Source organism: Mustela nigripes, chromosome 3, assembly GCF_022355385.1.
Source record: "Mustela nigripes isolate SB6536 chromosome 3, MUSNIG.SB6536, whole genome shotgun sequence".
Classification (NCBI taxonomy): domain Eukaryota; kingdom Metazoa; phylum Chordata; class Mammalia; order Carnivora; family Mustelidae; genus Mustela; species Mustela nigripes.
This window is the reverse complement of record NC_081559.1, coordinates 175,292,256-175,436,434: the sequence shown is the minus strand read 5'-3', so window position 1 is coordinate 175,436,434 and position 144,179 is coordinate 175,292,256. Positions and strand designations below refer to the sequence as shown.

Here is a 144,179-nt window from a genome sequence, read left to right as displayed (position 1 = left end):
TGCCTGTAAGGACCTATTTAGCCAGAGTGCTCCCATCCAGGTTAAACAATAACCTTGTTGTTTAACCCTTAAACTGTCCCTGCCCCCTTCCCCCAAGGGACTTAGTAAAAAACAAGTCCTAGAAACCAGCCCCAGGTGACAAAGTCCAGATACAAGGGTGGGTCAGGCCAGGTGGAGACATCTGATCAGTGGGGGGTTGCATACTGTCTTCCTAGCTACCAAGGAGTATGAGCTCCACTCTTTGGGAGCCTTTTGGGTGCCAATTCTAACCAAGGTGATAGGCTAGGTCAAATGTCTACTATAGGGTAAATTGTAATTCAATTGGTCACCTATGTGTGACCTAACATGACTGTGGAGTTTCCTTTGTGTGTTACAATCTCATTGGCCACCTGTGCATGGCCAGGCCCAACCACATGGCCTTTGCCCTTAAAAGCTAGTCTGTGAAACAGAGAAAGGTTGCCCTCTCTCCTAAGAGGTGCGGCCCCAAACATCCGGTCTGATTCTTGATGCTTGGCACGGAATAAAGCTTTGCTTGACCTTCGCTTTATATCAGTCCACTCCTTTAATCACGGACCCATTATTGGGGGATATATCAGCTCCCTGCCTTCTGCACACTCTAAAAGGGGCCAGGCTAATATTCGTATGCTCTGAGTGGCCATGGGGAAACAGAAGCTAAGGTAAAGTAGGGGAAGGGAAGTCCAGGAAGTGAAACCACCCCAGCACAGGTTGCAAGGTGGAGGATGATCCGTAACACCGTGGCTCCTTGTTTCAAACCCAGACCAAAGGAAGCAAACATCAATGAACCAGGAGATTCCACAAGTCCCAGCCACACATAGGACCCAGAATTAGGGGGACCATGAATTGTTTGTTGGGACCATCCTCATTTACACCCGTAACCTTAGTATTGGTCAAGTTTAACACTTGTCCAAAACAAAAGTAGACCAGTGTAGATTATAAATTATTGCTCTGAGAGATACTAAAGGCAGACACATGCCATTGGATGGCACCAGATGAAAACAGTACCTTGCGATTCCACACCAGGTAGCCCTGTCATTATTTTAATGTTGCAGTAATAGGCTATATTTTATACCAAGCCAAAACCCCGCCTATTGTGGGAATTGGGAACATATAACGGATGCCTTTTTATAATTTGTGTTTTCCTGTCTTATCTTTGACTCTTCTCCTGATAATACCTCTCTTCTCTATAAGAGATATGTGCATACATCTCCACTGTGACCCCAGCCCCAGAAGTGGCACCTGACAATGAACTGGCCAGCATCTGCAACTCTGTGTCTTTTTCCCATAAGCCTAAAAATATTGGTCCATTTTTCTGGCCTTGTCTAGAGACTTGGGCTGAGAATAAAACCAACAAAAATATGTGAGGCAGAAAAGATGTGGAACAAATACACCACGGGGGTGGAGAATTTCCAGAAGTAAGTCGGACCCAGCTGAGGACTGAGGATAGAATGTTTAAGTCGTGTGTTAAAAAACAACCCTCTTCTGAGGAAGAGACGACACAGCTCTCAAAACTGTCCCTCTCTAACCCAAGGGCTATGGTCTCTCACTCCAGAGACCACCCTCCTCTCTTCCCTGGACTATCACAACAGTCTCCTCAGTGGACCACCTCCACAGTCCACCCCTACTCTTACCCTACGCGTTTTCCCCAATTCCTCAGTTAGCTGTGGGATTTATTTGAAACTCAAGTATTATTACCTCACTTGCCACAGGGGTCCTCCATTGCCTACTTACTTCCTTCAATGTTCCAGCCTCCTCTACAGCCACATTCCATTAGTTCTCCAAACCTCATCCCCACTCAACTGTCTACTCCAGAGCTGTAGTGCCCAGTCTCAGTTCTAGAATGACCTCTTCTGTGAAGCCATGTGCCTTCCAAGACACCCTGAGGTGGAACCAAACATGTCGGTCCATCTGTCACACTTCACTTGTCTTACTGGTCAATGTGTATTTTCATGTAGTATCAGACCACAACCTTTCAAAGAGCAGTGCTTTGCTGAGACTAACTTATCCCCTTTACCCTCTCCATCCCTTCTGCCTACTCTTTTATGCTTGGTACCCCCTCAGGTGATTCTTTCTTCACTCCTGGTCTCCTCAGCCCTCTTCCAGGAAATTCTTTGGTTCTAGTTTTTAGTAAGGTGGTAATGAAAGCGAAGGACTGCATCTTGAATCAGTGAGAGAGCTATTATTAATCTTTTCTTCTACCAGAAGAGAACAATTACTCTTAAGGAATTTCCCCAAATCATTTCCATGGCACTAGGATAGATCATTAGCATTACAAATACTATTTCTTTTAGCCCTTCAGTACCCAACAGAATATAATGGGAATAACTGGAGTCAAACAATGCTGAGAGGCATTTTCCCAAATAGGTTTGCCTGTTCCACATTGGGCAGTTTCAGATACGGGACTAAAATGGAAGTGTGAAATTAATTCTTTGAAGCTAGATTTAATTCCATGCTATACATGAATCTTTATGGCAATAACTTCACTATTTCACTAGTCAAAAAAGTATCAAACACCCATTTATATCAGAACCAATTTTTCCTTCTGAGTTTTATCAGAACTGTATTTTGGGGGGGGGTCAGATTTATTGAGATGTAATTTATACACAGTAAGATTCATCAAATGGAGATGTACAATTCTGGGAAAGTTGTCAATGAACACAGTTCTGTAACAACCACATAACAATAATCTTTCCATCACCCCAAAATGTTTCCTTTGTCCCTTTGTCATTAATCTCCCCCTCACTCCCAGCGCCCATCAACCATGGATTTGTTTCCATTCCTATAGTTTTGCTTTTTCCAGAAGGTCATATAGATGAAATCATAAAGTTTGTAGCCTTTTTATTCTGGCTTCTTTCACCTAGCATACTTAAGAGTTATTCCCATTGCTACATGTATCAGGAATCCATTTCTTTCTGTTGCTAATAGCATTCTGTTACATCCTGTTACATTCTGTAGGTGTAACAGAACATGTTCATCCATGTACCCGTAGATACTCACTTCAGCTTGTTTCCAGTTGTAAGCATTTGCATACAAGATTGTGTGTGAACATATGTCCATATTTATCTTCAGTAAATAGTTAAGAGTGGGATTACTGGGTATCCTGGTAAGTGAATGTTTTTTTTTTTTTTTTAAAGATTTTATTTATTTATTTGACAGAGAGAAATCACAAGTAGATGGAGAGGCAGGCAGAGAGAGAGAAAGGAGGAAGCAGGCTCCCTGCCAAGCAGAGAGCCCGATGCGGGACTCGATCCCAGGACCCTGAGATCATGACCTGAGCCGAAGACAGCGGCTTAACCCACTGAGCCACCCAGGCGCCCCTGGTAAGTGAATGTTTTAACTTGACAAGCAAATGTCAAACTATTTTCCCTAAGTAGCTGTGCCATTTTGCTTTCCCACCAACAATGTAGGAGACTTCCCATTGCTCTACACCCTTGCCATGCTTTGGTTTTTTAAAATAAAGATTTTAATAGGTGTAGAGTGGTACCTCATTGTGGTTTTGGATTTTACTAGTTTTACTACTACTTCTACTACTACTACTACTGAAGCCAATGAGTCAACTTTAGAGATCTAGAGAGAATACTGCCTCTATGAACCCAAGAAGCAAGTCTCAGTTGTGGGATCAGAAGGAAGCATTTAAAATGCTAGACAAGGGTGCTTGGGTGGCTCAGAGGGTTAAGCCTCTGCCTTTGGCTCAGATCATGAGCCCAGGGTCCTGGGATCGAGCCCCACATTGGGGTCTCTGCTGAGTGAGGAGCCTGCTTCCCCCTCTCTCTCTGCCTGCCTCTCCACCTACTTGTGATCTCTCTCTCTCCCTGTCAAATAAATAAAATCTTTAAAAAATTTTTTTTAATTTAAAAAATGCTAGACAAGTGAAATAAGTCAAGCAGAGAAAGTTAATTATCATATGGCTTCACTTACTTGTGAAACATAAGGAATAACATGGAGGTCATTAGGAGAAGGAAAGGAAAGTGAATTCGGGGAAGTCGGAGGGGAGGATGAACCATGAGAGACTGTGGACTCTGAGAAACTGAGGGTTTTGGAGGGGAGGGGGGAGAGGGTTAGGTGAGCCTGATGGTGAGTATTAAGGAGGGCACATATTGCATGGAGCACTGGGTGTTGTACATAAACAATGAATCTTGGAACATTGCCTCAAAAATTACTGATGTATTTTATGATGACTAACATAACACAATTTAAAAAAAAAAGAAAAACTGAAAAGGATCTAAAAGTAAAAAAAATAAAATAAAATGCTAGACAAATTTGAATCACTGTATTTTTAAAAACACATTTTTTTTCCTTGTTTTGTTACAGAGAAGGACTACTCTCTTCTCCCACAGGAAAATTACTAACCATTGTCTCTGTAGCATGTAAAAAATTTTAAATCAAAGCAACAAATACTTATTGAACCCATATGTTATACAAGGTTATATGCATAAATTATTACTTATTTGGTCCCCAATATCCATTCTTTTCTGCTTTCCTAGTAAGGGACCTTCTGACTTACTGGGATATGTGGCTAACTGGAATAATTATTATTTTCAGTCTCCCTTATGACGAGCTGTGGCCACATGTTGTGGAAGGGTCTTGTGGCAACTTCTAGGCACCTCCCTTCAATATCGTCGATCTCTTTCTCCTTTGTCCCCTCCCCCTCCTGAGGGCTAGAGCTAGAGAAGCCATTTGACAGTGATACAATTAGAAGTAACCTGAATTCCTGAGAATTTTGTGGACCATGCCAGCCCTGGATCGCCTGCCTACCTCTGGCTTTTTACAGATGATAAATACATTTACATTTTGTTGTGGCAGATTGAAAATGTATCCCTAATTCCTCACTTCTCCCTATATCTAGATCCTTTTCATCATCACGGGCCGAGTGCATTCTGCAACCTGAACAGGGGCTTGGCCAGTATGAACACTTCGTGGATGGAAGTAACGGAATGCTGGTTCGGAGTCCAAGCCTTACGATGCTGAGCATTTCTGCTTGCCATTTTTGTCCCCTTCTTTACCAGAAGAGCCGTCCTGGTTAGCCTGCCCCTCACTCTCCAACCCAGGAAGGGAGGAGGCCATCCCAGGCTAGCCACAGACCTGCAGGGAGAAGGCGAAGTGCCTCAGCTGCCGCAACCGGAAAAGGATCCCGTCAAGTTCAGCCTAGGCTGCACAACCACAGCCACTAAATGTAAAGGGTTATTCATATAGTCAAGGAGTTCTGGCCTGCTTTGTTATTTAGAAATACCAAATTGATACACTTGTTTAAGCTACTGTCATTTTGACTACGGTTTAGAAACTAACCAAACTCTAATTAATTCACATACAAAGGAGGCTAAAATAAAGTCCAAACCCTCCAGGAGTATGCAATTAAACGGGAAATAAGAACAAAGTTGATTTAATGAGAAAATAAATTATTTTCTTTTCAAGGCCGCTGTAACAACTGGATGTATCCAGAGAGGGAAAAAGGCCGCTGTAACAACTGGATGTATCCAGAGAGGGAAAAAACAAAAAAAGGAATTTGACCCCCCTCATTCCATACACAAAAATTAATTGAAGAGGGGCCATAGATCTAACAAAAAATACAGTGTTGACATAAATTTGTAGGCCCAAGACGAAGCTGCTCCTGCCGGGGCACCATGTAAGTAGCCTGAGACTTAGGTAACTTTCCTGTCCCTGTAAATAAATGATTAGCCTGAACCAAAAACACAGCAAATCCAGTCAATGGATTCCAAGACACCAAGCCGACTCTGGGCTCTCTACTTATTTCCTTGTTCCTTCTCACCCCAAACAAGGTTGACTATGTGGTCCCAACCAACCAGATACTGATTTTTCTCTTCCTTGTTCTTTACTCTTTATCCTGTACAAGTATTCTGCCTTCTGCCCTAGAGGAGACGGTCCTCTTCAAGAAGTGTCGAAGTTTATTTGTATCACCTAAATGGTTTTCTTTCATCATTTAACACCAGAAATATAACGGTTATATTTCCTAATCTAATTATACTGAGTGCTCACAATATGCTCTTATTCAAAGTAATTCATAGAATTTACTAAATACTTATGTGCCAGGCACTGAAAAACACTTTCACATGTGTTTTGTGTTTTTTTTTTTTTTTTTTTTTTTAAGATTTTTTCCATTTTGGGGCGCCTGGGTGGCTCAGTGGGTTAAGCCGCTGCCTTCGGCTCAGGTCATGATCTCAGGGTCCTGGGATCAAGCCCTGCCTGCATCGGGCTCTCTGCTCAGCAGGGAGCCTGCTTCCCTCTCTCTCTCTCTGCCTGCCTCTCCATCTACTTGTGATTTCTCTCTGTCAAATAAATAAATAAAATCTTAAAAAAAAAAAGATTTTATCCATTTATTTGACAGAGAGAGATCCCAATTAGGCAGAGAGAGGAGGGAAGCAGGCTCCCTGGTGAGCAGAGAGCCAGATGCAGGTCGATCCCAAGACTCTGGGATCGTGACCCAAGCTGAAGGCAGAGGCTTAACCCACTGAGTCACCCAGGCACCCCTCACATGTATGATTTTATTTCTTTCTCAAAAACAGTGCCGTGGCTCTATATCCCTCCATGTTTATAGGAGATAGCTATGTTTTCTTTTCTTTTTTTTTTTTAACCTAACATTCTTTCCCCTTATTTTGGTAATAGCCCTCTTCTCTTTATACTTACTTCTTTGTGGTTTCTCCAGCGTTGACCTCAGAATCGGGTCCCTGTGTCAAAGATCTGAAATCCTGACGACAGTGCCAGATTCCTGGAACAGCCGTCTCTCTCACCCTAGTGTTGTTTTTATCTAGATATGTGGCTCCTAAATCTTGGCAGCACAAGAATCACCTGGAGGGCTTGTTAAAACAGAAGTTTCTGGACCCCACCTCCAGAGATTTTGACCAGTACTTCTGGGGCAGGGCTCACAATTTGCATTTCTAGCAAGCTCTCAGCTGATGCTACTGTTGCTGGTCCTCGGGGCTGGAGCAAGGAAGTGGGTGGAACTGGAAGGCATTATACTAAGTGAAAGGATTTCACTCGTATATGGAATTTAAGAAACGAAACAGATGAACAGATGGGAAGGGAAAGAAAATAAGATAAAAACAGAGAGGGAGACAAACCATAAGAAACTTTTAACTATAGAGAACAGAGTGTTGCTTGTTGTGTGTGGAGGGGGGGATGTCCTGAATGGGTGACGGGCATGAAGGAGGGCACGTGTTGGGATGAGCACTGGGTGTTGTATCTAAGTGATGACTCACTAAATTCTACTCCTGAAACCAATACTACATTCTATGTTAACTAAATTGAATTTAAATTAAAAAAAAAAAACCATAAAAAATGCAAAGTCTGGCCCTACCCCAGACCCACTGAATCAGACACTCAGAGGAAAGACCCAGAAATCCGAGTTTTAATAAAATCACCAAATGATTCTTGGGCACACCAATCCACCCCTTCTTTAGTACTCTTGAACTCTCACTACCTATTAGAATCACTTGGGAAACATTAAAAAATTCAGAAGCTCAGGCACCTCCTTTAGAGAGTTTCATCTGGTATTTGGAAACATCTCATTAGAGAAAAGTTTGCCACTGAGAGATGGGAAAAGCTGCCCTGTATCATAATGTTTTCCTTAGAAAGGAAAATAGGGCCCAGGTATCTGCCTGCAGAAGCTGGGGGAGTGGAGAATAGGGGTAAGGGAACATTCATTTTCTTAGGTCATTAAGTAGCCTTCTTAACGTATGAGTGTTGATGACTGCATAATATTCCATCACAATCTATGAACATTTTACTGAACACATACTAAGTGCCAGACACTATCTTAGTTACAATCTATAGTCACTGTTTTACTCACAAGAAAACGGAGGCTGAGAGAAGCTCTGTTAATTGTTTGGACCTGGAACTGCCTGACTCCCAGACCCAAATTCTTCTCTGTACCAAATGTTCTCTGTCTGGCCACTTATGAGAAACACCTGAGGAACACTGAAATGAAATTGAAATTGAAAGGACATAAATCTGAGCTTCCCAGATGGTAAACATGGAGAAATTTGGGGAGTGCTATGCTCAGAGAGGACTTGGAGGTGCCTGTCCTTTCCCCATACCTTGCCCTACGCATCTCTTCATCTGGCTGTTCCTGGTGATATCCTTTTATAATAAACCAGTAATCTATCATGTATGTATGGATGGATGGATAGGTGAATGAATGCCTGGATTCCATAGGAGACTAAAGGAATCTAAACCTCTTGGGTGGGAGTTGGGCATCTATTTGTTTTTGGTTTGTTTGTTTCTTTGTTTTTACTATTCCCCATGACTCTAATTCAAAGTAAGAGCTAAGACCCACTGCCCCAGAACATTCTGCTTCTCATGTTGTTGGGATATATACCTATTTTTGACTTCCTTTTTCCTTTTTTGTTTTAGCGGAGTCACTTTCTTTTCCCTGTTTTGTTACTTCACCAAAGTCACTAAGAAAACATTCAGAAGGTCTAGAATGTATTTAGCCAGAATGTGGTTTGGGCCAGAAGATACATGATGAGGGCACATTACATTCAGAAAGGCTAGAATAGGGGTGCCTGGGTGGCTCAGTGGGTTAAAGCCTCTGCCTTTGGCTCAGGTCATGATCCCAGGGTTCTGGGATCGAGCCCTGCCTCAGACTCTGTGTTCAGCAGGGAGCCTGCTTCCTCCTCCTCTCTCTCTCTCTCTCTGTCTACTTGTAATCTCTGTCTGTCAAATAAAATAAATAAAATAATTAAAAAAAAAAAAAGAAAGAAAGGCTAGAATACTTTCTCATTGCAGTGAGAAGTAATGGGGTGGTAAGGGGCTGTTCTCCCAGGAGATCAGAACAGTGTGTGTATCCGTGCAGTGAGAAGACTCAGTTGAGGGGACACTGAACCGGACAGTAATTTTGCATGTGGTCTGAGGATGGTTCCCTTATTATCAGCTGTTTTGGGTCAACAGAGACAGAAAGGAAAGACAGTGTATCTCTGCCTCCTGTGAATCAGCAGTGACCTCTGGGCAACAGAACTTTAGAACTGATGAGGGGCCTGCCCAGCCTGTAGCCTCACACTGTAACCACGCTTGTTCTAAAAAATAATGTGTTTTATGGGCAACAGACTCCACACGTGTACATGCAGTCTCGCAGTCTCTCTTCTTACCTTCCAGACACATGCATTTGATGACCTGAATCAGAATCATTCATAAAACAATGATGAGAAAAGTAGCAATAATGTTAAGAGGCAGATAAACTCAACAGTATTTCAGTTGGGGCACATATTTTGCCAACCAATATATTTCTAAATATTTCTTCCTTTTCACCAAAATGTAAGGTTTTTTTTCCCCCCTTATGGCTATTTCTAAATTCCAAAGTGGTCAAGGAATCAAGTTTTGAGCAATGTGTGTGCTGCATTGGCAAGTTAAGTGAGATGGCCCTAATTTTGTCTGACATCAAAGAAACCATGAGACTGAGAGTCGTGAGTTAGGAAGGCAAGAGACTCTGGACGCAGGTATAATGGAAGAGTTCATTTCATCTGATTTAGTTTCATTCATTTATTCATTCATTCATTCATCCACTCACTCATGCAACATTTATTAAGTACGTAGGTGCCAGAAATGACATCACGCATGACCATGAAAACAAGAGTGGAATTTTTTTTTTTTAAAGGCTTTGAGGTTTGGGGCACCTGGGTGGCTCAGTGGGTTAAAGCCTCTACCTTCAGCTCCGGTCGTGGTCCCAGGGTCCTGGGATCGAGCCCCGCACCGGGCTCCCTGCTCAGCAGGGAGCCTGCTTCCTCCTCTCTCTCTGCCCACCTCTCTGTCTACTTGTGATCTCTGTCTGTCAAATAAATAAATAAAATCTTTAAAAAATAAATAAATAAATAAATAAATAAATAAATAAAAGGCTTTGAGGTTTAACCAAAGAAAAACTCAATGACAGATCTGAGTGTCTAAATGTATTATGTCAGGAATTGATGATGAGACAGAGTAACTCAGAAGCTGTCAGGATTAGGGATTCTACCTACCTGACTCACACTCTGGGCTCACCATGATTCTAAGGGGAACACCCATGTGGACACTACGTGCTCCAATAAACATGGGTCTCTAAACTGCTGTGCCGTTCCTTCACAGTTTCTTTTCATGCCTCTGCTCTTTCTGAATGTGGAAACTCTATCAATGGCAACTATGATAGTTAAACAGCATCATATAGTTAAACAGCGTGTTCACATTGCTCACCACGTGAAAGATTTACATGTGCTAATTCAGTTTTGGAGATCAAAATGTTTCATTACGTAGGGATTATCACTTTCACCTCAAGTTGAACAAAACATCATTGTGAAATAGTTGTGCCAGGTGATGAGCGATCGGAAGGCTTACCTTTTCAGCATTTGCTAGCTGTAGAAAGCTTAAGATAATTTATAAAAATCTTGGCAGCTGAAAGGAACAGATGGCACCTCTCTGACCACATCAGGGAGTGGACAGGGAGTGCTAGGCGGCTGGCAGAGATCCACCTGAGACTAATTCATAGGAGGAACAGAAATGAAGCATTATAACCCAATGGCTTGTCAACAATTTTCTTCCTTAAGAGAATGGAAACATGCATTTTCTTCTCTTCTTTAGCTGCCACTAAAAACATCTAAGGTACAAAACTATATTTTGTTCAATTCGCTTAGGTACATGATGAATTCATGAATAAGCATCAACATACACCTATGGTATATACTTTTCAAAACAGCATTCTGGGACACCTGGGTGGCTCAGTCGGTTAGGCCACTGCCTTCAGCTCAGGTCATGATCCCAGGGTCCTCGTATCGAGTCCCGAGTCAGGCTCCTTGCTCGGCAGGGAGCCTGCTTCTCTCTCTGCCTCTGCCTGCCACTCTGCCTGCTTGTGCTCTCTCTCTCTCTCTGACAAATAAATAAATAAATAAAAATCTTCTACAAATAAAAATAAAATAAACACAGCGTTGTTGAGATGTAATTTACAAAGCACAATTCACCCACTTAACGTGTAAAAACTCAATGGTTTAATATAGTCACATTGTTGTACATACATCCATAAGCACCATCAACTTTAGAATTTTTTCATTACCCTGAAAAGAAAACTGACACCCCTTACCCCCCCCCCAATTGCCCCCATCTCTTCCAGTCCTGGGTATCCACTAATCTATGTCTGTCTCTGCAGATTTGTCTGTTTTGAAAATTTCTTATAAATGGAATCACATGTGAGCCTTTGTGATTAATTTCTTTCACTTAGCATGTTTTCAAGTTTCATCCATGTTGTAATATGTATCACTATCTCATTTGTTTTGGCTACAAAATAATATTCCATTGTATGGATACACCATATTTTGTTTATCCATTCATCAGTTAATGTACTGTTGGGTTGTCTCCACTTTTTGGTATTATGAATAATGGTGCTAAGAATTCTCCTGTGAAAGTGTCCGCACAGACACAGGTCTTCATTTCTCCTAGGTAATACCTAGGAGTAGAATTACTAGATAATATGATAGTTCCATGTTTAGCCATTTGAGGAATTGCTAGAGTGTTTCTCAAAGCAGCTGCACCATTTTATGTTCCCACCATCAATGTCCGCAGGTTCCAATTTCTCCACATCTTTGACACACGTGTTATTTTCTATTTGACCATCTTTGTATGTGTGAAATGGCATCTCACTTCCATTTGTCTCTTTACCTTTGTAATGATTTTATTAAGAAGGTTTTTGGAGGGCAGAGAAGGGTCGTGAGGCAGTGTTTTATAAACTCCAAAGACTATCTGAACGTTTAGATGTGACTTTTTGTGTTTTTTTGCCTGATTCCTCCTACCTTTCTTTGTAATAGGACCCCATGTTTTTCTTTGGTGGACTATCCTTTGTCCAATCCCAATCTATATAATTTGAGTAGTGCTGACCTCTTCCCCTAGTTCCTGAATGGGCACATGAATCAGGTTGGCTAATTGGGAAACCCTTGTATTAGATTGGGGTCTGGTCAGGAGAGAGAAAGCACACCAGTTATGTGAACAGAGAGAATTTAATATAAACAGGTATTAGTAGTACTCAAGTAGTTAACCAGGTAACTACACAGGTAAAAAGAGAACTCTAAGAATTCTGGAGGAAGCACTTATAGGAGGCAGGTTCTGCCCTTAGGGCAAGGGGAGAAGGGGGAAGAAGTTAGAATTATTAAAACTTAAAAACTTGGAGAAGGAGCCCTCTGGAGCTGAAACCTCTGAGGAGGTAGGCTCTAATTCACTGGTCCTGAAGCCTCTTAGCTCCTCTCAGGAGACCCATGCGTCTGCTACCAGGCAGATAGATCACAGAAGAATGGGCTCCAGCCAGCTAGCATGTATCTTCTTGGGGAAGATAATTTTTTCCGTATAAGGCGTATAAGGCGTATATAACCGTATACCATATATAACGCGTAGCGTATATAACCATATAAGACGGTTCCCCTTTCTCCACATCCTCTCCAACACTTGTTGTTTACTGTCTTGTTGATTTTGACCATTCTAACTGGTGTAAGGTGGTATCTTCTTGGGGAAGAGGGGTGGAGGCAATATAGCTGTGTTGGTCAGTGGTGCCAATTGGGTTTAGGGGCCATTGGTAAGAAAGAAATGGCTGCTGCTACAGTGAAACAGTGACACTCACAAAAGCCTCAAAGGTCAAGTCCCAAAATGAACTTTTGGGACTTCATAAAGATCAAAAGTTTCTGCACAGCCAAGGAAAGAGTCAACAGAACAAAGAGGAAACCCATGGAATGGGAGGAGATATTCACAAATGACACTGCAACGGGCTGATATCCAAGATCTATAAAGAACTCCTCAAACTCAACACACACAAAACAGATAATCACATCAAAAAATGGGCAGAAGACATGAACAGACACTTCTCCTAAGAAATACAGATGGATAATAGACCCATGAAAAAATGTGCATCATCATTAGCCATCAGGGAGATTCAAATCAAAACCACACTGAGATACCACCTTACACCAGTTAGAATGGCCAAAATCAACAAGACAGTAAACAACAAGTGTTGGAGAGGATGTGGAGAAAGGGGAACCGTCTTATACTGTTGAAGGGAATGCAAGTTGATGCAGCCACTTTGGAAAACAGTGTGAAGAATCCTCAAAAAAATTAAAAAATAGAGCTACCCAAGACCCAGCAATTGCACTACTAGGTATTTACCCCAAAGATACAGATGTAGTGAAAAGAAGGGCCACGTGTACCCCAATGTTCATAGCAGCAACAGTCACAGTAGCCAAACTGTGGAAAGAACCAAAATGCCCTTCAATGGACGAATGGTTAAAGAAGATATGGTACATATATACAATGGAGTATTATGCCTCCATCAGAAAGAAGGAATACCCAACTTTTGTATCAACATGGACGGGACTGGAGGAGATTATGCTGAGTGAAATAAGTCAAGCAGAGAAAGTCAGTTATTATCTGGTTTCACTTACTTGTGGAGCATAAGGAATAGCACGGAGAACATGGGGAGTTGGAGAGGAGAAGTGAGTTGGGGGAAACTGGAGGAGGAGACAAAGCATGAGAGACTGGGGGCTCTGAGAAACAAACTGAGGGTTTTGGAGGGGTGAGGGGTGGGGGGTTGGGTAAGCCTGGTGGTAGGTATTAAGGAGGGCATGTATTGCATGGAGCACTGGGTGTGGTGCATAAACAATGAATTTTGGAACACACACACAAAAATTAAATTAAATTTAAAAAGCCTCAAGGAGTCTACACTAAGCTCCGAGGAAGAAGCATGTTATTCCTTCCTTACCCTCCTGCCAGGTCCTGGCTGTGGCACCCGCATTGGCAGAATCTAAGAGAAAGCAGCTGCCCCCAGAGAACTGTGGTTTGCAGAGTCCCGACCCCATCACCACCATGTAGAGTATAGAAAGGCAGGCTTGGAGCTGGCACAATAAACCCTTTTGGCTATTCAGCATCCATATACACCCTTCTGTACAAATTTTAATTTTCATGTAACAATGGAACAACTCCCTGTGTTGCCTAATGTGATGTAATGATCTTTCATACAACTTAAGTTATTTCCACCCTGTTCACAAAATGAGAAGATGCAACATCCTCATGGTCATTGTAGCTATCTTTGAGCTATACGAATTACCCCTCAATTTCAGTCTCAGTCCCATCTAGAATTCTCTTACTTAAAGAGTAAATAGACCATTTATGAATCCAAACAAAGTGGGGCAAAATGTACTGTTCAAAGTTCTGTCATTAGGGGCATTACTCTGCCACTGTCTTTATCGGCCATCAGTGAACGGGGCTTTAATGGCACTTTTGGTTTGGGGCAGCATATATTACGAAAACATCTAAAACCAGGCTAAGTTTTTTTCTTTCTCAGTCAACTGATGACAGGATTAACTCCTTGAGGTCATAAGTATGAGTTGAAGGAGAAATGGCACTGCAGCACAGGTTGGTGCGAGGAGTATGAGAAAACACACATCTTACTTGCACATGTACCTACCTAAGCTGGATCTCTTTCGCACCACCATCTCCATGTGACCCACATGCCCAATCTCATGGCAATGCGTAGATAACGTCCAGGTAATTACAGGAAGTTCAGGTTGCCTGGTCATGTGATGTCCTACGGCTAAGACCCAGCAGCAAGCTTATAGCTCTTTGTCAAAGGATAATAATTATCTGCAGGAGGGGATATGAATTTTTTTCCCAAAACCTTAGAGGTGTGTGCTGTGATTCTCCTATTGTACTTGGCAGAGACTTCACGCTGCTGCAGACATTTTGAGTTCATTGGATCTGGTGGCCCAAACTGAAAAACAGCTTGCACTGCAGCCTAGACTTGCTACAGAGCCTTATTTTGCTGTAGTCCCCAAACTCTCAGTCCTATGGGGTTACTTAGTAATTGGGTGGCATGTGTTGCCTCTAATACTCAGAATAGCCTACCAAGCTTTCATGCTCCCCACCCCTTCTAGGGTAATACGTGGTTGTGGTGCAGCAATGTGTCATCAGAGGTTATTCTGACATGCTAAAGAGCTCTGGACTCAGAAATGTCACTGAGGTGGCCGACCCCTGACTCTTCATAGGGTCTACCTCCCGCCCTCTAGCTCATAAAGCTTCAGAAAGACATTTGTAGTACTTGCTACATCCTACTCTTCAGATTGGATTTGCATAATCCTATCAATGTCCTGGGTCAGGGTGATGTTTTATGCAATGTCAAGATGATCAAGATCTCTGCAGACTGTGTGATGGCCGAGAGCAGGTAAGCTGACTTAGCATGAAGCAAGACCCTGAAGGTGTACTGGGGACTCTGTCAAGGGAAAACACTGCTTTTGGTGGTCCTAGTAAATGGTTAAAATCTAAGGGGGCAGGGGAGAGAAAAGCATTTTCCTTATCTGGTTCAAGGAGCTGGGTGGATTCATTCCAGGGAAGATACTACATCTGGAAGAGCTACTTCAAATGAGTCACCCTCTGATCAGCACTAAAATAATGTCGTCATGCTTTAATTTCCATCTGCCTCCTGCACAGACCAAATAGATGAGTTAAATGGAGATGTAATAGGAATCAACACTTCTGCATCAATCAAGTGTTTGATGATGGTAATTCTTTCAGTTTACTATCATGGTAGGGAGGAGAAATTCCAACAGCCCCCCTAGACTCTTTATACCCTAATGACCCTTAGTCTATAAATGAGGGAGCTAACATAGGGACACACCTGTTGCCTACTATGTCTTTCCCAATTATACATTCTGGAGCTGGGGAGAAAACACAGATCCATGAGCCCACTGTGATTCAAACTTGGCCTATAGCTCAATCAATCACCTGACCCCTATAAATCCCTGCTTCAAATGTTGGAGCCTCAACGTTTGGGTCTCTAGCAGTTAGCATCAATGAGAAACGGTATCTAATAATCCCCCCAAAATCTGGGTGTTTCCATTCCCCAGTACACATTCACTCTAGAAAATGGCCACAGGGAAACCAATAGCAGTGCTGCAAGGTCTTTGCTCAAAAGAACCCAGCCTCCCCTTAAATTGAAGGGCTCTGGGCCTCTGAACTCATTTAGATCTGGAAACTGAATGAGAGGCTATAGCTATCCTCCTGATAGATGTGATTTTATTTTCACATATTTGACAAATATGTATTGACACATCCTACTCTTAGTATACTCTTAGTACATACTATTAGTACTCTTATTATACTTTTTTTTCTTTTTTGCCTAGTACACTGGCACAAATATTATGAAGGAAAGCCAATGATCTAGTCAGATTTCACAAAAAAATGTAATTGTAAAAAGTACTTCAAGTGGATTCATATCTAGTATTACTGATAAAACTTGTGTCTTGAAATATCAGCTTAATGAAGCCATCTAATGGCAAATATTTTAAAATATCTTCACCATCCTTCACATTTTGGGTTTTTTACCTATGTGTATTTTATAATGTATAGTAGTAAACCTATGTATTTTATAAGCATACATTTATAGGTATATGCAGAAGTTCTTTCACTGACAAGGATGTATGTTATATTATTCAGAGGCCACCAATCTAGGATCATATGAGAAATCAGTTCCTAAGCTCAGTCAAGACACTTCTTTTGCCTTTATTCCTAGTTAGTTCTGGATCTCAAAACATATAGACAAATAGAATTATACTAAGTTATTATATTTTTTTCATTTATATCTAAACTAAGAACTCTTAAGAAAAGCTGTAGTACAATGACACATTTTTAAACGATTTTAAAGAATAGGACCTATTCATCCTATCTACCCATGAAAATCTATTAATTAAACCTGTCAAATCACAGCCAACTTGCTTTAGCAGGTGCAGAGACATAAAATACTGTCTCTTAACTATGCATAAATAGAAAACAGGAAATCTTACTTGTGAAACTCAGATGCTCTGAAGTGGCTTCGTTTTAATTTACATACCTGTGGGGATGAGAAATGGCTGTAGGGCTTCGAAAATGTAGGGAATACAGAATCGTGCCCAAACTCAACTACAAATACTTTTTTGAAGTGTTCTTAAAAAACAGTGGTTTTCAGAAACACTACTTTTTAGTCTGGCAAACTTCAGAGTTCAAAAGCACATGAACTCCACTTTCATCCCCAACAAGGCTAGTAGCTACCCTCTAAAGTAGAGGTTCTCAACATTTTCTTTTTGCCAACTGCAAAATGGATTATGAGCACTTTGTACACTCCTATGGTGCATGCTCCCTTTCCTAAGTTGTACGGAGAAAAATAAAGCAAGAAGCACTAAGGATTTCCGGGGTGGTGTTAGGAGGACACTATTCACAAAAGAATTGTACAAAGATATGAGATTCTTCTGTTAAAACCTTTTAAAAGTAATTTATAAATATATAAATTTATATATCTGATGAATCAGTTTTAAAATACTAAATATTATTGTAATACATTGTATTTTTAATATTTTAACTTAAAAATTACTATTTTTATAAATTACTTTTTTATAATTAAAAAATTACTATTTTTACTTATTTTATAAAAATAAGTTGACTTTCCTAGCTCTCCAGTTCAGATACTATTAATAGGTGACCAGATAGCGCTGAATAAGTATAAATATTTTGGTTTTCTGGACCCAATTTCAATGTGTATTGCAGGTTTAGTTCTTACACATACAAGCAGTGCCCTGCTAAACATTTAACAATTCAACTCAAGTCTGACAAGATCTACCTGCAGATAGTAGTAGATTCCACAGGTTAAGGGTTCAGTCCTTCAAGACTGCCACCTCCCCACCCCCCTGTGCCCCCCCACACATCAGACTCGTATGGGCTGTTACTTGTGCTTCTGACCTCTGGCTATAAATCAGAAGGTCCCACAACACTTTTCTCCACTAAACTAATTTCCTAGAATGGCTCATGAACTCAGAGAAAGATTTTACTTACTACATTACATGTTCATTACCAAAGGATGTAACTCAGAACAGCCAGATGGAAGATGCATAGGGCGAGGTATGGGGAAAGGGCAGGAGCTTCCAAGCCCTCTCCAGGTAGGTCACTCTCCCCAATCTCCACTTATTAACGTGGAAGCTCTCCAAACCCTGCCCCTGTAGGGTTTTAGAGAGGCTTCATTACATTAGCGTGATTGATTAGTTCCTGCCCCTCCCCCTCAATGCAGAGGTTGGGTGGGGTCGGGACAGAAAGCTCCAACCCTCCAATCCACGATTCGCTCCAAAGGTAACCAGCTATCATCCCTCAGTATTTTTCAAAACCATTTTACTAACATAAGAGACACCTTTAAGCTCTCATCACTTGGGAAATTCCAACAGTTTTGGGAGCTGTGAGCCAAGAACCATGAACAAAAACCAAACATATATGTACTTATTATCAATCACAATAAGCCTTGTTAAAGAGAAATATCTAAAATTTATTCATTTTAGTATACTGAAAATATCATCAGTGTACATTTCACCTACATTTTGTCTACATTTGATTTGGTAATCCTCTCACCATTCTTTTTCTTGAAGATTTCATTATTTATAAGAAAGCATGCAAGTGCGGGGCGGCGGTGGGCAGCGGTGCACAGGGATGGGGAGAAGCGGACTCCATACAGAGCAGGGAGCCCTGTTGCAGGCCTCCGTTCAGGGACCCTGAGATCATGACCTGAGCTGAAGGCAGACACTCAACCAACTGATCCACCCAGGTACCCCCCTAACTCTCATCATTCTTGACAATTTTTTTTTCCCTCACAGAAACTCTAGAGTTATATTCACTTTTTCCCAGTGTCTTTGCCTTTTTAAAAAATGTTCCTGTTAAGGGCATCTGGGTGGCTCAGTTGATTAAACGTATGCCTCCAGCTCAGGTCATGATCTCAGGGTCCTGGGATTCAGCCCCACATAGGGCTCTCTGCTCAGCAAGGAGCCTGCTTTTCCCTCTCCCTCTGCCTATTGCTCTGCCTACTTGTGCTCTGTGAAATAAATACAAAAAATCTTAAAAAAAAAAAAAAAGTACACATTACTTTAAAAAAGAAATGTTCCTGTTAAGAATTTAAAACAGAATCATGAAATATCAAAGCACTAACCTGGCTTGTAGGTAATACAACCTGTGTGATTCCTATTGTCCTTAAGGAGGTAACTTCAGCTTCCACCCAAAAAAGCTTCTCTTGAATTCAACTGAAAATGTTTCTGTAAAAATGTAAATGGACTCATATTTAAGAAAGATTATTTTAGCCATTACAAGAATTTGTTCATGATGTACTTCATACCTGATCATGAAACCCTAATGATAAAGATTCTAAACCACTACTCAAAGGTGTCACAGGTAGCCCAAAGTCAAAATCCAGTTTTCCAATTTTATACTTCAATATTACAGCAGAGAAACATTGTAATTTTGAATTGAAGAACAACTCAAACAATTGGGGAGATGGCTGAAAAACAAATTTGATTATTCAATTCCTAATAAAATCAGCTCTTTAGACATTTTATTAAAAATTTTAAAAATATATTTACTACATAACCTGTTAAATTCTGGTAACCCTTTAAATACCTTTTAAGTAACATTCAAAGCCAATCTTAAAGAGACTGTTATTTTGGAATTTTTGCTATTGAATTTAACATTTACTTTTAAGAAAATCATCCTCCTTAGTGGACAAATGGAACTAAAAAAAATTAAGAGACTCTCTAGGGGAACTGAGGGACATGATCTTCAATCAAGAATTATCTTGCGGGCGCCTGGGTGGCTCAGTGGGTTAAGCCGCTGCCTTCGGCTCAGGTCATGATCTCAGGGTCCTGGGATCGAGTCCCGCATCGGGCTCTCTGCTCAGCAGGGAGCCTGCTTCCTCCTCTCTCTCTGCCTGCCTCTGCCTACTTGTGATCTCTGTCTGTCAAATAAATAAAATCTTTAAAAAAAAAAAAAGAATTATCTTGCGAGGGGAGCATGGCTGCCTCAGTCGGTAGAGTTTGCAACTCTTGATCTCAGGGTTGTGAGTTCAAGTCCCATGTTGGGTGTAGATATTACTTAAAAATTTTTTAACAAGCAACTATCTTGCTAAATTATTAGTGCAACAAATATGAGGGTAAACAACACTGGCTGAGCCTCAAAAAATGTTACTTCCTACAAAATCCATGCTTCACTACAGCAAAAGAGAAAACCAAAAAAGAGTAAAACAATGAATCTAGGAAACAGAAATAACAAAAGCAAATTTCTGGATAAGGGCAAGAAGTGCACGGGTGACACGTGAGCAACATACGCGGCAGAAAACTGTTCCACACTGGAGGACAGAGGACTTTAGAAGCATCTCCAGGGTTGAGGAATTACCACATATCATCATACAGAAAATTTTAAGTTCCTTTACAGAGTTAAGTCAGATGCTTCAAGAAAATGAGGACAGTATAAACTTCTGGAATAACAACAAACTGGTGTAAGAAATAAATTCAATCATGTCATGGCTACTTGGGTCAATGGAGAACAGTTTACAGTCATAATAATGAAAATGCTTTATTTGGGATATATAAAGACTGAATTATTAATATATCAGAAAAATGGAGGAGTCATACAAGTAAACAAAATTTCCACTTTCTAGTACAAAGTCAAGTAACTGATGAACCAAAAGGTAGCAGTATATTCATATTATTTAGAACTATAAATTCTACAACTGCTACATGAATAAAGAATTTTCCTCTACGAATGTGAAAGGACACAACCTCTTGTCACAAAGGTTTTGTATGACTGATTTTTGACACTATTTGCATATAATGTTGGGGGTTAGGGGCAATGGTGAGACAGAAAGAGACAACAGTTTTACACATCAAAAAATAATCTCCAGGGGTACCTGGGTGGCTCAGTGGGTTAAGCCTCTGCCTTTGGCTCAGGTCATGATCTCAGGGTCCTGGGATCGAGCCCTGCATCAGGCTCTCTGCTCAGTGGGGAGCCTATTTCCCCCACCCCGCCACCCTCATCTGCTGCTCTGCCTACTTGTGATTTCTCTCTGTCAAATAAATAAATAAAATCTTAAAAAAAAAAAATGCCTAAACCCATCTACTCTGGTTTGTTTTTCTTTTTTCTTTTTTTCCCTTTCCTTTCTTTCTTTAACAAATATTAGGTGAAGGCTTATGGGTCAGTATTTATAAAAATCATAGTCTTTTACTGTAAGTACTTCTATAAGTTTTAAAAAGAAATTTGTTTTTCATATTTTAATGTCTTTAAAAGTACTCAAAGAATTCATTCATTATTGTTCTGCTTTTCAGAAAGTACTTTTGAGGTAGATCTGTTCCGGATTCTTTTTCTTTTTCTTTTCTTTCCAGAGGCAAATGATTCTGGGTCCTGTGTTTTCTTCTTTTTCTTCAAACAGCTAAGAGGATTGGGGCCACTTATTTTCTTGCGTTTTTTTCTTCTTCTCTGTTCCTGGTTTTTCACTAAACCTTGTTCTTCTTTGAGTTGCTTGATACTTTGTTTCTCATGCACTGAGACAAGCTGACCTGACTCTACTGCTTTAACAAAGGCAACTGTTTTGGGAGAAGGTTTGTCCAAGACTATAGTGTTCTGAATAATAAACATGAGAGGAACTCCAGGCTTTTTCTTTACTTTCATAGACAAATTCTGATCCTATTAAAAGGAAAAAAAGAATTGTTCAGTTCAAATATGCCAGTCAAATAAGATGCCTTAAATAGTAAAAAATAAAAGAGATCACCAAGTTTTACTTTTCAAATCGGTATGTCTCATTAAAGGGAATACACTTTATGACAAAAAAAAAAAAAAAAAAAGAAGACGACGACAGACATGAAATCTGAGCACAGTTAAATGCCAACAAAGGTGAACGAGACTTACCAATATTCTAGGACCACAAATTACAAACTAAGGCAAAGGTAAGTATGTTAGGCAATGTTCCATATCTTTGAAAAGGGTTAGGAATTTTAACACAGGTTGCAGGAAATGTAACAAAGTAAGAACTGGCTGACTCAGATTCTGGAATTAGCTCTGCATCTAACTGTGTGATTTTATAATTCTAAAAGTGTATTTAAGCACATCTGTATGTATATGCAATTATTGGATAATATCAACGCTGAGAGTCTCTCCTAACACCCACTCCTCCGCCCTGGATCTTTAAAAGTCTAAAACAGTTCCTTATTGGTAGCACAATTTCAAATAATATGAAACATGACTTTTTGAGAAAAAATATGAAATACAGGAACACAAGAAAACACTGATGAATATAGAATATAAAATTTTTGCTCTACTTATTTTCCCTTTAAGAACCCTGAAACATACAATCATCTCTTTGTCAATAATTTTATTTAAAAAAAAAAACTTAAGAAAAATCAAAAGCTTAAGGTTCTTTCCTCAAATTCTCCAATGACAATTGCTTTTATTGACTGCAAATTAACTTAAAAGTCTGCATTTTAAAAAATCTAAACATTTTGACAATGCACTTTCACCTAAGTTTTCCTGATTATATGTAGCTCCAAAGGAAATATAGATAGAAAGGTTAAAAAAAAAAAAAAAAAGAGGGACGCCTGGGTGGCTCAGTGGGTTAAAGCCTCTGCCTTCGGCTCAGGGCATGATCCCAGGGTCCTGGGATTGAGCCCCACATTGGGCTCTCTGCCCAGCCGGGAGCCTGCTTCCTTCTCTCTCTCTCCCTGCCTCTCTGTGATCTCTGTCAAATAAATAAATAAAATCTTAAAAAAAAAAAAAGAAATATAGATAGAAATGATTAAAAGATTAAAATTGACTCTGGTTTTAAAAGCAGTATCACCTGTGTTGCCACAAAATAGTGATGAGGATTTCCCTCTTCAACCATGGCCAATAGACATTCTGATCCACTCACAGCATTCTTGAAATGGGGACAGTTTCGGACTTGGCATTTTTGTGCAATCAGTTTTGCTCCATATAAGTCTTTTCCCAACGTTTCTAATTCTTTTAACACACACCTGGGGAAAAAATGTTATTAGCAGCTCACCATTGTAACAGATACCTGTCAATTGTTCACATAAAGCAAGTACTAAAAAATTACCCAATTTTGAACAAATTAAAACTATACTATTACAATCTGAATTTGTCATATGTTGGCCCCAGTCATATGATATCTTTTTCACTCTTTAAGAAACCTGGAAAATACAACCACTGAGTAGAAGGAATAATAGTTAAAATTTACTGAGCATTTATTATGTATCAGAGAGCATGCTGAATGTCTTTCCATAACTACTCACTTCAATCTCAAAACAGCTCTAGTTAGGCCCCTTACTTGAAAATTATCCATATTTTAGAGCAACTCATTCTGAGAGATTTCAAGTTACATGCTCAAACACAGCTAATAAGCACTAAGCCAAATGTGAATCCAAATAGTTGACAACAGATGCCTTGCCCCAACCTTTGTGGTATATGCTTCTACTTCAAGTACAAATTGGTACACCTTTAAACTATTTTCAGCACAGAAAAGTAAAAATGTTCACGTCACCAGCTTAATAACAATCACAACTTCCTTTTTCACTCTGCATTTTCGTACTAATATAAGTCAATGCTTTGCAAAGTGTCAGCTAAAGACTACCCAAATCAAAAGGACATAGTGATAACTGCATAATTTCTACTCCTTTCTCATCCCCAAATCTGCACCTCTTGAGGAGTCAAATATTAGCCTTCTAATAAGCTCCCCAAGCACTTCTTCCATGAAAGAAAAGAAAAGAAAGAAAAGGAAAGGAAGAAAAAGGGAGGGAGGAAGAAAAGGAGAAATAAAGAAAAAATTATAAATACTGAGTCAAAAATTTCTTAGGCTCTAGCCAGCCCTTATCAGACTCTACCTTGCCTCACTCCCTTTATCATTCGTTTAGTTTTTGTTCAAGAAGAGAGACTCTGCTTTCTTAGTCATCAGTTCTGAACTCTTTTTAGGAGTTTCAGGCCCAAACTACCAAGTATTTATTGACTATTTCCTGCGGATGTACATCAGCTCTTCAAATTTATGTCTAAAATCAAAGTATTTCCCTGCCTCCAAACTTCTCCAGGGCATGCGATCTCTTTGAATACATGAACTTCCCAGAAGCTGGGCCTAAGTCAGAAATCCTAACTGACCTTTTCTTCATTACCCCTACCCCTACCCCATCAGCTGTTAGAGTTCTAACTCTAACTCTCGGCTGTTGTTATCTGTCTCATAATGTCTCTTTGCAGAACTCTTGAGTTTCTCTTTGAAGTTTCCTCTATGAAGTTGGGGCTCCCATTACTTCTGGATTGGACAACCACCAAATGAGTTTGCTTGCCATCACGCTCTTGCTTCTCCAATTAGCCCTCACACCTCTGCAGTTAGCTTTTCTAAAAGACAGCTGTTGGGTCTGATAGCATTTCTCTCTTCATTATGCACATCAAGAATTGACAGAATACAAAATAATATGCTTTAAAATAAACCATCAGTAAGATGTGTGCTGGGGGTGGTGGGAGTGGATAAATGAAACAAGACTGGACATGTCAACAATTCCAAAAGCTGAGTGATAAGATATTTCATTATACTACTCTACTTTTGTGTATGTATAAAATATTCTGGAAGTTAAAATAACTTCTTTAGGGAAAAAATGCTATAGAGTATAATTTCATGCAGTACTTCCCAAACTTTTTTTGTTATAGCACTATATTAGAAATGTTAGTATTTCGGGGCACCTGGGTGGCTCAGTTGTTAAGCATCTGCCTTTGGCTCAGGTCATGATCCCAGGGTCCTGGGATCAAGCCCCGCATCAGCTCCCTACTCTTCGAGAAGCCTGCTTCTCCCTCTCCTACTCCCCCTGCTTGTGTTCCCTCTCTCGCTGTGTCTCTGTCCAATAAATAAATAAAATCTTTAAAAAAAAATGTTAATATTTCTCTGGCACACAGAGGTAAATGAACAGGTTTTGTGTAGCCGTAAGTGATGAACTCAGGGCACAAGTCAACTAACGACTTGTCCGGCAGCCCTAAAGGCTAAGGGGATAAAAATCCATGGGATAAAAAACAATGATTTTGAGGTGCTACTTGAATATGGAAAGCTCTTCATGGAGCAATACTATTGTGAGAAAAGCAGGGCAATGATACTGTGCGCCCAGTAAGAGCCCATTCCTGTGTGTGTGTGCGCATGTGTATATAGAAAGAACTGGATGGACGTTACAGCATGTTGACAGTGGTAATTTGTTGGTGTGATATTATGGGTCATTTTAATTTCTTTTTCTATTTTTTTAAAGTAAATAGCTACTATGAGAACGGGGACCCCTAAGTTTCTTAGCAGTTCACGTTGTTGAGTTTTTACCTTCTTCCCAGCTTCACTTTCAACTACATTCTGTGCTCTAACCTCCTTTCCAAGCATCTGACAGCTCCATTTCTTTATTCAGGAGGCCTCCACAAGTCACTTCTACCTTTTCTGTCACTCAAAATAGTCCTTCCCCTCAGAAGGGAAAGATGAAAACAAAAGAAGAGAAAGAGAAAGAGAGAGGGAGGGAGGAAGAAAAGCAGAAATAAATTATAAATACAGAGTCAAAAATTTCTTAAGCTGCAGCCAGCCCCTGTCAGACTCTACCTTGCCTCGCTCCCTTTAGTCTTTAAGAAAACTCAAAAGTTGAAGAAAAGCTCCAAAGTTATCTCCTTTATGAAACCTCCCATGATTCCATCCTCCCTCCTATGTCCAGGAGGCCCCGTCCTAAGCGTTCTCACACCGAGGGAGGCACAACACACTGGAGTCAAAACACACCCATGGAGGTTGACTGACACACTTTACTGGCTGTGAGGGCTGGAGGTTTGTCCTGGTCACCAAGTTATCCTCAGTGGCTAGAGCGCTGCCCGGCATACAGCTGGTGCTTAATAAAGACAGCCGAATAAACGAATGAGCGCGGGCAGAGGTCTTAACCTCGAGTTGTGAATGCTCTTTCTGGGAATCGAAGATGTTCGCTCACACAGCCAGTTGTGAGGCTTGAAAATTTTTCGTTCACACTAGAAAAAGCGAGGCAAATAGGGAGCAACCATTTAAAAGGGGCAGGTTTTGGGGTCGCCTGGCTGGCCCAGTGAGTTAAGCCTCTGCCTTGGGCTCGGGTCACGATCTCAGGGTCCTGGGATCGAGCCCCGCATTGGGCTCTCTGCTCAGCGGGGAGCCTGCTTCCTCCTCCCTCTCTGCCTACTTGTGATCTCTGTCAAATAAATAAATTCTTTAAAAAAGGGGGGGGGCATGGAACACTGGGTGTGGTGAAAAAATAATGAATACTGTTTTTCTGAAAATAAATTTTTTAAAAAAGGGTGGGGTTAGGTCTCGGATACTAGCAAGGGCTCTACATACACGATACCTCGTTTGATCCTTCCGGCAACCCTTTGAGGTACGGTCTCTCCCTCACGGAAGAGAAGTCCGAGGCTCGGAGATGAACTGGCAGGAGATCACAAAGCGGGTAGGACTGGGACCTAGATTCGAAGCCGGGTCGCACTAGAAAGCTCAGCTGGACGCATCTGCCAGGCCGACGACGGGAAGCGCCGCAGGACCCTGTACTTTCTACCCCCGCCGCAGACGCCCGCCTGACCTCCTCCGCGCCCCCCACTCCACTGTCAGTTCCTCCCGGGTGGGGCGTTCTGCCCGCCGCGGCCTCGCCTCCACCACGCCCGCAGGATCCCCGGGCCGCCTCCCCGGACGTCCTCTCCAGACCCGCCTGGCCCACCTGGTGGTGCACAGCTGTGTCTCCCCCATGAGGTAGCGGGGCAACTGCTCCCGCAGCTGGATACGGCCGCGCAGCGCCGCCTGACAGAAGGTACCGTCCAGCAGGATCTGGTACGGCTCGCGAACTCCGAAGTTATTGCGGAAGAAGCCGAGATGCTTCTTGGCATGTTTCTGCCTCGTGATCTTCATGCCTGACTTAAACGGACCGACACAGGCGGTAGTCGCGGCCGTCTACCTCACCGCCCGCTCCTGCCGGAAGTAAAGTGCCTTTGCCCCCGGAAGCAAACGCCCCCATCTGCCGGGCCGCCCTGGGCACGGCAAGCTCAGACGAGCGCGCGCTTTAAGGTGCGCGCCTCGGGGGCGGTGCTTGTGCCTGGCAGAGCGCAAGCGCTATCAGATCCTAGCACTATCAGATCTCGTTGATCTGATAATCAACGAGAATATTGAACCTTGATACGCTACAGACATTATTCTAAGTAATTTCCCATATACTATTCCCTTTCATGTTTACAATTCCCAAGTGGGGGAAAGAAAGAGATCAGAGTAATTGGACAACTCTGAGCAGGTCTGTCCTAGTTGCCTTCCCTCAAAGAAATTAAGCACTTTTGCAAAGGGCACGTGGGTCTTTAGTGTTACAACTATCACTGGAACCAGGACTGAAGTTAAGGGCTGCCTGTAGTTCAGATGTTCTTGCTACCCACCCTCCATAAGAACTGTTACCGAGTGCCAAACTTAGGGCAGAAGGTGGCACCATTTTGCTTCTCCTCCTCCCCTTAAGACCATTCTAAATCACTTACACAGGGTGTTTTGGAAAAAAAACGCCCAAGAGCTTCATTTTTTTATGTGTCAGAATCCCGAAACTTGAGTCCTAGTTCTACCACTAACCCAAGCCAACTTCACTTTGAGCAACAATTCAAAAAAACTGGCTTTAGTTCCGCACTGTCAAACTGGTTGTCAGGACCAGACTTTTCAAGAACCCTTTCTATGTTTATGGTGTCTGAGATTCGAAGACTAGGTAGGTACTGGGCTAGTAGCAAAAGGGGAAAAGACCAAAAGTTTACAAGTTACTTGGTCAACTCGATTAATGAAGAGTTAATCAGAAAAATTTTTCCCCAGCAGGTAATTAATTGCCAAGGGTCTGCTTAATTTCAGAGCAGGATAATCAAAGCATGGGGAGGATAAAATGTTGCATTTTTGTCCTGGCCTGGAACCTGTCCCATATCTAGCTCTGGCTAACAATGGAGAGAAAGAGCCAATACAAAAAAAGTGATTTACAAAGTTATTAAGATTTGCATTTGGGGTTTTATTTGAAGATAGAGGTTTATGGAATTGGAACTAAGATATTCTATAATGGTTCCCAGATCCTGATTCCCAGCACAACATCACTTAGGTGCTTTTATTTCACTGAAAATAAATTTAGAAACTGGAAGCTATAAGGTGTTATTAATGGGATTGGATTCATGGTTCTTGAGTATAATTGCTCACTGCTTTCCAGTTTTATTCTTCTTTATTCCTGCATGCCAACTCCCCACCCCAGCTATACTCCCACCACAGAGAAATTGTACCAACCTCGTCTTACAAATCAGTTAAAACATTAAAAAATAATAATAAGATACCCAGCTTGATCTACCAGCTCCATTTCATTGGTTATATTTCACTTGTGATGATAAAGGGAAACCTCACTATAATGGAGTTGGAAAGTTGGGCAGAGAGAATCTCACACCCCACTACTTTTATTCAGTAACAGGCCCAACAGGAAGAGACAGATCTTGTAGGTAGATATTACATTACTACTCCAGCAGGAGGAAGAAAGGCTTTCCTTATTCAGTGCCCCACCAACAGCCCAGCCAATGAGAGATGGTCACAACTTGGCCAATGAGAAGCCCCTACAAGCTCTCAGTTTACTCCAACCGACTTTTTGTTTGTACCAGTCTTTCCAAAACTCCCCCCCCCCCCATTATCTCTATAAAAGAGCAGTACCTCTTCTTTGTCCCCCAGGTTTGCCTATGGTGTTGCTAGCTCCCTTGTCTGGTATTGCACTTGTCTTCTGTTTCTGAATAAAGCCATCTTTTTTCCTTGGTGAAAAAAGTGGCTTAAAATAACTGGTTTGATATTCAAGCTTAATCAGTGAGAAAAATATGGTGCAGGACTGGAGCTTTGAGTCCTATTCTAGTTGTTTTTGTTGTTTTTAATGTATTAAACTACAGCATAATTATTTTCTAAGCTCTGTGTATATGACAGTGCCATTTGCATACCAGATCTTTATTTCACAAACATAAAGGCAGTCTATGATGGTGATTACCAAGTTTAAAACAGAGCTTTCTGTTACAGCAGTATTTCTCAAAACATGATCCTGGAACATGCCGAAAAAGCCCCTGTTGCTTATTTAAAATGCCCATTTCTGGCTCGGAATATGTATTGAGGGATAGGGATACTATTCAGAAAGGAAGTGACGTTTATTACAATCTTCCAAAGTTGTTATTATGCATATTAATGTTCCTGAGGTTTGCAGTCAAGCATCACTGTTTATTCAATAGGACATTTTCCAATGAATACTTTTTGGTCTGATGGTCAATGACCTAGTATTAGAAAATCAGTATTTGGCCACAACCAAGGCAAAAGACAAATATTGCTATTATTGGCTGAACTATTCAGATATAAATTTAAATCTGAAATTTTACTTTCAAAATTATTATGATATCACTGTTAAATAGCCATTGAAAATAATTTTGACCTTATAGTACTGGAACAATAATATCTCAGCATTCCTAGCTGCTAGCTTTTTCTTAGGTCACTACACTGGACATTTTCCATGCCAAATAGACATTCAGCTCAGGTAGGTAGGGAATTAATTTATTTTTCTTTATTTTTTCATGCTCTTCATATTCTTTATTATGTCTGGATCAAATATAACTTATAATATGATTTGTTGTACATGATTTTGAAGTTTTTTCTTCATGAAATTTTGAGGAAGCCAAGCTGACAGAATGATTTATTCTTGCAAGGTGTGCCTAATTCCCAAACAAGACTTTTTCATGAAAGATTCATGGCCTAAATGGAATTAAATAGGTAAATATTAAATACAATTCATAAAGGTTATTTTGTTTAATTTCATAAACGTTAGTATTCCAGATAATTCACAAAGATCCATTGTGATATTATTGTACCTTATACTCATATTTAAATATTTATAAACATTGGTGAACACCCATTAGCAAAAAGGATACAATGTTCTATCTAACATTATGTAGCTAACACGTGTTCTAAGTAAATAATTTCCCTAAATAAGTCATTTAGAACAACTTGGGTAAACTGTACTGAGGACCTACTAAGTTCATCACTAGGATCCTCTGTGACAGACTCCATCCTGGACTTGCTTCCTGTGAACTTCCATATGTGGCAGGCAGTGCTTTGAAGATTGGATCTGAGGCTGCTCCACTTTTTAAAACATTTTTATATTTTTCAAATTACAAAAATTCCTATCATAATAAGTGAAACAATGGAACACCACAAAGGTATTCGTCCCTTCTCCCCTTGCCCAGAGAAAACACTAACAACCTACTGTGTATCCTTTAGCAATTTCCCATTTTCATATACTTACATCTCACTTGTATACCTATACATAGGGATTTTTGCCCCTTTAGATGATTCAAAAATGGAATCATATTTTATCACTTCTATACATTTTGCTTTTTCTCACCCAGCAACCCTTGTGGAAATCCTCCCCCCCACCACACACCCCAAGTCAATTGGCATAGTTCTCATTCATTATTTTTAATGACTGCATGACATTTCCCACAAAATCATCATATATATATATATACAGAGTGAATGTGATACAAACCGTAAATTGTCACCCAACCTCTCTTTTTCTAGTAATAGAATTTCGATTTTATTCTGGACATTAATATGTGGTCAGAAAAAAAGAATCTATTTCCTAGACTTCTGTGCAGTTAAGTATAGTCATATGGTTAAATTCTAGCCAAGGATACATAAGTATAAATGTTACAAAGGACTTCTGGGAAGGCTGCTTAAAAGATGCCAACTTAGCTCAACAACTGGCACTTGGGTTTTTTTCCACTTTCTTCCTTCCTTCCTACTGGAATTTGAATGTGATGAATGGAACACCAGAACCTATTTTAGTCCATGAGGTAACCTTGAGCATGGAGGCCATGTGCTAAGCACGCAAAGCAGCTAAAGGAAGGAGTCTGTGTCATTTGTGAAACCATCTTTCCAAATCCAGGCTTTCTATGTCTGGACTTGTTGTACATAAGAGAAAAATAAACTTTTTTTTTTTTTTATTCCTTTGACAGAGACAGATCAGAAGTAGGCAGAGAGGAAGGCAGAGAGAGGAGGAAGCAGGCTCCCTGCCAAGCAGAGAGCCCGATGCGGGACTCGATCCCAGGACCCTGAGATCATGACCTGAGCTGAAGGCAGAGGCTTTAACCCACTGAGCCACCCAGGCGCCCCGAGAAAAATAAACTTTTACCTTAGTTTAAAAATATTATTTTAAGGTTTTTTTCTCACTTTTTGAGACTTTATTTTAGAGCAGCAAGGTATTTAAAACAAAATTAAAAAGAAGATCCAGAGATTGCCCATATACACTCAGCCTCAACACATATACAGCTTCCCTATTATCCACATCACTCACCAGCATGGTACTTTATTTTTTTCAGCTCAGGATGAACCTACAATGGCACACTCAGTTTCTTTTGTATGCAGCCAAACCCAGTCCTAAAACAGCTAGACTTTTACATCTGCAGATGTCTTTGATGAAACTTTGATGCGGGTTAGTGTTTGTCAATGCAAGTGCCCTTTCTTTGAACAGGCTCAAAATCCCAGTGTATATGTTTTCTGTAAAGGGTGCAATGTTTTTTCAAAGTAAAATAAATTAAATCCTTTTTGCATACAATAAAAGCTATCTTGACTTTTTTTTTCTTTTGCAAGTATAAACAATTTAATTTGAACTGGGTATGTCAGTGGGATGAAACTTCTGTTGAGTAAAGTTAGTTAATTATGAAGACCCCCCCCCCCACCAGCTGCTTGGGCAAGAAACATCAAGGACATGTTAATGCTACCCAGTTGTCAATTAAAGACAGCAAGTCTGTTGGTGCAGCTAGTACCAGTGAGCTCTTCCTTCAGGGTATATGACAATAAAGAAAATGTCTCTTAGAAAAAAGTGTCAAGGGGTTTCTGTTTGTCCATGGTATTTTTCTACCAGACAGTAGTCAGGAAGTCCACCATTGGTTATCAGATGGCCGTAATATTGTACTAGCAAATTTACTCGCTGTAATAGTCTATTTCAATGAAATCGTACAGAGAACAACTACTACCCTGGGAATTAAGTTGAAAGGAATTCAGCCTTTCACTATAACAGATCTAAACAAGGTTCTACCTTGGAATGTTACTACAAAATGTTTAATGGTATTAATTAAAGTGGTAAAACTGAAAACTGGTAGAGAAGAAGAAAAGTTAAAAAGTGGCAGCAATGTGCAAACTATTTCATTTTGATGCATAACAAACTTGCCTTTCAAATTTAATTAAATCATAACTGAAACTGGTAGGGAAATTCGTACTGACCGTATGGGGGCTTTCATTTTAACTTACCAAGCATTTTAGGAGATTAATGAATCCTTGTAAAATTACTCTGGGTAAGCAAATATTATTTCTGTTACTTAAAGGAGTTTAAAGACCAAAAATAATGTCAGATTATGGCATTAAAAGGATTTTCTACAAACACTATTTATTTATATTGAAAAAAATGTTGAAGACAACCATTTCACTCATGGTTTCGTATATATTTTTAAGCAGCAGGAGGACTTCAGGGCAGAAACTGAACTCCTGGTGGCAAGAAATTAAAGAGACTTTCAATAATCCAGTAGAATATTATTTCAAAGTCTCATATTTATAATTAAATTACACCAATACAAGGTATTAATTATGTTATATTATACAAAAAAATCACTCTTAGAATCTGTGCAAATATTTTCAATGCTATATCACCTTGTTTTAATATTAGTTGGTAATTCCTATATCAAAATACTGGGACAAGAAGGCCAAATGTTGTTTTTTAAATTATTATTTTAACAAACATATAGGAAATGCCCACATCTGGGTCATATGTATAAATCAATATTATTTTCTTTTTATTGACTCTGTCTTTACCGCCTCTATTGTTCCTTTCATGATGCTGAGCAAATTACTTAGCTCTTCAAACAATGGCCTCACAAAGTCTCAGTCCACATGTACAAAGAAGGAAGGACATGATTTAAATTGATCCCAATCAGACTAAAGAGAAAGATCTTTTTTCCCCATGGCTGGAGGAGAGGTTTTCTTTTTCTTGCAATAAACATAAAAAAAGAAGTGCATTGTGTCCATTGCTACTGTCAGCTGTTTTGAAATTATGGGGGTAACCAGTCTATGGACAGAACTAAACATGTTAGAAACCAGAGTCAAGGATATCATAATGATATGGAACTGGAGAATTTATGTTACTTTATTTACAATATGCAAATATTGCATTTGCAATATTTAGTTATGTGATAGAGTACATCTCCTTCTTCTTTTTTTTTTTTTTAAAGATTTTATTTATTTATTTGAGAGAGAGACAGTGAGAGAGAACATGAGCGAGGAGGTCAGAGGGAGAAGCAGACTCCCCATGGAGCTGGGAGCCTGATGTGGGACTCGATCCCGGGACTCCAGGATCATGACCTGAGCCGAAGGCAGTCATCCAACCAACTGAGCCACCCAGGCGCCCCGAGTACATCTCCTTCTTATTTAAAATAATTAAAATTGGGTTTTTGTGTACTTGTTTTTTGTTACTTGCAGCCCAATGTGACCTAACTGTTGGAATATTTGCTAAATCCAGCACCCCCAGATGATTTTCTTTGGCCAAATGAATGTTTGTGGACTTCTAAAAAGTATATTAACTTAATCCAGAACTTTAGTTTTTCCCTATTTATATGTTTTTTCTTCTGGCTTTGCTAACTTCTAATTTTTGTGTGTAGACCTGGTTTGTTAATTATGATGACACTATATAGTCTCTTAGGGAGGGCGAGAAATTGCCCTTCCCTCCCATTTCCATAGAATAGGGAGTCTGATCCCCTCCTCATGAATGATTGTTGTTGGAGGGTAGGCTTCCTGTTTCTCTCTATTCCCTGATATTTGTGACTCCTAAAAGAAGGAAGGTATAATCTGATTTTTTGGAGATCTCATAACCATCACATAATCACATCTCTTTCCCAAGAGAAGAAAAGATCTTTGTGCTCCTTTGCTAGAAAAGAACATATATAGAAGAGGTAAGAACATATACCTTACAGAATCTTATGCTGAAAGCTTTGAAAGTTTCCTTGCTTCTTTTGTTTCCAATGGGTACTAGAGAAGGAGGACCCCTTAGCTCTATGTCATGAATACACAGTTACTTCCCAAAGGGACAGTAAATAGTAAGATCAGATTACTTTCTACCCATTTCCTTCCTCAAAAGCAAGAACAAATGCCAAGTTGATCCTATAAAGGTTAGCTGTGAGCCCTGAGCAGACATAGACACAGAGTCCATCCTATACCTATCTACTCCATGACCAAGAGTGCTGCTCAGCTCAGATGTCCAAAGGAACCTTGCCTTCCATATAGATCTGGAAGCAGGCAACAACTAAATAGAAATAAACTGATATTAAAAAAAACCCTTTGGCTAATCTGTATACCAAAGAAGAATAAAGTGACATTTTAAAAAATCCTTTTGGCTCACCGTTGGAGTCTTGACTCTCAGTTTACTACATTGAAAGGGGGTTTAAGTAAGCTTTAGCCAAGTGAAGGAAGGCAGTTTCAACACAGGCTGGTTCTAAGGCGTGGCTGGACTGGTCACAGTCTGACATTCACTGGGCTGTGTTTTCCTAGTGGGTAGAGTTACATGCCACAAAGGCAGAACTGGTCAGACTGTTTATTTTTTCATTTTTTCATTCAGGTATGACAAGCTATTCTTTGCTTCCTGTCCCTAGGTGGTAGTCACCCATGGGCACAGCCCACAGCTTGCTTTGGAAGGCCTTCACCATCCTCTCTCATTTTGTCTCTGACTAAATTTGAAATATTTTCAACAAATGTAGAAGTATGCTAAAAAGTTTCGTTCCTGTGACAGAAAAAATGAAGAACATATTATTACAAACACAGGGTAAATTTATTTTGGCCTGTAAATGAATAGCTACAATGGCATTAGTACCTGCAACATCAAACTGCTTATTTTGGAGGCAGAAATACAATTTAATGACTTTGACTAACCTTCTTTGGGTGATCAGTATAGAAAATTCCGTGTTCTGCTACAATCTGTTATTTAAATTTTTCTGTATGGTTTAGAGATATTTGGTTCTTATTTTTCTAAGATCTTGAGGAGGGAACTTTGGTTATTGATTGGAGATAGTTCCTCTTTCATATTGTATACATTTAGCTATAAACTTTTCTCTTAGCATTGATGTAGCTGTGTCTCACAATTTTTGACCTTTTATATTTTCATATTCATTCAGTTCAATGTGTGTGTGTGTGTATTTAAATTTCCCTTAAGGCTTCTTTGATCCATGAGTTATTGGAAGCATGTTGTTTAGTTTCCTAGTATTTGGAAAATTTTCTGTTACCTTTACGTTTTGACTTCTAGTTTGAACCGATTGTGGTTGGAGAACATATTCTGTGCGATTTCAGTTCTTTTAAATTTGTTGAGTTTTGTTTATGGCTCAGGATATGGTTTATATGTCCCATGGACATTTGAAAATAACAAAATGAATGTGCATTCTGTTGTTGGGTAGAATGTTCTATATTATTGATAAATCCTGTTGATGGTATTGCTGAGTTCCTTTAAATCCTAGTTGATTTTCTCTCTAGTTATTCTGTCAACTGTTGAGAAAGGGGAGTTGACATCTCTAACTATGACTATGTGTTTGTCTATTTATTCTTTGAGTTCTAGGAGTTCTTTCTTTACAGAAACTCAGCTTTATTACTAGGACATTCACATTTAGAATTACTATGTGTTTTTGGTGATTGGCTATTTTTATCATTATATAACATCTCTGGTGATTTCCCTTGCTCCAAATTCTCCTTTATCTGGTGTTAATATATCCACTTCTGCATTCTTTTGCTTAACATTTACGTGATATATTTTTCCCATTATTTTACTTTCAATGTGCCTATATCATTATATTTGAAATGATTTTTAGACAGCCTGTAGTCCTACAGTTGGGGTGGATTTGTACCATGTCAACTTTCTCTAAGCTGGAATCATAATTCCTAGGACTCCCTTTCTTGCACATGGGAGCTAGGGTTTCCCGTAAGGGTGTGAGGGAAACAGAGAAGTCAAAGATAATTCCAATGTTTTTGGTCTAATCACCTGGAATAATGGAGCTGTCACCAAATGACATGAGGAAGACTATGTGGGGGGAGGTGGTATTTGGAGCTCAGTTTTGGAAAGGCTAAAATGGTGGTGCATATTGAACATTTATGTAGAGAAGTTGCATAGGCAGATGGACATGCTGGTGTGGACTTCAGTGGAGAGGTCTAGGGAAAAATAAATTTTGGGAATTATCAGTTCTGCATAGACATCTACTGAATGATTAAATATTTCATAAATAAGCAATTGGCTAAATTTGGAAACCTGGAAAGAATGTCTTAAACTCCTTATCTAAAGTGATTTGCTAAAGCTGTCACATATTGTTTTAAAGACTTCAGTTCTGTACTTCAGAGAACTGTAAGTCAGCATATTTTTTTAATTTTTATTTTTTTAAAAGATTTTATTTATTTATCTGACAGACAGAGGTCACAAGTAGGCAGAGAGGGAGAGAGGAGGAAGCAGGCTTACCGCGGAGCAGAGAGCCGGATGGGGGCCTAGATCCCAGGACGTTGAGATCATGACCTGAGCTGAAGGCAGAGGCCTCAACCCATTGAGCCATCCAGGCGCCCCAATCAGCGTTATTTTTAAAGAGTATGCTCTGCATTATCCTTGGACACGGTACATAAAATAGCTTCTTTAGTACTTTCCTCATGTAAATCCTGCATGCAATCAATAGCAGCAAAGGACTATTAATTTTCGTTATTCTGATTAAAGTTCCTATAGTCTAATTAATTTCTGTATATTCTAAGTGGTTAGAGACTGCTACCTAAAATTACCTAAAACAAACTACAATACCAGCTCACCGCTAATAACAGGATGACCTGGACAAATCTGTTTCCAAGTATGTGTGATGGGAGTTGTACAGCTCTTCATAGTTTAGAAGATTGGGAATGGGGATTGATTAAAAAAAAAGTGAACTCGTTTTTAGGTGAGAAGCTACAATAAACAAGAGCTATAATGTTGCTATGGTCAACTGACTAATGGCGACTGACTAAACATATGGTTGAAAAGATTCTAAAAAGTCTAATTTTGTCTCAAACCCTTTGGCGAGAAAGAAGCCGCAAAGGCAAAACGCTCATGCGCAAAGAATTACCTCCGCGAAGAAGGCCAGGCTGGAAAGGAGATGCGGGGCGGAGCTCTGCTCCGACTTTTCCTCCCAGCTCCGCCCCTTGGACTGTGCGTGACGTCACGTAAAGCCCGGACTTCCGCTTCCGGTCACTCACGTTTCTCTTTTTTCCTGTCTGGCTGGAAAGATGGCGTCCCGCAAGGAAGGCACCGGCTCTGCTGCCACTTCTTCCAGCTCCACCACCGGCCCGGCGGGGAAAGGCAAAGGCAAAGGCGGGTCCGGAGATTCGGCTGTGAAGCAAGTGCAGATAGATGGCTTGGTGAGTGGGGTTCCGTTTCCCCAGGCCCACGTGGGGAGCTCAGTCCTTAGTTCAGTCCCGCCAGAAGCGCTGCTTGGCAGCCTCCCCCTGGGCCGGGTGAGACTGGGACAAGGTTTTCTCCTAAAATCTCTCTCATCTTCACTTTTTTGCTGGGAGGCGCAGCAGCTTTCTCTACCACCTGTTGGTGGTGGGGGGGGGGTTGAGGGCTGAGACAGGGAACAGAGGCTAGGGGTGTGTGACAGATTCCTGGGGTCTTGTTTTGAGATGTCTGTATTTGGAGAAAGACTCTTCAGGAGGACAAATAGGTGAAGGAGATGTCGAGAAGGATCTGCGAATCTAGGGCTTTTGGAAGGTGGGTAAACTTCATTGCTTCTCAGCTGGGACCTGACATCCTTAACTTCCCAAGTGGAGATTTACTTTATAGCCACTTCGGAGTCTGCTGGTTCAGCGTTTATCTGAAACTGCGTAGTGGGAATAAACCTCTCTTATATGGGCTTCTCCTTTCCCTCTCTGGGAATGTTGGAATGCCTCGAGATTTGGGTTTAGGCATCCTTCTATCAGGTCTCTGCTTTACATGGTATACCAAAAGTAGGTAAAAGCACACTGCTGGAGCCAGGCTGCTTGGGTTTGAGTCCTATCTCTAAAATTAGCTGAATGACATTAGTTAAGTTAATCTCTTTATACTTATGTTAGTTGTTTTGAGGATTGAAATTGGCTGCATATGTGTCAATAACTAGAACAGTGTTTGAGTCATAGTAAGTTACCATTTAATCTTAATTGCTTCAGTGTTATTATTGGTGTTACAAGAAGTTACAGTAGTAGATCCTCAAGTTCCTTTCTTATGGCTTTAAATGTTATTTATATTCTGATAATCTTTAGTTTTTATTTCTTGCCAGACTTGGTTTTCGCTTGCAATTCTTAAATACCCCTGCCTTCCTGACATCACTGTTTGGGTATCTTATAGGCATCTCAAATTTAACTTGACCAAAATAAGATTATTGCCATCTTCCCTTTCTTCCTCTCTCCCCATCCTTGGTCTTACCTTAGGCTCTCCTGTCTTAGTAAATGGAACTACCATCTAACCATTTGAACAAGTTAGAAAACCTAGGCAGTAACCTGCATTTTCCCCCTCAGCAAATCCTGTTGTTTCCACCTCCGAAATATATCAGATTCATCTGCTTCTCATCTATCTGTGTGCGATCAACCATATCCACTTGGAATAAAATACAGACTTCTTACCATCTTCTTAAGGTCCTGGGACTCTTGTCTCTTTCTCCAGACTCACCTCCTGCTTCATTCTAGGCTTCATTCACAAGTATTTTAGTTGTTTCCTCTTCTTGAAATACGTATTCTTCCTACTTGGTGGCTTCTTTTGATTCTTTAGGTCCTTGGCTTAAATGCTCCATGTTAAGAAAGGCTTTGCCTACCAGCCCTGTTTAATGTAGCGCACTCCCCATCATCCTCCATCATACCACTCTGTTTCATAGCATTTTCCACTGACTGTAACTGTCTTATTTGTTTTTTTGTTTGACTCCACACCAGAATGTAAGCTACTGATGGCAGGCAAGGGACTGTGCTTTTTCACATGTTATGTTTTCAATGCAGAACCTTTTAACTGATACATAGAAGAAATATAGAATATATAGAATAAATATACAATAGATGAATGAACAAAACATTTTGTTTTATTTTTTTAAAGATTTATTTATTTATTTTGGGGGGATGTGAGCAGGGTGTGGGGGAGGGCGGGAGGAGAGGGAGAGAAGGAGACTCCCCAGTGAGTGTAAGCCAGCCATGGGGCTTGATCCCATGACCTCGAGATAATGACCTGAGCCGAAATCAAGAGTTGGACCCTTAATGACTGATCCACCTAGGTGCCCTTCATTTTTGTACTGCTCCTACTTCCATGTCCTGATATTTTTTATAGATTGTTCTAATGGTGTCTTGATTTGTTCTCTTAGCCCTGTTCAGTCTATTAATCATTCTTCAGTTAAAACATTTCACTTACTGTGAAGGTTTAGATCTTGTTAACTTCCTTCCTGAAATGTTTACAGTGATATTGCAATGAATTCAAGGCCTACCAAGATTTTAACTTCCTGCTATTTCCAAGCCTCATAGGAAGTATACGTTCCAGCAACACAGGGCTATTTGGTTAGTCTGATGTTTAATCACATTTGTTCCTGGCATCTTATTAGTGGCCGAGACCTGTTTTTCTTCTTGTATCGAACCTTTCCTTTCCTACCTTTGGTTCTGCTTCACCAAATCTTTTGTATCTTTAATATCATCTTCTGCTTAACATGTGAACATTGTCAGGACTTTACCATATTACGATGTTTAGTTCTCTTTTTCACTTAATAGCTCTGTGTTCCATTCTTAGTTGCCACTTTTTTTCCTCTTGAAGTTAACGGTTAAAGAATTATCTGTAATTATGGTTTTCCATTATTTATTCAACTCACTGTTGTTAGAATCTCCATCACCAATAATTCCCTGATTTAGGTTTTAGAAAAATTATTGATAGCATTAGCAAAGAACTATACAGAATATTAGAATATATCACATATGCAAAATAGTATCTATGATACATAATTTTAAGTAATCACAAAATAAACGAGTTACCTGCCATTCAGCGTGAGAAATAGAATATTGTGAGTATCTTTGAAACCGCTTCCCCTCTTTCATCCTTTCCTCCTATCCCTAATCTGCACCCTGTAATCACTATTGTGAGCCTTAGTTCAGAGATTGGGTTTTCTTTATAGTTTGACCATACAGAGTATTTCTAAATAATTTGTTTTGTTTTGCCTGTTTATATTAATAGTATGAATGAAATATGAATTAAATTGTAGTACATGTTCTCCTGTGTCTTGAGTCATAAATGTATATCTCACATTGTTTTCAAGATTAGTCCCTTCTAGACTGTAGCTATCATTCATTCCTTTTCATTACTATAGAGTGCCTCATTTTATGAATATGGCATAATAGTCCTCATCTGACCATTAATGGACAATTAGATGGCTTGTTTTTCCTGTGTGAAATGGTATTTCCCCAGAATCTTTTAATTGTCTCTTCCATTAGACTTGCCAATGAGATTTTTACTCCTGTGTGGAGTCAGTGCTCAGTGTATCTGTCCTCTTGGAATGGAGGAGTGGCTCTTCTTAGCACTCAGGTGATCTCATTGTTCCTAGAAAAGAGCAAACTAATCTTTCCTGTTGAACTTTTCATGTAAAACCCATGTCATAAAAAAAAAAAACAAAACACCAAAACCATGTCATTCCCCCAAATCAGTTTGAATCATTCCCCCAAATCAGTTTGAATCGTACCATGGGTCAGCTGACAAGTGGAATTAGCCTCATCTGGTACCTTGTTAGAAATTCAGTATCTCAGAATCTTAGGCCCCTGTCTTGATCTCCTATATCAGGTGATTTATAGCACATTAATATTTGAGAAGTATTATTCTGATCCACATTGATTTTTTCGTTTGAACAGCTAATGATGACAGCTTGTATCGCTCATCTTGGCACATGATGTTAGACTGTTCATTAATGGTTTACTGTTTATTTTTCTTTTCTCACTGAGATGATAATTTGAAGACAAAATTGTAAAATTTTTTAACAAGATTTTATTTATTTATTTTAGAGAAAGTGTGCGTGCATGTGCGCAAGCAAACGTGGGGTAGGGGCCCAAGGGGGGAGGAAGGACAGACTGTGGGGGAGCGCTGAGACTCGAGCCAGACACAAGGCTTGATCTCTACCCAGAGACCACGACGTGAGCCAAAACCAAGAGTTAGATGCTTAACCCACTGTGCTACCCAAGTGCCCCAAATTGTAAAATCCTTGTCTCTTTCATAGTTCAGTGCCCCAAATTGTAAAATACTTGTCTCTTTCATAGTTCAGTGCTTAAAACTGATTACCATCGAATTTTTTTCCTTTTAAATTTTGTTTTTCCCTTTATGTAAAAAGTTATCTTATAGTTTACAATTGTTAGCTACCTCATTCTTCCTTTATTGGATTTAAGGTAAAGTATGTTATTAATAAGTGAAAAAGTCAGAGTTCTATATACTTTGTCATTTAGGTGTGATTCACATGTTACCTCACAAGTACTTTCCAACTGCTCATTGACTCTTTTATCACCCAGTCAGGCCCTTGTTACTGTTGAAATTCTCTTACTTATTTGTTGCTTGTCTTCTCACACTACAACTTCAACTTCCTGAGAGCAGGGCCAATGTCAGGTCTGTTCACTGCAATATTAACAGTGACTGACACATAGAAAGCACTCAGATACTGTGAATGATTTAATACAATTCTTGGTACAAGAAATTTTCTTGAAAATGAATCATGAGGAAACTGTGTCAGTAAATGCTTTGTAGAAATGGTGTGTTGGTGAGAAACACAAGAAGTGAGGCTGGGAGACCAGTGAGCTTTATAAATTCGTTCAAATTTTTTCCTTTTTTTATTTTTAAAGCATCAGTGTCTGTTCTATAAGAAAAATCACTAACGTTAATTGAGCACCTGCTGTTTACAAGACCCTGTGAAGGAAAGTTTGGTTAGATTATGTCTGATTCTTACAACAGCTCTAAAGGTAGATGTTATCTGCCTTACCTCGTGATTATTCTGAGCTGATGAGAAAATACTGGTGGAAGTGCTTTGTGAACTGAAAGGAATAATTCAAATTTGTGAAGGGCTTATACTACGCTATGACCTATATCACTGTGTATTTTGTGTGTGTGTGTGTGTGAGAGAGAGAGAGAGAACACGAAGTTCTAGAGACTGTATAGTAGCTTATGGAATGGAAGCCCTCATCTAAAATCCCAAGTTTCAAGTAGAATACAGTTTGGCCTTTTATTGTTTAAACAACAAAAAAATTATGTGGCTCTTGGCTCCCTCTTTCAGCTTTCTGACTTCAATAGAGAGTTGCTTCACATGTGTGGGTGTTTCAGTCAGATAGCTTGAAATTCTTTCAAGCACCAAAATTTTTACATTTTTAGCCATTTTAATTGTAAATCTTTCTGAAGTGTGTTATGTAAATTACTGCCTGTTTAGTCGGAGAACATTGGACACAGATTTAGCCATGTTTTGAAGCTGTAGTATTATCTTTAAGAACATAATTTATTGCCCCATATTGGACAGTAGTCCTGGAGAATCTCTTTGGGTGTTTACATCTGTTTATTTCTATAATGTCACCTGTCTTCGAGGTACCTTGAGTAATTTGTCTTTCTAGTTGGCTTTTTTTCCTGCTGTTTTGTTGTTAAACTTTTATAGGTCTTTTATCCCTTTTATTTCCAGCCTCTCATTTGCTATGGTTGGTAAACCAGATAAGCAATCTTGTTAGCATTATTTTTAACATGAGGCTAATTTTTAACATGAGGCTAAGTACACTCTGAATGAGGATTAAATTGAGTATGCAGTCTCAATTTTGACCACTTAGTTATATTTTTGTTTTGACAAGTAAGTTGTTACCAATTGTAAGTAGTAGTTTTTTAAAGTAGATAAAAACATTTGACATATGTTATTATATCCTAGGAACTCCAGAAGCTGATAGAACTGGATTATTAGCTGGATTATATGTATGATTCAGTCACTCCTAGAAGATGAGTGGCTTTTCAGGGGCATAAGGTGAATTTATTCTAGAGTTCGGACTCAGATCACAAATTGCTGTCTTTGATTCATTTTGCTTTCTATTACTGTAACTGCTTCATACATTGTAAGGACTCAGTAGATGTTAGCTCTTACTATGTGCCAGGTACTATTCAAAATACTTTATATGTATTATAGCACTGAAGCTATATAACAACTCTGATTAGGGAACCATTATTATCCCCCATTTTACAAATGGGAAAGCTCATATACATATAGATTATGTGATTTGATGAATGTCAGGATAAGGGAAATAGAAGTAGTGTTCACAAAAGCATTAATCCAGTGTTTCTTGTTCAAGCATCAGAAAGTGCATTTTCCAAAGCTTAGGTCTCTTACAGACTTAAAACTTTAAAATGTGCAAGTAAGCAAATATGTCAGAATCTTTATATTTAATAATCTGTCATATTTGAGAAGAAGATTTGTAGTTAATAGAAATCAATTTAGTAAATATTTTCGTTTGGAAAAGGACAACTTTTAGCTACTGGGTTGCACAGATATAAGATATTGGGGAATCAACATTGAAGAAAATAGGAGGTAAGCTAAAGAGAATTGAGGAGTACCGGTAGGTATTCTTAAGTAAGTCAGTTTACTTGCCTTACTTGCCTGTCTCACTTCTCAGGATGCTTTTAAGATTCTTATAACCCTGGAGACATCCTGGACTTTGTTCCTTTTCCTTACGGTTAGAGGTCTTGTTGAAATCTGTTGCCTTTTTGAGAAAGCTTTCTGATTGTGCTTCCTGTGTTTATGGCATATACATCAGTGATGACGAACTGTATTAATGTTTCTTGTAGCTATCTTGGGATAACTTAAGGAGCATAGCATATGTGGTATTTCTCATGGGGGAGATGATTTAATAAGTCAGTTAGCATCTCTGGGCCTTAGTTTCTTCTTTAGTAGGAGGATAATGCATGCCCTTCCTGCTATAATGAATAGAAGTTTAATATACATTATTTTTATTGATGTTTAATTATTGTAGTAACAGGTTTAGTAGTTGGTATTGATTTTAATAGTGACAGGGGGATTCCAAACTCAATGCTTTACCAAGTAAATGGAAGATAGTGAAAAATCTTAACTTCAGTTGTAGCTTATCTGGCCCAGATGAAATGGCACATGTACTCTTCACATGCCTATTTTGATATTAAAGGGTATGGGTGCACAGTATTTACAGGTTTCTTTTCTTGTCACCTTTGAGTTCAGCTAGCTCCTATGTATTATAAATTCTGATCTTCAGTTTAATATCCGAGATTTCCAGAGTTTTGCTGAGTAACACCAGGGATCTTAAGTCTTCCTAGCATTTTTCTTGATTTTTAGGTCAGTCCTAGCTTTGATACTGGGGAAACAAGCTTCTACAAAGCATTAGCCTTTGTTTGGGGTCTTTGCCAGGTCTTATTTTGTGGTCAAATACTCTCACTTGTACTTCACCATGTCTGCCATAGTTCCTTAGATGAAAGCTTCTGATTTCAGCACTTACACGAAAGCTTGGTTGCATTTGCTTTTCTCTTGGAGATTAGTTCATAATTTTTCTTTTGTAAAATACTGAAATTATGGTACTTGGATATTATTTCCTTTGGCAATGAATGAGGAAATATACCTAAAGAGAAAGTAACTTTATTTTTTCCCATAAACTGTTTGTAGAAGATCATTTTGTAAAATGGTTGTATCTTGTAAAGGTTAGATTTAAGAGCAAAAAGTACAGTGTAATGTACCTCTCCATCTATATGGTGACAAAGTGTTCTTGTTTTGTTAAAACTGAAAGAGCTGAAATGGACACTAGCGTATGCAAGAGCAGTACCCTGTATTTTTGCTAATGTTGGCACCAAGCCCAAAAATAGAGGAGAAAAAATTGATTCAGCAAAAGAGTGGTAACTCAGTATTAACTTAGTCAAAATATAGAACTTTTTTACTCTTTGAGTCTGAATTCGTCAGCTGTATTTTGACATAATATTTTAAGGCTTTTGTTTTACTCCAAATAATACTTAAACACCACAAATATTCATTGTATCCTGATGATTAATAATGAATGTTGTTTTCTTAGTGTCTTCTATACCTTTATACCTGTCCCCAGCTAGTTTCATATGGGACTATAGTAATGTGCTAAAATACAATTTTTTAAAACAAAAACCGTATGTATTCATTGTAAGGAAAGTTTGGAGAAATTGAGCACGGATGCACGTGGTCTCTCTCTCTCTCTTTCACACACACACACACCAACCAGAAAGAAAATAACTTGGTTTATAAACTCGTAACATGAGGGTGGGTAGGATAGCACCATTAAAATTTGGGGGTTTACTTTTCTAGTGTTTTTCCTGTGCTTTAATAAATACCTATAGTTGAAGTTAATGGCTTCAAGGTTATGCATGGTTTTAAGCATGTTGCCAAATTGCTCTCCAGAATAGTTTATAATAGTTTATTTTCTCGGCTACAGAATATTAGAGTGCTGCTTCTTGGCACCATTGCCAAAACAGTAATGATCTTTAAAAATCTTAGTCTTTATTTTTAAAATTAATGGTGTCTGTTAGTATGCTAACATACTTGTTGCAATGATTCAAGTCAGTACAGAATTTCTTGTCCTTTGTTAGTGATACTGTATCTATCCAAGTTACCCAGACTTCTGGTATCATCTTTGATTGTTCTGTAGGGTTTCCCTTGGATTCTCTTAGGATCACTTACATATTTTGTGAGTCTATAATTGTGTTGTCTGCACTATTCATTTCTCACTCTCCTTCTGAATTATTGCAGAAGTCTCATGTGGCAGGTGTTACAGATTCTGTTTTGTATTTGGCCATCACACACAATGATGCTGAGTAAATAGTTATTTTATAGGACAGCTGTAGTCCTAGAATACAGAAACCCTTTGGAAAATCCCCATTATACAAAATCAAATCAAACTTGATAAACTGACTGTTTTTAGCCTCCAAATGAAGGCTTGTAGGTAACTGTTTCCAAGTTCGGTTTAAGGATAGCCTCTAAAACAATTAAAACCAAAATATTTTCCTTTGAATAGAAGAAACCCCCTGTTTTACATTTTGTGCAGAAATGTATAATCTTCAGTTCGATTCTGAGAGACCTCTTGAGAAAGAAAGTGAATAATCACCTTCCTCTGGTGTTACTGTGGTGTGCTTTTTAAAAACTGAAGTCTTTTTAATATAATAACCTTATTTAATTAAACAGCTATTTGGGTACCCAAGGTACATAAATCAAAAAGCAAAAAAAAGTATGTAGTGAAAAGCTCTCACTTTTCATCCCTGTCTTTCACCACCCTCTTTCCAGAGGCAGTCACAGTTACTCTTTTTAATGTTTCCTTCTGGACTTGTTTTAGCAAGCGCTGTCTCCTGTGAAGGAATCAGAAACAGACTATAATTGAAGTGCCCCCAAATCACCTAAAGGCTTTCTAATTAAGCAGTAGTCCATGCTTCTCAATATAATAGACTTGAAACATGTTAGGAGTAGATAGCTCATAACAGTTTTGAAATTTTTTGGTTTGTTTTGTAAGAGAGAGGAAATTAATTTTGTCTCAGCAGAGCTTTTTTTTTTTTTTTTTTAAATCACTCATTTTACTTTGGAAAAACTACTTTCCAGCTGTATGTGGGAAAATTTGCAGATGGGTTATGTGTATTGAGTTGGTAAAGTAAAAACAATGTTAAGAATAAAACATCACCATCACTTAACATTTAATTCTGATTATACATTTGTATATTTGATTACATCATTGAACCATCATTGAACTATCTCATGACGAATTTTTATGAGGAGAATTTCTTGAATTTCTTGAGACTTTGCCCTTTTCCTCCATTTCCCAACAATTATTAGTTGATTTAACTTTAAAATTTTGTACCATTGATGAGCATTAGATCCAAAAGAATAATAATAAAATATGCTCTTTCAACTGAAATATTATAGACGTGATATTGATTAAGTGTTTTGGAGCATTGCAACTAATCCCATATGTGTCAGGAGCAAAATATCTTTTTTTTTTCCTTTTTTGCTATTGAAGTTACTTAAATTTCTTTCACATCAAAACTGAACAGCAGTGATTTAAATCCTATTTATTATTTGACTCAGCCAGTTATGAAATGGAACCCCTATCCCACTTGAGCCATAAAATGTGTTAAATTTAAGACTAATGCTGCTTTCTGCTTTTTGAATTTACATTTTGGCAGTAACTACCTTCTTTGTTCAGTGTTAGAAAAAAAATCATCTAGGCTTAACCAAATAAGAAAACTGCCAAGTTCACAGATCAGTCAGTGAAAGAAGCCAGAATTAAATGAAAGTCTAGTTATTGACTTTACAGAATATGCTAAGGGGAGATTCTGTGGCATTACAGTTTCTTTGAGACTAAAATTCTTCTATGGTAATAGCTGTTCTTTGACAGTGATTGATGTGAGAAATTCAGGCTGTGGACCTTACCTCCCAGAATCTACAAAAATGGAATGAAGCCAGCCTAGGAGTCATGCATCCTGCCTGACCTCTTCTCCAAATGGCCAGCAGACTTTTAAGACACTGTTGAAGTGGATCTAGTCTTTATTTTTAGCAGGATAATGATGTTTTTAAGAGAACCTGCATACATAAACACATGTATACACCACTATTCTGAATAAAGACCATTTACTCTCAACTTTGACTTTTTGATGCAGATTTTAAAAATCTTGTTCTGAAATCCTGTGGTATTGGTTGTCATAAGAAATAGCTCTAGATCCACATGACTGATAAGTCTAAACAAAACTGGAAGTTTTTGGTGTCAGGTGGTTGATTTTTCGTAAGTTATACTTACATCTTAGACTGAAAAAGATCTCTGAAGAATAAATTGAAGATTCTGGGAAGGCAAGTGTGTCAATGCCATGAAGATACGTGGCATATTCTAGCCACTCACTAAATATTTGTTGGATAGGTGGATGGATGAGCCAATGGATTAGGTGAAATATTTATTATAATAGCCCAATGTGTTACTGAGAATTTATTAGGCACTGTGTTCTAGATACTTTGGGTGGATTAACTTTTAATCCTTGTGATAGTGTTGTGAGATAGGCACTTACTGAATTAATCTCTAAGGAGATAGGTGAGGCTAGGATTGTTAAGACACCTTATGTAAGACCACAGAACTGGCAAATTTTATTTTGGATTCCAGTGCTCCAGCCTCTAAAACTATGCCATACGATTTTCCTGTTTGTACAGACCAGAGGTTCACATTTGTGTGTACAGTCAGAATTAATTTTTAAGGTTTTATACTAAAGCTTTCTTTCTCACTTGAACATTATTTTTTTCACAAAGAAATAAAGGTTAGTTCTAGAGTTATTATGTACAACAAATGGAAGACAGCAAATCAACATTTGAATGTTGGTACTTCAGCTGGGCTCACTCACTGGATAAATAATTCCCTTTCTTACTTCTGTCTTACAGAGCTTGGGATTTAAAGTGGGGTCCTGTTGGGGCGCCTGGGCAGCTCAGTGGGTTAAAGCCTCTGCCTTCCGCTCAGGTCATGATCCCAGGGTCCTGGGATGGAGCCCTGCATTTGGCTCTCTGCTCTGTGGGGAGCCTGCTTCCTCTTTTCTCTGCCTGCCTCTCTGCCTACTTGTGATCTCCGTCTGTCAAATAAATAAATAAAATCTTTAAAAAAACAAAGTGGGGTCCTGTTGCTGAAATAAGTTTTTTACCTCTCTTAAAAATAGAATGTTCAGATTGGAATCAGAGCTAAGAGAATAGCGGTTTGACCCCCTCTGTGGTGTATGCCTGTCCTCTCCTGTAGAAGCAGCATAGGGTGGTAGAGGAACTGTAGCCACACAGTTTGGAGTTCACATCTATTGAAATATTGTCATATTTTGAAAGAATTCATATCAGTAATGTATATGAATGTTCAACTTTTGGACTTAGGAAAGAATGGTCTACCTGCTTAATGTTACAGCTTCTGTAAACCAGTGCTACCTAAGTATGGATAAGGTTTGTGAACTGTTCATTGTCTGTATGAGATAAGCACAGGATTGTGACTGAGTGTTTAGACACTTTTATAGCAGTATGATATTGCTGTGATAGCCAAGAGCGTGATCCCAAAGCTTGTATTTTCTCTTTTTTAAAAAAGTCACTTTTCTTGTAAGTTATTTTTTTACTGTAATACTGGTCTGTGAGGGACTGGAAGAAAATGAGTTCTTCACCGCGGATAGTCCGAGAAGCCCTGTTACAAACTTTGCATACCTGTTTTAGCTAATGGCGTCTTCCTGTAACCAGAGTCTAATAATATTTAATAGAACCGTATATAAAATACTACTGTGATTATTAAGTACCACTAGATTTACCTTTCTATTATTGGCTTTAGTAGTAAAACATTTAAATACTTTCAATATTTCTTTTTATCTATGAGCTGTTTAAAAAAGATGAATAAGTGGATTTAGTGTTTTCTTCCTCTTGGTGCACAGCACTGGTTGCAACCTCTGAACATTCCCTACAAATTTGGCTTTATATAAGAAGGTTAAAAATGGTGGTGTATTTCCAACAGTTTAAAACTACGTATGTCCCTAATTTTAACTGGGATTTCTTTCAACAGATCCTTTTTATGTCTACTACAGGGACAGTAGGAAACCTGCTGCTTTTCTTGGTGAAGATTTATTGCTGTTAGTTTGCTCAAAGTTTGAATTGATGTTTTTGCTCATTTATAATTGGCTTATGTTAGGCTTCTCTTAAACAGATCTCTCTGCTTGTTGAAAACCAGTCTGTATATCCAGAAGTTACCTCTTTGACCTTGGCGGTGTGTACATATGAATATTGTCTAGTCATTTGTGTATATGAATGCAGTGATATCTGTGAATAGAGGTGAAGAGTAACCATATCAACAAGAGGTTAGAATTTAAAGTCAGCAGGTGCTCAGGCTTATAGTTGTATTGTTTCATTTTCTCCTCCTTTCAAAGCTACTTATTCACCCCCCCCCTTTTAACATACCTAAAAGAACATGCTAAAGTCAAGATACGTCCTCATCATTTTGTCAACTCACTGATGTTGTCAAAAAGAAATTAGTGGGTTTTTTTTTTTTTTTTTTGGCGAAACTTGATGTGGTAAGTTGTTGTAATTGCTGGGTTTTAAAGTCTTTTGACTTTTTCTTAACTTTTGATATTTTTTGAATTGAAAACAAGTACATGCTTATTATAACTAAATAATAACAAAGATTTGTAATAGATATGTCCTTCCATACCATTCTTGTTCGTGCAGACATAAAAGCATAACTGCATGTATGTAATAAATTTTTATTACTATTAAGTTTTAAAACTGTAACCCTTTGTGTGTTGCGGCTCTTTGGGACTCTGACAAATGCCACAGACCTTTCTTCCAGGAAAATGCCTTTAATTATATAGAAATTATCAGTAAAATACCTAGTTAGTCCCGTGAAATTCCAGAATATTTTAAAATAATGGCAAAATTCTAAATCTTATACTCTTTTGGCTCCTAAAACAGTACAGTTTAATTTATTCTTGATTGCCTAGTCTTATTAAAAATGTGAGTTATTATAAATTTGAGTTTATATATAGTTATATAAAACATATGTTATACATAATACAGGGATATAGCAGTGGGTTTTTACCTAGTTCCTTATAAGCATTTTAGGAGATCTTTGAACTCTGAATTGAGAAAAATTGGTTGTGGGTTTATATATATGAATTGTTTCTGCTGCTTTTCAGAAATGAGTATAGGTTTTTAAAATTAAGGTATTATTTATACAGAAGAAAATCCACCTATTTTAAATGCATCGTATGATGATCTTTTGTAGTTGTAAACAACTGTACAGTTGCCGCCACATCAAAGTGTAAAATAGTTGCTTCACCTTGTAGAGTGTGCTGATCCGCAGTCAGAATGACTGATGACCCGCAGTCAGAATCGTCCTCCTTACCTTGACCCCAGGCAGCGACTTAGGAGTTTTGTTTTTCCTTTTCTAAAATTCCATGTAAGTGAAACCAGATAGCATATAGCGTTTTGTTTGATTTCTTTTTGTTAGTATTAATGTTTTTGAAATTCCTCTCTGTTGTACTGGTATTTCGTTCCTTTTTATTGCTGAGTAATAAATAGTAGATAGAATGGACATACTACAATTTGTTTATCTATGTTTGGTGGCCTTTGGGTTGCTTTCAGTTTTTAGCTGCTCTGAATAATGCTGTTCTGAGCAATGGTGGACATACATTTGTGTGGGTGTATTTTCATTTCTCCTGCTGAATTCCTAGGAGTAGGAACTTGGGTCATGTAGTAAGTTTGTATTTAACCAAAAGATGCTGCAATTACTGTTTTCTACCTTTCCACCAACACTTTTCATGAGATTCTAAGTTTTTGGAAAGGTGTCAGGTTCCCCTTTCCTGACTCAGAAATTCAGGAGACCATCTTTTGATTCAGGACGGAGAATGGATTGCAATCCAGCGCTTAGCTCTTGGGTTTTATATCTAGGTCTGTTGTACTTGTGGGTAATGCCGTGTTAACTCTCAAGGTTAATACTCTGGTTGTTGGTTTCCTTGTCTTTTTTTTTTTTTTTTTTTTATAATTTTTGTTTATTTATTTGACAGAGATCACAAGTAGCCAGAGAGACAGGCAGAGAGAGAGAGAGGAGGAAGCAGTCTCCCTGCTGAGCAGAGAGCCCGATGTGGGGCTTAATTCCAGGACCTTGGGATCATGACCTGAGCCGAAGGCAGAGGTTAACCCACTGAGCCATGCAGGCGCCCCTGGTTTACTTGTCTTGATCAGTTATTTAAACTTTTTAGAAATGCAGTGTATTCAGCATTTCCGTATGTCTGCCAGAGAAGAGGGGATTCAGGTACTTCAAGTTGGCATATTTCAAGGCTGGCCCCAAAATTCCAGATATATTTCTTAAATAGTTTACTTTTTAGCCCTGAACCTTATTAGAGTTGTTTTAATAGAGGAATTTTGTCTGGTATCTTCATAGACTTTATTTTACCAGGTAAAGATTGGTTCTGACACTGGTATTAAAAACATTTCTGATTAAAAGTCATTGTACTATTTCCTGAAAGGATTTTGTTGATACATTGTATTTTATAAATCACCAACAAAAATTATATGAAATTGCTCACCTTCAATTAATGTAATGGTATCTTAAGACATAGCTATTTCTGTGAATAGATTGGATTTATTATTTATATGCCAGCGCTTTTGGTAAAAACGTGAAAGTCCAGTGCCCCTCCCATCCTAGTGTTAATACATCTCTAGGCCTTTTAGTTCTGCTCATGTATGACTTGTGTACTTCATGAAAAGTAAATATTAGCATTTTAATTGGAAATCCATAGCTGGCAGGTATTCTCTTCGCCCAAGCTGACTGCTTGATCTTCACTCATCTGCTCAGGTGTCATCTCAGAGAGGGACCTTTCTTGGGTCGTGCCAGTTAAGGTTACCTCCCTGTTTATTTTCTTCAGAGTGTGCTTCACTATCTATAATTTTCATTCACTTTTTTAACTATCATTCTGGAATAGTGGTTCATAAAGGGGGAGAATCCCCAGCACTTTTTTAGAGGGTCTCTGAGGTCAAAACTATTTTCATAGTAAGATTTAACATTATTTGTCATTTTTTTTTAAGATTTTATTTATTTATTTGAGAGAGAGAGACAGTGAGAGAGAGCATGAGCGAGGAGAAGGTCAGAGAGAGAAGCAGACTCCCAGTGGAGCTGGGAGCCCGATGCGGGACTCGATCCGGGGACTCCAGGATCAAGACCTGAGCCGAAGGCAATCGTCCAACCAACCGAGCCACCGAGGCATCCCTATTTGTCATTTTTACTCTCATTCTTTATGAGTGTTTAATGGAGGTTTCTAGATGCTACATGCTGTGTGATATTAAAAGATTGAATGTAGAAGCAAATAGAATCCAGTTGCCTTTTATTAAACTAGATATTAATAGGAGTCACGAAAAATGTGAAAGTGTCATTCTTTTTTTTTTTTTTTCAAATATTTATTTATTAGAGAAAGAGCCCATGTGTGTGAGTGTGTTTGAACACAGAGGGAGAGGGAGAAGCAGACTCCCTGCTGAGCAGGAACCTGGGATCATGACCTGAGCCAAAGGCAGATGCTTAACTGCTGGGGCCACCCAGGCGCTCCACAATGTTATTCTTCTATCCGGATTAAAATTTTTCTGAAAATGTAAATTTTTTTAAAAGTCACCCTATGCCTAATTTTATTTTATTTTTTTAAGATTTTATTTATTTGTTCGATGGAGGTCACAAGTAGGTAGAGAAGCAGGAAGAGAGAGAGAGAAGCAGGCTCCCCGCTGAGCAGAGAAACCCAATGCAGGGCTCAGCCCCAGGACTCTGAGATCATGACCTGAGCTGAAGGCAGAGGCTCAACCCTCTGAGCCACCCAGGTGCCCCAATTTTATTTTATTATTTTAAGATTTAAATTTTTTTATTTTAAGATTTTATTTATTTATTTGAGGGAGAGAGAAAACATGAGAGGGGAGAAGGTCAGAAGGAGAAACAGACACCCCATGGAGCTGGGAGCCCAGTGTGGGACTCGATCCCAGGATTCTGGGATCATGACCTGAGCTGAAGAGTGCTTAACCAGCTGAGCCACCCAGGGGCCCTGAAAATGTAAATGTTTTTTAAAAATGTGAAACAGTGTCATTTTTTGTATCCTGATTTTTATTTTGAAAAATAATTTTTCATAACTAATTTATGATAGCATGTAATATATTTGTTATTGTTTTTAAGTGAATAAATATTTTGAACATTTTTCAATTTGAATTTCTAATATGTAAATATCAATATAATAATTTGGGGGCATCCTTAGTAATTTTTAAGAGTGTTAAAAGGGTCTCAGGATCAAAAACTTTTGAGACTTCGTATTTTAAAATATAAACCTCATGAAAGTAAAGACCTTTGTGTTTTAGTTTTCATTTTCCCAGTAGGCCTGTCAGAAGTAATTGGCCTGTAGAAGTCACTCAAAACATACCTAAGTGAATGAATTAATGAGTGAATGAAGGAAGCCAAAAATAACAGACTTTTGGTGATTCTGTGCACAGCTTTCAAATCTTTCTGTAGTAACTGGTCTTGGCGGGCATCATATTTAGTAGAAAATTACTCTGATTCATCAGAATGCATAATCTTTGTTTTGGTCAGATTTAAATTGTTCCCTTGTATAAGTTGAAAGTTTTTGATAGGTTTTTGATAGAGAGGTCTTAGAGATTCTGCTAAATGTTCCATTTTAAGGGGGATGGAACATTTTATTCATCCAGTTTATTAACTGAAATTTTAGGTTTGTTGACTTCTGGTATAATGAATTTATTTGGTATTTTAGATTGTTATTCAATAGTCCTGTAGTACTGAGAGTACTTTGTGTCTTCGAAGTTAAAATACCGTGTTGTGTTTAGCCTTTTAGTCAGGGTTAGGTTTTCATTTTGTAAAAAGTCACTTTTAAAAAATAGCATTGTGCTCATTAGAGATTATAAAATGGTCTGCTTTGCTCTTTCAAATTGCACTGAATAATAAACAGTAGTAGAAAAAGTGGTTCCCCTAGGGTAATTCAGCAGACCGGACATATATTTACTATTCTTTACTAAGATCCACCCAACTTGAGAGTGTGCAAATCTCAGAAAGCTGGGAGACTGTTTTAGAGATAGTTGATGTATTCAGAGACCAGTACTGACTGTGCAGGGCAAATCAACTATGTTAATAAACACTCAGACCCGGAGTATGACAAGGTTCGGGGGGCATTGTTTGGAAGAATTTGGTAATTTAGGATTCTACTGGCCAGTTTGTTTCCCTCCTTTAGGCATAATATGTAGGAAAATCATGATTTACCCATGAATTTACAGGATAAACAAACCTGGTCATTGGTTATAAGCAGTCTTAAATATGGGGTCAAGCTATGAAGCCTGTCTTAAAGGACATGATGCTTCTCAGATGGATTGCTGGCATCACTTTCCCTCTCACCTCTATGCTCTAGAGATTCTTCCCAGTAGGGTTTGAGTTCTCTTACTAGAGGGTGATATTTATGCTAAATAAAATGTTCACTTTTTGGGTCTGTGTTTCTCAGTGTACTCACTTTTCATCAACACAGGGAGTCTTAAAACAGAGGAAAGGAAACTTAATTTTAACCAGCTATGTGCACTGTAGTCCTCTGGGGAGTTAAAACAGAAAAAGTAAGGGTGGTCCATACTTACTTATTAGAAGTTAAAATGAAGTAGGATGTTAGAATCACCTGGAGAATCGAAAACGAAAATGAAAAGAAATAAAATGCCCACCAACACCAATATAGGATTCATAGCCCAGATAAATTAACTCTGAATTTTAGAGGTTGGATTTAGGCGATTAGATTTTGTATTTTTTGTTTGTTTTTTCCTTTTGTTTTTTTTAAACACTGATGGCTCTAATATGTAGCCAGGTTGAAGACCTCTCTTTTTTTTTATTTAAAAAAGCTCTGCAGGGGGCGCCTGAGGGTTAAAGCGCTCAGAGGGTTAAAGCCTCCGCCTTCCGCTCAGGTCATGATCTCAGGGTCCAGGCTCTCTGCTCAGCAGGGAGCCTGCTTCCTCCTCTCTCTCCCTCTGCCTGCCTCTCTGCCTACTTGTGATTTCTGTCTGTCAAATAAATAAATAAAATCTTTAAAAAATATATAAAAGCTCTGCAGGCCATTTTGATAATCAGCTGAGAACAAGTAATGTAGAGCTCTTGAGCATGTGGAATCACTTGTGACACTTATAAACAAAATACAGGAGTATGTTTTTGTTTTGGAGACTATTGAGCTTCATGTATGTCTTTTTTTTTTTTTTAAGATTTTATTTATTTATTTGTCAGAAAGAGTATGCACAGGCAGACAGAGTGGCAGGCAGAGGCAGAGGAAGAAGCAGGCTCCCTGCTGAGCAAGTACACTCCCCCCATGTGGGACTCCATCCCAGGACACTGGGATCATGACCTGAGCAGAAGGCAGCCGCTTAACCAACTGAGCCACCCAGGTGTCCCCATATATATATGTCTTTTTAAAAGGAAGAGGAAGCATGATGTAAATAAACAGGATTGATTAAAAATATATCAGCACTGTTTTAGGGACAGAGGCATATGGTTGGAGGGAGAGAAAATGAAAGGGGATGAGCTTGACTGAAACAGGACTTTTGTGGTGGAACATTCCCATCTTGTGGCCTGTGCGAATAGTGCTTGTCAAGACTAGAATCTGTACTGCATTGTAGCAACTAGGGGCAGTTTCCTGTTGATGCTACTTGATTCTGGTGATTCAGGGCACAAAAATTTTGACCTCTAGCACCATCCCTTTAGTGTCTTTTGCTTCCTGACCCTGTAACCTTACACTGAACTTTTCTACTTTATGCATGAAACCTTGCTTCTGTAGCCTAGCTACAGCTGCTTCTTCCAGAGCCGTTGCCCTTGCATTCTTTCTGTTTCAGCCATGTTATTACAAAGTTACTCAGTTATTTTGAAGTAATTACAAGTACCTTGAAGTCCAAAGCCATATCTCACCTCCCTCATTTAATAATTTTGTGTCAGATTGTTTCCTCATCTGGCAAATAAATGAGGAAATACTATTTCTCATTTAATGTATTTGTGGGATTGAACGAGTCTTGCATGTAAGGCACTGTGGAGTGCTTGATGTAAGTGATCCATAAATGTTTAATGTTTACTCCTTCGACAAATAGATTCTGAGTGTCTTTTAAGTGCCAGAACCTGTGTTGGGTATTGGAGATATGAATAACACATCTCTTCCTTTCTAGGAGAATGTTTAAGAGAGGAGACCGTGAGCAGAACACGGATTTTTGTCTTGTAAATATAAAACATCCGTGGAATGTTTTTATTTATAAATTCTTAGTTATTTCTGTAAGATAGCAAAAACTTGCATGTGAATTTGTTACTTCTGATCAGGAATTTTCTTTTGACATCTTTAAAGTTTGAATTGCAAGCCCATTACTTTACTTTTTGAGCAAAAGAATTGAGATTTTAGTATGTATGTAGGAAATAAGGTCGTAAAATATCAAACTGAAGAATGAGTTAGCTTGGTTTTGATAATTTTTTTTCATATTTTTGGATGCTTTATCAGACTATATTATAATGGCAAGATTGTAAATGTTGGAAAATTATTTTAGTGATCACTAAAGTCTTTTTATTTGGGGCAGCCTTAAATGCTAGAGAGAATTTATCCACAAAATTTAAGCCTTCTTTCCTGAGACTACACCTGGAGTCCTTAGTTTGCCTTTCAAAGTAAGGCACATCCTCTAGTGCCTCACTTTTTAGAAAGTGTGCTTCCTGGTGGTCTTTACTCTAGAGAGAGCTTTGAATTCATTGAACTAGTTGTCATCACAGGGTTTTAAGCTTTCTCTCTTAGCACTATCCCTTTCTTTGTATACTTACTTATGTTGATTGTTTCTAGCAGATGGTTAAATCACCATTATTCTCCCATCTCTCAGTTGGATACTGTTCCTGTAAATTTTCTCTCTGGTCATTCCCAGAGAACTGAAAAGAACAGGTCAGTGATGCTGAAAAGAGTGAGACAATAATTTCTCTGACTTGGAGCACGGTGCTTCTGTTGATGCTGTATGAAGTTGCATTGATTCTTTGGCCAGACGGGTCAAGCTGCCGGGCTCTTTGGTTACATTGCGCTCCTACCCCCAGCTCTTTACAATTTTTTTTTTTTTTTTTTTAGAGTTAAGACTGCATTTCATTAGAAGTTACTTACTGTAATAACTCATTTTTAAATATAATAATTTATTTAAAATTCAGTTTTCTTTGTAAAAGGAAATGAGGTTATTTTGGCCTGGCTTCTTTGTGAAACTGCTGGGTCTTAGTCATCAACACTTCTTTTTGCACACATAAGCACCTGCTGTTTAGAAATTAGTTCTAGAGTTTGTCTGAAGGTCTACATTAAGCTCCTCTGTCTTTTAGGATCTCATTTACTTTGACTTCAACATGACTCAGTGATTTCATTAAAGGGTTAAGTGTCTCGGAACCTAGGCAACTTAGACAAGCTGGTAGGTGTGTTTGTAACGACTTTTAATTAGTTCTTTTTATCCCTTCTAAGTCACTCATGTTTCTTTTTTAAATATGCAGTAATTGCACTTTGCAGAGAGATAAGCTGAATAGAAGTTAAATAGTTCTGCTTTTTATAATCAATAATATTTTATTGAACATTATTGCATGTCAGACCCTATGTGAAGTATTTAACATACATTGTCTCATATCTGATAGTGTTGGTATTGCTTTGGAATAACTCCATGATGCAAATTAGAAATCAAAGACTTAGGAAGAACAAATAGCTTCCCTAGGGACACAGCTAGTAAAAAAATGTTGGAGCTGGAACTCTTACCCAAAGCCGCATGACTCTTAATTTTGTGCCTTTCAAAAGTGGAAAGGTCTTTTATATAAGGATGTATAATATGGTGCACTTCATACATTTCACAGTGCTGAAGGTCTTAATTGGTTGGTTTTCTTCCACATGAAGGTCTTTTCCCTGCTAACTCCGTGCTGTCCTTCTGGATCTTACTTGTTTGAAATCTTCTTGGGGTCTGTTTATCACGAAGTCTGCAACTAACTTTTTAATTATTTATTGAATTATTAACGTGAAAATCGTTTTCCATGTTATTAAAGTTAAAATATTCACACAGCTTTAGAACTTGACTTGGTTTAAATCTTGGCTCTTCCACTTCCTGATTGTGTGACCTTTAGCTGTTTACTTTCTCTCTGCTTTTGTTTTGTTTTTAAAGATTTGTTTATAAAGATGAAAATCAAAAAAGATTTTATAAAAAGAATTGATAAGAAGTTGGTTGAAAAAGGAAAGAAATTTAAAAAAAGAGAATGTATCAGGCGGGACACTAAAACAAAGCATTGTATTTTTGCAGGTGTAACCACCACCATGTTAAGATACAGAAAAATTCCACCATCCATGAAAGTTTCCTTGTTCCCGTCTACTCTTGACCCTAGGCAACCACTAGTCTGATTTCTTTTATTTTCTAGAATTGCATATGAATGGAATCATACAGTATTTACTGACCTGAAGATACCTAGTATCATAATGTAGTTTATCACCAGAAATATCAGAAGTTCAAGCAGATATATTGGAGCAAATTACAGCAGAGAACTTCCCTAATTTGGGGAAGGACACAGGCATAAAAATCCAGGAGGCACAGAGAACCCCTCCCACCCCTGCCCAGTCAATAAAAATAGGTCAATACCCCATCATCTAGTAGTAAAACTCACAAGTCTGTCTTTCTTTCTTTCTTTCTTTATTTGACAGACAGAGATCACAAGTAGGCAGAGAGGCAGGCAGAGAGAGAGGAAGGGAAGCAGGCTCCCTGGTGAGCCGTTAGCCCGATGCAGGACCCTGGGATCATGACATGAACCAAAGGAAGAGGCTTTAACCTACTGAGCCACCCAGCACCCTGAAAACTCACAAGTCTTAATGTCTTTAAGAGACTCATTTGACCCGGAGACACCTCCAGATTCAAAGTGAGGGGGTGGAAAACGACTTACCATGCTAATGGACATCAGAAGAAAGCTGGGGTGGCAATCCTTATATGAGATAAATTAGATTTTAAGCCAAAGACTTTAATAAGAGATGAGGAAGGACACTGTATCATACTTAAAGGGTATGTCCAACAAGATCTAACAGTCTTAAATATCTGTCCCCTAACATGGGAGTAGCCAATTATATAAATCAGTTAGTAACAAAATCAAAGTAACGCAGCCACAAATATACAATAATGGTAGGGGACTTTAACACCCCTACCACTGAAATGGACAGATCATCTAAGCCAAAGATCAACAAGGAAATAAAGGCTTTAAATGACACACTGGACTAAATGGACATCGCAGATAAATTCAGAACATTCCATCCCAAAGCAACAGAATACACATTCTTCTCTAGTGCAGATGGAACATTCTCCAGAATAGATCACATCCTGGGTCACAAATCAGGTCTTAGTGGTACCAAAAGATTGGGATCATTCCCTGCATATTTTCAGACAACAATGCTTTGAAACTAGAACTCAACCCCAACAGGAAAGTTGGAAAGAGCTCCAAATACATGGAAACTAAAGAGCATCCTACTAAAGAATGCATGGGTCAACCAGGAAATTAAAGAAGAATTTAAAAATTTATGGAAACAAATGAAATACAACTGTTCAAAATATTTGCAATGCAGCAAGGGCGGTTCTAAGAGGAAAGTATATAGCAATATGAGCCTTTCTCAAGAAACAAGAAAGATCTCAAATACACAACCTAACCCTACACCTAAAGGAGCTGGAGAAAGAATAGCAAATAAAGCTTAAACCTAGCAGGAGAAGAGAAATAAAGAACAGAGCAGAAATCAGTGAAATAGAAACCAAAAGAACAGTGAACAGATCAATGAAACTAGGAGCTGGTTCTTTGAAAGAATTAAGAAGATTGATAAACTCCTGGTCAGACTTAACAAAAAGAAAAGAGAAAGGACCCAAATTAGTAAAACTATGAATGAAAGAGGAGAGATCACAACCAACACCAAAGAAATACAAACAATTATAAGAACATATCATGAGCAACTGTATGCCAGCAAATTTGACAATCTGGAAGAAATGGTTGCATTCCTGGAGACGTATAAACTACCAAAACTGAACCAGGAAGAAATAGAAAACCTGAACAGATGCATAACCAGTAAGGAGATTGAAGCAGTCATCAAAAATCTCCCAACAAACAAGAGCGCAGGGCCAGACGGTTTCCCAGGGGAATTCTGCTAAACATTTAAAGAAGAATTAACACCTGTTTTCCTGAAACTGTTTCCAAAAAATAGAAATGGAGGGAAAACTTCCAAAATCATTTTATGAGGCCAGCATTACCTTGATTCCAAAACCAGACAGAGACTGAGGAAGATTACTGAGCAATATCCCTGATGAACATGGATGCAAAAATTGTCACCAAAACACTAGCCAAAAGGATCCAACAGTACATAAAAAGGGTTATTCACCACGACCAAGTGGGATTTATTCCTGGGCTGCAAGGTTGGTTCAACATCCGCAAATCAATGTCATACATTAGTTAAAAAAAAAAAAAGCTGAGAGAGCATTGGATAAAGTACAGCATCCTTTCTTGATCGAAACTCTTCACAGTGTAGGGATAGAAGGTACATACCTCAGTATCATCAAAACCATCTATGAAAAACCCACAGCAAATATCATTTTCAGTGGGGAAAAACTGAGAGCTTAAGTTCAGGAACTTGGCAGGGATGTCCACTATTGCCACTGTTATACAACATAGTACTGGAAGTCCTAGCCTCAGCAGTCAGACAACAAAAAGCAATAAAAGTCACCCTAATTGGCAAAGAAGTCAAACTCTTACTCTTTGCAGATGATGTGATACTTTATGTGGAGAACCCAAATGACTCCACTCGAAAATTGGTAGAACTCAATACAGGAATTCAGTAAAGTGTCAGGATATAAAATTAACGCACAGAAATGAGTTGCATATCTATACATCAACAAGAAGACAGAAGAAAGAGAAATTAAGGAGTTGATTCCATTTACAGTTGCACTCAAAACCAAAGATACCTAGGAATAAACCAAACCAAAGAGGCAAAGAATCTATACTCAGAAAACTACAGAATACTCATGAAAAGAAATTGAGGAAGACCCGTGAAGACACATGGAGAAATGTTCCATGCTCCTGGATTGTAAGAACAAATATTGTGAAAATGTCTATGCTGCCTAGGGTAATCTACACATTTAATGCAATCCCTATCAAAATCCCATCAACTTTTTGCAAAGAAATGGAACAAATAATTATAAAATTTATATGGAACCAGAAAAGACCCCAAATACCCAGAGGAATGCTGAAAAAGAAAACCAGAGTTGGCGGGATCACAATTCAGACATCAAGCTCTGTTGCAAAGCTGTAATCATCAAGACAGTAATGGTACTGGCACAAAGACAGATGCAAAGATCAATGGAACAGAATAGAGAGCCCAGAAATGGACCCTCAGCTCTATGGTCAACTAATCTTTGACAAAGCAGGAAAGAATGTCCCGATGGAAAAAAGATAGTCTCTTCAACAAATTATGTTGTGAAAATTGGACAGCCACATGCAGAAGAATGAAACTGGACCATTTTCTTACACCACACACACAAAACAGACTCAGAATGGATGAAAGACCTTCAGTGTTTGACCGGAGTCCATCAAAATTTGAGGAGAACACAGGCAGCAACCTCTTCAACCCCAGTTGCTGCAGCTTCATCCTAGAAACATCACCAAGGCAAGGGAAGTAAGGGCATAAATGAACTATTGGGATTTCATGAAGATCAAAAGCTTTTGCACAGCATAGGAAACAAGAAAACCAAAATAAAACAGAATGGAAGAAGGTATTTGCAAATGACATATCAGATACTAGATCAGACTAGTATCCAAAATCTGTAAAGAACTTATCAAACTCAACATCCAAAGAACACATAATCTGATCAAGAAATGGGCAGAAAATATGAACAGAACTTTCTGCAAAGAAGACATTGAAAAGGCCAACACATGCATGAAAAAGTGCTCAACATCACCCAGCATCAGGGAAATACAAATCAAAACTACAGTGAGATTCCACCTCACACCAGTCACAATGGCTGAATTTGCCAATCAGGAAGCGCCAGGTGTTGACGAGGATGCAGAGAAAGGGGAACCCTCCTACACTGCTGGTGGGAATGCAAGCTGGTACAGCCACTCTGGAAAACAGTATGGAGGTTCCTCAGAAAATTGAAAATAGAGCTATCCTACAACCCAGCCATTGCACTGCTGGGCATTTGCCGTAAAGGTGCAAATGTAGTGATCTGAACCAGGGCACATGCACCCCAGTGTTTATAGCAGCAATGTCCACAATAGCCAGACTATGGAAAGAGCCCGATGTCCATCATTAGATGAATGGATCAGATGAATGGATCAAGATGTCTCTCTCTCTCTCTCTCTCTCTCTCTCCCGGATGTCCATCATTAGATGAATGGATCAGATGAATGGATAAAGATGTGTCTCTCTCTCTTTCTCTCTCTCTCACACACACACACACACACACACACACACACACACACAGAGGAATATTATGCAGCCATAAAACCCCCGAAATCTTGCCATTTGCAACGATGTGGATGGAACTAGAGGGTATTATGTTAAGCAAAGCCAGTCAGTCAGAGGAAGACAATTATCTTATGGTCTCTCTGTGAGGAATTTGGGAAACAAGACAGAGCATCATAGGGGAAGGGAGGGAAAAATGAAACAAGATAATACCAGAGAGGGAGATAAACCATAACAGACTCAATCTTAGGAAACAAACTGAGGGGGGCTAGGGGGGGGGGGGGGGGGGGGGGGGGGGGAGGCTGGGTGAAGTGTGGTGGCTGGGTGATGGATTTGGGGAGGGTATGTGCCATGGTGAGTGCTGTGAATTGTGTTAAGACTGGTGAATCATAGACTTGTACCCCTGAATCAAATAATACATTGTATGTTAATAAAAAAATAAATAGAAAGTGAAGTTAAAAAAATATTTATTTTAGAAAAGTGAGAGAGGGGAGGGGGAAAGGGGAGGAGAGATACAGTCTTAAAGCTGACTCCTCGCTGAACATGGAGCCACATATGGGGCTTGATCCCATGAGCCCGAGATCTCAACCTGAGCTAAAACCAAGAGCAGATGCTCAGCTGACTGTGCCACTCAGGTGTCCCACTGCTTTCGTTGTCTTACTTGTAGAATGATTATATTCCTTTCTTTTAACATAGTTCTGAGAATTACATGATTGGGTGATACACATGAAATAATTAGAATGTTGCCTAGCACATAATGTTCACTGATTGTAACCTTTTAGTTAACTGGTTATTGGTGATTAATTTTTGTCAAAATGTGTTTTAAGTAAAACACTAATCAAGAAATACTAATTAGCATTTTTTTGTTAGACTTATTTTTCCTTCTGAGGACTTATGTATTTTAGATCGTGTTGCCCTTTAGTCTTCAGGCCATGTGTTTATACTAAATACTGTTACTACTACTGTTCCTAAATACTGTGTGCCAAGTGCCATTCAAAGCACTTAATATATTAAAAACCTTATTTTCTAGGAGTTATAACTAATGATTATTGGTATTGTGAACTTTTAAAGTATTCCAGCCTTAGAGTGTTACCACTTTATCTTTATGGAAATGTTAAAGGACAGAGTAATGTAAGAGCCAGTTTTCCATTAGAGGTTATGTGGTGTATCTTGGTTGAGGAAAATCAGGTGGTGCTAGAGTCTTTGTTTTGTTTTCTTTGTTACCAAACGTTCCCATTGTTGCTTATTTGGAATAATGAGATACTCTGTTCAGGATCCATGTTGAGGTATTGAGAAGTTGTCAAGGGAACAGTCTGCTTTCAGGTTTTCAGGTAATTGAGTTTTTTATCTCTGTGTGTTATTGATGGTTTTATTATCTCTGTCAGGAAATTATCATGCTGTTAACAGACACTAATAGGAGCACTTCCTCTGTAATAACTTTGGATTGAGGTAATACTGTTTGAAGGAGCTCCTGGATGCCAGACCTTTTGGAAGCCTTGACCTGAAGGTCATGAGTGGTGTACGTGGACATTTTTGACATATCTTCAAACTCCAGAAGTCACAGATATACATTTAGATTATGTGAGTTTTATTGTTTGTATCAGAGTAAAGGAACTGATTCATAAGAAACTTAGTTCTGTTATATAATTTTATGATTTTTGCAGACCCATAGTATGGTTCATTTTTTCCTTTGAAATGAAATGCAAACTGTAAGGATGGTTGTTAAGCTCACTTCTGTTATTTTCTTTTAGGTAGTATTAAAAATAATAAAACATTATCAGGAAGAAGGACAAGGAACTGAAGTGGTTCAAGGAGTGCTTTTGGGCTTGGTTGTAGAAGATCGTCTTGAAATTACCAACTGCTTTCCTTTCCCACAACACACAGAAGATGATGCTGACTTTGATGAAGGTAAGGGTATTCCTTTCATGTGTCTTTGCAATGCATACAAAAGGTTTTTATTTTAAATTTATTTCTTTGAGATATTTTATTTATTTTTATTTTGGAGTGGGAGAGAATGCATGCGAGTGAGCAGAGGCACAGTGGGGAGGAGTAAGAGAGTCTGAAGCAGACTTTGTGCCAGATGCAGAGCCCAGTGTTGGGTTTGATCCCATGACCCTGAGAATGCTGAAATCAAGAGTTGGATGGTTAATGGACTGAAATACCTGGACGCCACCCCCATAAATGGTTTTTAATATAGTTCTCACCATAACCTTCGATTATTTCTTACTGGGAGTCACGCCAGCCTAGTTCACTTGATTACTGAGTTTCTTGAAAAACTTATGCAAATTCTTTGAAATGAAGATTTATATTAAAAAAACTTCATTAGTTTGGCCTTATGTGGAATTTGAGATTCTGATTTTAATAATTTAGATAGGAGCTGTGCTTTTCTTAACTTTACCACGATGAAACCAGCTTTCAAATAACTTAAACTGTAAAGGGTAGGGATCAGCATTATGTGTCCAGCATTCATTTTCTTCTGTAGTATTTTGACTTGACTTTTAAGATGAGTTTAACTATCGATTTCAGAAACAAGACACTGAGAATTTCAGGAGGTCTTTGTGTGTGTGTGTGTGCATGTGTATGGCACACTGCAGGTATAATTGCTTTGCCAACAAAGGCCGTTACTAGTTAAAGTTCACACCAAAGGCTAAGGTCAATAACTTGAGAGATTTTTTAAAAAATCTAGTTAAAAATAATTTCCCACTTGTCTGAACACTGAAGGGTCATTTTCTGTATAATGTTTTTTTATTATAGTAAGAACAAGTAGTATAATTTATCATCCTAAACCATTTTTGAGTGTAAGGTATAGAGTGTTAACTGTACGCAGGTTGTTTTGGAACAGATCTCTAAAAGTTTTTCATCTTGAAAAAACTGAAACTCTACATCCTTTGACCAATTCCTCCTCTTTTCTCCCTTGCCAGCCTTTGGCTACCACCATTCTGTTTATTTGCTTCCTTCCTTCCTTCCTTTTTGTTTTTTGAAAAGATTTTATATTTAAGTAATCTCTATACCCAAAGTATAGAATTCAGAACCCGTGACCCTGAGATCAAGAATCACACACTCCACTGACTAAGCCAGCCAGGTGTCCCATCTGCTTTCTGTTTCTAAAAGTTTGACTCTTTTAAATACTTCATAAAAGTGAAATCATGCAATATTTGTCTTTTTAGAGACTGGCTTATTTCACTTAGTTTAGCTTAATGTTCTCAAGGTTCATCCATGTTATAGCATTTGACAGGATATCCTTTCTTTAAGGCTGAATAATATTCAGTGGTATATATATACCACTTTATCCATTTGTCTGTTGATAAATATTTAGTTTATTTCCATCTCTTGGCTCTTTTGAGTAATGTTGCAGATACCTCTCCCAGGTCCTGTTTTCAGTTCTCTTGGAGATATATATATATATATATATATATATATATATATATATATATATATATACACACACACACACACACACACACACACACACAGAAATGGGATTTCCTGGATCATATAGTAATTATATATATATATTATAATATATATAATTATATATTATATATAGTAATTATATATAATTAATTTATATAATTTTGTGAAGAACTTCATACTTAATTTTTAATTAAGTATTTAATTTTGTGAAGAACTTCATACTGTTTTTCAGAGAGGTTACACCAATTTACATTCCCTACCAGCAGTGTGCAGGAGTTCTGATTTCTTCATATCCTCTCCAAAATTTTTTATTTTCTGGTTATTTATTTTTTTGATAGTGATCCTTCTAACAGGTGTGAGGTAGCATCTCACTGTTGATTTTGATTTCCATTTGCCTGATAGATAATGATGTTGAGCATCTTTTCAAGTTATCTGTCTGTATTTGAAGAAATGTCTGTTAAGGTCCTTTGCCGGTTTTTAGGATTGTTGATGAGTTGAAGAAGGTCTTTGTATCTTCTGGATATTAACACCTTATCATATGTGTGGTTTGCAGATATTTTCTCCCATTCTGTAGGTTACTTTTTTACTCTGCTGAGTGTTTCCTTTGCTGAATCTTTTTAGTTTGATGTAATCAATATTGTCAGTTTTTGCTTTTGTAGTTAGTGCTTTTGGTGTAATGTGCAAGGAATTATTGCCATGACCAATGATAGGAAACATCTTCCATTTTCCTCTGGTACCATACTGCTTTGATTACTGTTGCTTTGTAGTATATTTTGAAATCAAGAAGTGTGAGACACACAGCTTTGTTTTTCTTTCTCAAGATTTTGGCTCTCTAGGGTTCTTTGAAATTCCATATGAATTTTAGGATTTTTTTCCCCTATTTCCATAAAAATGCCATTGGGATTTTGATAGGGACTACATTGAATTTGTAGGTCACTTTGGGTAATACGGACATTTTAACAATATTAAATCTTCCGTCTATAAACACAGGTGTTTTTACTTTCTTCTAGCTGTTTGCTAGTTTTCAGCATACAAGTTATATTCCCAGGTGTTTTATTCATTTTGGTGCTATTGAATATTTCTTTTTGTGATTTGTTTTCTATGCAGTTTTTAATTGATGACTTTTCACTTGGATAAAATGTTACTTATGTAATTTGATTTCATATACTCATAGTACCTTGAAGATATAATAGATACAAAACATGTTCTTGCTAAGGTTAGTACCTTGATATTGCAGTTTGGTCTACAAAAATAATTTTTTCCTTAAAGTAATATCTTTAGAAACTAACCAAAACTATTTTATTCTAGGCACTTGAGTATTTATATTTTTCTTTTTTTTTTTTTAAGATTTTATTTATTCATTTGACAGACAGAGATCACAAGTAGATGGAGAGGCAGGCAGAGAGGGAGAGAGGAGGAAGCAGGCTCACTGCTGAGCAGAGAGCCTGATGCAGGGTTTGATCCCAGGGCCCTGAGATCACGACCTGAGCTGAAGGCAGAGGCTTTAACCCACTGAGTCACCCAGGCTCACTTTCAGTATTTATATTTTTAAAAGCTTTTGTGCAATATGTACCTCTTTGTTTTTAAGCCGGCCAAGCTCTCCACTGTAATATTTCATCTGAACTACTGTAATGCTATCAGATTACGATTGGGATTTCTCTACACTCCGTTCTGGCAGTGTTAGGATATCTAAGTTCCTTTCTTTACTAGCATATATGGAAAGGCTTAATTATGTTGCAGTAATAACTCTTAGAGCTAGAAGACTGAAGAAGACAAGGGATTGCTAACATAGCTTTTTTGGTTTGGGAGTGATGAGTCTGAGGGGTTCACTTGAAGTGGCTTACTCAGTGTGTTAGTGGCATAGTTGGGAGTGGAATCCTTTCTGGAACAGTTTATATTGTCACATAGTTACCTCAAAAAATAACTTTTGTCTTATAAAAATCTCAATTTAGAATTTGTGTAAGCAGAATGTATTATTAATTTTAGATGTTGATCACTGGATGCTGACTTCTCTTACAGGCTTTCAGGTAATTGACTAGTATGCTTTTTTATGAACACGTACTTTAAGAAGCTCATTAAAAAGTTTTAACAATATGGGCATAAGAAATTTCAATTTAGTGTTAAATAATAAAATTGCTGGACATTGCGTGCTGTGTACTATGTGTACATTGCCTATAATTAGTTGTTATTCTGCACATTTGAAGGTTTTATCAGTCCCATTTTCCATATTAGCAGACTGATCCTCAATAAGACAAATAACTTGTCAAAAATCATTTAACTGGGAATTTATAGAACAGGGCTTGAAATCTTTCTCTGCCTGATTCCATCTCATGACTTTCCTGTTACTGCTTTTGGACACTTAGTGAAGTGAAAGCCAGTGTTTAAAGGATATAGAATGGGGAGCATCATATTTTGTAAGTGAAATCTGCTCTTTGGGTAAAACAACTGAATTTGTTTTTCTTGATTTATCTTTAGAAGCGAGTAGGATTTGCCATTTTTCTTACACATGTGAAAAATCTGTGATATTATTCTTTATTTCTTCCTACCCTTATTTAGTCAGTCTGTAATTTTAGGTTCTCTCACATTATTTATTTATTTACCTGAATAGCCTTTACTATGTAGTCACCATTAGATTTTTATCAAACCTAGGTAAAAGCTAAATTTTCTCATTATATGGATATATCTTGGAATAGAAGAGCCCTGCATGTTGATTATTTTAAATCATTCTAAACACCCATTGTTTTACATACTCCTTTTCTGTTATTTATGCCTACTAAAACTAGTATTTGTTTAGGGAGAGAACCTTTTTCACCTTTCACCTTATGGAAGTAAAGTTCTCACTAAATATTTTGTAATTTTAATGATTACATATTTTGAGTTGCTTAGGTGTTTATTTCTTTGTTTTTGTTTTGGTGCCTCATGTAAAGTGGAGATTTTTAAATCTGTGGCCCCTGAGTGAAATGTTTTAAATTAAGGGCTGACAAGCCACAATCTGTGGGGCTGCTTCTGCATGTAAAGTTTTATTGGAACGCTGCCATGCCCATTCATTTATGTATTTTCTGTGGCTGTGTTCCTGCTACAGTGGCATAGCTGGCTAGTTGTGTCAGAGACCATATGGGCAACAAACCTGAATTATTTTTTTAACTGTCCAGCCCATTAAGAAAGTTTGACCAGTTTGTGTGTGTGTGTGTATAATGTTATTTTTCCTCTCCCTTCAGGTTAAAGAGGAAGGTAATAGGTTGTCTCTTTCTATCATAAATAGATGACTTTTTGTTTGTTGGTTATCCCTTCTAACTTGTCTAACTGTGAGTCCAGAAAGTATTATGGTCATTGTAATAAAAACACTGTATTAATGGGTATATGTTTTACTGGTACATCTGGAAAGTATCAGAAGATGTAGCTTTTTCCTTTTTTTTAATCAATTTTTCTTTTATCCCCCCAACCCCCCATTAAGTTGTTAATGAACTTTTCCTTTACCTTACCCCAACCCCCACTGAGTTGTTGATGTTTGGGGAACTCTCTATAGATATTAGGGAAGAAAAACATTTAATTCAGTTGCAGACTTGTGAGTCAGGTACAGGTTTGTGTGACAGTAGAGTGTTTTGTTTTTGTTTTTTTTTTTTTAAGATTTTATTTATTTATTTGACAGAAATCACAAGTAATCGGAGAGGCAGGCAGAGAGAGAGAGAGGGAAGCAGGCTCCCTGCAGAGCAGAGAGCCCGATGCGGGACTCTATCCCAGGACCCTGAGATCGTGACCTGAGCCGAAGGCAGCGGCTTAACCCACTGAGCCACCCAGGCGCCCGACAGTAGAGTGTTTTTATGAAACCTTTGTCACAAAGCGAAGAAGCAGTTACCGTTAATTTATATGGAAAAACATTTGAGCATTCCCAGACCCAAAAAATAACTTCTGTTAGGCTTTTCTTGTACCTTAGTACACATCTTGCTAATGGATGCACAAGATAATTCAAGATAAAAAGCACAGATGCTCCCAGGCACAGTTCAGAACTAGGGTGGCTTGCTGTTGGGGAAGATTGTCAGGGCCACTCTCGCTGCTTGGCATGTGTGCTGCCTCTAATAGCTCACCACAAAACAAATGCCGAATGTTATTTTCGCTTTTTGTCTTTTTTTTTTTAAGTGAAAATTCTCTTTGGATTTCTTTCAGTAGGTCTTTCAGAAAAATGAAGTGGTATACCGCAAACTTCCAAAAGCAGGGTATGCCTGTATTATGGAAAGGTAATGAATGGTATGAGGCCAAAAAACTTGGGTGGGAATCCCAGCTCTATACTTAGACCTGTGTGACATTGAATGACTTCAGTTCTGAACTAGTTTTTTCCTGACTCTGTACTACCTTTCATTTAGCACATGTTAATTGCTCACTTACTCGGTACTAGAAACATAGCTGAAGGATAATTTCTTTATGAGATCAGTGCCGCCTTGGATTATGTTACAATAGGGTGATTGAAAACCAAGGAAACTGTTGTGGCTTGAATTTTTTTATGTTTTTCTCCATGAATTCACTTTTTGTTTTTTCCCATGTGATAACTCTCCTTTAAGTAGCTTAAATCGTGATATACTTATATTACAGGATTTACTTTGTAGTTAAAAGCAAGATAACTTGCTCATATTAGAGAATATATGCTTTTTTAAAAACTGAGTAGAAAGACTCATATTAAAATTCCCATTAGGGGGCACTATTATCAAGCTTAGGAGAACTGGAGACTAATTTGTTTTCTCAGACATGCAACCCGAGGCTTGCTAAAAGGGAAAAATATTTTCATCTGATAAGATTCAGATACTGTTTTATACAACTGAATTCCTTAAATATGTTATAAAGTGCACTGAATTAAACACAGATCCAATAACTCACTGTCTTATTTTTCAGCAGACTAAATCAATTTAATATTGCAGGTGATATAAGAAGCTTACTTTATTTAGCATTGGAGCCAAATCCATAATTTTCATATTTGGAATGGACAGATTTTTTATTCTGCTCTCTTTAAGTCAGTCCAAAGGATGATCCTGAGACTTCAAATAAGTTTTCTTCAAAAACGAAGCATGAAGACTATATTGTACTGCTAAAATGCAGTTAGGGGAATGAAATGATGCCTCACTTACTCAGACAGTATGAACGTGTGTGGCATGTAGAATTTCTGGAGTTATTCTACACATTGACGTGATATAGACAAACAGATAGCTTTTGGCTTTTTTGTTCATTTTCAGGTACTTTAAAGTTATTTTATATTTAAGTTTGGCATTAGGATAAGAGATACTACTTTAGACTGTTAAATATAATTATTTTGTTATCATTAAACTTCCAAAAGAAAAGCAGTCATGTAGAGTATTAAACATACTTTTCAAAGGTTAAATACGAATTGGCAAAACCAGAATTTACCTTAAGATGTACTGGGAGTAATTTTTCACTGCATAGGTGTTATATTTTTCTATCACTGGCTTCAGAGAGAGTAGGTTTTATCTAACTACCTTATTTGGAACACTCTCCATGTAAGTAAGCCATAGTTTGCATTGGGGAAAATCTCTGCTTAATCACTTGCTTCCTGAACTCTCACTTTCCTTCTCTTTCTTCTTGGTTTGCCTGTAGTCCACACCCAGGGCAGAACTGCTTGAAATCTCCCCAATAATTACAGTTTCGGCTTTGTATTGCTTATGGGTTCCAGGAAGAGTTGAATCAGGATAGAGAAAGCTTTCGTATTTTTTTTTAAACGCAGATAGGGACATTTTGTGACAGGATATGATGTTTACTTATTATTTTGTATTATTTTCTATCTGTGAATAATCAGTGATCATTGTGATCTGTTCGACAGATTCACTTCTTAAAAAAATCCTGTTATGCACTTTTCTCAAAGAGCTTTTCTTGGTGCAAATGTTAGAAATATATACAGACCGTTTGGAGTGTGTTTTGAACCTTATTGGAGAAGTAGGAGGGTGTTTACTTTGTGACCTCAGATCATTAAGAGGTATGATAAAATGTTTCAGATATCTCAGAAAAAAATTAGTTCTTAGTAATTCATTTCGACATTTATTCAGCAAATTACATGAATGGGTGGTGGAAAAGATCCAAAGATAGGAAATCCTGGTTACTGCTTTGAACGATTTTAAGTGGGAGAGATGTGTAAAGAATTGTGAAACCGACTTGATAGAAGTCTAGAGTGAGGGAGGACAAAAAGTGAGGGGAACACTCCGGTACCAGCTTCTAATTCCTTTTGGCTATGACTTCGTAAGAGAGGTGAAGTTTGACTTTGTAAGTGGGTGTTGTTTGTATTTTAAGTGATTTTTAAGGAAATTGTATCTTGTGAGTTTGTTGGAATTATTCACATTTCTGGGCCCTCATGAATAACAAGCATCTCTAGAGACAAAGAACAAATTATTTAATATATATTCAACTTGGCACCTTTATTGTTCAGTGATAATTATGTTCCTTGACAATATTTTTCAAATTTTGTTGTTGATTTCATATCCAGGTAGGGAAGCTGTTTTTGCTTTCTAGGCTGTTTTGATACATAAAGGATTCCTGACAATAATTTAGTGCCATGTTTATAGAAACCTAGGACGCATGCTGCACTTAGCTCTATTTAAAATATTTAATAAATATTTAAATACAATATTTAATGAATTGTAAATATTTAATAAAACATTTCATATATATTTCATTTTAAATGAAACAGTGTGTAGGTAGGTAACTAGAGAGAATCTGTACACTGAGTTATATAATTCTCCTGGGTACTGATCTCTTTTTTGATATTCATAGTAGTATTTTGAAAATGTTAAACCATTCGTATTTAATGGCTTATCACTGAATATTCAGGGCAATGAACTTTAGATTATTGCTTACTTAAATTATTTTGATTGCTCAGAAAGCCTGTGGTTTGCGATTTGAAACTAACTCAAGAGTCTTACTTTATATGTTTAATCTTTGGTTTATTAAGGTGATTAGAATATGAGACACAATCCAAATGTGAAGCATCAATCCCAATGTTTTTATGTCTTTTTTGTTCCTTTACTTTGGGTGTCTTAAGATATTAAATACAAAAGTAGGAATAAAGTCTAGCTTTTAAAAGTTTGAAGAAATATGTTGCGTTTATTTAATGTTTTAAAATACAGGTTTTTTTCCCTTTTAAATGAGTTGAGGAATTCCTATGCATGGAAGGATATATACTATTGAAAATGTGGTCAAGGTAAAAGATTTTTATGCTTAAAGAAATTAAAGCGCTTTACACTATACCCTCCCTTGGTCCCTAAAGTGTAAGTGCTATGGTTTGGAAAGAAGCCAAGTAAAACGTGTTCAAATTTTGTGCAGACTTAAAGTAATACTTTAAGATTTGAAAATTACAGGTGGATCCAGTACTTAAATAGTATTTAAAATTCCTAAGTTTCCCAAGTCTAAAAGTGTAATCCTTAAATTACTATTCCCAGTGGTTTACATTTTAATTAAATAAAAATTGTCTTACTTTTGAACCACAACAACTTTAGGTTTAGATATTTGAGTTTATTACTGAACTTTAAGGTAATAACCATTAAAAACGAACTGTTTGGCATTAATTAAAATGTCGAAAAACCACAGTTACAGTGTGTAACCAAAGATCCTTGCTGTTTCTGTTTTTCCAAAAATTGTCCTAAGCAACACAGTTCAGCTTGCTTCCTATCTTGCCCAGAAATGCTAACCAGCTTATCTCACTAGGTGAAATTTTCATAAAGCTTGAAACTTTTATCCATTTTCAATTATTCTTCACGACTTACCTATTACCACTTCCTGAGTGGTGGTTTCATACCTTTATCTCTTTCCACCTTGGGGGTTATATGCTGCTTTTACTTTGGGTAGTAATTTTTACCCAGTGCATTTTAGATGCTTTCTAGTATATTTGAAAACAAAGGGAACCTTTATTTTGGTATAAGTAACAATATAATAGTTACTTAATGCATTATAATGCAACCCTACATCTCCCCACTACCCTCAGCCCCATACACAATCACCCTTTATTTTCTCTAACATTGAACCTGGAGACATTTTAATACAGACAACCTTTCTTCCCCACTTGATTGGTAAGAAGATCACAGAATTATTCCAGTGGTGTTTGCAGAAATATATCTGTCTAATGACTGTTTTCTAGAATTTGATGGTACTGACTTAATAGAGATCATTTTTGATGGCAGGTTACTAATCCCACAACTAGCAACTGGCTATGGGAGTCCGTCAGCAGAGTCCTGTGTGGGGCTCTTTGGACTTGCAGCAGCTCTTAACCCCAGCAGGCAGCAGAGCAGCAGCAGCCTTCAAGCCACTGTGGCTTCCAAGCTTATCTGCTCTCTCTTTACCTTCCCCTTTCCTTTTCTTTATTCCTTTGTTATTCATTTCATCAAATCAGTATTTCAGTGGGAACCAGGTGCCAGGCATTTCTACTGGCTGTTGTGTAAATGTATTTATTTCTACTAAGGATGTTTTCTGAAGTGTTTATTATTTAAAGAACTTAGCTATTCTAAGCATATATTTGACTTGAAACATGGGAAGATTTGTTAGCACTTTATTTTAGTGAATTAGATTATGAATAGAAAGTAAAGATTAAGTTGCTCTTCAGGTGAAAGTGTCTAGAAAATATTTTTGTGTAGTTGAAGAATCATTTGAGTTTGTAAGTGTATAGTGGCAAATCTGTATCTCCAGGTTTGCAATTCAGAGTGTTCCTGTAGTTTTGTTAAAGTAATTTTGTTCCTAAAAATTAATACATCATCATGCATTCTTTACTTTCATAGTGAAAATATTTTATTTTTACTTTTGATCTCATTTAGTAGCAACTCCAGAATTTTAGATGAAAGCTTTTCTGTCAGTAATTTATTCTGTAAATAATTGTACTTGGTTTAAAAAGTCTATTATCAAGACTCTTTTGGTAATGTGAATTATTTTCCTTAGATTTAAAATTTCTTCGTCACTCCCATCACCACTCCTGCTCTGAAAACATAGTCAAGATAAAACACTAAAAATATTTAGTACCGGAAGAGAATGAAAGGTTTTATGAAGAGTGCTGACATAATACTTTGATGGGTTTTAGCCATTTTCTCTGGTGATCGCATGAGGAATGGGTTGGTATGGTCATAATATGAAATACTAAGATCACTGTAAACCGTATCTGGGTTATTTTCATGTTCCTTTAAGAGATATTTGACATAACTATAACTAGCAGTGAGACACTGATATTTTGTCAGAATCCAGGCATGAATTTCTTTCTAATTGTCTCTTTATTCTCTGGGCAGCCTGATAAAAAATAATAGCCAATTTCACATACGTGGAAATGACGTGTGTACATATAAATACTATTATAGTCCTAGTTAATTCCTAAAATCATTCATAGATCTTGCAGACTTTTTTGAAAGGCATACAGGGAAGGTCATTTAGACTGAGTTCTGGCTAAAGTTCAGGTAAAGTTATGGCTTACTACTAATTGAAATCATGGGTCTCTCCAGCCTCAGTTTTCACATTCGCAGAGTAGATCATAACAAGAACTTCTGTAATTCTTTTAATAGATGGGAGACTGGGGCTCAGAGAAGCCCAAGTTTTAAATTAGTAGTAAATTCAGAACTAGAATCTCCAACATGAAAAAGTATAATCCACTACTGTTTAGGTAGGAAGATTGTTAATAATCCCGGTATTTTGTCAAAATCACTGTGAGGGATATGGATGCCTGCAATTGTAACTTGTAGGCATGATGTATTTTTTTTTTTTTAAGATTTTATTTAATTATTTGACAGAGAGAGGGAGAGCACAAGCAAGGGGAGCAGCAGGCAGAGGGAGAGGGAGAAGCAGGCTCCCTGTTTAACAGAGAGTCCCATGTGGGGCTCAGTCCCAGAATCCTGGGATCATGACCTGAGCTGAAAGCAGACTCTTAACCAACTGAGCCACCCAGGGCCCCAGTCATGATGTATTTATATTTACTTTAAAGTTTACTTGTTAGTGTTATCAGTTACTGTCAGCACTACTGAAATCAAATGACTGTTTGAATTTAATGTTAAACTTTAGAAAGTTTCCCAAGTTTCTGTGTGTATACTAGCTATTAAATAAAAATAAAGGGCAATTCTAACCTTCAGGTCAACAGAAATTAATGATGGTTGAATATATATATTTAGTTCAGGCAATAGAAACCCATTTAAATACTGAAAGCATAGCTTCTAATATTTTGCTAAGTGGAATGAAGAAAGTAATTACAGATTAATCTAGGTAGATTAAGGGAGGAAAATAGTTCATATTAAATGCCACTGAATGCTATCACAAACAATAGGTTGAATAGATGGTTTAATTTAACTTAGGAAATCAGTGTTGACTGACACAGGAAGACTTTCTAGAATGCATTGCAGATGACTTAGTAGTGATAAAGACTGTCATGTGAATTTCCGTCTTTACTGAGTACACAGCATTGTTAAGTAGTGTGTTGTGCACTGTTTCCAATCTGCTGTGACTGCCATCTGCACAAGCGAAATGAAGAGAAGAGAGCATGGAGAGGAAATGGATCGTTAGTTAGTTGTAAGGAATCCATGTGAACGCTGGGTGCCACTAACGAAACACGGAGCAGTTAGTGGTTTTCCTTTGTGACCAGTACAGCTAGCTGCCTGTAAACTGGAGGTGTGCAACATGTACACATCTCACAGTTTACCTTTTGGATGTCATGATGTGTACCTATGGTTGAGACCGACTAGGAAATCTAGGGGCTGTAACTATGATTGTGCTATCCTTTTCTTATTCTTCTCTATCTTTGGTTATAATCTTTTTGCTGCTTTGTGTTTGGCACCAGTATTGAGGTCGATGTAATATTCCTAGCATGTTTACTGTGCCTAAATGGAATCTTTCTGGAAACAAATTATGCTATAAAAGTTTCTTGAGAACGACTAAAGTACTTCTGAAAAAAGTCAGTAAGACCTATAGATAGGAAAATTGCTTCAAAATCTTACAAATTGTAACCAACAGAGCATCATATGAGTGATGGAAAAGTTTTGTGTGGGTGAGAGCAACTGACTGTGTTTCTAACCTGTGTACCTTTGTCAGTGGATAAATCTCTTTATTTGAATCTGAGGTTTATAACTAATAGACAGTTCCTTTTATGTGCATATGGTTACCTTTTTGATGTAAACATGTGAGCCCTTATAAAACTGTGTTAACCATGAGTCATCTGGTACCTTCTTTGGAATTAACATACACTTATATAGATGACTAATAATACAAAGCCACCGTGGTTTCTGTGGCTTTTCCCACCATAGCTCCAGTTCTAAAACATTTAAAAGGAGACCCGCTCTCTCTTTTTAAAATTTTTTGGATGAAGAGTTGTCTTATCAGAAAACTGCAGTAACTTAAGCAGATCCATAACTGGGGGGAATTAATAACAGAAAGTTTTTGTTGACACCAGGAAGTAGATTAAATAGTGCAATTGTGGTAATGAGTACCATATATGATAAGCCTGAGCCACCTGGGTTTTATTAGGCTGCTTGATACTTTGATCACAATATTATTTCAAGGCTTGTCTATTTAAATTGCTAACGTTTCTTGTCATCTTTGTGATTTAGACCATAATTTTTTTCACTGTGAAGAGATCTTTGTTTTTAAAGAAAGATTATGTCCAAGCCAAAATTCTAGGGAGGTGCAAGTTCAACAGCTAAATGAACCATAGAATTAGAAAACCTGTTAAATACAAAATTAAAAGCTTGAAAATAGAGCAGTTGAATATCAAGCTTGTCTGACCTTGCTTCTCTTTAGTTTTTTGTGTGGATCATAATTACACTTTTTTTTTTTTTTAAAGATTTTATTTATTTATTTGTTAGAGAGAGTGTGTGCACAAGCAGGGGGAGTGGCAGGCAGAGGAAGAGAGGGAAGCAGGCTGTCAGCTGAGCAAGGAACCTGATGCAGGCCGAACTCAGTCCCAGGATCCAGGGATCATGGAAGGCAGCAGAAGGCAGACGCTTAACCTACTGAGCCACCCAGGCCTCCCTATGCTTTTTATCATATGGTAGTGAAGTACTATAAGGATATTTGACACAATTGAATTAATTATTGTTAGATATAAATATGTGCATTTAAAATATGGGTTTTATGCTTTGAGAATATAGTACTGGTATCGGTTTTCTTTATGCTGTTATTAAGCGGTTTTGATGAACATTTTTGAGGATTCATGGAAATATTTGAACTATATTACCCAAATGAATGAATTGTATACCAATCACAGAATTTATTTAATTTGTTTGATAAATTGTCTTTGTCTTTGAACTTGAAATTTTAAACTTTTTGTCTGGTGTAAATAAATGAAATTTTTAGTGATCAAGATCAATAGACTGTCCACTGTTTTTCTTTACTATATAGTCTTTCACAGGTGTTTAAGGGCATCGTTGTTATGTATTTAAGCAAATATTTTGGGTTGGGAAAATAAATACTCATTTTGACTAGTAAGGGAGGAGAACAGAGATAATTTAATAATTGAAGGTATCATTGTCCTTACCATAATATATAATAATCATTGTGAAGTATCATTTTGAAAAATCACATTTAAAATGCTTTGTATGTGTATCCATGTGCTCATTAATTTTTACTGTTTCGATTTTTGAGAACTCCTATAGCTGTTGTAATTTGGCCTGAAGTTTCCGTGTCCAGTGTAACTTTTAAGCCTAGTTACAGGCACTTAAAAATGTAATGGTTTTCTTTTAATATATCTTATTTGCCCTTGGCAGTGAAACAATGGCAATTAATAGCCTTTTCTCCTTCCTGATAAGACAAGGGAGAAAAGTATTAAAAATAGGAAACCATGTGAACTTGGGAAATTTCTTACTGGGAGTTTGTAACATTCTTATTATGGTAGATAGGGAAGTACTTGTAAATTTAGGGATATGTGACTCATTGATTCAGGAAAGATGAAATCATAAAAAGCAGAGAAGCACAGATTCAGGAACAAGCATGCAATACAGGCAGAGAAAAATGAGAAGATGGGTCAGTTAGAGCAAAAGCTTGGTTCGGGGGAATGGTCTGACAGGTAGGGTCAAATTATGGAAGGCTTTAAACACTTGAAAAAGAAGCATGGGCATGAAGCAGCTGTGAATCATTCTGGGTTCCCCAGCAGAGGTGTGGTAGTATAAAATCAGTATTTTGTGGCTAGAGGCAGGAAAACTAGGTGGATAAAGAGGGTTTGAATGAAGTGTAGGCATAGCAATAAGAATGAAAGAGTGAGTACTAAAGAGATGCAAGAAATGCCAAATGATTTGAGATCAAGGGTATACACACATTTTGAGGGTTTGACTTCCAATATCAAATAACTTTAATAACTGAAATATTCTAGAAGAATTAAATTTGTCATCCCTTTCCCTCTTGAATAGTTTGTGAAAAGCACCTATTCTGTGATGATGGTACATATTACACAGCAGATGGGTATAGTAAATGTAAGCTGTTGATAACCAGTAGGGGGATTCCTGCACTTACAATACCAGTATTATTAAAATACTAAATATTTTAAGATTTTTCAATTCATGGAGTTATTCAGTCCATTTTGAAAATACATACATTGTTTGGAATTGTTGATGTGGTATAGATGTGAAATGATATTCTTAGTTGTGTCTGTTTTTTTGTTTTGTTTTGTTTTTAAGATTTTATTCATTCATTTGATAGTCAAGTAGGCAGAGAGAGAGGGGAGGAGGCAGGCTCCGTGCTGAACAGAGAGTCTGATGCTGGGGTTTAACCCAGGCGCCCCTCTTAGTTGTGTCTTAATGTAACCCAACCAACATGAGTTTGCTCCTTGATGAGTCACAGGTAGAAACTATACCAGGGTAATTGTTGCACAAAGGAAACTACTTGTAGCAAATAAAGAGATCACAGGGAATAACTTCCAAAGCCATGACTTCTTGAACAAGGGAAATGGATTCTTTTTATTTAGGATTAGGATGAAGGTTTAGAGAGGGAAGCCTTGTCCGCTATGTAGAGGTGGATATACGGCTGTACATACACCTTAAAATGTGACTCTACATACATAGCTTGCTATGTAGATGAGGCTTGTGCTCCTCTTTGGGCAGAAATTTTAGTATTGTAATGAGGTAAAAGTAGTTGTCAGTTATTCTGGAGGTCTCTTCATGGTCCATCTGTGCATGAGTTCAGGTTATGCTCAGAGTGGTCTGAGTGGTTTGGGTTCGTGGTAGGTCTTGTTAGGGCAGTGGCTATCACTTGAAGGGTAATTTCGGTTTCCATTTGCCTGTTTTAAGAGATTAGCCAGAAAGAAGAGTTTAAGGAAAAATGTGGGACAGAGGTCAGTGTGGTAAAGCAGGTAAGCAGTAAAGGTCAGGTCTTGGGGTCTAGTGTAGTTGGTGACATTGAGAGGATTAATCTTTATTTATTATAAACATCCTAAGATCTAAAAATTGGAATAAAAGGAAATCTTCTTCACTCTTTGAATGGAATAGTCCATTCATGGGAAGGATTCTGTAGACAGTTATGTCCTTTCTTAGTGATAACTTTTGCAACTTACTGGATTAATTAATTTAACAGATATTGGGGCACCTGCATGGCTCAGTTGGTTTAGCCTCAAGTCTTGGATTGGCTCAGGTCATGATCTCAGGGGTTGTGGGATTGAGCCTTGTGTAGGGCTCCCTATTCAGCAGAGTCTGCTGGGGAGTCTCTCTCCCTCTCCCTTTGTACCCCCTTCCCCTGCACTCTTGTGTGCACGCTCTCTTCCTCAAATAAATAATCTTTTAAAAAAAATAACAGTTATTTACTGTGTGCTAGCTATCTCAGGAACTTAGCCAGATACTGAGGGATAACAAAATGAACAAGTAGTGGAGAAAGATGTTAGACAGTTAACCAAATTATCACAAGTTGCGTTAAGAACCTTGGGAGAAATAAGCAGATGCTTTAATGGGTGGTGCCCTACCTTAAGCAGGTCCCTTCAAAGAGTCTCTGACATGGAGGTATATTTGACTAAAGGGTAAGGTATATTCAGTTGAGTTGAAAGATAAGAAGAGGGAAGATAGGCTGGGTGAAGAGCCAGGAGTAGAAGAAAGCCAAGTGTAAAGGCCACCCCTGAGGTGGGAATGAGCTTAGGATTGTTTAGCAATTCTCAGAGAGCTAGTGTGTGTCTGAGTAAGTCTTGCTGAATGAGAAGCGAGGAACTATGGCATTAAGAGCCTTGTAGGAGTTTGGGTTTTATTAACTCAGCAGCAAGAGGCTGTTGAATTGAAGATTTTTAAGTATATGTAGTGATCTAATGGAATTGATGATTATCATGTTCTTTATAATTGTGTGACCTAATCAGGACTTTTTCTGTTACATTTGAAATATTTATGGAAACTCAGCTTGGTAATTGGATTCATTCGGGATAGTGTTTACTCTAAGAAAGTTTATCCATGACTGCTAGATAACCTTCATACACATAAAACATAAAGTTTGTCTCTAGTCTTTATTTTTTATTTTATTTTGGGAGCACTTGGGTGTCTCAGTCCATTAAGCATCTGCTTTCGGCCAGGTCATGATCCTGGGGTCCTGGGATCTAGCCCCCAAGTTGGGCTCCCTGCTCAGTAGGGGCAGCCTGCTTCCCTTTCTCCTGTCTATCTTCCCCTTGTTTATGTGCATGTGTGCATGCTCTCTCGCTCTTAAATGAATAAATAAAAACTTAAAAAATTTTTCATTTTGGAATCATTTTAGGTATACTAAAAAGTTACAAAGATAATACAGACAGTTCCTCTGTAGCCCTCAACCAGGCTTCCCCTAATGTGATCATCTTACATTACCATGGTACATTAATCTAATTAAAAAATCAAGGTATATAAGGTACATTACTGTTAATGGAACTCCAGACTTTATCTATATTGCACCATTTTTTCCCATGAATGTCCTTTATTTTTCTGGGATCCAGTTCATAATCCCACACTGCATATAGTCATGTCCTGTTAGCACCCTCTGGTCTGTGATCATTTCTCAAGTCTTTCCTCATTTTTCATAATCTGAGAAGCATTTGGATAAGTGTTCTCTAGAATGTCCCTCAGTTTGAGTTCGTTGATTTTTTTTATGGTTAGATGAGAGTTAAAGTTTTTGAGGGAAAACCTCACAGTGATGAAGTAGCCTTCTCATTACATTCTGTTAGAGGGTAGAATGGTGCCCTCATGACACCATTAGGGATGCTAACGTTGATCTTTTGGTAAGGTGGTGGTTGCTATCCTTTTTGAATTATACTATCTTAGGAATCATTATAACTTAGGGAACCCTTAAGACACAAATGTTTTGGTTGAAAAATCTCTCTTGGAGAAAAGTTTGAATAATTATCCTCCTTATACTGTATTCCTAATAGTTTAATATTTAAACAGCGTGGGTAAATGTTACGTTATGTGCCTTACTGTGTAACTTCTCACACAGATGAGGTGATACTTTTGCTTTTGCTTATATACTGTATACCGTCTTGGAGATACTGTTGGGCGTCTGACTTCATATAGGTGAGTTAGGATCCACCTCTGATGGAATCTGAATTAGATGTTGGAGAACATTCCTTGTAGCTTATCAGCACTTCAATATCAGAAATATTTGATGACAGTAATTAACATTCCCATGTGTGATGCTACACAGTGTTATCGGCATAGTTTATTTCCACAACACAGTGCCTTTTTAAAAAAATTTTTATTTTTATTAACATATAATGTATTGTTTGCCCCAGAGGTACAGGTCTGTGAATCATCAGGCTTACAGATTTCACAGCAGTCATCATAGCACATACTCTCCCCAATGTCCGTAACTCAACCACCTTATCCCTACCCCCTACCTCCTAGCAGCCCTCAGTTTGTTTTGTGAGATTAAGAGTCCTTACGGTTTGTCTCTCTCCCGATCTCATCTTGTTTCATTTTTTCTTTCTCTACCCCACAACCCCCTACCCTGCCTCTCAAATTCCTCATATCAGAGAGATCATATGATAATTGTCTTTCTCTGATTGACTTATTTTGCTCAGTATAATACCCTCTAGTTCCATCCACATTGTTGCAAATGGCAAGATTTCATTTCTTTTGATGGCTGACAGTGTTTTTTATACAAAGGAACACTTCCTCTAGCTTCCTTTAATATTAACATCTTATATAACTGTGATGCACTTTTCAAAACTAAAAATTTGGTATAAAACTGCAGATTTTTTGGGGTGCCTGGGTGGCTCAGGGGGTTAAAGCCTCTGCCTTCGGCTCAGGTCATGATCCCAGGGTCCTGGGATCGAGCCCCACATCGGGCTCTCTGCTCAACAGGGAGCCTGCTTCCTCCTCTCTCTGCTTGCCTCTGATCTCTGTCAAATAAATAAAAAATCTAAAAAACAAAACTGCAGATTTTATTTTATCTCTCTCCAGTTTTCCTACTTGTGTTTTCTGTTTTAGGATTCGACCAAAGATAACCATGAGCCTTTAGTTGTCATATCTTGTTAGTCTCCTCCATTTTATATCTTTCCTTGTTTTTCCTGACTTTGACATTTTTGAAAAGTACTCTTAGCCATTAGGCCTGTTGTCTGTCATTTTGAATTTGACATTTTCTCATGTTCAGATTAAGGTTATGGGTTTTGAGGAAGAATACAAGTGAAGTGACTTTCTTATCACTTTATTAGGGGCTACTTTAACTCAACATGGTGATAGTAACTTTGGTTACTTGGTTTAGATGGCACCCACCAGGTTTCTCCGCTGAATAGTGACTGTTTTCCTAGAAGTGAGTCATAAGTCCTGCCCATTCTCAAGAAGCGGGGAGCTACATTCCAGTTCCCGGTGGGAGGAGTGTCGGAGAATTTCTGAAGTATGTAAAAAAACACCTCAGTAGTTAATAAATATTATGAGGACTATTGGGCTATATCTTAATTATCTTTTCAGTTATTATAATTCACTTTTTCTGGCTTGGATGCTCATCAGGTTGTTTCCTTTGAATGTAGCATAGTGGCATGTGGTAAATAGTAAGATATTTATTGAATGGCTAGAACTGAAACCTGAGTTTGTGAATTTTTTACAAAGCTGAATTAGTTAAGCTTGGCCCTCTAATAGTGAGTGGAGCAGTTTAAGAGTGTTTGAATGATATGATAAATTTGTTTTAGTTTCCTTTGTTTTAGTTTTGTTTGTGATTAGGGAATGTATTCTTTCCTAATTTTAACATATTTAGAAAAAAAGTATTTTTTCTTGATAGCTTTGAAGGAATACTGATGAAAGCAATTTAACAAAATACATTTAGACCAGAAGTCTTATTTTATGATTAAAGTACCAGTTGAATGTTTCGAGCATACCCTATGTTTAGAAGGGTGGACTTAACTTGGGAAAGTGTATAATTTCTAAGTAAATTAGCAGTGATAGAAAAATCCCTTACCATTTCTCAAAAAAGGTGTTGAAAAATACCAATGTTATGTTTAACCTAGCTTTTGCATTAAAAATGGACTCTGAGCCCCAAGCATGCTAAATTTAACTTACATATTGGATGGCAGTTTTACTAATGGATGCCTTTCTGAGTTCCTTTGAAACTCTCTTAGATCTTTCTTTTTTTCATGTTTTTTAAAAGAATGTTGTTTGATCCACTAGAAAGGAACAGTCAGCCGTGCTTGCATTTGACCATTGGTGTTTTTGCTAAACAGTAGCTAAGAAATGAAGAGGTTTCTTCATGAAGAAGTTGAAGGCTTTAGGAGATTGATAATTGACTTTAATCTTCTGTTTCAGCTGCTGTGACCACCACCCTACAAGGGTATTCTCACCTGCTTTTTTCTCTAGGCAGCTCAGCTTGCTCCAGGGCCAGATTATCAGTGGCTACTTAAGATTGTTAAAATACTATCTCCCACTTCATTATTTCCATTTTAAAAAATCCTACATTGTCATTTGTGATCGATCTTCAGGGCCTTTATCTTTAAAAGAGAATAATCAGAGGCGTACCTGGGTGGCACAGTTGGTTAAGCATTCAACTCTTGGTTTCATCTTGGGTCCTGATCTCAGGGTTGTAAGATCTTACCCCTCGGGGGCTCCACACTCAGTGGGGAGTCTGCTTGAGCCTCTCCCTCTCTTTCTACGCCTCATCCCAAAAATAAATTAAAATCTTTAAAAATCCATCCTTCCCTCCTTTCCTCCCTCTCTCTTCCTCCCTCCTTTCCTTTCCTTCCATCCTTCCTTAAAGATTTTATTTGAGAGAGAGAGCGCGAGCGAGAGAGAGCGAGCATAAGTATGGGAGAAGGAGAAGCAGGATCCCCGCAGAGCAGGGAGCCCAAAGCAGGATCTCAGAACCCTAGGATCATGACCTGAGCCAAAGGCAGATGCTTAACTGACTGAGCCACCCAGGTGCCCCTAAAATATATATGTATTTTTAAAAGAGAATAATCAGAGTGCATGTGTGTTCATTTAAATTAGCAGTTTTGGTGAAATTTAAGGAAAAAAATTTATGGAGTTTAGAGACTTCAAATGTCCAATGTTACTGATGACAAAAATTATTGGGAAGTAGAACTGTGAAATGGGTGGAAATGGAAATAAACATCATCAAATAAATACTAATTTTTGTAATTTCTAAGTCGACACAGTTGGGTGACTTAGGAATGGTGGACCTATATAACTCATTTACAACATATAACTCATTTATATAACATAAATGTGTGTATGTAAAATATATATCTAAATTCTTAACAGCCACTCTTCTGTTACTGATACAAAAAATGTCTTGCATCTCTCAGTGGAAATTATTGAACAATGAAATTTAAGGGTAGGCAACATTGAAGAGGTAGGAATTGACATGAGAGATTAGGATTTCTCAAAATAGGGGGGTCAGGGAAGAGACTGGTAGTGGGGGAGACATTTAGAAATAAAGGCTGTTGGGTGACTGAAGGCACTAAGAGATGCCTAATAGTCTTTTAGTTTCAGTTTACTCATTTGTAAAATGAAGACAATTGACTTACAATATACTGTCTGTTACAATATAGTGTCTTAGTTGTGACCATTTTGTTAAACAGTTTGGCATTTTTAACATTGACAGTGAGCAACTATGAAAGCTTTTTGTGAGTAGTTTGATAATGTTCAGTTCTATTTTTAGAAAAAATGTTAGAGGAAGACCAATGGAGTATTGGTAATGAGAATGAAGAGAAGGGGTAGATAAGAGACATTTGATGTCTTCTGAGTAAAGGGGTGGTTCGCATAAGTGAGTGACAGCTAACTTACAGGCTAGGCTTATGAGCATCTGGAAATTGTGGCTTAAACTCCTTTCGAATGACATGTGTATGGTTTATTTCTTTAAATAATCAGCTTTTGTCACATTTATTTTATATCAGGTTGATCAGTTTATTAAAGCTGTAGTAAAAACTAGGGTCGCCTGGGTAGCTCAGTCAGTTAAGTGCCTGACTCTTGATTCCCACTCAGGTCATGATCTTGGGGTCCTTAAATTGAGTCCCCTGTCAGGCTCTGTGCTGAATGTGGAGCCCGCTTGAGATTTTCTCTCTCCTCCTCTCCCCTACCACTTCTCCCCATATTGTCTCTCACTCTTTCAAAAAAAAAAAAAAAAATGGATAAAGCTATGGTAAAAATAGCTGCTGTTAGAATTACTTGTTAAGTGAAATCAGAGCTACCCGATGGCCATGGTTGTGGCCATCTGGTGTAGTGGTCAAGGCAGTGGCTCTGATGTTAAACAGACTTCACTGTATTTGAATCTGATCTGATTTGTGAGTGTGATAACACCATTTACCATTCAGGGTTGTTCTGGAGATTAAGTGAAAATGCATGTAAAACGGTAAGGTGCAGTGCCTGACTCATGGTAAACACTCAGTGAGCAGTAGATGTTATTTTTCACAATTTTGGGTACATTTGGGGTACGATTTTGGGTTCATTGTGTGCCTGGAGCCATATGAAATATACAGGATCTGCCTTCCACCATAGCATAATTTAATTTAATCAGTTGAGATTGTGCTTATCAGATTTCAAGATCAAGCCTTATTGAGTAGACTAATTTGCATTGTATAATACAAAGTAATCAGGGCAAGTTGAAATTTAGATTTTTAAACAGTATGCTATTTAATAGGAACAAATAAAGGTTTAGGCCTTGAGGCAAGAAACATAAACCATTACGAATTCAGTGTGAGGAGGACAGACTTAGCTAGAGGTTTCTGGTAAAGGGGGCAAAAAAATAAGTTTGTAATATAATGCAGTCGGAACCTCACTCTTTGTAGTGGTTTTAAGGAACCTCCTTATAATGCCAGTTTAATTCACAAGCTCACTGGTGGAGTGGTCATCCTTATAATGTCAGTTTAATTTGCAAGCTTACTGGTGAAGTGAACTCCAGTTTGTTCCCAATGTGTAGGCACTTACTAGTACTCGAACAGAAGAGGAAAGGGAGCAAATCTGTCAGCATTGGTGAAGATGGGTGAAGGCAACAACAGGTCTTCAGTATCCCTTTTATTTTTATTTTTATTTTTTGGAAAGGGGTGTCCATGCATTTTTGAAAATTAAACTTTTCTAAAAACTTAAAAATCTGTCATTTTTAAAAACTTTAATGCAGGCCCAGTATTTCCCGTGAGGGGGATCTGCAGCCTGTTGGAAAAGCCCCAGTGAGACTACCACTTCTGTGCCCTTATTGCACGAATGTGTTATAATATGGGGAGGGTTGGTGTCCTGGGCTTTTTTGTTTGACCTCAGGTACTGCCTTAACTATGTTTGTTTTCCTTTTTTTCGTTTTACACAATTTCTGTTCATGGCATCGGGGCAGCTCAGTTGTTAGGCATCTGCCTTTGGCTCAGGTCATGAACCCAGGGTCCTGGGACCGAGCCCCACATTGGGCTCCTTGGTTGGAGGGGAGCCTACTTCTCCCTCTCCCACTGCCCCTGCTTGTGTTCCTCTCTCATTGTATCTTTCTCTGTCAAATAAATAAATAAAAATCTTGAAAAAAAATTTCTGGTCTCTGTGCTTTTCATTCTGTTCTTAGAGGTAGGCTGTTCTTCCTGTACATTTTGTAGTCAGATATACACATCATCAATTTTACCCTCACAAATTACTTTGGTAATGATACAAGGATTAAATACAATACATCACAAGGTAATGATACAAGGATTAAATATATAAGTATATAATAGAGATTCAGTATCATGCTAACAACAACACGAACAACAACAATAAACTGAATTGTAAATATTCTGAAGCCCTAGTTTTGGAATCTATATTTTAGGTGGCACTGGTGGTGAAAGAATTCATCCAAGGCAGAAACAATTTCTGTAGTGCCTTGGAATCTGATCCTTGTTATAGTTATGAAATTTGCTTATCTTCTGTCAATCGCTATTCGCTATTCCTAATTATGAATTATAGTAGAGCTAGGAGATTTTTGCATAATGTCAGCAAGAACCATTTATGAATATTTGGCCCGGGGGGGGGGGGGGGGGGGGGGGGGGGTATTTAGAAACTTTGTAAGCATCCTGTTTAAAAACTTGATTTAATCATGTGCCTATAGCTATATATATTCATGATTTCCTTTATTTAATGGGTTATATTATAGGTTACTATTTGTTTTGATGTTCATTTTATTCCCAGTCTGATCAGTAGGATCCCATTCAAGGTAGCTGTGACCTTTGCAATGTCCTCATCAATTATTTGAGCATCATTTCCTTGCTCTCTGACATAACATGATATTCCATACTCATTTTATACTTTTCTGTCACAGTTCTACATTCAGTCACTTCTCAGGAGCCCTTACTGTCCTTGAGAAGAATGGTATTTACAAGATGAGAACTGGGCACTGAGTGTGTTCATTGCTGTTGAGTATCACTTTTTCTGGGTCTTTTAAACTGACAGAGTTAGGGAATGTTTGTATTTAAGGTGTTGCCTAAATGGGGTGTCTCTTGATTGAATGAGGGCCCTCAAACGTGGGGCAGCGACCTGGTGGAAGCTGGTGGCACTGGTGGTGAAAGAATTCATCCAAGGCAGAACAAAGGAGATAGAAGTTTATTGAATACAACACAGGGAAGCAGTGGGTAGGTCAGCAAAGCAGAGACTGCCTGTGGGAAGGTGGTAGGGGTTGGGAGGTTTGTAGTTAAAGGGAGAAGGAAAGGAGGTGTGGGAACATACGGAATTGTCCTTTTTTGGTACATGTGTCGCGGTGTAAGTAACCCATTGATCAGCTAGGGCTTATGGGTATTTTCAGGCGGGTTGTATATGAGCCTCCTTGTATTCAGCCAGAGGATAGGGAGTCACTGTGAGAGTAACACACTGTGAGAGTTAAGTGTAAAGACTTAACTCGGGTTTCCATCACTGAATTTGGTTCCCTTTAAAGTGGCCTCTACACCATCCGTGGATTGCCTTACCTTCCTTACCCTGCTCAGGTGCTGACTTTTCAGCTGACTTTTTCATCGGTCTTCCACCTCCTACCATCCTCACTTTCCTGAGTCTCTGACTCCCCATGCTGGCCATCCTCTCGTGGGGCTGCCTCTCTTACCCTGTTTTAGGTTTGGACACCTACCTCACCTGCTTGGGCTGTAACACTGTGCTTTGGGCCATTGTACAACTGTCTGTCCCCCAAGGTGTGGACTTTTTCTTTAGAAAAAACGTACCGTGCATATTAAGCACAAGAATTTGTGAGTTGATCCTAGTTTTTAAGGTCTGCATTAGATGGGATTTTCTTATTCTTGTTTAAAGATGGTCTGGGCATGATCATGGGATGAATAAAGGAAGTATGGAGAGAAACTTATTTTTTCATTCCCTGTTACTATGTTGGAATACACCTCCATGAATTAATTTGAGCTCATGCTTCCTTTGAATGATTAAGGCTATCTGCATCACATTGTATCTCTAGCTCATCTGAACATAATTTAGTTTTAGAAAAACTTATAGGGAAAGGCAACAGAGGTAACTTCTCAAGAATAATTTACATATAGGCCAAAGATTTCAGTGTAATAAGAACAAAACAAAAAAGAAAATCATGAAAGAACTGAAGAAAATAATAGTGAGTTTATATAATATGCAGTCTCAGATTAGTCTCAGTCTCAGTGTAAGACACAGAACCCAGAAGGCATAAAATACATAGCTGATAATTAAAAAATAATAATTAAAACATCTGCATGGCAAAGTGAAAGAACAATTTATAGTTCAGCTCTGACAAAAAGCTGATTTCTTAATTATGTATAAATCACTTTTATAAATCAGATGGGGGGAAAAGAAAACAAGTAGACCACTGGAAACAGTGGGCCAAAGATGATTCAGACAGTTCACAGGAAAAGATCTGCAAATAGGTCAACCTTATTCATGATATAAGAGATGCAATTTTAAAATTAGAACAAAATTTGTCACCCTTTAGAATTGCAAAGATTAGAAAGTTTTGTAGTGCACTGAATTTGACAAACACTTTGTTGGAAAACAGGGCCACTCTTAGATTGCTGAAGGGGGCTTAAGTTGGTACCAAGTATATGAAGTTTTGCAATAAAGTTCTTCCTCTTTCCAAAAGTAGAGTGTTTCTATGAAACCCTTTTTAAGCAGAAATGATATGAAGTGGAAAAAGTAATTACCATTAATTTATATGGAGAAATTTTTTGAGTGTTCCCAGACCCAAAAACTAGTCTCTTAGGCTGTTTTGATACTTTAGGACACATCTTTTTTAATGGATGCACAAAGTTAAGATAAAGCACAGATGCTCACAGACACAGTTCAGTTCAGAGCTATGGCGGCTTGATGCTGGGATGCTGAATGTAGGTCTTGGGGAAGGAGCTTGGAGATGTCACTCTCACTGCTTGAGGTACTGGTTGCAAAACAACTATTGAGCAGTTTTTACTTTTTGCCTTTTTTTGGTATAAGTGAAAATTTTGTTTGAATTTCTTTTAGTAGGTGTTTTGTAAAAGCGCAGTGGTGATCTTTTGAGAACATGAACTTTTGAGAAGTAGGGGGATACCAGTGTCAAAAATGGAAATATTTGGGGGCGCCTGGGTGGCTCAGTGGGTTAAGCCTCTGCCATCGGCTCAGGTCATGATCTCAGGGTCCTGGGATCGAACCCCGCATCGGGCTCTCTGCTCAGCGGGGAGCCTGCTTCCTCCTCTCTCTCTCTGCCTGCCTCTCTGCCTACTTGTGATCTCTGTGTCAAATAAATAAGTAAAATTAAAAAAAAATGGAAATATTTGTTCACAGTTCTTTATCTTGAAATTTCCCTTAAAGGAACTTGGTTTACATATTTTCTTATACATATGTGAAGTGATGTACATACAAGAATATTTATTATAAGAATGTATAATATCAGAAGATTGAAAAAACTTTAATGTCCACCATTAGGATAATGATTAAAATGTTTTATATCCATTCACTGGGATGCTACACATCTGTACAGTAATATAAAAAACTTTATGAACAGGTGTGGAAAGTCTCTGAGACATATTTTTAAGGAAATAGTTTTAGGGGGGCTCTCTTTGGTATGCTATCATTTGTATTGAAAATACATCAATTTTTGTATCCTTATAGGTAATAGGCTTGTATAAATATAAATTGCCTCTTAAAGGATAGATATACTAGAAAGAGGGTTAAGTCTGAATGAGGGGCATAGGAGTGTGAGGAGAATCTACTTTAAATTTTGCACCTACTGAATTTTGAAACATGGACATGTTAACTTGGAGGAATTCTTTTTTTTTTTTTTTTTAAAGATTTTTATTTATTTATTTGACAGACAGAGATCACAAGTAGGCAGAGAAGCAGGCAGAGAGGGAGGAGGAAGCAGGCTCCCTGCTGAGCAGAGAGCCTGATGCAGGGCTTGAGCCCAGGACCCTGGGATCATGACCTGAGCCGAAGGCAGAGGCTTTAACCCACTGAGCCACCAAGGTGCCCTTCTTGGGGCAATTCTTATTGAATTAATTTAAGTAGGCAAAGAATTTTATGTTGACCTACTCTGATGTTGATGGATCAAGCTGTTTCCTTGGTTACTGCTTAGTGTCTATCTTAAGCATGAATGATTTTCCATTTGTTGGTTGAAACTGTATTTTTTGAGTGTGTGTCTTGGGAGGAGAGATTTAATAGATAAAACAAATTTTATGTAAGAAAATATAAATTTCTATTTAAATTGCACTGCAGTGGACTCTTGACATTCACAGATTTGTAATTCTTCTGTCCTGAGTTCAAAGTGATTTAGTGAATTGTCCTAGCAGGCTGCCCAGTTTCCTATTCAACATCCACTTACCAATGCAGCAGTGTGATTCTCTGTTCATTATCATGTCGTGGGTAATGCCATTTGAAAAGCATTAAAACTTTATTTATTTCTGGGAAAATGGTCCTGAAAATAGCCACCCCTTACTTGTAGGGAGGCTGTTCTGTTAAGCTATCACTTATCACTAAAATTCATTGATATAACCGATGCTAATATACTTATAAGATTATTAAAAATATACTTTTCCACAAATTGAACATTCAGTATATTTTTGGATATACTTTACTTCTATTTGGTAATGTAACAATGAAATTTGTCAGGAGACATAACGTTTTTGTTTAATTGCATGCTTTTCTAGACATGAACTTTGGATATTTAAAGATAAGGGCCTTAAAAAATCTTTTTTACAAAGTTAGTTACTTTGGCAAATAAATTAATTTCACCTTATTCCCAAGTAGAAACAGGTACGCAGGAATTGACATGAAGATAAAATTAATTTAAGCTTTATGCCAGGTAGAAGAACTTGGGATTTATTAAGAAGACACAGTGGATTATAGAATTCAAATTGAAGACTTGCTATTTTCTTAGTGTCTCTTAAATTTGATATTGAACTATTTTTAATACTTTACCTTGGAGAACATACTCTTTAAGCATATTATTGTGAACAGTATTTCTAAACAGATGTCATAGTATAAAATGAAAATGCAGTGAGAGTGTCAGGGGAAGGGTTTCTTTTTTGATGGACAAGAATATTATTTTTTCTGGAATGCTTAATTGTGCTTGTGGAACCCTGGTTTAATTCTTACTGTTGTAGCAGAACATTCTCTAAATGTTTTGACTAAGTTCCAGTTAGGTTAGATTGAAAACTATATTTACTTTTAGTCAAAGGTAATAAGCTAGGGGGTCTTTTCTATGAACTAATGGATGTAGCTGGTCTTTGTAGCTGTACTGATGCCCCCCCCCATACTTATACATACATACATATATAATATTATATATATAATATATAAGCATTTTATATAAAATAATTTATTATAACATATATAGAGTCATGTATTATAGCATATATATATATTTTTTTCAAGGTCCCAATAAACGTAGTTTGTACTTTTGTAAGTCTCATGGTCTTCTAAAATGTACTGAGAATTTGCCATTAAGAGGAATTTTGGGAGGGCACCTGGGTGGCTCAGTGGGTTAAAGCCTCTGCCTTCGGCTCAGGTCATGATCCCAGGGTCCTGGGTCGAGCCCCACATCGGCTCTCTGCTCAGCGGGGAGCCTGCTTCCCTTCCTCTCTCTCTCTGCCTGCCTCTCTGCCTACTTGTGATCTCTGTCAAATAAATAAGTAAAATCTTAAAAAAAAAAAAAAGAAAATGTACACAGAAAATCAGTAGGATAGGTAAGACTAGAACAATTCTGTTAACCAGATGGTGCTATGTAGACACAATGGAATATTACTCAGCCATGTAGGTGAATGAGCTTTTGGCATTTGCAATAACATGGATGAATCTGTGGAGAGTAATGGTAAGTGAAATAAGGCAGTCAGAGAAAGACAACACGTGATCTCATTCATGTGGAATTTAAGAAAAAGAAATGAAGAAAAAGAGATATAAACCAAAAACCAGACCCTTATTTATAAGGACTGATTGTTACCAGAGGGAAAGTGGGTCAGGGAGATGGGTGAAATAGGTCAAGGAATTAAGAGTACACTTACTTAATGAACACTGAGTAATGTGTAGAATTTTTGAATCACTATATTGTACACCTGAAATAATATAACACTGTATGTTAATTATACTGGATTTAAAATAAAAGCAAAATAAAAAGTTATTGTGTCTAATCTATCAAACCTTAAAATTGAAAATAGAAACTTTTACACCCCTTCGCCCCCATTTTTAATTATTGGCATTTTTAATTATTTAATTATTGGCATTTTTTTGTAGGATTCATTTTTAAAAAGTTGATGTTTTTAGTAGGTAGAGCTTATTGGTAGTGGTGTTTTGAGGCAAAATTCGAACAGTTGAAGAATATAATATGGTATGCAGGAAATACAGATTTAGTAATGTTGAGCACCAAAAAAGTACATGTGAGAACACATATATTTTAAGTGTCTTCAGAGATTTTTAAGTACATCTTCCCTCTACTGAAAGCCCAGGCTTGTAGAGAATGGGGAGTGGGTCAGAACTAAAAGGTGGCATTTTGGTGTTGAACTGGAGTCCATATTAGCAGCATTTCATTAAATATATTTGTGTGTGTGTGTGTGTGTGTGTGTGTGTGTGTGTGTATCATAGATAAACTGTGCAAATGGGTTGTTATTTATAAATGGAAAATGAAAGTTGTTCTTACATTTCCTAATTTAATTTAACCAAATGTTTGATCTCATTGTGACTGGCCATCTAGGACTATTACTCCTTGAAGTAAGAATGCTGGGAAACAACAGTTTACCTGAATAATAAGCATTAGGGTTGAATATATGCTCTGAGACACAACATTATCACTAATTTTGATCAAAATTACTATGGACTTAGCTATGATACATATTTATATTGCTCATATTTTATTTGCTTCACAGAGCCTTTAATATATGGAGAATAATGGGTTTTGTATGCACTTGCTTAATGTAGCAAGTATCCTTAAAATATTTTGTATCTATGTTTTCACTTTTATTTAAGGTGAATGCAGAGAGCAGAACTAATTTTCGAGTATTTGCTTATCTAATTATATTAGACATTTTTATTCTGTACACTGAAAATTTGAAGAAAAATAGGTTATAATTAAATCCCAGTGTAAATCAGTCCAGGTATGGTAGTTAGGATGAGAGTAATGTTTCAGCAATCTGGAAGAGTTAATAAATGTAGTACTCCCTTTCCTAGGCTTATTAAATGTCTGCTATAGCAACCTTCAGTAAGTTTCCTCAGCTCAGGATTTCTTTTCAAACTTCTTGTTTTTTCTTTTTTTTGCCCCTTGGTATATTTCCAGTAAGTGCTGTTATTAGTGAGGTTGGGGGATAAAGGAAGAGAGGAGCTGTGTTTCCTTTTGATTGTTTAATTTTGAAATTTATGGTCATTTAAAAATATAATTTGAGTTACTCACCATGTGTATTATGACTTTGAAACAGAGGAGGCTAGAAAAACTGTTTTCATCTGTATTAATGAATTTTACACCTTATTGTTGCTTTTTTTAAGAGCGGTAGAGAGAGTGAGTGAGAGAGGGTGGGGAGGGGCCGAGGGTGGGAGAGAGAATCTTAAGCAGACTCCACGCCCAGCATGAAGCCCATGCAGGTCTCAATCCCACAACCCTGAGATCATGACCGGAGCCACCCAGGACCCTTTCACAACTATTTGGGGGTATGATTCCTGTATCATACAATTCCTCCATTTTAAGTGTACAATTCATTGTTTATAGTATATCCGCAGATAAGTGCAGCATCACAGCAGTCAATTTTAGAACATTTTCATTACCTTACAAGGAAATCTTGTACCATTAGCTATCATCTCCTTGGTCCCCTACCCTCTACCTCTAGCCTTAAGTAACCACTGCTCTACTTTCTGTTTCTATATATGCCCCTGTTTTGTACATTTCATATGAATATAATTATATATTGTGTGACCTCTTCCACTTAGCATGTTTTTAAGATTCATCTCTGTTGTAGCATGTGTTAGTACTTCTTCTTTTTTTTTTTTTTTTGGTATACATATTTTTAAATTGTAAAGTATACATATAACAAACGTATCATTTAAATAGTTTTTTTTTCATTTAAATAATTTTTAAATGTGCAGTTAAGTGGCATTGATTATGGTCACTATCGTTACTCCAAACAGACTCTGTGCCTATTTAGCAATAATTTCTCATTCCTTTTCCCTATAACCTTTGATAACTTTTAATCTGCTTTCTGTTTGTGTGAATTTGATTTTTCTAGCTACCTTCTATAAGTAGATTCACACAGTATTTGTCCATTTGTGTCTGTCTTATTTCCTTCAGCATTTTGTCATGTTCATTCATATAGTAGCATTTATCAGAACCTCTTTGTTGTGGCTGAGTAATAGTCCATATTTTGTTTATGTATTTTTTGTTTATGTATTAGTGGTTGGCCATTGGGCTATAATGCTGCTGTAAGCATTTGCATACAGGTTTCTGTGTGGACATTACATTGTAATTTCTCTTAGGTATATACTTTGGAGGGAATTGCTGGGTTGTATGGTAACTATGTCTAATCAATTAAGGAAGTACCAGACATTTCTAAAGTGACTGAACCATTTGCACATTGTTTTGAAAATCAAGGTACTCATTAATTTTGAGCTTTTTGCCTCATTTAAAAAAAAAAAAAAAACACTACTTCCCATATTCCATTTAAAAGCGTGCTTATTGCATAATATATTTACAGGAGAGGTACATAAAACAAATGTGATTTGATGAATAATTATAAAGCCATCATCCACATAACCACTACTTTGGTCAATAAATAGAACATGGATTGCACACTGAATCTCCCTTAGTGTTAGTGCCTGATCACATCTTCCTTGTGTTTCTGTCTGGAAGCAGCTAGTTTTCTGACATATCTGGACTTCATCTTTTCTAGTTTTGCCAGCTCTGTATCTATTATGAATTGAGTTTTGTTTGATTTTGCACTTTATAAATGTAATGATAGTATATATTTTCTTTTATTCAGCATTATATTTGTGAGTTTCATCCTCTGCAGTTGATTCATTTTCCACTGCTGCATTCTATTGTGTGAATAGATCCCATTTTATGCATTTGTTCTTTCCTCACTGGGCATTTGAATTGTTTCCAGTTTTTATGTGAAATTTCTACATTTTTAAAAACACTGCACATATCAAGACATTTTGTGTGCTAAAGTTGACCAATTACAACCCTTATTTAAAGTATGAATACCAGAGAGATTAGACACCATTCTGTGTTTAGAGCTAGTACTTGAGCATACTCAGAAGAAGGCATTTCACTTCTGTCTAATATGTTTACAGTGAGTTTGACAGTAGTTGTTTGTTACAAAACTTTTGGAAGTTTTCGATTGTTACTCAAATATTTCTTTAGTTTTCCCCAATAATGTGAATATCATAGATAAAAGTGAGGGAAATAAAGAGTTAAATTGGACTAAATATGGTATTTATTTTTTTATTTCTATGGACTGAATATTTTGTTATTATATATTTATATATTTATATATATTTTGTTATCTTGCATTTAAGCTTTGGTCAGAATGTGTCTCTTGACCTTTTGAAGTACATTAACTATCCTTAACTTGTATTATAAGTATATACAGGTAAGTGTCTTGGGCATTGTAGGTTTCTTATGTGAATGAATGATTGTTTTTGTGACCAAGTTTCTATTATTAATAACTTTAAAAGGAATCATGAAGTATATACATAATTTAGCAACCCTCATTAATAGAGGTTTTTAAAATTTAGGTGGTTTTCAGTAGATTTGAAAATTATTCCAGAAAGGAAAGCAGCCGTGGGAAAAACAGTTTGGAAATGGTGCAGTTTTAAAAACCTATAAAAATGCTCCAGATTAAACAAAGGTCTCTTGGCCCTTCTAACTTAAAAAAAATTAAAGCCAAGTAGAAAACACTTCATAAAGTCTTTCAGATGGCTGCATTAATTTTTCTTGAATTCCTACACCTATTTCTTTAGATGATATAGTAAAATAATGTAATTATAAATTGTAGCAGCCATTTGTTTGCATTGTTGATTTGTGGATTTTATGGTACCAATTTGTGATTTGCGTCTCTTGCTGGGGCTCCAAGGATGGGGCAAGCAGGATGTGGATTTCTAGTCCTCTTCTTGAATGTCAACTTTGTTGATTCTTATGGATTAAAATTGTTTTGAGATGATCTATTAATATGTATACAACCTAAAGTGCTTTTTGGAATTTTGATATTTTCTTGATGGCAAACTTACTTACGCATGAGCCCCCTTTAAAGGTATCAAGTAAAGTTGTTGAGCATATTCCATTTCTCGTGTTAACTGCTCAGACTGTCCACATACCTGACTTCAGGCCTTTCTTATCATCTCTGGCCTGAATACTACCGTAGCCCCTTAAGAGATTTCCCTGCCCAAGTCTTTCCCTTTTTAGTCCATCTTCCACTCCAAAATGATGTCCTAAAACAGAAGTCTGACAGTCATTCCCTCTCTTTTCCCTTAAAACCCTTCTCTGGCACCTCTTGCCTACACAGTAAAAGGCCAATTCTCCCTGGTCTGTGGCCCTTTGAGATTTGGCTCTGGCCTATGTTTCTGCCCTATTTCTTGTTTTTTCTCCTGCGCCCATGATGGAGTATGAAATTGTTCATAGATTTCCCTGAAAATTCTGTCTTTCACACTTCTCTGCCTTTGCATAGTGGTTTTCTCAGGCCAGAATACTGCTCTCACTTTTTCTGCCTGGCAAGCTCTTCCCAGCCTTCAGAAACTTGCATAGGTTTTGAAACTCTGTAAAGTCTTTTCTGTTGCTCCTGTTCCCATAGTCCCGTATGCGTTAATTCTGCACCCTATGTATCTATTGAATTTATCACAGGGTATTGTTAATATGACTTTCTTACCTACTGTGAACTGCTTGAAGGCAAGAACTGTCTGGCTGTCAGCTTTTCCCATGAAACCTAGAAATAGAGATGAATTCTCAGGAAATGCTGTGGAAGTCATCTGGAATTGGGAGTTGGAATTCACTTTGTAATGATTTTGATTATCTTTTCACATTCTCCTGCTTTTAATGTAAAATGGATGATTTGAGCCCGTTTGGTCACTCATTTTTTATTTTCCAGGATATGTAGACTGTGGTAGTCTCTCTGGTTAGTAGGTAGTCAGGATACAGTGAATCATCACACGTAAACAATATTCACTCCACAGGGCTTATCATTGACTTCAGACTTGGTGTAAAATCAATTCCTGATATGCTAAATGTCTTATATTTTAAGTAATTTGATTTTAATCTAGAATATGGAACCCAAAATAAGTTTTGTAAATGACATTTGTAATCTATCCCCTAAGGCTTTTGTGATTGGTTCTTTAGTCCAGTAGTTAAGCAGCAGAAATGGGAAGTTAAGTATTCATTCTCTTCATTGATAACTTCCTGTGTTTAATAGTAGGATTAGTCTGTAATTGTGTTCTCTTTTCTACTGTCAGTAAAGTTTATTGTATTAAAATATTGGGCAAAATGCAGTGTCTCTTTCATGAGTACTAATGGAAGGAGCTGATAGTGTGAGGTGATGGAAACATTTTATTTCTAAACACTTTTCAGTTTGCAGTTGATTTCTGTTACTCTAGGGGACTGATCCTTCACAGCTGTTAGAAAATCTAAGTGGGTTCCTCTCCTGCTGTGCAGATCTTTCCTTGTTTGGGAACCTTTGATGGCACAGTAGGGGCTTTTAAAAGTGTCACAAATGTAAGGCAATTTATACTGCAGTAAGCGTAGAATTTTGTTGTTGCTGTTTATGGCAGAAAATTGAAAGTTAAAAGTAAATGGAGGAGAAAGGCTGTTGAGCATGGTGTGCTTATGAAAGCAGCCTTTTTTTGAGTTAATAATGCCATCCCTTCTGATTATCTGGACTTGTTGGTTTTCCTTTCCTGTTTCTTCTACTCCAGATTCTCTTACTGGTGAATTGAAAATAAAAGCAGAATAGATTGATGACTCACAGACAAGAAATAGCATACATCCTGTCTTGATTAATGCCTAGGTTAATGTACTTGGGGAGGGATGTAATCAGCAGTCACGTGGTAGACGGGAGTCTATTAAATAGGTATGTGTTTTGAGCTGAAGTGTGTACTTATTACAGAAATATTTCTCCGAGTGCTCTGTGAGGAGGCCTAGTTGTTAGCACATTGCTGAGAAAAAGAAAGTACTCTGTGGCTGAAGAAGGTTCTTTAATACCTTTTTATTCTCATTATGCCTGTACCACTTAGCATGGAGATTACAGCTATCATATTTGAATACTAACCTTAGCAGCAGATGTGATCCTGAAGCACGTTACACATTTCACCAGATGTTCTGTTTCTCTTAAGGGCAAACTTATGCTTAGTTTCTTGTATCAAACACTCAAAGAAATCAGAATTTGAAGTTTATTTTAGACAAACTATAGTTGTTTATAAATAAGAGAGATGAAAGGCACAGCCTTTTATAACCTTAAAGATGGGGTGATTTGCATAATATCAAATAAGTTGTGCTGCAGCTACATTTTATAAATATTTTTCTAGTCCATATTGCATTTGCAGTCTGTATGAAAAGTTTGGAAAACACATATATTTCAAGAAGTATCTCTTATGAAATAAGGAGTAAAGTAGTATTCTTTGTTGATTGTGCTGCATATACTTATGATTTGTGTATTCCTTCCAAAAGAGCATTTGAAGTAGATATGAGTTCTTGCTAATTTGACAATTTAAAACAATTTATAATTGAACAAATTGTGGATATTCTTAATCATAACATCTGCAGGATGTTGATTTATAAACACTGTAAAATGCTGTGTTGTTTTCATGCTATGCATACTTCCTGTAGTGTATGCTTACAGTTCAAAAGAATTATTTTCTTATCTATTTCCTTCTATCTTTGAATTTTAGCACTAGTCATAATTTTGAGTCTGGAGAAGATTTCATGATATTCTAAATTTCTGTGTTTTTCCTTCCCATCAATAATGGTCTAGCAGTTTTATGTAACATTAAGGAGTGTGTTTCGTAAAAATCGCAGTAGTATCTAAGGAGAAACACATCGTCTTGTTTCTTTGGAATAGTAGAATAGCCACAAAGTAATTTTAAAATGTGTATTAATTGAGAAAAGGGAAAAATCACACTGACTTTTCTTTTGGAAACTTTATTTGTGTACATTCTATATCTTCACTTTAGGGGAGATTGAGTAAGAATAGTTTTAAAGTAGATGTATTATTTCAGAAGATAACACTTTCTGTTCTTTCTACTTTGAATTGAATATTTTGGAAAAAAACCTTCCTGTCTGCAAGACTTCCATCTGGTGAGAACTTGATCCTTTCCGCCCAGTTTCATCTTGGCTCTCGCCAGTGGTTTTAGCATAATAGCTTCTCTTTGCGATTAAAACAGAACAAAGGCTCTTTTTTTTTATTAATAATCAAATGAAATTTACAGATTTGTGATTAGTTCTTTTTCCAGATAGGGAATTACTTAAAAAAAATTTCAATTTATTTATTTTTAAGGATTTTATTTATTTATTAGGGAGAGAAAGGAAGCGTGAGTGAGCACACAAGCAGGGGCAAGGGCAGAAGAAAAAGGAGAAGCAGACTCTTCACTGAGCAGGGAGCCCAATGCAGGGCTCCATCGCAGGACCCTGGGATCATGACCTGAGCCAAAGGCAGATGTTTAACTGGCTGAGCCACCTAGGTGCCCCTCCAGATAGGGAATTATTAGAGACAGGTCATATTTTATTTCTTTAAACTCTGTATTTTAAAACTGTACTGCTGTAATGGACAATGCTTACACTTTCCTTGTCTGTAAAATGGGAATAATAACAGTACTCATGTCATAGAACTGTTGGAAGGCTTATCACAAATATATGAGAGGTGTATGAGCTACCAATCAGTGGAGGCTATTATAGGTCATCTTGTGGCTTTTAAAAAATAAAGACAGCTATAATTAAAAACAATTCAACATATGTAACCTGCATGGTGGTACGAGCTTAGCATTTATAAAACAGCAACTTAATTATAGCTAGAGATTGTGTTTTTTGCTTTTGCCCAATTTTTTTTAGTCTTTTCTGTAATATTTTGATATTAACTATTTTTTTATTAAAAAACTTCATGACCTAAACATGTTTAGATATGTCATTCATCCCTATGCATACACACCGTTGCCAAATTGAGAAAGTTAAATAGAAATTGTTATGGGCTGACAAATTTTGTTTGTTGTTTGTGTCCTTCAAATTTTATATGTTGAAACCCTAACCTCCAATGTAATGGTACTTGGAGATAGGGCCATTGGAAGGTAACTAGAGTTAGTTGTAATGCTGAAGCTTGGGCCATAGTCTGTTATGATTTGGTCCTTACAAGAAGAAACACTGGAGAACCTGTGCATTCATTCTCTATGTCATGTGAGGACACAGGGAGAAGTAGGGAAAGCCAGGAAGAGGGCTCTTACCAGGAACTGAAGGAGCCAGCACTTTGATCTTGGACTTCCCAGCCTCCAGAACTGTGAGAAAATAAAGTTCTATTATTTAAGCCACTCAGTCTATGGTATTTTGTTATGGCTGCCCAAACAGAGTAATATATAAACAAGCGAAGCTCAAAATTGGCGGTAACAGTCAGGTATGAAGTAGGCTAATCTCTCATACTAAGGAGATACATAGGGCACTAGGATGATGAAAAGGTGTTCTGTTTACTGTGTGGTATATGGCGTTACCTGCTTTTATTTCTGATAGGAGAGTAGATATCGAAGTTATTTGTTTTATGATGCCATCTGTAAAATGTTATTATTTAGTAGATGGTAGGTACTGTGAGATGTTTTGACCTTAAATATTCATGCAAGTTTAGTTAATTTCTCTGGACAGGCATTTAATGTACTAGTCATAATTCAGTGCCAGATGATTATCATCAGAGCAGAGGTCTCCTTGGAAAAGTTCATGCATCACAACTATAGCAAACAACATACCACAGCATTTCATTTTTTTTTTAAAGATTTATTTATTTATTTGATAGACAGAAATCACAAGGAGGCAGAGAGGCAGGCAGAGAGAGAGGAGGAAGCAGGCTCCCTGCTGAGCAGAGAGCCGGATGCGGGGCTCGATCCCAGGACCCTGGGATCATGACCTGAGCCGAGGGCAGAGGCTTTAACCCACTGAGCCACCCAGGCGTCCCCACAGCATTTCATTTTTTATAGATTCTCTTGATTAGGTTGTCGAATAGAAGTAACAGACAATTAGAAGGTAAGACTTTTATTCCCAAGACATCAAATATTTCCTGCTCGAGTGGTTTCATTCCACTTGGCATATCTCTAGTAAAATTCCATTTTAATTTTGTAGGGAAGGTAAATTTATTAGTTACAGACCAATCACTTAGAGTACTTTTTACTATTTACTTGATGTGAACAATTTAGCCAGAGACGTACCTTCTGCTGTCTTCAGATGTGACGTGTGAAGTGCCTTGTGAGGGCATTTGAACTGTGCTGGCTCTGGAGATAGGAATATCTTCTTAAAGAATTTTTTAAATCTGGTTTTGAGAAGTTCTTGGAGAAAGTGTCTGTAACATTGCCTAATCTGTGTAAAAGTAAAACAGGAGAGAGATGCATAGAAAGAAGGACATGGTGGCAGTGAAATCAAAGTAGATATTTGGTGATTATTGTTAGTAACTTTTTACTGCCTCAGATGAGGCACTGTTCACTTAAATTATGCTTTTGACCTCTCTGTTTCAGCCTGATTGCTAAACTCCTTTCTCCAATGGAATGCTTGAAGGAGCACTCTTCTCGTCTTTCCGGTACTTTCTTACTCAACAACCTTCAACTGATTTTAATTTTGCATATTGCTGAGAGCTTAGTGTGGCTTGATCCCTTCCATGTAATGGACAGTTCTGTAGTAAATGGACCCTACTTTATGCTCTTTGATCTGAATATAGCCTTTGACATTATGAATTTCTGTCTCTTAGACCCTCTGCTGCAATTCCATAGGAACATCTGGTTTACCTCTTGAAATGCTTCTGTTACTGAATTCCTCAATTTCTTGCATCTCTTTTTGCTTTTTCTCTCCCTATCTTATCTGTATCTTTAAACTTAACTATCACTTTTGTGAGCATGTGAATTTTTTTATGAATTGAAGAACAGAATGTACTCTGTTTGAACTTGTAGCTCTTGCTATGTCTTTTTTTAAATGTTTTTGAATTATAAAAAGTTAATAGAATAATATTTTAGAGTATTTGGAAAACAGGAAAAGTTATTCATCTTATATCTTTAACAGCGATTGTTAATAATTTCGTATATTTCCTTCAATTTAGAATGCTTTTTTAAAATTTAAAATACCTAAAAATTTTAATTTTAGTGTTTTCACTGTTTGTATCTGCCTCACATTATAGTTCATATTGTGTTATTAAATGATCTTCACCATCACTTTAAAGCTGTATTGTAAACACTTGAAGGCATGAACGTAACATAGTTAAATCTTCCTGTTGCTAGATGTATTAGGTAGTGTCTAATTTCTGATGACCACTTTTAATTAATGTAACTCTTTTTCTTACTGAATTTGAATTATAATCTTGCTGCTGATTTTTAGCAGAAGAATCAGTTATAGGACATAAACATTTTCATGGTCTATTGAAAAGAAGGTGGGCTAGCTTTGAGTCCTGGTGGTTACTTCTTTTATGAGCAAGTTACTCATATGACAAATAGAAAAACTAATACCTACCTTAATGTGAAATATGGGAAGTATCTGATTTATTGATTGAAATATAATAGGTACTCAGTAAGTAATTAGGAATTACAGTGGCACAATTATTATTACTATGACTTCCACAAAGTAGGTTCTATTGACTTCTTGAGTCTTTTTCCCCTTGCCCCCAAAGTTTGGTCATTTATGAAACTTTTTCAAGTAGTGGCATAATGCCATCAAAACATTGTGTATTTAAAAATAAACTACAGTGACTTTTTTCTTTTTTGTAAATCAATAAAGTTTTTTCCAGGAAAAATGTAAAATAATACTTTCCAAAGAATTATTTCCAAAAATACTGAATTGTATAGCTAAAAATGTTCAAGTCCAGACTATCAGAGCATCATTTATAGCAGCACTTTTTTTTTTTTTTAAAGCACAAACAAGCAGAAGTCACACTATTGCAGTGAACCTTGTAAAACAGCTGTAGAGTTAATGACAAATACTGTTTGGGGAGATCTCAAGAGTAGCTGTGTTGTTTCTTTTACAAAATGACTGTTAAATAATATTGCCTAATATCAGCTGCATACAGAATGTAAATGCATTTACCGTTAAATGTGTCCATGTTACTAGATATTCCTTCAGCTTCGCAATCGATGTGCAGAGAAGCATTCCTTCTTTAGCATATATGTTATTCTTATATAACAGAGAAGTGCTAGGTGATTTTCTTGTTCATCATGGAAAATCCATGGTTGAAGAGGAGAGAGTTTTAATTAAACAATTATTTTGTGAGCTATGATATAGACTAGAAAAAATGTGTTAGGATCAGTACGGATAGAGTACGATTGTGTTTTTAGCAGGAAAAGGGCATTGCTACCACAGTGCTCACCCATACATCTTTGTTTACAGGGAAGAGCTTCATTGGCTCTAGAATTTTCCTTTCATTTCCTCCTTTCTTTTACCTGAACATCTATGAAAGTGGGTTGCACTTTTTAATCCATGGTGTCTTGCATTTAAAATTGCCAGCCTTCTTTCCTTCTTTTTCTACACTCACTGGAATTTTAGATTTCATGAAATAATGCTAATTCCTTTCTAATCTTAATTTGGTATGGAGGAAAATAGTGAAAATAATAAAATTAAAATTTCAGCCTCTGAGTGTTTGTCTTGAGAATATGCTGAATGAAAAATCTGACCCTGGGCGCCTGGGTGGCTCAGTGGGTTAAGCCGCTGCCTTCGGCTCAGGTCATGATCTCAGGGTCCTGGGATCGAGTCCCGCATCGGGCTCTCTGCTCAGCAGGAGCCTGCTTCCTCCTCTCTCTCTCTCTGCCTGCCTCTCTGCCTACTTGTGATCTCTCTCTGTAAAATAAATAAATAAAATCTTAAAAAAAAAAAAAAAAAGAAAAAGAAAAATCTGACCCTGCTTTTTCAATACTGCCTATAAGGAGAAGGATGTCTGCAATGAATCTTTGACTTCAGAGAAGAAATTACAGTTTATGCCTTCTTTCGGACACAGTGCCAATAAAAGCTGTTTCCATTCCTCCAAATTATTTGCTAAAAGTAGTATGTTTTAGCTAAACATGTAATATTCTAAGTAGCTTTATAGTATTACTTGTAAATAAAAAAAATCACAATTTTTAACATTGAAATTGTGATACTGGGATGAATGAAGTGTTCCCACTTTACTAAGCCTTGATAATTTTAATTTATTTGAGGAAGAAGTTGATGAGATTGCTGTGCATATTTTCAAAACTACATCTAAATATGTCAGTAGGACATGAATAGTTCCAGAGCTTATAAAATCAAGGGTTAAAATCTAGTTTCCAGAATTCCCCTAATTGAAATACTAAGTTTTATTTATGATGTATTCTTGGACAGAGATTTATATATATAAACATATATATGTAGGATCATCTGATAGTAACAAAATGCTTGTTGCATTTTTTTTTTAACCTGTAAGTCTGCTTAAGGAACTTCTAATTTAGCACACTTAGAATGAGAAAAGCAGCCTCTTGGCTGCTGTCTATAACCCACATCATCTATAGTCCACATCTTCTATCTCTAGGTTGTGTGTTTGAACTCTGGGCCTCATGCACAGCTTCTCTATCACAGATACACACAAATAATTAAGTTAATTAGGATAACAGTTTTTTTAAGATTGAAATTAGTGGTTTTCACGAGGTCATATGTCCATTAAGTGGTCTTCAGATGATTATAAGTTTGAGAGACACTGTTCCAGTTCTTATTTGTCTGAAATAAAGTAAGTGTTCAGAAGAAAATCTGATGACTCTTTGGAAACTCCATCTTCTTCAGGGTTAGCCCAAGGCCCTTTTTTCTGTATGGGGAACCCACATATACTCGTTAGTCTAGAACTCCTGTCACTTCTTAGGCTGTGATCCTTGTTACTGGTCCCGTTCTTCTGACCACACTTGTCCTTAGGGTTTCTAGACCATATTTTTTTAGTGAGACAGACTGTTTTTCATTTATCTCTGTGGAATATTAGCATCTAAAAGCACTATAGAGATAATTGATTCCAACTTCAAAGCTTAGCAAAGAAACCAATGAAATTTTACTTAGGAGGATATTTATCTGATCCTTGCGTTAAAACTCTTTGTCATCATTACCACGTGATAAGCATTAAGCCAAATCAATTTTTTCATTTGAGATAAAGTCTAGATGGATTTAAAACTCTATCTTTAAGGGCAGTTTGGTTATTTTGAGGCTTTCCCCTGCTTTATTTTATTGTATTGACAGGCAAAGCCAAAATAGCAATTCAGGTGTCTTCTTAGCCAGTGACTGTGCTCCTGCACTGCATTATTTGGCAGGGTAACAAGCCAGGTCTTTGACTCCCAAACTGGATTTCCTGATTGTTATTAACAGAGGAAGTTTGTTAATTTTAAATGTGTAGAAAATGATTTGGGATTGCCCATTTATTTTCTTTAGAGAATATTTAGGCATTTGTGTAGAGCCATGCTGGCTGTCACTTTGTGTGTTGTATCTGCTCTTTTTACCAGAATGTCAGCTGTGGGAACCTTTTCTGTCTTCCTCACCCAGTGCTGGACAGCACCTAAAAACCCCTGGCACATTATGATTCAATATGTGTTTGTATGAATATATGAAGGGACGAATGCATGAATTTGCTGTTAAAGATTTTTCTTCCCCAGAATATGAGGAGGACGCATCTGTAAGCCATTTGTAATGCCTTTATCTAACTGACTATTGTAATCTTTTCTGCAAGGAAAAAAATATCTATCTATCCATCTATCCTTGGGAGATAAAGGAGAGTTGTTGTTAAGTTATTAAGTTGTTGTTAAGGTGATACTACGTGGTTTGAAAACGCTTTGAAACATTGTAAATACTCTGATTAAACTCAGCATTTTAAGGAGACACTGTTTGGTTTGCTTTTGGCACAATTTCAAAAGCCTTGGCATTAAGCTGTTGGCTCTCATTATCTGTGGACATTGGTGTAAGGGACAAAATTTTTTATTTTTTTGTATTTTTTGGTGGGTTGGGAGAAATAATCTATCTGAAGTAAATTCAGGGAAAGTAAAACAAAGAAAGCCCTTCTTGGGTAGTTATTTATGCTTCCCTAGATATTTATTTATTTATAGTTATGCAGTTTATTTCTATCAGTGTAGCCCATAGAGGTTAATTCTATTTCAAACATCTGGCAGGATCTTGCCTGCCAATTGCGGAAGAGAATTATTTGGTCTGTTTTGTAGCCTTCCAACATCTTTCTGTAGTAATTTTCTTGCCTTTCAATGATTTTTTACTTCTCCCTACACACTGTATTTCATCTTCTTCCCTAATCCAAGAGGCCATCCCTAGAAAAACATCTTTAGGAGCTTCAGATTACTTAGTGACAGCTGATTAGACATGTTTCAGTAATGGCATGGAGAGATCTCTGTGTAAAAACGCTAAAAGATAACAGGAGTACTGAGTTGCTCAAGGATAGTGTTAGTGTGTGTCTGTAGAGCTGTATACCTCCAGGGTATATTTGTAACATAACAGAATACGATTTGTGCTAAACGTGTTTTAATAATGTAGTATGTTCGGTAGAGACCAACCTTTCCCCAAAATATTTCTTCTTCTCAAATAGGGAAGGCTTATCTCTCTGTTATGATCACAGCTCCGTCCCTGCCTTTAGAACAGTCTTACTAGCTTATAAGCCCTAGCCACTGTCACTGTGTGGATAAGGGCATGTGTTTTTTCTTGTCCATTTTGGGAATTACTAGTCTTGCTCACAGAGTAGTTTAGGTGAAGCCTCCATCTGACTTTCTCCATGATGGACTTCCTGATCTTGGTAGGACAAGGGTAAGAGTGACATTGTTGGGTATCTTGCTGAAAGCTAGGATTTTCTCTGGTCCTTTGGCCTGTCATTCTAACTGTTCTGGATAGTGTTATTTTTAGTGATCTCAGTGCTGTCTGTCTGTATTGTTTGGCTCCCCCCTGAATTGAATTGATTATTGCTTCACACCTAGCCTCTCCTCTCGCCCCGTACGTACAGAGAAATGGGAATCCCTAAGTGGGACCGTATTTGGCTAGTTTTCTACTACACCTCAGTACTTGTTACTCATCTTTTGGATCTTGAGTCCCTTTGAGAACTTGATGAAAGTTTTACATCTACTCTCCACAAAAGTGCATATGCATGTGGTTTTGGGAAAACGAGTGTGTAACAGGAAAGGCAACATGGCCTCCTTAAAAGTAAGCCACAGGTTTACTAACCTCAGATTTATTGTGGCTGCCATAAGAATTTCTGCTTGATCATTTTCTCAGCATAGAACTCTGTATTCCTTACCCTATGAAAATAAATTTGGATGAAGTAGAGCATAGAGAGAAATAGGTGGGGGACAAAAAAGGTGTAAATGGAAAGTGTGGCTATAAGGACTTCTTTTTCTCTGATTTAAGTAATGCCTAGGAAATGTTTGCCCTTCCTAATGTTTTCTTTAACTCTGGTCATTTGCTATTCTTGCCAGATTTCCCTTTAATTTGTAGTTAAGGATATTCTAAAAAGGGTATGTCCCTTAGAGCTTCTTCTTATGGCATATTTAATACTGATTGTCTAGTCCAGATTGTCCTGACGTTGGAAGGTAAAGGAAACCATGTTTGGAAAGTTGAGGCTGCTGGAGTGGATCATCTCCCCTAGCAGTAGAGGGATACTGTACAGCTGTTTACTGTATCTGGTTGAATTTACTGTTTTCCTTGGGGTGGCAGTGTTTCTAGTAGCTTTTACCTAGTCCCCATGTAAGCTGGCATTAATGCTCACTCCTCCGTCCATCCCCACCTCATTCTCAGGGTTGTTTTTAAAGTGACCTGTTGGGAGGGGCGGAGAGCTTATTTTCCTTCTTTGGAAGAGTTATAAATGGAATCAGGAAATAGAAACTTCTATAGTACAATGCAATTATATTGTTATATGCACAGTAATAATAGAACACCCAAGATTACCTTTTCTTGAAATCTAATTTCTGTAGCTTGTCTCTTTCTTTATTGAATCTGTTCTTTATTGTACAGAATATAATTAGCTTATAGTTTTAGTATCTAAGAAGTATATATTTTTTTGCTTTGTAATCCTTTTTCATGGTAGATTGTTTTTTTATATTCATATTCGTACGTATAAATTTGGTTTCATGAAATGGATGTTACAGATTCGTAGATTTTATTTTTGTAGTCACACATACAACCTCTAATCCCCTTCTGTTTTCCTGATTCCCCCCTACTCCTGATATGGAGATGAGCAAAGGAGGGCTTGCTTATACAATACTTGGAGACCAAGTTAATCAAGTCCAGTTTTCCAAAAACATTTCCTTTGCTCGAGATAAGTGCCATGACTTCTCAATTCTCCATAGCACTTCTGAATAATAGGTGATGGTGAAGATGTATTGAATTCTTCTTGAGGTTATTTAGTACATCACACCCTTGCTGTGAAGGATTTCTTTTAATCTTCTTTTAACTACTTTCTGAAGTAGGTATTGTTTTTTCCTCTTAATTTACAACAGAGGAGACCTGGACCAAAATAATTTTGTTGTAGGTCACACAACTAATGTGTGTTAACGATGGTATCTTGGCTTGGTCTGCCATAACAAGCAGAGTAGACTGGGTGATCTAAACAACAGGAATTTATTTCTCACAGTTTTGGAGACTGAAAGACCAAGATAGGGTGCCAACAGGGTTGGCATTATTCACTGTGACTTCACATGGCCCCAGTCCTGCCTGTGGATGGATATGGGGAGAGAGGGAGGGACGGGAGGAAGGAATCAAACTCCGTGGTGTCTCTTCTTAGTGGTGTCTAAAGGGCACTGATCCCATTGTGAGGGTCCCACTTTCATGACCTCAACTGAACCTGATTGCTTTCGAAAGACCCTGTCTCTAAATACCATCAACTTGGGGTATTAGGGCTTTAACATAAGAACTTGGTATGGGTCTGTAGCAGATGGTATTTAGACCAGGTTGGCTACTTCAGATTCTGAGTAGTCTGGTACCCTGTTCTCTTCCTGCTCCCACAGTTTAGGAGTGTGTAGTACTCAGGTCATTTGATGACCATGGTAAATGTAGGCAAGTTAGCCAGCAGTAGAAAGTTCTGTTGATAATGTATGCACACACACCTTTCGTGTCATATATATTGCACACTTTTATCAAAAAACATAGAAAATAAGGGCAAGAATAAGTAAAAATAAAAGTCATATATGATATCACTCCCTGGAGAACTACTGCCATTACCATTTTAGCACGTTTCTTTCTAGTCTTTCTCCTTTCAAGGAGGGAGCAACCCAGGTTGGTTACATACTAGCATTTATATGGTTTATAGTTTTGTATTCTTTGTTTCCTAGTATCATCTCATGAACATATTCCCATGCCATTTGTAAATTTTTTAGAAACATTCTAAATGCCTTGGAGAAAACAAATTTGAGACCAGTTCAGAAGGTGAGTGGCTATATGAGCTGAGTGTGGTCAAGATTGATGACTCAAAATACCCTTAGTGGGGGGCAAAACACAGAAGTAGTAGGGTTTGTAGGTGGGACAGATAAAGTCAGTATGTAGGTTTATAATCTGTAGTATCTCTGAGACTTTCCCCTGAAAATGGCTCAGTAAGCACAAAGCCATGTGGACTGGAGATAAATTTTTTAAATTGCTATTATCATACTGTTGGAAGTGGAAATCACCATTTTCCAGCTGCAGAAATTAAAGCTCAGAGAGATATATGCATTAACTACCACCAGCTTGTTGGGCAGTCATATTGAAGAGGGTACATTTTAGAAAATGGTGTCACTATAATTTTATGAGGCTCCCAGCACAGGTGGTGCTCAGTAAATGGTTTCAGTACAGTTTGTTTGTACTTTACAAACAGTACCCTCCCCCAAAGTGATAATTTATTCTCTATATTGAATATTGCCTGCTCACTGCTAAAGCATCTCTTTCTACTGGGGTTTGAACTGATAGGGGTTGAACCCCCCCCCCCCCAGATTTATTTATTAGAGAGAGAGAGAGAGTGCCCGTGCGAGGTGGAGGGGCAGAGAGGGAGAGAGAGAGAGACTCTAAGCAGACTGTGCTGAGCACAGAGCCCAACGGAGCTTGATCCCAAGACCCTGAGATCATGATCTGAATGGAAACCAAGAGTCAGACACCCAACAAATTGTGCCACCCAGGCGCCCCGGAGATGAAACTATTAATTCATTTTGGCAGCCATTTATTATTTTTTTCTTCTTCTTCCTCCTCCCTCTCCCCTCTTCTTCTTTTCTTCGAATTCTTCTTCTTGTTTCATAACTTGTATAGACTATTTTGTGTGTTATAACAAGTACTCATGAGGCCATTCTTTCCTTGTTTTACATTAAAAACTTAAGATTTATAGGAAAGGTAAATCAAGTGTGATTATTCTGTTAGAGAAATGTCTTCTGTTTCTCAAAAAATTGCATACTAGTTTTGCTTTGAAACCCCACAAGAAAATTTTATATTAGGGTTAAGTACTGGGGGAAGTCTTACTGACTTTGAGGTCTGATGTTTTTCATACCCTTTGGATAATGTAAATGACCAGGGTTCCCTTAATGCTCTGATTGCCAGAATGCCTAGAGCCAAATTTGTGTATTTTAATAAAAATATCTGTGGTTTACTTTGTTTTGTTCAGGTCTCTGCCTCACCTGCAATTTCTGCTTTATGTATTCTAATTTATTCTTTACCTAATCTTGATTTCTGATGGTTTTTTTGTGTGTTTTAAAGCAAGCTAATTCATGTCCTTTGTGGACATAGTAACATGGAGATACATACATATATTTATAAAATTTTACACACACACACACGTATGTAATTTACTAGTAATTGTGACTTTTCTAGTACATTAACAACAATCATGTTTTTGAATATTCTGTTTCTTTTTTTTTTTTAAGATTTTATTTATTTATTTGACAGACAAAGATCACAAGCAGGTAGAGAGGCAGGCAGAGAGAGAGAGAGAGAGAGGAGGAAGCAGGCTCCCTGCTGAGAAGAGAGCCCGATGCGGGACTCGATCCCAGGACCCTGAGATCATGACCTGAGCCGAAGGCAGAGGCTTAACCCTCTGAGCCACCCAGGCACCCTCTTTTTTTTTTTTTTTTCTTTTTTTCCCGTGAATACTTTCAGTACTTAATTTTGGGCCAGTATTAACCTAGTACCTGATATATATAGCTGTAAATGTGACAGAGGTATTACTTGTCCTCAGGAAAGAGCCTGTAACCAAGTATGAAATAATGATATTTCTAAATCCAGAGGTTCTCCTTTGATCTTCTAACATATCATCCTCTTAATTGTAGCAAGAGGTAGCAGTGCTCAGTAGGCTGCTCTTCAGGAGAGAGTTCTTAAGGTGATGGTTACAGAGGTCTCTAGCCTTTGGTCCTGTCCAGGTAGATTCACTTTGTTTAAACAGATTTCATATGACCTATAGTTAACTTATTAGTTACTGTCTAACTAATACATGTCTTACCTGCATGTGTTTTCATGACCAAGGGCATTAATGTTACATACATTTTAAATCTCATAACCTCAAAAGAAATAGGATCTCTTGGCTATGTTTCATGATTTGGTTGAGAAGATAACAATATGAATTTGTTACAGGATATACATATTATTTTCTGTAAAGAATCCAGTTATTTCATAAAATACTTTTTGAGAAACATTAAAACCTCAAAAAACCTGATTTCCCCTAATTTTCAAACTCTTACTAGTTTTAAAAGATAGAGTCATTGCTCCCCCCCATTTCCTTATCTTCAGCTTGGCATTCAGAAGAAATTTGTCAAAATTCATAAACACTTTAAAGAAGAAATTAAACCACTCAGGACAAATGAACTATTAAAAAATATTTCTGTAAATTAAGGAAGGCAGTATTTTTCTTATTTCTTTTAAAATAAAACAAATTAGTTTTTAGGTAGAGTAGAATATATATCAGCCACTTAATGTGAAAAATGAACTGTTACCAAAATCCTTAAGCATTCACAGGGGTGGCCTTAATAACAGATGTATTAATTGGTAAAAAGAATGAATATATTGTACAGACCGGGTAAAGAAAATATAGAAGTTTTAAGAAATGTGTATTCCATAGTTCTCTCCACCCAAAGTAGACTCTTATTTAAGTCTTTTTTCAAATGCACATTCTGTTTGCTTAAATCTACATCTGCTACTAGCTTTGAACACTGCCTGAAACGTATGTGCAGCTTGGCAGAAAGTCTGATATGAAGAGGAAAGCACAGAATAGTTGTCTTGTTAAATAATGAGGCAAAGCCTTCACAGTTCATAGCCTGTCAGTGTTCACTGGTGTCCCACGGTGCTGCTGGGAAGGAGGCTTATAATTATTTACTTAAAAGTCTTACTCAGGATAGCTCTCGAGCTGAAACAGGAGATTTTGATATATTCCACTTGCCTGTCATATTGGTTGAAATCTTTGATTTGTTTCAGAGTTGTCGGTTTTGTGTGTTTGTTTGCTTTTAAAACCGTTTGCATCTCTTGATTGAACTTAGTAGGTTTCTTTGCTGCAAAGAGCCTCTGCTAGATCTGGTCTCTGTTCCCTTGATGTGTTTGTGCAAGTCATCTGTGATCTAAACCAGTTCTTAGTTACAAAGTAGTATTGGCATAAGTTTCAAATAGTAACATAGCAGTGTTTTAGGAGTTTGATTACATATTTGTGATAACTATGCACTTCAGCATTTACAAATCTTTTAAGGTAGCTTTATCACTTAAACTGTTACTGGTATTGCTAAATTATTGGTTGATTTAGTGGTCTGACATGCACAAGCTGTGTTATGTCAAAACCTAGAAATTGTGTATTTCTGTTGTGTTGTGTGCTGTGCTATATTGGCTCAGAAATAATTTACACTCTACTAGTAAGAAGAGGTGAAATTCTTTAAGTGGGTAGTTGCCTAGGCTTTGGGGTCAGAGTGTCTGAAGTCAGATTGAGTCCTGCCACTTTACAAACTGTGGTAAACAGTTTTTCTAAGTGAACAGTTTTTCTAAGTGGTTTTCAGTAACAGTGATTAGCTCATTGGAGTTATTGTGAGAAATAGTCAGATAACATATGTAGACCACTTCGCAGGAAGTCTGACATAATAAGTGCTCATTAAGTGCTAGCTTCTCTCCTGGTGTTTAGCTCTACCCTTTCTCTCTAGGCTATATATATATGTATATTTTTTATATAATTTTGTCATAATTTATTTTAAAATAATTTGGATTTATTTGATACAGTATTAAGTTATTAAATGAAACCATATGTCTATTAAATTGTCTTTAATTTCTAAAATTTAAATTGGGTTGCTTTGTCTTTTTAAAAGTTCCCGAATACATCTATAAAACACTTTTCCCTCCTTTAATCTGACAGACATTATCTCGGGATTTCGACTGTGCTACAGCTTTAACTTTCTGCCTTCAGCTCATCTCAGCCTAGCCAACTGTGGTAATTCCTTGTTGTTGTTTTTCACTGAGAAATTCTGTTTCAGTAAGGCTCACTTAATAAAATAAAAAAGATGATTTTAAAGATGAGGGTAAGGAATTGAAGAAGAAATAATGCTGGTCAATCATTCTACTGAACTAAAAAGCTTCTAATTTCTTGTCCTTCTCAGCGATCTTCAGGAGAACTCAGTTCTTAAGCCTTTTTTGTTGTTTGCCAGTGTAACTCCAGATACAGTATTTAAATATAAAACAACATATTATTTTCAGTGTTTTCATATTTGGAGATAAAAACAAGGGAAAACCTAACAAATTGTGGTGGATTTTTGAAAGGAATAGTTATTGGGCAGCCTGCCTCAGTTAAGACAGTTTTAGCTCTAGGCAATTTAAAATTGACTGTTTTGCAAAGAGGATATCTGGAAAAAGTGAATATGAATATACCGGTGCCAAACTTTGAACAGTTATTCAGTGTTGTAAAGCAGCCTCCCCTTTGCTTGGGAGAGGCTTAACCAATGAAGACAATTGTCGAGCTTGAAGAGATTTATGAAACTTCAGCTCATTTTTATAATCCTTCCTAATTTTGTAGCACCACCTCAGCTGCATGTTAAGTATTGCTTTTGTGTTAGTAATTGGAGTTGGCTTAATAGTAACTACCAGTTTGTTCCTGATACTGATTTGCTGTGCACTGTTTCTCCTCAGTCAGTAGCATGTTTGCTTTTTAGACTAAGAATGCTTAAAAATTAGAAAGTTATTCCCTGAAATTTTCACTGTACAGTTCTGAGCTGAGCCCCCCTGTTGGATATGACCATGATTTAAAAATAGTCCCCCTCCAAAACAGTTTTCCTCTTGCTATTTATCCTTGGGAACTCCCCCAGGAATATTTGGTTATTAATTCAGAAATGAATATCGTTGGTTGAAATTGCTGCTTTTGGGCTTCTTTTTGTTAAATATGAGAACTTTAGAATAAAAGTAAAGTGTGCCTAACCCTGAATCAACTCTACAAAGATGCCAGGAAATGCTTGCTTCTTACTTCATTGACCTGCATTAACTCAACAGTAGGGAACTGTGGTATTTCATATCAGGGAGCCTTATTTTTTCTTTTCCTTCTCTTTTTTTCCTTTTGTTTCTTTTGCTGTGATTCTCGTGAGTTTTGAGGTGCGAGGCACTCCCTAGACAAGGGTGATGCCTAGGTACATCTTCTGTGACATCCTGTTGAATGAAACTCCAGCCCATTCAAGTGAGTCCAGCTGAGCAGGAGAAGCAAATATGGCTCTACCTCCCACTCACCCAGAACCTAAGGACTACAAGGCATCCTCAATCCTCATAGCTACTTCCAGAAAGCATGAGCTTCCCCACCTCCCCTGTTACATTAATGTTGTAGCTAAATTGGGTCTCTTGTGTGTGCCTGAAGTGCCCACCCCCAGTATAACTCCTGAGAAAAACTGGCATAGCCACAAAAGCAATGGCATTCACCTGGGAGATTAGAATCTGCAGTGGTTTGTTCCTTATTTCCTCGGTAAAATTTACTGGGACATCGTCATTTCTTGATTTTTTCCTTTTGTCTTCCATAGGCCAGAGGGTAAATAAGTAGGCGTGGCTGGTGTGGCAGCTCATATCATTTGATTGGTGGTAGCTGCCAGCATGTGGTTTTGAGACCGTTTTAATAGGGTAGTCTGCGGTGCATTTCTTATCCTTACTTAGATTTGTGAGGACACCTTTGCAGGGTTTGATTTTGTTTTTGTTTTTCTTTTTTTCTTTTAAAAATTTTACTTATTTATTTGGCAGACAGAGATCACAAGTAGGCAGAGAGGCAGGTGGCAGGGGGTGGGGGAAGGGAAGCAGGCTCCCTGCTGAGCAGAGAGCCAGATGAGGGGCTCCATGAACTGAGCCGAAGGCAGAGGCTTACCCCACTGAGCCACCCAGGTGCCCCTGGTTTTGTGTTTTTTGGAAACTTGGGAGGAGGAAGAAAGGAAACACTGTGTGGGTGAAGGGAGATAAAAGTCACACATATTTGTCACCATTAAAAGGGAAGACACAGACCGAAAAGTTTACAGAGAAAGCAATTTATTTGGTAGGCTGTGAGGTTTTATTTTTCTTCCTCAGCATATATATAATAGAAAAACATATCACTTAATTTTTTGTTTTGTTTTGTTGTTGTTGTTGTTGTTGTTACTGAATTAAACTTAACTCTTCAAACTGTGCACTTACTGGAGGCTCATATGAATAGTCCTGGTGAGGACTGGGTCTCAGTGCACCCCAGCTTTACTTTGAAGCTCATCTTTTAACAGGTCACTTGCAATCCTTTTATTTTTTATTTTTTAAAGATAAATTGATTTGTTTTAGAGAGAGCATGAGCGGGAGGGGCAGAGGGAAAGGAAGAGAGACTCTTAAGCAGACACTGTGCTAAGTGGGGAGCCCTATATGGAACTCCACATAGCAGCTGACATGGGGCCTGACGTGATGACATGAGCTCGATCTCAGGACCCTGAGGTCACTACCTGAAGTGAAACCAAACAGTTGGATGGTCAACCGACTGCACTACCCAGGCTCCCTATCACTTGCAATCCTTTAAGATCCTTCCTTTCTGTGTGTGATACCTCCGAGAGGACATTCATTAAGTTGTGTTTTTGAATTTTTTAAAGTTGGGGTGGTAAGTCCAAACCAAAACAGAGAAGATCTGGACATTTCACATAGAATAGGCCCAGACTATAATTTTTGTGTAATAGTGAAATTCCAGTGCCTTACAGATTTTTTAGAAGCAATTTATCTACTTAGCTGTCTTATTCCTGCCCCTTACATTTTAAGTATTTATTTGCCATATTTAGGTCATATGAAAACTCTTATAACCTTAAGAATTAATTTTTATTAAAGGCTTTCAAGCTTATCTCTCTACTTCTCAGTTCTTAAGAAGTAAATACATTGGAGCAGTAGTATTTCCCATAGAGTGACAAGCCTCCTATCCCTTAGCCTCTTTCTAGCTGAGAGGAATACTTCATTTTCATTCTTATCTAAGGGGCTGTAAAGTAGAAAAGATTCTGGGTAAAGAAGGAATTTGTTTGCTACAATAATTTTTCATATAATTATATAAATTATAATTATATAACATAATTATATAATTATAAGAAATAAGTTTGTGACAATAGATTTTATAATAGCATTTTCATAGAGTTTGTTTTACCTCTTGCATCCTGAAAATGCTATTATAAAATCTATTGTGTTCAGGCAGTTTGGGGAGAGACATAGTAAGATTGCAGTCTTTTTCCCAGAGAAATGCATTTTTTAAGTATTAATGCATGCTAGAGTCTCTACTTTAGCCTCTAGAAAAATTATTACTTATAATTAGCATATTTAATCAACGCTGTGGAGTCACAGCATTTTGACTGTGATGTTCTCTCTGGTCTTTCTGGAGATGGGAAGGCTGAGCATCAGAAAAGGATCATTAACTGGACAGCAAGATTCCTCATGGGGAAAATCTTAAGCGCTAGTATGAGAACCTAGATCTCAAGATTCCAAGTCTTCTTTTTTTTTCTACTGTTGCAAATTGAATCTAACTTATGCTTATATTATACCTAAATTGTACATTGGCAGATAGTTTGGAAATACTGATTTAAAAAAAAAAATCATTCTGTAAAATCATGTTTGTACTGTCAGTTGCTTGGTAATCTCTCCCCATCTCCTTCTCCCTATTCCTTTAAAATGAATCGTGCTAGATCGTACTAGCTCCTTTTTCACTTGTGATATTGGAACTTTTTGTAAGTTAAATTTGATTAAATTCCATTAGTCAAATGAGTGATTTTACTAAAAGAGGGAATTTTAAAGCAGAAAGAGGCCATAGCAATGGTTTTAAACTATATTTATGTGGTTGATATGTAGGAATCTGTTAAGCTAGGTGGGAAGGAGGTCTGTTATGTCCTAGAGAGACAAAAATTCAAGATAAAAGGTAATTGATAAAAGATTATCATACTATTTTTCTACTGCTGCTTCTTGAGGCCATCATATTGTATATAAGAAGAAAAATTAAAAAAAAAACAAATTCTTAAGTATCTGAAAAGTTGGCTATCACATTTATTATGATAAATATAACCTTCCTTGGAATAAGCAGATTTATAATATTTTTGCCTAGTAACAAATGTTTTAAAATAAGATTGTGACCATTTGAGTGAGGTTCTTTTGTGCTGAATCTTGTTTGCTTTATAAAACCATAGTGCTATAACCAACCAAGGAAACGACAGGCATATAACTTTACTTTTGCTAAAACCTGATCAAGAGTTTTAAAAAGGAAAGGTTAGATTCCAAGTTAAGCAAATATATTCACTCCACATAGTTGTACATTCATTATAATAGAAATAATTTGGATATTATGTTGACTATGAATTTTCTCCTCTGTTACATATTTGCTACTCATTATTGGGCTGTATTGCTTTTTAAAATCTTTTACTTATCATAGTCTCAGTTTGCACCTATTCTAGTAATATTGCTTTAAGTTAATATACATTGTAGTCATTAACTTGATGAAAGTAAAAGTCTTTCAACCTTTTCATGGTGATTAACCTATAACTCCAATGAAAAATTAATATCTGTTACTTAATAGAAAAGAGCACACAAACAAGAAAAAAGAATTCTTTTTAAAATTTAGCATATGCAGCAGGGGGCACCAGATGAAGGCAAAAATGAATTCTTAAGTTTTAAATCAGCTACAGCTTATATTCTGTTCATATTTAAATAATGTGGTAGTTAATTGTTTTCCTATTCATTTTCTTGGTGATTTTAACTTCTCAGTTCTAAAAACTGTTGACGAAGACATTGATAAGTATTCTCACTTTTTTAATTCAAATGAAATGTCTAAAAGCAACTAGTTTAGCAATTATATAAATTTTTTCTTAAACACTTACTATTACATTTAATAAATAATTTCTTATTTAGAACAGGGATTATTACTGTGTTTTTAGTAACTTTTCTACAGTATGTTATTTCATTAATGAATAAAGGAAAGTTTCAGTGATTTGAAATGAGTTGAAAGCTTAAATTCGTTTTCAGTACATGTGAACTGAATGAATTTTAAATTTGGAAACCTCTTCCCTTTAGCTAATAAATAGTTGTGTAAAAAGTTGTTTCCCAAAAGGCTCGCTTTTACTATTTGTGGCATCATTAAATAGTTTTTCTTTTACCCCCTCCTCCCTGTCATCTAGTTCAATATCAGATGGAAATGATGCGCAGCCTCCGCCATGTCAACATCGACCACCTCCACGTGGGCTGGTACCAGTCCACGTACTATGGCTCGTTCGTCACCCGAGCCCTCCTGGATTCTCAGTTCAGTTACCAGCATGCCATTGAAGAATCTGTCGTTCTCATTTACGGTTAGTAGGAGTTTCCTTTATTATTCTTTTCTTCCTTTAATGTTATTACTACTATTTTTGCTTTCTGTCTTTTTGCCTCTACGAGCGGCCTGGCAGGCCTTTCCAAGTAAATACCAACCCTGTTTCTGCAGCAGCCTCCGCAGCAGCTACGTCTAGACAGGGTTTCCTTCTTTCTGTTTATTTTTCTTGCTATCAGAGCCCTGATGTGTACATTTTGGAATGCTGGAGTAGCTGCTTCATTTTTATTCCTCCATCTCCCCTCCCTCATTTGAAGGGGCTGGTGGAACTAGACCAGATGTCTAACAAACCCCAATTGCTAGAGTGTCTGGCTCTGTACGTGACTGACCAATCATAACACAGTGTGCCAAGTTTTTTTTTGTACCTCTGACAGCAGCGTACAAAACCTGGACTGTTTCTTAGCACAAAGATTTTTTTCTTTTCGGCCTGTTTAATGGTGTTTCCTCAAGCTCTCCAGACCAGATGTTCTGTGCTGTATCAGAACTGTAGGCAATTTAACAGCTTTATAGCCTTCCCCCTCCCCAAACACTCACAGTTTGCCATATCTGGCAGACTCGCATATAGTTTCCAGCTGAGAAGTAAATGTAACGTCCTGAGTATCTGTCAGAAAAAATACTAATGAATACGATCAATCTTATGAGCTGCCCCAAAATTGTTTCAGTATGTTAACAATTGGATTACAGTAAAGAACAAGTTGTTAAAGTGTACTTATATTGGCTGGAAACATTGCATCATCAGATCTTGATGAATTTTCCACTTGTTTCAATCTATTTTGGTTTTCATTTTATCACCTATTGCTAAAAGTTTCACCGTGTTAAGTTTCAGACAACATGAATGTTAACACAGGTTTTAGGCGAGTATTGGCACGCCGGAGCCGTTATCATGCCGCGAGTGCTGAGCTCCCTTACTCATGGAGTGTGTAAGCAGCTAGTTTTGACAAAATGAATTTCTCTGAAACGAAAAAGACACTTTTGTGATAGCTCTTTTTAGTCATTTCGTTTGTAGAAGCCGTTTTAACTAAAAAGTTTGGACAGTGATTACTAGGATGGGTAAATTTTGTTTGCAGGGCTATTTATTTAAATTAGCTGACTGAACTACGCAAATGCATGCAGTGTATTTTCACATTTAATATTCATTAGTATTTTTTTTCTAATTATACAAGATGAATATAAGGTGTTTAGAACATATGAGATATTTAATTTTTATCAAGATTTCTGGTTCAGGCTGACAAATAGATTTGAAAATAACTGCATTTTGAATCTTCTTTTTTTATGTTAGGGAGGAAGTTATTCTATCAATTTCGAGTAGGGTGATAGGGTTCCTACATTTTCACTTAGTTAACTATATGCTATACTGGTTTTAATCTGCTTCAAATTGAGTTCTGATCTTTTATTTTGATCTTCATTTTGTAACGATTGTATGGTAAGTGTCAGTATGCCTAGAACCAGTCTCATTCAAGCAAAGTATGGGCAGTAACCAAATTGTTAGTAAATTCTTTCTCTTTTCTTTATTTGAGATCCCATAAAAACTGCTCAAGGGTCTCTCTCGCTGAAAGCATACAGACTGACTCCTAAACTGATGGAAGTTTGTAAAGAGAAAGATTTTTCTCCTGAAGCGTAAGTGTTTGGGGGCCTATGAGGCGTATGGTAATGCATTGACTGTTTTCCTTTTAAGATTTTAGTTTGCCACATTTATTGAATCCTTGGTGCTGGTGGTGTAGTAATGCTTTTGCCATGTGGACGGTAGAAGTCTTTCGCATGGCTGAGTGCCACTTGATTTCTCCCTTTCCATGTTTAAACTGTTCTTTATGGAATGTCTCATCTGTTGTTCTCACTAGGGTTGAATTCAGTTGGAGTGGGAATTAATTAGCTGCTGAATTTGAGGGGGAAAAAATAATGATCAGATAGAGGGAGGTGGGATGAGTGACCGGCGGCTGTCAGACTGTAAGAGCTCTGTGTCAGGATGATTGTGAGCTGTATGTCTGTCTTTCTGAGCGCCTGTTTCATGGGGGTGGGGATGGGAAGGAGGTAAACCTTTTAAGGTATCAGTAAGGAATGTGGCATTTTGGAAATTTTATGGGTGATAGGTATGCAGAGAATTAATTGGTAAAGCTGTTTTATGATCTTACATGATGGCATTGGAATATTTACATTAAATTTTTAAAAGTTCAGAATTCTTTCATTTTCTGTTAATTATGGGAATTTTGATTTCTTATTAAATTAAAGTTATTGGCTTTGGTGTTGGTAGGGCAGACAGTTTTTTGCTAGTTTCCCAATAGCTTCTAAAGAAATTAAGGTGCAAAAGATTTTAAATGCTAACTCATGAACAATTCCTGGGTATGATAGTTACAACTAAATTAACGAGAAATTGCATTCTTGCTGTCTTCCGAACCATTGTATATAGGATATCCTGTGAGTGTTCTGCTAGTTGTTAATTTCTTTCATTTGGTAGACTTTTAAAATGAATTTTCCAAGAATCGAAGTACATCTCTGTTATAGCTCTTTACTTTAAATGTTTTAGAAATAGATTATATAGCATAACTTCCCACGACATTTACATTTTAGTATCAGGGAAATATTGAAGATACCTGATTAGAAAGGAAGAATAGTTTCTTCTGCCAAGAATCTTGTTTTCTGGGCTTTATAGCTCAAACTTGGATTGTTTTCAGTATTATTCAAATCATTTGACTTATGCTTGACTCTGTAAAACTAGTTTCTTTCTCTTTTTTAAAGAGTGCTACTGAAACAAAGATCCTGGAGAGGGCCTGTAATTAGGGAAAATGTATGAAATAGTCCTTTTAACACTTATTTCTGACCACCAGACTAAAGTATTTTTAACATGCTTCACAGATTGAAAAAGGGAAATATCACCTTTGAGCACATGTTTGAAGAAGTGCCGATTGTAATTAAAAATTCACATCTGATCAACGTCCTAATGTGGGAGCTTGAGAAGAAGTCAGCTGTCGCAGATAAACATGAATTGCTCAGTCTTGCTAGCAGGTAAGTGGCCCTAATGTAAAGTACTTTTTAAATCACTTTCTGCAAAAGATTCTTTCACTTAGAATTTAACCCATAGATCAAGAAAAGAATTACCCAAGTACATTTTTAGGTTTTTTAGACATACATAATGACATGTAGTATTTGTCCAGCCCTGCTAAAATCCCAGGAAAAAGACCAGACTGACAAAGTGGAACAGTATTTGAATACTAATAATTCCTGTTATAAGAACCCTCTGATGTCTTTGCTGTATTATTTTTTGCTTTGATAGGGCAAATGCCCATGGAGGAGGGTTTTTTCATGGGGGGCTTAGCTTTATTTATTGTATACTGTCCCTGGAAGCTTTATAGTATCATGTCCGGATATTTAGTAATGCTCAGGAAAAATACGAAAATGCTTCTTTGTTTTACTGGTGGCATTTGCCTTGTTCAGGTGCAGATTCTATTAGTAGTGAATTTCCAGCGTGGATTTTTAACTGAAATCAGAATTTTCTGAACCTGACACTGGCTTTTGCTATCTTAGACAGGGCTGACATAACTTAGTCCATTGTGACTGCTTTAGCTATCTTGTTGCTGGGTATTATTTACTGTATTGGTAAAGTGACTGAGGTGTTCCAAACAGATCATTTCCTTTATGGAATTAATGTTTCCTTTCCTAGCATTTATTTCTCTTAATAAAAATGTAGGCAGAATCGTCTGTATAGCTCTTCTTAAGTGCCCTTTAAGCTTGATCTTAGTGATTGCTTTGTAGTGGGAGAGTGCTAGCAGCAGACCTGTAGAATGAAGTAGGTAGTCAGTCTATATGCATTTTTTGGATGACTGAAAAAAACAAGGTATATTTTCTTACGCAACCAGTTTGGAATAGAGGCTCAGTTGTTTATCAGATTTCTTTAAATGCAGAGAGAAGCTTGCACAAAAGAACATACAGACTTTGTACTTCTTTGTTATAAGACAAGTAGGGTAAACCCAGGAAGACCAGAGAGCCTAGTATTGTTCTCCCTGCTCTGGGATGGGTAGGACCGTGCTTGAAGTGCCCCTTTGTATTGCATGACTCCATCATAGGGCCGCTGGAAAGTCTGTGCAGAGGAAGGAGACGGAAGCTGCATGGTAAGCAGAGTGCTAAGTGATACAGCCAGCTTGCGAGGCTAATTTGGCACTGAAGAGTGTACTGTTGACTGCAAACATATATTCATAATAGTCCTTTAATTTGTCTCTTAGAAGGTCATACTTTTCTTTATTGCTTGTACAAACACTCAGCACACCTGTATTTAAAGCATTGCACTAAGAACATTCTTTAGCACGCAAGGTTACAATTTGATATATTAAGTATATATAGTTATACAATAATTTTAAATTTACTACCTGAAAGCATTTGCTTATATAATTTATGCCTTCAGCTTTTCCCAGGCTTATTGAGCATACAAAACAAGTGTAGCCCTTTTGTGCTTTCAGTTACCAGTGAGCTGGTCTGTAGTGTCTGTTTGTCCAAAACATCATTTATAATAACCACGAAGATGTTCCCAGTTTGCGATAGCAATTAAGATTTAGACAAATATTTTATTACGGTTTTTATATTCTTCTGTACTTTCTGTGAAACAGAAAGAGGGGCCCTTTCTTTTTCATGTGAAATTTAAAAGGTAAATTTGTGTTCCTGCTGGAAGGAAAAAAATGCAGCAGCCCCTGAAGCAGTACGCATACTGAAGGGCTGTTACATTCATCCAGACTGATAGCCCTCGTCTAAAAGATGGAAATATCACCTTTGTACATCTCAAATTTTAATTAATTTTTAAGATTTATTTATTTGTTAGCGAGCGAGCAAGCATGCAAGCGGGGGAGGGGGCTAAGGAAGCAGGGGAGGGAGAGAACCTCAGGCAGACTCCCCACTGAGGGTGGAGCCCGACGCAGGGCTCCATCTCACTGATGGTGGGATCATGACTCAAGCCGGAGGCAGACGCTTAACCCACTGAGCCACCCAGGCGCACTTCAGATTTTAAATTCTTACATCAATAGCATGATGGTAGTCAGGCCTGGCGCCATAAAATTTTTTCTAAGCAGCCACATCAGAAACCATGCCCAAGAAGCTCCTCAAGTTTTGCTTGGTTTTACTTCTTATAACCCGTATGTGGATACCACTTTTTTGGTTTACCTGATATATTTGTTCTAGGCTGTGAATAAAACATACTACATTTCCTTTCATTTAAAAAAATTTTTAATTTTTAGTTTTAATTTTATTGAATGGAAGTTCTAAGCGATGGCTGTTTCATAACAGCTTTATCAATTTTTTAAAGTGTTTTATCCAAGCCTTCAGCTTTTCACACATGAAGAAACAATTCCTTTTTATTTCCTCTTTAAACAAGTAAACTGAGGGTGGGCATTCTACATTAAGGATAAATTGATACTGCAGCCAGAGCAGACTTCTCACTGCATGTCTTGATTCACATCTGTATTAGTGAGCTGCTTTTCAGTTCTTTGTTTCCTTGACAATAAAAGAAAAGGCTGTGTTATTGAGACTCCTAATAGTAACTCCCTAGTTCAGAATTCTGACTGAATTGGCACTGAAAAGATCCCCATAGAGTTGGTCCATTTATGAATCTTATCTCTGAAATAGGTATTATTTTAATTCCTTTTGCCCTTCAAGATCTGTTGTACAAATTTTTGAGTATTCCTTATTGGGTATATTTTTGAAGAACTTTGTAGTAATAAAAATGTTACAAAATGTTTAAAGGCCACCTATCTTGTGCTTGTGTTCTTTCACTAATTACATATATTTAATAATATATAACGATAGTACTATATATTAAGGACATTTTGGGTATAGATCGACAGGGTCTATTCTAGTAGGCCTTTCTCATTGCTGTCATCAGTGTAGTCAGTCTCTAGGAGTTAAGGTGTGGGACCAAATAATAGATCGATCTCTCTTTGTGTATGGAGTAACTAACTTTCCTTTGTGATTTTTCTCCAGTGTCACTACCTTTCCCTCTCCCCAACCCAATCGCGCATTTATAGGGTTTGTGGTGTTCTTTCTCTTCTCTGAATTCCTTCTGCACTTAAGCATATAAATGACTTATTTAACAAGTAATTGCTTAGTAATGATAGCATTTCTTGCTTGCTCTCTGGGCCTCAGTTCTTCCATTGGTAGAAATGAAAGGGTTGGTGTCCCTCCTTAAGACTGTCCCTTTCCTGTCCATCATGCCATCTTAGGATACAGCTGGCTTCTTCTACACTCTCTTTCCTAAGATACCTTCATTTGCTCTCCATACTGGTTCTTTTCTTTCAGGTTTTTGGACTTGTTTTTCCCGTTAAAAAAAAAAAATGAAAATGTTCAACTCCTCAGAAAGGTTGAAAGAGAACAATCTGATGAACACACATAAACCTCTTGCCTAGATTCACCAGTGGTCTGTCTTGCCACGTTTGTACCTGCTCTCTAACTTTGCACATAAGTGCGTAACTTTTTTTTTTTTCCCTGAAGCATTTGAAAGTAAATTCCTGACATGACTTTTAACCCCTAAATATTTGAACACCCATCTCTCAAGAATGAGGATGTTTAAATGTAAGTCTCCCTCATCTTAAAAAACAAAGTTACCAAAAAAGGCACTTTTTGACCTCGTGCCATTATTATCCATTTCCTCTCACCTTTTTCGTTCATATTCACTTTTTTTTTTTTTTTTTTTTTTCTTTTTTTTTTTTTTTTTAAGGTTCATTTATTTATTTGAGAGAGAGAGAGAGAGTGCATGCGAGTGAGTGTGGCATGGGGTTATGGAGCAGAGGAAGAAGGAGAGAGAGTCTTAAGCAGACTTTACTGAGGGCAGAGCGTGATGCAGGACCCAGTCAGTCTCACAACCCCGAGATCCATGACCTGAGCAGAAATCAAGTGTTGGGTGGCTAACCGACTGAGCCTTGCAGGCGCCCTGCATTTATCTGTTTTTATAGTCAGGCTTCCTAGTGTTTCATCTACTCTGTGTTGTTAGAGAGCTCTCACTGAAGTCACAAAGGATGACTTTATCACTGTGTTACTGGGTATTGTAGACACTTAAACATTTGTTATGTTGATGACTCTTTTTCTGAAATATCTTGTTTTGGAGTCTGTGCAACTGCAACTCTGTTAGGTTCCTCTTTGCTCTTTGCTCATCCCTGAAGATCAGTGTTCCTCAGTGTCTGTCTTCTCATGTGTACATTTCTGGGGTGATTTCATTTTATTTCTGTGTCTTTTGGTACCTTAGGGCAAGGGCTTCATTATTTATATTCCTGATTACTTTCACAGTCTCCTTACTTCCTGCTTTTAACCTTTTCCTCTTTCGTTATAGTGATCTTGCTAAATGCAAATTGTATGATCATATTACTCCTTTGCTTAACTTTTTGGCCGGTTCCCCGTTGGCCTTAGAATAGAATCCAAACTTCTAGACCTGGCTTCCAGGATTCTCTGTGCTATGACTGTTGTCTGCCTCTTAGTTTCACTGCTTTCTTTTTTCCCAGTCCTGCCCTTCTGTGCAATTCTTCAAAGGCATTATGCTTTTCATGCCAAAGTGTCCAAACACACTGCCTTCACCCAGTGTCTGGCAATGTCCCTCCTACCTTCCCTGTCTCTAGCTTCTCTTCAGAAACTCTAAATTCAGCAGTCATATAATCTGGAAACTCATCTGGCTCTGCCACATTATATTTCATGCTTCCATTCTGTTAGAGCAGTGACACCATTGTGTGGTGTTGATCTGTGTGCATTCCTGTCTTCTCACTAGGACGGGTGGAGTGCAGCAATGTCTCCCATAGTTTAATCCTTAGTGTCAGATGCAGTGACTAGCAAAGTACGTATGTACTCAATAGAGTGTATTGAAAGAGTGCATTTAGACCACAGAGTATTGTTAAATGTTAATGTAGAAGGTGTTTAGAACACAGTGTCACTATATAATCAGTGGATCTGGACATTTGACTAGCTGCTTGGTAGAAAGAATCATTTTATTTGCTTACCTTTACCATAGGCCCAGACACTTAATTAAAGGTGAGTTAAAATCAAGCTGTTAAGAAATTAGGAGGGAAAAAAAAAAAAGAAATTAGAAGAAAACGGAAACAATACTTAATCTTGTTTCCAAAGAAAAAGAAATATTTTGAAGTTAAAAAATGATTCACAAAATTAAAATGGAATAAAAAAAATATGAAAACTGAATTTGAAAAAAAAACAACACTTTTTAAAAAAAGTGAAACATTTGAAGAAAAGATTAAAATTAGGCCAAATCACTGGGCCAAGGTTATAAAGATAGTGCCAGACCTGAGGTTGGGGGGTACATTTATTTACACACATACCCCATTTCTGTATCTTCTGCTATTTAAGAAAGAGCCAAAACTTGCTAATTTTCTCCAGGTTACAGATACTGTCCATTTAGGATCATACTTAACTGGATTTACTTTCATTATTCCCAGCGTTCCCAGTCTGTTCCTTCCTCAGCCTGTCCCTTCTCTGTAAATGCCAGAACCAACTTCTGGCATGCTGGCATGCTCAAGCCAGGAAAGTGGGAGTCAGCCTTGATTTCTGTCTCCTTTCTGCCCGTTTTTCTCGTGCTTTCCCATGCTGACTGCCACCGTCCTCGTCCAAGCCACCGCTGTTCTCTCTGTAGTACCACAGCAGATTCCGTGTGCTTGGGAATGTGTGTGTGTCTGTAGTTTTTAAAGTAGAGCTAAAATTTACATAATATAAAGTCTACCATCTTAACCATTATTTCACATTCCCACTACAGTGTCTGGGTGTTCAGTTTCTCCACATCCTTGCCAGCACTCACAGTAGACTCTTAACTAATCCCCTGGTTTCTGTTCTCCAGTCTGTTCTGTGCGTAGCAGCCAGAGTGGTCATTTTTTAAAAATTTAAGACAAAATATATCACAAACACATACAACTCAAAGACACCATTTATGTTGGAGTTGAGGGATCTCATTCACACTGTTATTGGGGCATTTTGTGGTGTAGCTAATGGTTTGCCATCTGTGTTTGTCTGACTTCTGTGACCTATCACTGTGCTCCAGCCATACCGGACGTTTTCTTTTTATCTTACCCATCTCAGCCATTCAGCGCTGATGCTGATGCTGTCTTCTGCCTAGAATACTTTTTTGCTTGGCTGATTCCTTCTAATTATTTGCATTCAGCCTGTCCTCTCCATAAGGGAAAGAGATAGGGCAGCTGTACTACCTAAAGTGTTTCTACCTTTTTTCTCCTCCCCACTCCCAATCTTTTTTTTTTTTTTTTTAAGATTTTATTTACTTATTTATTCAACACAGAGAGAGAGATCACAAGTAGGCAGAGAGGCAAGCAGAGAGAGAGGGAGAAGCAGGCTCCCTGCTGAACAGAGAGCCCGATGCGGGACTCGATCCCAGGACCCTGAGATCATGACCTGAGCCGAAGGCAGGGACTTAACCCACTGAGCCACCCAGGTGCCCCACTCCTGATCATTTGTAAGCTCAGTGAAGATAGAGGCTATGAATGTCTCATTCATTATTGTTTCTCTGTTTGCTAATCACTAAAGTCAGAACATAAGAGGTGCTTAATACTTACTTGAAATGAATGAGTGAATACTGTTTGTTTACTAGTTCTTTTTAGAGTACATATTTGTAGTAGCAGGTTTGACCATGGTAGGAGATAGTTGCAGGCAGAAATCAATGAATATGGTGGTCATTGCACTACCTGTGAACATCCCTTTATAAAATGATTTTGGTAAATGAGTTGCAAGAGAAATTTCTGGAGAGGAAAAGAAGTGTGAATGACTGTACTGTAGATTCTAGGAAGGGCAAGAGGAAAGGAGATTTTTTTATTTTCTCTTTTTCTTCATTTGACTTTGCAGAAAAAATGCTATTATTGTTCTTTTAGAAACTGCTGGATAGAGGAATCAGGTACCAGAAGTCTTAGTGTCTTTGCATGGTTCCTCCTTTCCGAAGCTCCTGATTTAAATACTCTGAGCACAGCTGGGGAGGGGATGGTGCTAAGGACAAGGGTGCAAGAGTACCGAGCTGGGGTGAAACTTTGTTGTTGAGAAAATACACATTACAGAGAACCTGCTAGATATGTTTAACAGCTTCTACTCCGATATATGTGTGCTCTGATAATAAGAAGCTCAGCTCTTTTGGATACTCTGGTGGCTACAGGTGTGGGTTCAGAATGAAAAGTTTGATAACAAGCTGACTCACATTCTTTCCTGTCCCCTTGCATTTATGTGGATCGTGTGCTCCCATTCTTGTAGCCAATGGCAAATCAGTTTAATATCTCAGAAGAGTTTAGAGCAGTGGCAGATCTATAGCTTTAAAGTATGACATGTCAGTATATTTACTTTACATTTCAGCAACCATTTGGGGAAGAATCTACAGTTGCTGATGGACAGAGTGGATGAAATGAGCCAAGATATAGTTAAATATAACACATACATGAGGAACACGAGTAAACAGCAGCAGCAGAAACATCAGGTTTGTGTTACCAGAAAATTTGTCAGAGAATTCATTTCTAAGTATGGTGCTTCTAGAGTTTTCTTCAAAATGATCAAAGTCCTATTTGATAAAGTATTGACTGTTAACTAGTAACTCTATCGTATTTATTACCACATATTCTTTCTAAGTTGTACTTAAAAATACCTTTTTTAAAGAGAGCCAGTATATTAAGCTCAGATTGCGATGGCAGTGTTATGCAAATAAGAGATACATTTATTGAGAAAATCAGGGGCAAAAGAGATTCTGGAGTGTCACAGCTCATTTCTTTACTAACTATAATTGGTTTGGTAGTGGCTCATTGCAGCGTAGTTAGCAATCTTCAGTTCATTTGAAAAACTGAGCAATTGTGATTAAGAGCAAGCAATTTTGATAGGAAATAATAGACCAACTGCTGTGAAATAGATAGTATAATACAGATAAAAACCCTAGAACTACCTGAATATTCTCATAGGCACATATATACGGCTGTGGCCATTTAACCTTTTCTTTATTCATGTTTCTTGAAGGCCACATGATTTTCACAGTTCCTGGAATATTGTTTTTGGACTGCATTGCTCTAAAGTGTTCTTCCAGCATTTGATTCATAGATAGGTTGATTCCAGAATGTTTACCTGTGAAAGCATTTGTATATGACTACTGTGTGTTCATGAAAATGTACTTTAAAGTAGGTGGTGTTAACTCTACAGTTCTCAGTGTAACTACAATTTAAGCGGCTCTGAGACTATTCTATCTAAACTTTTTTTAAAATATCAATGTTCATCATTTAGAATACTTCGTTGTTACCATACTTAGGATTTAAAAAACACATATAGATCTATAAAGTATATACTTTTTAACTGAAAAGAGCATGGGTGGTGAAGATGGCAATAATGAAAGACTTACAAAGGGTGGTGGGGAAAAGGACAGAAGGACCTTGCTTGATTCCATTTTCCTGCTGGTTCTTCCCATAGGGAAAGGGTGCAGCCTGGAGTAGCAAATTGAAAATCTGTCACCTGTGAGACATTTGTTTCTGGAAACTAGTGTTACATGTCTCAAAATTTTGCATTTGATGTTTATATGTACCAACACCATTTATAACCCTTTTTAGATATGTCCAGCTTCTACCCTCAAACCCTATAATGCGTATAGAGATCTTTGCAAAAAGCAAGGTAATCTCCTTCTTTTGGAACCCAAGGACTTAAATTTTTTACAGCCTACTTTGGCGTCTCATTACCTGATTTTTTAAGGCTCTGTGTGTGGTATTTTCCCTCTGCCGTTGTAAGCGACCCATAAGTGTTACCTCTTGATTGTAATTTGCTCAGTAAGTTTGTAGTTGATCCATACCTATGGATGTATCCCCACCTTCTCTTCTGAGAATCCTAGGAAGCCACAGTTTGACAGTTTTTGAAGCATTATCTAAGCTAATATTCATTCTTAGCTATAGAGCTAATAGCACTGCTGATTAGAAGTATTTGCTACTATAATAATGATAGTGATGATGATGTTGATGATGTTACAGTATCAACGTGATCAGCATTATTGTCATTTTGGTCAGTAGGGATAAAGTTGAAAAAATTCACCGGTGTGGTGGTTAATTACTTCCTTACTGCAGTGCAGGTGAGTCATACTTGTAATGTTGTCATCTACCCTGTTGTCATAAATGGTAAAATCATCCCTTTCACTCACTAATCAGGAGCTTCTTTGCCCTTTAAGCCCTCAGTTTCCCACATAACCAGTTTGCTTTTTCCGTATCTTAGAGCTCAGAGTGACACTGAGTTTCCAACAAAGAAATGGTTTTTGTTGCCATATTTATTAACTTCTTAGAAGGAGGAGTTACGTGGATTACCATTTATAAAATCGTTGGAATAAAATGGTTGGAATTCAGGGCAGTGGGGTTTTGCTGATTGCGTAATTGATGGAGGTCTTGTTTTTTCTCTTCAGGTAGGGAAAAATAACCAAATCATTTCTTCTCTGAATCTTAGTATCAGCAGCGTCGCCAGCAGGAGAACATGCAGCGCCAGAGTCGAGGGGAGCCCCCGCTGCCTGAGGAGGATCTGTCCAAACTTTTCAAACCCCCTCAGCCTCCTGCCAGGATGGATTCTCTGCTCATTGCAGGTATCGTTGGCCAGTGCGAGTGTGGCTAGTTTCCTCTGTTCCGTAGGAAGCAGAAGACAAGGAGAGATTTATAAACAGAAAAATACATCATAAAAGCTAGTGTATTTAAAATGGTTGAATGATGAATTTGAATCTAGCACCTGTAATTTTGAAATTTAAGAATTTGTCAGTCTTTGTTATTTCTAAGGTCCTTTCAGTGCTTCTTCACTCTGTGTTTATCTAAACATTTTTGAGATGGCATCATAAACTTTCTAAAGTGGGAAGGTTTTATTCGAGTCATCTTTCAGAGAAGCCCGGGAGAAATGTTTACGTTCCATAATGCAGAAGATCATTCAGCTCAAGCTGCGTACTTTTCGTGTTCCAGCCCAGCACTGAGCCCACGTCTGTATGTGGGTGTTGGAATTGAACTGGGTTTTCTGACTGGAGGAAAAGGATTTCCTTTACTTTGACTTCTATTATAGCAATAGGGATGCAGTTCTGGATATACTTTGTCTGGGAGTATCTGCCATTTAACACTGCCTTTCAGTGGTGGAGTCTTGTTTCCTATGCTAGGACTTGATTTTGCTCTTATTTAGCTGTGATAACCTTATTTCTTTATAAATGTTAAATACTGTTTGATTAAATCAGCTGGTTGCCTGTGAGAGATTTTTTAGAATGAAAATCCCACTCAAACAAAAGGTAATATTCCATCATTTCTCAATTCTATTTACACATTTTCAGTGTGTGTGTGTGTGTGTGTGTGTGTGTGTTGTGTATGGGCGGGGAGAGGGGTCAGATTCCAAATTCTTAACACAAATTCTAGAACATAACAATTACATTTGGGTAACCGAGACATATTCCTTACTTAAGGTCCAATTCAAGCAGAATTGTATTATATATACAAAATACCTTGCATAAATGTTGCATCAGGTTAGATCATTAGTTTTAAGACTTAAAAAGCAGTGATGGATGCCATTCTTCATGGGGACTCTCTGCCTCTGCTCTGTCTCGGGTCAGAAAAGGAACCGGAACCTTTAATATCTCCAGAGCACAGCCTGAAAACTACTGGGCGGTGCACATCAGGGTCAAGTGGGTCATTTTGTTTGCAGTTCTTTGATTTGGTTATCTCCTTTGTACCTGGCTGAAGAGAGCCAGCACTGCTTCTCACTTAGTACGGCGTGTGTCTGAGCTCCACGGCCCGTACCTTTTGATTGATAGCTAATACGTAATTAACTGCTATTGTTTTTCTTCTGTCTCCATGTATCCAAGAGCGGAAGATAGCTTATTTTCCAAAGAATTTGCATTCTTTATTATAAGGGTATGGATAACAGAATTGACTCCTATAAACTCTTGATTCAAAACAAAAGAAAATAAAATTCTGGTGAATGTGTATTATGCGGATTTTCTTGCTTGCCTAATGTTCTAGGTCATTTTATAATTTGTGGAACATTGTGACTCTCTTTCTCACTTTCCCAAATGCACAGGCCAGATTAACACTTACTGCCAGAACATCAAGGAGTTCACTGCCCAAAACTTAGGCAAACTCTTCATGGCCCAGGCTCTTCAGGAATACAACAACTGAGAAAAGGAAGTTTCCAGAAAGGAGTTAACATGGACTTTTGAGATCACAGTGGGGCAATTCTTGGAAGAAACACTTGCCAATTGGAAAGTCTTTCTAGCTAATAATGAAATAAAAATAAAACAACCTTGACTGCTTGCTCATTTGATTTTATACATATTGTGTCTAGCTTTTTATTTTTGTTTTGCTTATACTGTTTACCTACAAAAGATTAAACAGATTTGACCAGAAGCTACATCAACATCAGACCTGCAGGCTCCATCACCTTTGCTGCTCCCTGTGAGGCGCCGCATTTTTCAGCATACAGTCCTGCTTGTCCTAACCCTGGATCGAATGGCCCTGGCACCTACAGGGAATTCTTTACTTCATTGCTCCCAGATTAGTGCCCGCGGAAGCCCAAGTTTCATGCACTTGCCCAGGCAGCCCTCATCCCAGGCCTGGAATCATGTAACATGCTCCTTGTCTGCCTTTTCGTTTCCACAGGTGATGGTCAGCCAGTCCCCAAGCTCATAGGTCATTAATCAGCCACTAGAATTTAAAAAAATTTTTTTTTCATCAAAAAGGCCATATTTTATTTGAAAATGAAATTGTGTGTGTGTGTGTGTGTGTGTCTTTTAATTTAGAACTTCTAGTTTATCTTTTCCATACACTGAAATACAATTCTGACATCAAGTTTTGTAACTAGGGAAAGAACAGTTTAAGAGCAGTGCTACACTGAAGGGAGAAAAACCTTTTTAATTTTTCGTATTTGAAAGGCAGTCAAGGGGCCCCTGGGTGGCTCAGTTGTTTGAGCATCTGCCTTTAGCTCAGGTCTTGATCCCAGGGTTCTGGGACCGAGCCCTGTGTATGTCTGCTTAGTGCAGAATCTGCTTCTTCCCTTCTTGTGTTCTCTCTCTTGGTCTCTGCCTCAAATAAATAAAATCTTTAAAAAGTTAATGAAAAATCCTGCTCTTTGTGACACCAGAATCAGTGAGATCTGTAGCTGTGGATTATGGCTGTGAGACTTTTGTTTTGTGATTTTTACCTTAAAGACATGGCCCATAGGAAGATCAGAAGGAATGGATAAGGGGTGCGGGGAGTTGAGAAATCCCCCCCATCCCATACACACCTTGTTTTGGAAGTAGTACAGGGGCTCTGGGATCAGGCATCTGGATTGAAACCTGACTCTTTTCCCTCTAGGGTATCCTTAAACTAGTCGCTTAACCTCCCCGTGCTTCACTTCCGTCTTCCAAATGAGATGGGAAGGGGACAAGTGTATTATCCTGTAGGGTGGGTATGAGTGTTGCGGTTTATTGAAGATTGGGGTAAAGCACTAGAACAGTGGTTGATATGTAAGAGATGCCCAGTACGTACTACGGTGAGAGGTACACTCTTGAGTTCTTATTCAGGATATTGGGTTGTTAGTAGGGTTTGCTTTTAAAAAGCTGTGGCTTTTGACCATTCTAGAATTCAGGTACTCACTCACATGAATTAATTTTTCTAGGATAAATTCCTAGAAATAGAAGTCAAAGAGTATATAAAGTTCTAAGGCTTTTTACCATTATTGCTAAGTTGCCTTCAAGGTTACACTGATTTGCACTCCCATTCATAGTGCTTCCTTATTTGAGTCAACACAAATTTGAGTGTGACTATGTTACACCGATGAGATGTATTGATAAACAGAACCAGTCTTGGTCTCTGTCCTTGTGGATTGTATACTCTGTTGGTTTATTTCCTTGCATTCTAATTGCCTGGATTTGGAATTCTATTGTGAGTTAAACAAAACACCATTGAAGTATCAAAGAGCAAAATAGAAAGGAAATCAGTTCAAACATAATTGCTATTTCCTCATGGTGTGTAAGATGAATATAACAGGATTCAATTATATTTTTTAAAGTGGTGGTTACTTATTAAGTTCCATATGACTGTTGAGGTACCCGTAATTCAGAGTAAGATGCGAGTGCACACTTAATGGAAGATTTCAGGAGTTTTGGGGTTAGGAATTACTGTAGTGGGAAAAACTGTTTAGGGAAACATGTCAATGGAAATTAAATGCACAGTATGTAGTGTTAGGGAATAGCTTCTGTTCGGCATTTGATTTGAGTGCTATATTCTGACATTTTTCAGGAACAAATACGTATGGTTCATCTTCTATAAATATTTGCAGTTTCTTCAAGTTGAAATGAGAAAAGCTCATAAACTGAGTACTGGGTCTAATAAATCATTCACTTATCCAAGAACAAAAACACAGAAAAAGCTAACATGTTAATCTAATGGAAAATGAAATGTGACAAACCGGAACAGTAAAACATACTTGAAATTGACCCCGTAATCACTAGTAATGCTTTATAAGGTTCTGGACGACATAGCATTATTCTTAATTGAAAATACCTGAGAGAATCTGTAGGCTGCTCCAGATAATCTGATTTTTAAATACTGAGGTAAACTAAAAGAACTTTTTTCTCCATTTTTAGAAGCTTGGAAATTGAGATGTGGTTATCTAATATTAACTTACTTACTTTGAAATTTCCAATTTTAGTGTCTTCTAAAATGTTGCTACATTGTTCACACTGTATTTTTGTAACAGTCTTTGAAAAACCCAAGTGAATCCTTCACTTCCAAACCTTGTAGGCATTGAACTCTGGTGTGTTATGAAAGAACTATTTGATTTTTAAACTCCATTTTTATAGTAAACATTTCTCATTCATGTTAAGTATATGACATTTATTAATTTTTCCCCTAATCTTCTCATTGGCAACTTTTTCTGTGATAGTCCAGGCATAGAAATGGGCCAAGGGTATTTAAAGAGGTAATACTAAACTTGGGTCCAGTCAAAGGCCTTTGGGTTCTCTTTTAGCAAATGATTCCAGTGCCCATCTGCAGAGAGCTGATCGAGTCCCCTGTGCCTTGGACATTGCTTTGGTCTGTCCTAACCAAGGATTCCTTCTGTTGTGACAGCAGTTAGTAGATAAATAATGAGGGGAGGGATGAAGATCCTGAGTTGCTTAAGTGTTTACAAAGAGGAGAGAAGCAGTGGGTGGTTTCTGCATCGCATAGCCAAGACTGCAGCGGAGGACTTAGAGCTGGCTTACCGTGTGGTGACTCCCAAATTAGAGTCTGAACCTCTTTGCATGGTTTGGAACTCGGATTGATCTGGCGCCAGATTACTTGAGACAGGGAGGGAGGGGCTGGGGAGCCAGAGCCACTGGGAATTTATTGTTTGCTGGAGCAAACAGCTGTGACCTAATACCCATTGCCTTGAGCTTTCTTTTTATGTAGAAAAAAGACTCTAATGTACCTTAAGCCTGGTTGGCCCTAGAGTAGAACCCACAATGGCTATACTGAAGCCTCAGTAGTGATTTTAGGGATAAAATCCATAGATGCAGAGATGGTTCTCGGGAGCCACCGTCCCCAGCTTGGGAAGTTTGGGCCGATCCATAGGGCTTTGGTCTGTCCCAGAGAATTCTTTGATAACCTGCGTTGTTCTCAGAGGCTGCTAGGCTCTCAGATCCGTCACCATATGGTCAGTTTATCGGAGTCAGTTTGATTCCATAGGATTGATGTTGACATCAGTTGCGTTTTCTTAGAACTGTGACTTAGGCAACCCATTTTCAGTTCTTTAATTGAAAAAATTGGATGTCGTCTCAGGGTCGTATTAACTCAAGTATTCCCTGGAGCCTTCATGAGGTGAGGGCCTAGGGGACAGGGTACTGACTGAGTCCGAGCTTATGGTAGGACTTGCTGGAAGCCTTTTTCAATAGGTTGCAGATACATCTTTAGTCTTTCTGTAAGTATCTTCCCTTCGGGGGTGGGGGGGGACTATAAAAAAAAAATCCTAATCCACTGGTGTTATACTTCAAAGAAAGGTAAAAATGACTTTCTCTTCTTCTAATCCCCAATTTATTATTTTTGCATTTGGACAAACGTGAAGGGCTCTACCACTTCTTCCTCAGACCTGTAACAGTACAGGGCGGCCCATTTCTCCTTATTTAAAGTTTATTTGATTGCAGTAGGAAAATACCGCTTCTGGCATTTGTGTCAACCTCAGGACATAAACTGAGGTGTCACTTCTGTTTCCTTCAGTAATATTCTTTTTCATTGACCTTTCTCCAGGGCACAGCCATTTCTGGCATCTTCCGTCTTCCTTTGTGGACATGGAGGCAAAGGATTTGTTTAACTTTTCAGCAGTGTTTACCGCTTCTGACGGTAAATGGTCCTTGCATTTTCTTCTTGGACCATAGTCTCTCTTGCCAGTGTTTTACTTTGTGTGTATTGGAAACAGCTTGTATTTTGTCAGATCCCCCGAGTAATCTTTCCCCACCTTTGTTTATCTTGTCATTTGGCTTCCACTTGCTTAACTCATTCCTAGATTCAATCTGCCTGTGATTTTTTTAGTTTTGATTGTTGCCCTTCTCCAGTTTGAGGTTTTTTAAATTGCATTTTATTTTTTTAAACAGTCACAAAGATTTGAATTTTTCCTTGATCTGATCATGCATCTCTGAATGTCATAATTCTCCAATCAGGCAGGCAAGTGTCCCAGTAACCTCATCTCCTAGATCACAATGGTGAGGGTCTATTTTTCTCTTTGATGCGTGCAGCTCCCATTATTGCTAATGAAAGGTCTTCATGTGCATTAAGGGGAAACTAGACCTCTAATGAGATACAGAGAGGAATTGCAGCTGATGATTTCCACTTCTAGCCCACTGTACTATAACAGAAATGCACTCTGAAGAGGCAATGGGCCAAAGAAATACAGAATGCATGTGTTGCCTACATAAAATATCTAGTCTGGTCTTAATGGCCGGGTGGTATTGTTTTGGCTTATAGTCTCTGGTATTCCATACCTGCTGAGGGGGGACCTTTATTATGGAGGCAAAAGACCCAGATACTTGAAACAAGTGAGTAGACTAGTTATAATGCACTTGAATCCACTTTTAAGAATGATCTCCTACATTAATATATTATTTTACAAATCCTTGCTCGTATATTTTCTCATTTAGAACGGGAAGGAGGACAAATACATTACGAAGCCAGTGTGCTTGGTACTAAGAATACTAAGGGAGTGAGAAACATGTCATTCCTGCTCAAAGATAATGAAACGAGACTTCAAGAAGGTGATTGATGAAAGCAAACATATTCCTAGGTGGCTGGACGTGGACTGGAGCTCAAGTCTTGAGTCCTCTTACCAGGACTTGGCACAACTTCCCTTCACAACACAGCAGCTTGAGGAAAATAGTTCTTATTTAAATGTAGATTTGGGGCGCTTGGGTGGCTCAGTGGGTCAAGTCTCTGCCTTCGGCTCAGGTCATGATCTCAGGGTCCATGGATCGAGCCCTGCATCAGGCTCTCTGCTTGGTGGAGAGCCTGCTCCTACCCCCCCCCCCCCCACTCTGCCTACCTCTCTGCCTACTTATGATTTCTCTCTCTCTGTCAAATAAGTAAAATCCTTTAAAAAAAAAAGCCACACCACACAGATTCCCATTGTATCTTCTCTGTGGTGAGCCACTCTCTCCTGTCCCTCACCAATTTCACTTCACCCTCTTCATTGCAGTGATTGACTGCAGCCTCTAAATTCATAGGCTCCCAGGGGTGAGCTCCCAGGGTCTGTATCATGGGGCCCTTTGCTGATTGATGCACAAGAATGAGATTCAGGGGTGCTAGTGTCCATTCAGGCTCATATCTTGAGTAGAGAATGAATATCTAACCTCGTAACCATTCGCACTAACAGGGCTGAGTAGCGCAGCGGAGAACAGGGGAAGAAGCAGAGAAAAGGAAACCCTGCATCCAGGTTCTTTACACCGGATTTTCCATCTCTAGTCCCATTCTGTCCATTTCTCTTCCTGCCTTTGGTTCTCATAAAAGCATATTTGAATTTTCTTAATAACACTTTTTTTTTTCCCCTTCAGCACCATTGAGTTGGTTTCTGTTGCTTTCAACCTCAAAAATACCTCACCCAACTCGTGCATATTCCAAGGCTTATTTGCTATGAGGCCTAACAGATTTGAGAAGGTGCAGCCTTAAGAGGTAATAGGAGAAGAAAGGTTACTTTGCAAATACTTTAATAGAATTTTAGAGCAGGAGGGACCTAGCCAGATTTCTTGGCCACTACAAACCTCCCCTTCACAGATGTGGAAACAGGCACCAAGAGTGTTAAATATGGTTTCCAAAATAGCCTAGATTGTGCGCTCTTTTTTAGTAGTATTCTGTGTCTTGGTGTTTTTTTTTTCTTTTTATTGATTTGATATTTGTATGTATTGCCAGATGATCAAAATGAGTAAGTCTAGTTAACATTTGTCACCATACATAGTTAGAAAATTCTTCTCTTGTGGTGAGAACTTTTAAGATCTGTTCTCTCCGCATCTTTGAAATATGCAATATAGTATGATCTATAGCCACCGTGCGGTATGGGTCATCCCCGTGGCTTATTTTATAACTGGAAGTTTGTACCTTTTGACCCCTTATGCCCATTTTGCTCACGTGCACCCCCCATCGGCATTTCATAAAGAGCTCACATGCTGCGCAGGAGACGCTGACTCTTTCCGTTAGGGAAATGCTCTCTGATGCAGTGAGGCGCTGATGTGTGTTTCTGCAATGTTTGGAGCACAAAGGTTGCACACTGTCCAGAAGGAGTTAGGGGTTGATTAAACACCTCTTGGATATCTGGGTCACCTTGATTGTGTCATCTGGGAAGTGGATGGAAGAGAGGTGAATTCTTGTTTCTTTGCTGGAGATTGGTGGTGTAAACAGGTGGTAGGGTATTCTAAATTTGGTCTGAGATGAAAACATTTCAAGCAAATGAAACTAAGCTAGATTCTTTTGACAGTAAAGGATTTCTTTAGAGATGCAGATGTCAGTTTTACCCGAGTACAAAGCTGCATTGCATAAGTTGAGGGTGTGTGTGTGTGTGTGTAAGAGCTACTACTCCTAACAAAACAGTTGGAGAAGTAGAACTCACTTTGCCTTTGCCTTCTGAACTTAGGATGAAATGCTGTGTGGAGTCCATTCCCTCCCACTCCAGAACTTAGGGAAGGAGGGAAGATAGAGCAGTTTGTTAGGAACAAAGACATTTGCATTTGTGATGTTCACGTCGTTCTGTTCATGCTTCTGTGAATTCACAAACGTACGGAAACTCAGAATTCATCTGGGGTAGGAGAGGGAGAAAGGGAAGGTGTCGATTTTGTATTTTCATGAGACCCTGATGTGGCAAATCTCAGATGACAATCTCTCATCTTGTGTCAACGGACTGTGGCAGTCGTGGGGCTCTCTGCTGAAGGTGATTAGAGGCTGGCCATGCACGTCCTCCATGGATTCTGAATAAATTCAGTGTTAGCAGTAGATCACTGCTTCCGATTTAAAGCACACTTGGACAAAATGATTATTTTCTCCTGATGATCTCATGTACTAGATGCTTGCCTCTCATTACCTCTCAGAAGAAAAGTCAACCAACCTACCAGCCCGCCAATAGGAGTGGCTTTTCTCCTTAAAGAGAATCGAGTGTTGCTTACCCTGACCAGTTAGCACCTTTGAGTCTCTATGTATGTCTAAATTGGCAGCTGGGTTTTAGCTCTGCAAGTGGAGCATCATTGTGGGATGAAAGTAGAATCATTGACTTAACACTTAAAAAATGGTGACCTGGGGCGCCTGGGTGGCTCAGTGGGTTAAGCCTCTGCCTTTGGCTCAGGTCATGATCTCAGGGTCCTGGGATCGAGCCCCGCCTCAGGTTCTCTGCTCAGCAGTGAGCCTGCTTCCCCTTCTCTCTGCCTGCCTCTCTGCCTGCTTGTGATCTCTCTCTCTCTCTCTGTGTGTGTGTGTGTGTGTGTGAAATAAATAAATAAATAATCTTAAAAAAAATTGGTGACCTCCCTGGGTTTTCCTGTGTTCTGTATTAATGTTAGAGCAGCTTCCGGCATTCGTTCAGACAAATGAGCCAGATACTCATACGGCACTGGGAATGATAGGGTCCTATGCGTCCTGCCCCTCAGGGGGCTTACCCAAGGGCAAGTGGTTCTCTAAGTGTGGCCCCTGAAGGAGCATCACCCAGAGCTTGTCCAAAATGCACCTTCTTGTGCCTCAAACCTGCACTTTCCCAGCCACCCTGGGTCATCCCGGTGCTTGCTGGAGTTTGCTGTGGAACAGGGGTTCCTGAATCTGACTTGGTGTCATAAATGCCCACAGGGTTTTATAAAAGTCGGGTCCTGAAATAAGGCCTGGGAATCTTTGTTTATTTTTCTGTTTTGTTTTTTCAAGTTGCCAGAGATGATTTGGGGAAAACGTTGCAATAAAGTAGAGAGTAGCCCCTTCTGTTGGAATTGAAGGGTAATGGGCCAGGTCACGGAGAAGGAAGAGGATGCCAGGCAGGAAGAACTCAGTCCTGAGGGGGAGGAGACAAAGGCTGGAAGGAGTCACAGGTCCTGAGACTTGCGAGCTGTGCCTGGGGACCTTCCCTGAGAATCACCAGCATTGGAAACCACAAGGACCCTGCTACAATAGCAGGGCTTTGTTTACCCAACGGTGATCCCAGGGGCCACCTGCACGTGGCTGTGTCATGTGCGACAGCAAGAAGGACAGCAAGTGTGTGCCGCTCCACAGCCCCGTGCCCAGCAAAGCTGCAGTGACATGAAATCTGGGTTGAATCTTGGCAGTGGGAGGGAGAGGTACTGTGATAGTCTGCCTCCTGTGTTCACCCTCGGTTTCCCCTAATTAGGATCAAAGAGCCCGATTTTTTCAAAAAGAAACAAAATTCAAATAGGTATGAATTATTTTTTTTATCAAAAATGTAATTGTTAGACCCAAATCCCGTAATTTATGATGAAAGCATGTTGATGTTGGAAGAAAAAAATAATCACACTGTTCTCTGCGTTTGTGTTCAGTCAAAATCACATGCAATTTTGTTTGCCCTGATATCGCCAAAACATGACCCATTTAATCTTGGGAGAAATTTCTTGGGTATTTGAGCACCATTGGTAGTGTTACACCAGAGTATGCAAAATATTCAGCATTCAGTGAAAGGATTTCTTAAGCACTTACGGAACTGGCAGGGGAAAGTGCATTTTTAGCAAACTGCAAAGTCTCAGCCCAAGAGCCTATTCAGAATGGAGGCTTCGTGGACCACCTGGGGGAAGGCGTA

General features: G+C 37.8%; 2 protein-coding genes across 2 annotated transcripts; one reads left to right on the top strand and one right to left on the bottom strand.

Moving 5' to 3' along the window:
• Positions 1 to 20,360: 20,360 nt before the first annotated feature.
• On the bottom strand, positions 20,361 to 26,800 carry UTP23 (UTP23 small subunit processome component). The gene is made up of 3 exons (XM_059395066.1): positions 26,523 to 26,800; positions 22,631 to 22,805; positions 20,361 to 21,483 (listed from the first exon to the last, which is right to left on the bottom strand). Exons 1-3 carry the CDS (start codon positions 26,708 to 26,710, stop codon positions 21,100 to 21,102), a joined length of 747 nt encoding a protein of 248 aa, XP_059251049.1. The 5' UTR covers positions 26,711 to 26,800; the 3' UTR covers positions 20,361 to 21,099.
• Positions 26,801 to 37,104: 10,304 nt separating this feature from the next.
• On the top strand, positions 37,105 to 135,205 carry EIF3H (eukaryotic translation initiation factor 3 subunit H). Its single transcript, XM_059392949.1, has 8 exons — positions 37,105 to 37,273; positions 64,636 to 64,792; positions 120,784 to 120,951; positions 122,486 to 122,585; positions 123,819 to 123,968; positions 131,280 to 131,400; positions 133,383 to 133,515; positions 134,979 to 135,205. The coding sequence occupies exons 1-8, from the start codon at positions 37,142 to 37,144 to the stop codon at positions 135,074 to 135,076; spliced, it is 1,059 nt and encodes a 352-aa protein (XP_059248932.1). The 5' UTR covers positions 37,105 to 37,141; the 3' UTR covers positions 135,077 to 135,205.
• The last annotated feature ends 8,974 nt before the right edge of the window (positions 135,206 to 144,179 follow it).

What these genes read in the sequence shown, in the direction of transcription:
- UTP23 (XM_059395066.1), bottom strand. Translation starts at nt 26,710, where the DNA reads ATGAAGATCACGAGGCAGAAACATGCCAAGAAGCATCTCGGCTTCTTC. An exon ending in ACACAGCTGTGCACCACCAG is followed by an intron (nt 22,806 to 26,522) that starts GTGGGCCAGGCG and finishes TTTTTTCCCCAG; the next exon opens with GTGTGTGTTAAAAGAATTAG. An exon ending in ACTATTTTGTGGCAACACAG is followed by an intron (nt 21,484 to 22,630) that starts GTGATACTGCTT and finishes TCCTTTTAATAG; the next exon opens with GATCAGAATTTGTCTATGAA.
- EIF3H (XM_059392949.1), top strand. Translation starts at nt 37,142, where the DNA reads ATGGCGTCCCGCAAGGAAGGCACCGGCTCTGCTGCCACTTCTTCCAGC. An exon ending in ATCTGTCGTTCTCATTTACG is followed by an intron (nt 120,952 to 122,485) that starts GTTAGTAGGAGT and finishes TCTTTATTTGAG; the next exon opens with ATCCCATAAAAACTGCTCAA. An exon ending in GGATTCTCTGCTCATTGCAG is followed by an intron (nt 133,516 to 134,978) that starts GTATCGTTGGCC and finishes CCAAATGCACAG; the next exon opens with GCCAGATTAACACTTACTGC.